This window comes from Dipodomys merriami, unplaced genomic scaffold, assembly GCF_024711535.1.
Source record: "Dipodomys merriami isolate MVZ:Mamm:240054 unplaced genomic scaffold, mDipMer1.0.p SCAF_275, whole genome shotgun sequence".
In the NCBI taxonomy this organism is placed as follows: domain Eukaryota; kingdom Metazoa; phylum Chordata; class Mammalia; order Rodentia; family Heteromyidae; genus Dipodomys; species Dipodomys merriami.
In genome coordinates, this window is record NW_027204215.1 from 1090260 (window position 1) to 1228066 (window position 137807).

A 137807-nucleotide genomic window follows, 5' to 3' on the forward strand; every position below is an offset into this window, starting at 1 on the left:
ACGCCGAGGAGACACACGCCTGTCCGACAGTGCCCTCTGCCAGCCAGAGAGGAAATGGCAAGCGCCCTGTCCCGCTGCGGAGTGCTCACCCCGACAGCCCTGCTTCCAGGCCAAAGGCCCAGGTGAGACGCCGTGGGGACCCTGGGTCCCGTGCTCAGCCTCAGAGCCCTAAAGTTCCCGTCCTAGAAACCAGGCTCAGGGCCTCCAGCCTGGGTCCGAGCGGAGCCCCGGCTGCAGTGGAATCTGTCTCCTGAGAAGAGTGGGGAAGCTTCCCTGCTCCAACCCTGGGGCCAGGGAGTCAGGGGGTCAGGGGGTCAGAGGGTCAGGGGGATCAGGGGGGATCAGGGGGTCAGGGAGTCAGGGGGTCAGGGGGTCAGGGGGTCAGGGGATCAGGGGGTCAGGGAGTCAGGGGGTCGGGGGGTCAGGGGCCCCTCACACCACTCCAGACACTGCCAGCTCTGCTCAGGGCAGCTCTGAGCACACAGCCCGAGCCCTGCACCCCTCCTCCTGCTGCCCGAGGCCCAGCCTCCTCTTCAAGGCACACGCTGTGCCCATCGCCAAGCCAGTGCCCTGCAGTCCTCCCCACACAGCCCTTCCACCTCATCTAAACTCCCCTCACAGGCCGCCTGCCAGACCGACCCCGAGCAGCACCTGCCCACCACAGCTCTGTCCCTCCGTCCAGTCCTCCTCAGGACAGTCCTCCGTGGTCAGTACGGACTTGATGGAGGAGGGTCAGGAAGAAGGAATCATGCTCGTGAAGAGCCACTCCAGCAGCACCCACAACCACCCTGCTCACAGCACCCACAGCCATCCTGCCCACAGCACCCACAGCCACCCTGCCCACAGCACCCACAACCACTCTGCCCACAGCACCCACAACCACCCTGCTCACAGCACCCACAGCCACCCTGCTCACAGCACCCACAGCCATCCTGCCCACAGCACCCACAGCCACCCTGCCCACAGCACCCACAGCCACCCTGCCCACAGCACCCACAACCACTCTGCCCACAGCACCCACAACCACCCTGCTCACAGCACCCACAGCCACCCTGCTCACAACACCCACAACCACCCTGCTCACAGCACCCATAACCACCCTGCTCACAGCACCCATAACCACCCTGCTCACCGCACCTATAACCACCCTGCTCACAGCACCCACAGCCACCCTGCCCACAGCGCCCATAACCACCCTGCTCACCGCACCTATAACCACCCTGCTCACAGCACCCACAACCACCCTGCCCACAGCACCCACAGCCACCCTGCCCACAGCACCCACAGCCACCCTGCTCACAGCACGCACAACCACCCTGCTCACACCACCCACAGCCACCCTGCTCACACCACCCACAGCCACCCTGCTCACACCACCCACAACCACTCTGCTTACAGCACCCACAGCCACCCTGCCCACACCACCCACAACCACCCTGCTCACAGCACCCACAGCCACCCTGCCCACACCACCCACAACCACTCTGCTCACACCACCCACAACCACTCTGCTTACAGCACCCACAGCCACCCTGCCCACACCACCCACAACCACCCTGCTCACAGCGCCCATAACCACCCTGCTCACAGCACCTATAACCACCCTGCTCACAGCACCCACAGCCACCCTGCTCACAGCACCCACAGCCACCCTGCTCACAGCGCCCATAACCACCCTGCTCACAGCACCCACAGCCACCCTGCTCACAGCACCCACAGCCACCCTGCTCACAGCACCCACAGCCACCCTGCCCACAGCACCCACAGCCACCCTGCTCACAGCACCCACAGCCACCCTGCCCACAGCACCCACAGCCACCCTGCCCACAGCACCCACAGCCACTCTGCTCACAGCACCCACAGCCACCCTGCTCACAGCACCCACAGCCACCCTGCTCACAGCACCCACAGCCACCCTGCTCACAGCACCCACAGCCACCCTGCTCACAGCACCCATAACCACCCTGCTCACAGCACCCACAGCCATCCTGCTCACAGCACCTACAACCACCCTGCTCACAGCACCCACAGCCACCCTGCCCACAGCACCCACAGCCACTCTGCTCACAGCACCCACAGCCACCCTGCTCACAGCACCCACAGCCACCCTGCTCACAGCACCCACAGCCACCCTGCTCACAGCACCCATAACCACCCTGCTCACAGCACCCACAGCCATCCTGCTCACAGCACCCACAACCACCCTGCTCACAGTACCCATAACCACCCTGCTCACAGCACCCACAGCCACCCTGTTCACAGCACCCACAGCCACCCTGCCCACAGTGGGGCCTGTTCCAGACCTTGGGCTCACACAGGGAGGGCTGCCTCCCAGTCCAGACAGAACGGCTCCCTGGGGCAGGGCCACATCTGGGCCTGCCCAAAGCAGATCCCAGACTATAACCCCACCCTGCTGACTCTGAGGCTCTGCTCCCCTTGCACACCTGTACTCTCCCACCCCGCAAACACCCAGGAGCCGGGGTCACCTTAGGAAGGCAGGGCCCAGGCCTCGGGTGAGTGTCCACATGGGGCATCCCGAGTGGACACCCGGCCAGCCTCACCCTTGCCAGTGAAGCAGCCTCCTCCAGACTTGAAGAATGTCAAGGGTTCGCCACGCGGTCCAGAGGTTTGGGCCTGGGCTCTGAGACCTGGGCTTTCCACTGGGATCTGAGGCCCCTGCGGTGGCGGGGCTGGCAGCTGCTGAACCTCCCGTGACGTGGGGCCATGGGAAGGGCGTTGTCGCCCACTGGCTGCAGGTGAAATGGGCGGCTAGTGGCACGTCCACATTCACCTCACCCAGCCACGAAAGGACAACACCTGTCTGACTTGTTCACTTAGGGACTCAAATTTATAGGCAGAATATACAGGGGGGCGCGGTGGATAGTTAATGGAGACAGTGTGTTTCTCAAGATGACAGAGTTCTATGGATAGAAAGTGTGAGGGCTGCCCAGCAGTGTGAATGTGCTTAGTGCCGAGGGACTGATGGCTGGGGGCAAGGAAGAGGAGGAGGAGGAGGAGGAGGTGGGGAGGAGGAAGGGTGGGAGGAGGAGGAGGAGGAGGAGATAGAAGAGGAGGAGGAGGGAGGGAGAGGAGGAGGAGGAAAAGGAGGAAGAGAAGATAGAAGAGGAGAGGAGGAGGAGGAGATAGAAGAGGAAGTGGAGGAGAAGGAGGAAATGGAGGAGATAGACGAGGAGGAGGAGGAGGAGGAGGAGGAGGAGGAGGAGGAGGAGGAGGAGGAGGAGATGGAAGAGATAGACGAGGAGGAGGCAGAGGGAGAGGTACTAACTCAGAGGCAGCCTCTCCCCCAGAACCCACAGGAGGGGAGGTTGGGGGCTTGGGCCTTCTGGAGCCCAGCAGACATAACCAGGCCCCACTCAGCGAGGCCAGGGCCAGTTCCTCCTTTGAGATTTCATAAAAAATCAAAACCGGAAGGATTTTCAATAAACGGGCAGTTGTATGCGTGTGTTGGTATCTGCTTTGGCTCCAGGTTGGGGCGGGGAGGGCTGGTTTTCCACGGCCGCCCCTGCAGACTGGGTTTTCTGTCTACGCAATGGCTCTTTGGCTGCTCCTGGAGGACCGAGAACCGGCCCTGGGCCTCTGGGCCTCGCGTGGGCTCCTGGCCTGTGAATCATCCCTGCGATTCTCCCCCTGCCTGGCCTCCCTGTGAACCACTTCTATAACTTCTTTGTTCTTTTTTCTTTTCTTTTTTTTTGTCGGTTGTGGGGCTTGAACTCTGGGCCTGGGTGCTGTCCCTGAGCTCTTCAGCTCAAGGCTAGAGCCACAGCACCACTTCAGTTTTCTGGTGGTTAATTGGAGATAAGAGTCTCATGGACGTTCCTGCCCGGGGTGGCTTGAACTGTGATGCTCAGATCTCAGCCTCTTGAGTAGCTGGGATGGCAGGCAAGAGCCACCGGCCGCCTGGCCTACAACTTCTTTACCACACATTCACTCAGAAAACAAAGGTGTTAAACCACATCTTCTTAATGGTTTGGCGGCTATCAGTTAAACAAGCTGTGGTGTGCTTTTTTCCATATCTTTACAGTTTCTTTTTTTTTTTGTAGAAGAACTCCTGCCAAATGAGTTCTTAATTCATGATCCCACGGGCTCCTAGGGTTACAAAAAGAGGGATCTCACAGCTGGGAGCCAGGCAGCTCCCTGCCCAGGCTGCATCCGCACACAGGGAGCCACCCGCTGGGCGGGGCAGGGCTCCAGAGGTGGGCAGAGCCTCCAGCCACAGCCCACATCAGGCTGGCGGCGGCAGAGGCCTGGGCTCACGGAGCACCACGCTCTGGGCTCTGGAGAAGGTAGCAGCGTGTGTGTAGGGCTCTCCTCCCAACACTGGGCAGTGTCTCAGACATCTCCGGCTGGCATGACCGGACAGGAGGGTGGACGCCCTGGAAGGTGCCCCACAGCGCTCATCATGTCCCACCACAGAGGGACCAGGCGGGCTGAGGGGCCGGGACTCCGCTCCCCTGCCGCGGCAGCTGTGAGCTCCGGCTGTGAGGCTGACTGGTGGCACTCACGCCAACATGGCAAGGGGGGAAACGGAGGCTCAGAGAGGCGATGAGCCCCATCCTGACCCAGGCTGTCTGCATGCACTGGCTCGGCCTTGGCTCCTCCCTCCATCATCGAGTCCACACTGCTGTGGACCGATCCTCTGCTCACACCCACTGAGTCTCCCAAACGGAGTCCCCGAGGCCGTGGACGGCAGGATTCTGGGTAGGACTGGCAGGCAGGGAGCTACACATCTTCCCGGGGGAGCTCAGGTCCACTCTCCCGGCCTGTCCAAACACTAGGAAGGTGCCCAGCCCCAGGTTGCTGATGACGGCCACCAGGTTGCTGATGACCGTGGCCTCGGTCAGGTGGCCGCCCAGACACACCTGGACCCGGGAGAGGGGCAGCTGAGCGTTCTGTGCAGCCAGGAAGGGCAGCTCCGCCACACCGGCCCATGACCCCCAGTGTGAAGCTGTGTGTCCCAGCTGCCGAACCAAGGAAGGCCATCTTAGACAACACAGGTCACAGGTTACTGAAAATCATCTCCCAGGTCCTTCCAAGGGGAAACTGAGAGCATGGGCAGGAACAGAGGTGAAGAGGGGCCCCCTGCCCCCGGCACGCGGCAGAGGCCCCTAAACTATGGGACTGACATACATCTGGGGGTCAGGAGAGAGCGTGGCTCAGAGCCGGGTGGCTCCTCCTTGGAGCGCACTGAGAGCACGTGCCCCTGAGCCGGCCCGGGGTTCGCGCCCTGCCCCGACACGGGCCCCTGGATGCTGTGCTGGCCTCAACCCTGCAGAACTGGGCAGGCAGAGAGGAAGGCCCAGGCCTGCACTCGGGCCGCAAACGGGTTTGCAGTGAACGCAAAGCCAGAAGGCAGAGGACGAAGCCTGGCTTCAGAGGGGCTCACGCACACCTGCCAGGCCCCCGCGGTGTTGGCCACACCTGTGAGCAGACCAGAGAGGCTGCCCCCAGCCCCCGCAGCCCGGCCTTGGCCCACCTGGGGTCAGCCCCCCAGGGTGTGGCAGGGCGGGGGGGGGGGCGGGCGGGGGTGAGCCGGGCCTCACCAAACAGAAAGCCAGCCCAGGACGGGGCCAAGTCCTGGATGTGAACGGAAATGCCATGTGGGAAACAGGAGAGAAAGTAGGGGCGCGGCCCTGGGCCTGGCCCTCCCCTCGTGCAGCCCAGGGACCCCGGAGACCGGGGAGGAGGTCCTGTCTGTCACAGAAGCCGCGCGGCCGGCCCATCTGGCTGTGGTGCTGCCGCCAAGGCCCATGAGCGCCCTCTGCCGTGTACCCCGCACACCCTGCCCCACGCACCCTGCCCCACGCCAGACACAGCCCCAGAGCTACCCCTGAGCCTCGGTTTGCAGTGGTTGAAGCAGCTCTGGGTCACCAGGGCCTTCATACTGCGGGGACAGCTAGATGCAGCGGTGGCCACACAGAGCGGGAGAGCCAGGTCAGAGGAGGCGTCCCAGAAGCCCCCGCTGGGCGCGGGGCAGCCAGGCCGGGGCGGGGCAGCCAGGCCGGGGCGGGGCAGCCAGGCCGGGGCAGGGCTGGGGCGGGGCAGCCAGGCCGGGGCGGGACAGCCAGGCCGGGGCAGGGCTGGGGCGGGGCAGCCAGGCCGGGGCGGGGCAGCCAGGCCGGGGCGGGGCAGCCAGGCTGGGGCGGGGCAGCCAGGCCGGGGCGGGGCAGCCAGGCTGGGGCAGGCCGCTCCAGAATCTGCCCTGTCCCCACAGGCCCGTCCCCCCCCCCCCCCCCGTCCACTCCCCTCCCCCCGCAGCAGCCTGTGGTTGAAGGTCTGGAGGTTGATGGCAGCTGATGCGAAGACTACAGCCTTGGGAAAGCTCCTGAGTGACCCAGACACAGGGCGGACATGCTTGACAGGACAAGACCCATCACCTGGGGAGAGGCCTGGGGAGGGGCCCCAGCACAGGCCAACACAGCCCGTCCTGGCTCCGTCCACCCCATGGCCATCCGGTACACTGACCAAGGGTCAGGCCTACCTCATCCAGATGCCCTTCCCAGGCCAGACCTCCTCAGGCCATTGGGGAGAAGGCTCCAAGAAGAGCCGGTGGTGGGTGCGACGTGGGAGACTCCCCTTGAGTGCCCGGGCCTGGACGGCAGAGCCTCTGTGGAGAGCAAGCCTCCCACACGGCTTCGAGCACCCACCAGCAGCCCCACCCTGCCACTCCCGGCTCCAGGTGCAGCAGCACGGCTCTCCAGTGGTCTTAAAGCCCTACAGGCTTGTTGTCTTGGGACAACGCCGCTCACACCTGGCAGGTGCCGGCTGGAGCCCCGAGGACGGCTCCCTGCAGTACCTGCAGCTTTCCCAGCACACAGTCCCAGGGATCGTGTGATTTGGGTACGTGATCCTCGGGTCAGGAGATCAGATCCATGTCTAGAGAGAACAGGTCCAGTGATTTCCCTACCTGCATGAACAGGTTACTGACGGCACCGAGGGCAGCAGCAGGCGGGGAGCTCCGCGGGCCCTCTGGTCCAGAAGGTTCTTCCCAGCCAGCAAAGCTGCAGCCCCAAGGGCCCACAAAGCTATCCTGTGCCGCCCTGCTCAATGCTGGTCGGGGGAGGGGTCTGGTCAGGGGAGGGGGTCTGGTCGGGGGAGGGGGTCTGGTCAGGGGAGGGGTCTGGTCAGGAGGGGTCTGGTCAGGGGAGGGGGTCTGGTCAGGAGGGGTCTGGTCAGGGGAGGGGGTCTGGTCAGGGGAGGGGGTCTGGTCAGGGGAGGGGGTCTGGTCGGGGGAGGGGGGTCTGGTCGGAGGAGGGGGTCTGGTCGGGGGAGGGGGTCTGGTCAGGGGAAGGGGTCTGGTCAGGAGGGGGTCTGGTCAGGGGAGGGGGTCTGGTCAGGGGAGGGGGTCTGGTCAGGGGAGGGGGTCTGGTCGGGGGAGGGGGTCTGGTCAGGGGAGGGGGTCTGGTCAGGGGAGGGGGTCTGGTCGGGGGAGGGGGTCTGGTCAGGGGAGGGGGTCTGGTCGTGGGAGGGGGTCTGGTCGGGGGAGGGGGGTCTGGTCGGAGGAGGGGGGTCTGGTCGGGGGAGGGTCGCCGGCTCCTGGGCTGTTATTACCTTTTCCGCTCAGCAGGCATCTGTACAGGTCACCCACACAGAGCAAGGTGAGGCCCTCAGAGAAGTCGAAGGCGCTCTGCCAGCCACAGCAGTCCAGCAGCAGGGAGCCGGCAGCCCCGGTCACCAGCATCCTGGGGCACAAGGAGAAGCGTGCTCGTGGGCCGGGCTGCCGGACGGCCTCCAGGGTGAGGCTCAGGAAGGATGAGGTGCCCGGGGCGCGGGCTTTGCTGAGTCGTTCCAGCATTCAGGAGAGACTCGGGACGAAGGAATTGGATCAGCCGCAGAAACCAGACACAGGATCGGTGCCGTGGGACCCAAATTGTCTCTAATTTCTTGCTTCTAGACCTTTACATTGACCCATCATCTGTGCTAGTCCTGGGGTTTGAACTCAGGGCCTTGTGGCCACTTGTGCCACACCTCCACTTGCTAATGATTTGTACCGTGAATCTTCTCAACTACAAGGCAGCAAGAGGAAGAGGGCCTGAGGACATACTTTGTTTTTTATACTCAGATATCACAGAGGATGCGATTCCAGAAAGATCATTATGTGCACAAACTCGGTGAGGCACAGCCTCCATGCCCCTGGGCAGTGTACTCATGTCCTGCGAGCCCTCGCCGTCTCTGCCGGTAGGAGAGGCAGAAGAGGACGCCGAGCCCAAGGCAGGAGCAAGCCCTCCTCCTCCTCAGCCTCAGTGCTCGGCACCAGCCAAGCCGGGCCTCCAGCCGGGGCAGCGCTTCCTTTCCTCCACCACCAGTCACAGGCGGAGCCCTGGGTGCCCCGCACACCACTGCCTGATAGGCCACAGGACGCCCAGCTGGATAGGGCTGAAGAATCACCATCCCGGGCGTACCTGACGCTCAGCCTTACTGGCTGCTTGGATATTTCTAAATCTGCCGGCTTTCGCCCCCCTGGCTTGTTTCCAGCCTGATCGACAGGCGCCCCATACCTCTCCCTCCTGAACCCGGACCCAGCAAACTCAGGAGGGCCCGACTGGCCCACTACCAGGAGCCTTCCCGTTCTCCAGCGGCCGCAGGTGTGGGCCTGGGGCACGAGGAAGCAGGCTGAGGGCACAGGGGCTGTGCTTGTGGCCAGACGCTTACGCAGGGGTGGGCAGCAAAGGTAAGACGAGGCGCTGCCCTCTCAGCCTGTGCTGGAGCCGCAGCCCATGCACAGCAAGCTGCACCCTGGGAACCCTGCCGGGGTCAGTGAGCCACCAGGGGGCCCAGAGGCAGCCCTCCACTCCCTCTGTGCCTGCAGGCTCCCCCTCCGGGGCTCAGCCTGCTCAGCCCCAGCAGCCTTACCCTAACTGGGACCCGACGCCCACCGAGCTGTAGGCCCAGGCCCTCTGGCTCTCTCTCACCCTCTGGGCCAGCAGGCTGGTCAGGGCGGGGAAGAAGACGCCTGCAAAGGCAGAGGATGTGGTGGTATGGGGCGGGCAGGGCCGGCGCCGCGGCAGGGCTGGAATCCAGGGCACCGCGTGTCCCGCACATCCAGACTTGGTTAGGGCCACATGGTGGCCGTGAGGAAGACCCCTGCCCCATGCCCACCCCGGCCCTGCCGCGCTCCGCAGAGCCTCACACTGACACACGTGCACAGACCTCCCACACACCAGCTTCCCACCTGCCCCATGCACGTGTACCTCATGCATGCGCCCGCCCCAGGAGCCTGGGCGTATCACGCGCACACACCTTCCCTAGGATAAGTGTGTACACGTACACACGTACACACTCCCCAGGAGTGTGCCACTACCTGTATTTTTCTAGACAGAGTTTCCTCCTAAGAATTCCTTTGGAACATGGCTTTCTTCACATCTTAAAAAACGGTAACATGCCCTCATGTTCTTTTCCATTCTGGGAAGTTCTAGAGTCCCACCCCAGAGGACCTCTGCCCACTCCCCCTGGAATCTCCTCGCGGGGTGTCTGGTAACGGGACCGCTCTGCCCGCCCCCCCCCCCCGCCCCAGGTCAGAGCCTCTCCAGGGTCAAGTGCCCCCGAGGCAGGAGAGCCCCACGACAGAGAGCCGCAGCCCCGGTGGCCCTGCGCGGGCAGCCGCCGCCTGGCTGTGCCCCAGCCCCCCAGCAGACGTTTGGCAGAGGGCAGCAGGCAGCTGCGCGGCCTTCCACACGCGCCCCCCGTCTGCCCACCTGCAGAGGAGCCGCGTGCCAGCGGCCTCCGGGACACGCTCTTACCTTGGAGCAGACCTGTGAGGATGCACGAGGTGACGATGACCAGGTGGGCGCTGCCTAGGCGGGCGGGCCGCGGGGTGGCAGCGGTGACAGAGCCCCAGGTGGAGGCGGACGCAAGATGACCACCTCACCCTCACCCCCACAGCTGGCAGGACAGAGGGCGGTGGGGCGGCCTTGCGGGTGGCCACCTGAGCAGACCCCGGGGGTGGATGCGTAGTAACCCCACGCCACAAGGGAGGGGCCCACAGCCGGGCCCGCGAGGCCGAGGCTGGTCCCTGTGTCCCTGTGCCTCCGTGGCCGCACCCACCTCAAGACTCGGGTGCTCTCTTCTGACCCAGGGCCAGGCCCGGTTTCCCCATTGACAGCACGTGTCTTCCTCTGAGAAGGGCATCTCCCCAAAGATCTGCTGAGTTCCTTCCCCAAGGCTCCCTCCTCCTCCTGTGCCAGCCCCCCTCCAGCCTGGCGTGGGGCCCCCAGGCAGGTTACCGGTCCCCCAGGTGGCCGCCCACCACCTGCGTCAGGCAGTAGCCCCAGAAGAAGCTGCGGAGCACAATGCCGGCCTCCCTCTTGTCCCAGCCGAAGTCCTGGCTCATGCGACTGCACAGACGGGCACGGAGACGCGCACGCAGTATAGCAGGGAGGTGCCCAGCAGAAGCATGCCCATCCATGCCTGGCACTCGGGCCTGCCAGACAGAGGAGAGCGGGACCTTGAGAGGCCTGCGATGCCCTTGGCTGTGCAGACCCTTCCCGGGGCCAGGGACACGCTCACGCCCAGGAAAACCCACTGGTAGGGAATCTTGGCGGCTTGTAAACATCCTGACCCATCTGACTCCTGGAACTTGGCAGATGCCACACGGGTCACAGAAGAGGCTGGAAATGCCTCTCGAGCCCTCTCAAGGGGCGGTGAAGCAGGTGACACCCGTGGTTCCTGACCCCTCACTTGGTGCTGCTGGCCATCAGGAGCGGGCTGAGGACCCGAGGCTTGGCTCCTGCAGACCTCGGGGCTCAGCAAGGCGGCCAGGTACCGGCTTCCAGCTGCGGCTGTCAGCCCTCCAGGGGCGATGTGCTTGCCAGGGGGCTCGGGGGGGGGGCTGGGAGGGGGGCAGGAGGGTCAGGGCACGGTATGGTAATGCCCCAAGAGCACCACGGGAAAGTTGCTTGGCCTGCCCAGGAGAGGACAGGGAGCAGGCAGGGTGTCAGGAGCCATGGGGTTCGGGCAGGCCTGGAGGAGTGACTCCTGCTCTAAGCCTGTGCATCTGGAGGCCAAGGGAAGGCAGCGGCGCTGTCTGTCACATCCTCCATGCTCCGGGCTCTGATGATGGGTTCCCAGCAGAGTGGGCCTCGCCGGCCTTGGCGAGCCCCGGCCGGGTTTGGGAGGCTGGGTATTGGGATGGCAGCTACTCAAGTGTGCGTGGGGGCCCGGGAAGGCGTCTAGCAGAGTGGACAGTCATCCAGGCCAGGCCCAAGTCCTCCTGGCGGCGGCTGGGCAGGTCCCTCTGCCTCCTTGCAGCCGGGGGTTCCTCACATGGGCAGGGTGGGCTGCCGTCCACGGGGAGGGGGGAGGGGGGAGAGGGGCCTCACATGGGCAGGGTGGGCTGCCGTCCACGGGGAGGGGGGGAGGGGGGAGGCCTCACATGGGCGGGGTGGGCTGCCATCCACGGGGCGGGGGGGAGGGGGGAGAGGGGCCTCACATGGGCAGGGTGGGCTGCCGTCCACGGGGCGGGGGGGGGGGGGGAGGAGGCCCTCGCGGGCGGGGTGGGCTGCCATCCATGGGGCGGGGGGGGGGGGGGAGGAGGCCCTCGCGGGCGGGGTGAGGCTGGAGGACCCCAGCCCCGGCCCCTCGCCAGACCCCACCCTGCCAAGATCCTGAGGGTCGTGGTGCACACTGGGCTTTGTGATAAAGACCAAGGAGGGTGACAGGCAGCCACCTGTCCCTGCTGCTGGCCAGCTCCTTCCTGGAGAACAGGCCTGGCCTGAGGGGGACACAAGCAGCAGCCAGCCCCTCCCCGCCCCCGAGGCTGGCTCAGAGCTGTGGACACCTCCCGGCACCTGCTGTGCCTGGAGCCGGCCTGGGTGTGCCCTGTAGTCCCAGCCCTTAAGCGCTTGCCTCCTGCTCCTGGCTAAGCAGTAACCGGGTAATGAGGAGCACCGGAGCTAAGGAGCACCCAGCCCTGCCGGCCTCCGGTGTCCTTCCTGCAGCTCCAGCGGCTCAGGGTCCGTCCGGGAGGAGTCTCTCCCAGCCCAGCTCCCCGCCCCCTGCACCTCCAGTCCTTCCCCTGCCTCTAACACTCCCAAGGGCGGCTGGCGGGACGAGAGCTGCCCTGCAGATGCCCCCGAGAGCAGGCCAGCCTGAAGTGCCTCGTAGAAAACCAGTCACACACAGCAGGCCTGCCCTGCGGCTCCCGGCCTTCTCACTGTGCGTGGAGTGGTGCAGGGGCCACCAGGCGGCCGGCAGTGCCCAGACTCAGGCAGTGGGACTGGCGCCCTGGCTGGGGGCAGCGGTGTCCCAGGGAGGAGGGCCCCATGGGGTGCCCCCCCACCTCACCCCTGTCAGGTTCACACCACCCTGGTGTGCTCATGGGACCCATGGTGAGGAGGGGCTCGGGGGCCCCGTGAGACTGGAATGGGTCTGTGCCGTGAGGCTGACAGCCAGGATGGGGCTCCGGGGGGCTCCGGTTGGGCCTTACCAAGTCAGATGCCAGAGAGGGTCTTGGGTAGGCTGGGAGTGGCAGGGAGAACGTAGGTGGAGGGGACTAGCCCCTCGGAAGGAAATCTGCAGGGCACTGGCAGAGACGTCAGCCAGAAGTGTGTGCGTGTGTGTGTGTTTGAGTGTGTGCGTGAGTGTGTGTGCATGTGTGCGCGCGTGAGAGTGTGTGTGTGTGCGTGTGTGTGTGTGCGCACGTGTGGTTAGGTGTACTGGCCATTTATTTGTGAGGCCGGGCACAGGCTTCCAGTGTGGAACTCAAAAGCAGGATGCCTTTCTCATCGCCCAAACGTGCATTGTAGCTTGGGTCTGGGCTTTGTGCTGAGGGCCAGGGCAGGCTGTGGGCCAGGGGCTTGGGAGACGCGGAACACGGGAGACCACCCAGCCCTGCAGAGCTGACTGGCCTCACCTGCTCTCAGCTCACTCATGTTGACTCTAAGAAGAGGCTGATTTAAGAAAGGGAGATGGCACCTTCCAGACATGTAGGCTGGGATGGGAAGGGGATGGGTTTGATTACTGTTGACCACCAGCTACTTCCTAACTTCCAACTGCCCTCCTCCAGCCTCCATTACAGATGTGCCCAAACCGTGTCCTGGGAGGTAGATGTGAGCCCCACCCTTCCGCCTTCACACTGGCTCTCTGGTGAATCCTCTGCACATCCCTTTATAACAACAGTGATTTTTCTTTTTTCTTTTTTTTTTTTTACTTTTTTTTTTATTGTAAAGATACTATACAGAGGGTTACAGTTACATGAGTGAGGTAATGAGTACACTTCCTATTGAGCATTGTTACCCCCGCCATTGTTTTCCCCCTACCATCCCCTCCCTCCCTCCCTTACCTGAGGTTCTTTTTTTTTTTTTTATTGTGATTGATTACATAATTTCCCGAATTTCACAGTATTGTGGAATAATGATGCTCATTTAAAGTCACAAGTTCATTCTAACTTTCCTGGAGCAAATTGTCTATCACAGTCTGTAATATATAACGGTGCTCACATGTTATATACCATATATGTGATCAGCAGCATGGGGATATTTGGTAGTGGTTCAACCAGATGAGTGGAAGTTCTTTGTTTCTTAAGTCCTGTTAGTTTTGTCATATCACCTAACATTTTGGATTTAGCATCCACTTATCAGGGAGACCATGTACCGTTTGTCTCTTCGTTCTTGGCTTACCTCGCTCAACATGATTCCTTCTAGCTCCATCCATTTCCCTGCAAATGCCATTATTTTGTCATTTCTAATGACTGCATACTATTCCATTGTGTATAGATACCACAATTTTTGGATCCATTCATCTGTGGTGGGGCATCTGGGTACAACAGTGATTTTTTAAGGGAGCGCTATTCCTTTAGGTGGTCGAAGCAGAAAAAGGTCGCCGCTTCCGGGAGAGTCTGAGGGGGAGCAGTTGGATACGGCCAAGCCTCCTGAGACCCTCCACCCCGCAAAGAGCCACAGCGCAGCGGCGCTGCTTGCAGCCTCCTCTGCCTCGGGCTCCCAGGAAGCCCAGGTGCCCTGCTGAGCATGCGGGGCGGGGGCGAGGCAGGGTCTGCTCGGCCGGCCTCCCGCCCAGAGGCCGCCGCGGGCCTGTCCACAGATGGGGGCAGCCGCGGCTGTCTGCAGGCAGTCCAGCTGGAGAAGGCCGTGCTTCCCGTGGTCCCCTGCAGTGAAGGCCTGCACGAGGCATCCTTGGCTAAGCCATGGAGAACCCCATGGGAATCACACGGGCCCTGAGACCCACCAACTCGGCCCACGGCGCCCTGCAACTCCTGTGGTTGCTCAGGAGACCCGCCTCCCAGCAGAGAAGGCTGGAGGAGGGAGGGGCTGGGCCAACAGAGCAACCACTGCCACCCACCCGAGGTCCTGGATGGCCTTGATGCTACAAGACCTGATCGCCTGGCAGCCGCCCCTGCCCACGGGCAACGCAGAGAGAAAGCCAGAGAGAAGCCGTCGCTGGGGGCCAGGCAGAGCCAAGAAATCATCACCTGCAGCAAAGCTTGCAGAATGTTCTGCAGGCCTCACTCCAGAGCCGGCCATGCGGGCAGGGGCTGGGACAGGGGCTGGGACACTCGGGAGGGGGGGCGGGCTCCCGGAGCTGGCCACGCGGGCAGGGGCTGGGACACTCGGGAGGGGGGGCGGGCTCCCAGAGCCGCCCTGGCAGGCTGTGATGGTGGCTCTGAAAGGCTTCTTCTGGTACCTGCTGTGCCTTCGTCTGGCCCAGGTCCGTGGTGGCGCCAGGATTCTCTGCAGTCCCCTCCAGCAGTTGGGGGGGGTGGTAAGGTAGGGAGGGGCGGTGAGGTGGGGTTGGCTCTGGAGCCCTTAGGGTCTTTTGGGTCCTGGGCTGCAGTGCCCTGGCCTAAGGGCTTCGGCCCACGGATCCAGGGCGGGTGGAGGTTTTTCTTGGGGTTCCCATTTAGGCTCTGCAGCTGTCACCACCTCACTTCTGGTGTCTGTGGGGTCAGCCGCTTGGGGGTCCATGGAAGTGACAGCGCATGAATGGGGGCGGGCGACCTGTCCGCCTCCTCCCGTGCACGTGTCCCAGCCTGAGACCCCACCGCACAGGGCCAGCCCTGCGAGCGACCATGCTCTGTAGCCCTGACCATCTGCAAGGCCTCGGCGGTTCCCCAAACCAGGGCCGGGAGGGCGCAGAGGCTGCTGGCCACGTTCTGGGACTGGCCAGGGGCAGGAGGGTCTCCTCACTGGAGCCAGCAACCATGTCTCCCGGCCCCTGGGGGCTAGGGCTGCCCAGGAAGAGGGAAAGTGGCCACCAGGGAGGAGCCAGGGTCGAAGGGCAGTGCTCCCTCTCCAAGCCCTGCCGTGTGCCCACCTCCAAGGACACCCCCTTTCCTCTCCCCTCCCTCCCCCCCACTTCCAGTTACGTGGACCGTTGGGTGTCATCCCCTGGGGATCTGAGAGCCTCTTCCAGGAACGGCTGCGTGGGCCCGGGCGCTGGGACCACGTGGGCACCGGCTCCCACCCCCTGGCCCTGGCCAGCCCACTGGGCAGCGCCGCCCTGGCTGACATGTCAGTCCCTGGGCCTCTGTCTGGTGGGACTCCTGCCCGGGACTTGTCACCCCTGGAACTGGGGCCGCCCCACGGACGTTGGGGGAGGCCGGGCCGGGGTGGGGGTGGGGGCACGACCCTGGGCAGAAAAGGGAGTGGCGCTGGAAGCTTCTGTGCTGGCTACAGGCGGGGGTGGTGCAGTGACCAGACTATGGAAGTCCAGTGAGGACGAGAAACAAGTAAGACAGGAACATTCCAGGACGGCCAATTCAGGGGCAGGGTTGTCACAGCTCCTACCCTAAATGGACAAATGAGAGCAGGTAACTTAGGTGCTGTCCAGCAACAGACGATTGCTAGGGGGCGTGAAGGTGCCCATGGCCCGTTAGTCATGAGTCAGGTGTCTGAGAACTGATTGTGGCCAGGCTCTGGGCTCAGGGCCAACTACAGAAGCCCTCTGTGTCCCACATTATCTATACTGGCAAACATGCACATGGAGAACACACCCAGCCTCTCCTCACCAGGAGGCTGCAGAGGCTCCGTCCACCTCCTCTCACCCCAGGTGCACTCTAGCCCATCTAATCCTTCCTCATACAGCAGCCAGAGGCCAAGGAAGTTCATCATACCATGGAAGCCCCCCCCCCCCGCCCCATCCCCATCCCTACTCTCCTACCTTCTACAGCCCAGCACACCGCAGGACCTTTATGTATTTGATTTGGACGCACTGAATGGAGATCACAAAGTCCTGGGACCTAGGCTGCAGGTGCGGCTTGGCTGTGGATTTGAGGACTTCATGCTTACCACATGGGATGTCCCGGGTTCCAAGTATTGGGGGGAAGAAAGGAACTAAAAGCAAGGTCATGACTCCATCCGCAGCAGATGTTTGGGAGACACAAAGATGGTGGTGCTGATTCTCCCGGAAGCGGAGAGTCTGAAACTGTTCAACTCACAGCTGTCAAGGACTCTGGGCTCCTAGCACTGCCCTCTTCTGCACAAGGTGCGTGGCAATCTCATGCAGAGACCCAGAGCTCCACCGTGGTGCACATCTACCACCTCTCTTGGGCTAGTGTTCTGCAGTGGGTGGAGGGAGGGAGAAGGGCTGTCACTTAGCACAGCTTAGTGGGAGGAGCCACAGGCTGCCCGAGGTCTGGGGACTGTGTGAGGTGAGAAGCCAGGACCTGGGCTTCAGCTCTTCATGAGGGCTGGCAGCTGACACCACCAATGTTCCTTAACCCTGCCTCCTTCTTAGTTCTGTGAGTATGAGTCTAAGATGACAAGTCCAAATAAATGGGACTGAAAAAATGACATTTTTCTCCACGGTTTTTGACAAACAACTATACAAATAAAATCTGAAGGTGTGGGTTGGCAGAGCCAGGAAGTTCCAGGCTATGTAAACAGATTATTTCTTAAAAGAAATGGAGAGCCAGGTGCCGGTGGCTCACACCTGTCATCCTAGCTACTCAGGAGGCTGAGATCTAAGGATCATGGTTCAAAGCCAGCCAGGGCAGGAAAGTCCGTGAGATCTTAGCTAAAATTAACCACCAGAAAATTGGAAGTGGTGCTGTGGCCTCCAAGTGGTAAAGTGCTAGCCTTCAGCATAAGAGCTCAGGGACAGCGCTCAGGCCCTGAGTTCAAGCCCCACGATCAGGGGGAAAAAATTCAGCACTGAATATGATTTCCATACACTTTCTGAGCTGAATGCTGACTATGTGCATAAAGGGAAAGGAACTGAGTCAGACTCAACAGCAGCCAGACAGGAACCCTGTGCTGAGGGCAGATGTCTCATGATTCCACTCAGGATTCTTCACGGCACTTGCAGCCAAACCTCACCAGTGGTCAAGAACCCCAGCTGGGGTGTGGTGGTGCATAGATGCAAGCGGAGCCGCGTGGCAGCAGAGAGCCAGGACTGCCGCTGAGATAACCTGGGCAAAGCCAAGCCAGAAGAAAGACGGGCAGAGGCCCTGGCTCAGGGGTAGAACGCCTGCCTGCGGGCAGAAGGCTGAGTTCCATTCCCACTCGGACTTAAGGCTGGGGTGTTTGCAGGGTTTCCTAATGCCTCTGGCTCCCCCCACCTTTCAATCTTGGCTAACAGATAAGCTTGCCTGACCCACAAAAGCCAGCTGGACCAGATCACAAATGTCAGAAGCCTGATTCCCAGGGGTGAGCAACCCATGTTCCAAGAGAGGTCAGAGCCATGCAGACATTTGCTGGGCACTGCTCCCTGTTTTAATTTTCCCCCCAGTTGTGGGGCCTAAACTCTGGGCCTGGGCACTGTCCCTCAGCTCTTTAGCTCAAGGCGAGTGCTCTACCACTCGAGCCACAGCGCCACTTGTGGTTTTCTGGTGGCTTATTGGAGAAAAATCCACGGACTTTCCTGTCTGGACTGGCTTTGAGCCACAATCTTCAGATCTCAGCCTCCTAAGAAGCTTAGAGGCATGAGCCACCTGTGCCCAGCTCCCTGGTTCTGTTATTGTTGGTTGTGGGGCTTGAATTTGTGGCCTGGGTGCTGTTCCTGAGCTCTTTTGCTTAAGGATAGTGCTCTAACACTTTGAGCCAGCCACAGCATCACTTCTGGTTTTCTGGTGGTTAACTGGAGGTATGTCACATAGACTTTCCTGCCTCGGCTGGCTTCAAACCGCAATCCTCACATCTCAGCCTCTTGAATAGCTAGGATCACAGGTGTGAGCCACCAGCACCCAACCTTGCTCCCTGGGGTCTTACGGTTTTTTCTTTTTATTGGTTAGTTGTAGGGCTTGAACTCGGGGCCTGGGTACTGTCCCTCAGCTCTTCAGCTCAAGGCTAGCACTCTTACCACTTGAGCCACAGCGCCACTTTGTTTTCTGGTGGTTCACTGGAGAAAAGAGTCTCTGGACTTTCCTGCCTGGGCTGGCTTTGAACCGTGATCCTCAGCTCTCAGCCTCCTGAGTAGCTGGGATTACAGGTGTGAGCCACTGGTGGCCGGCATGGCTCCCTGGTTGCTAATGTGAACATTTACTCCCAGGATACAGGCAGTCACACGTGGCACAAGCACCTCGTGACAAGCACTGTTGTGTGACTGTGAGGCAAACCTGAGCCGCAGGGCCTCCGCCATCAAGACCACAGTGTCACTGCCATGCAGGAATGGTGCTGGAAAGGCTGCCCTCTCACACCGAAAGTGCAAGCACGGGGCGTCACAGCAGTGCGCACTGCTCAGGGCCTCTGGCATATTCTTCTCCGTGCTGCTCTCTCAGCCTGGAGAGGTGTCAACAGAAGCCACAAGGGCCAAAATCACAGGAGCCACCAGCATGGGGAGCCCGCCTCTGTCGCAGCCGCAAGCCCAGAAGTGCCGAGCTGTCAGCTGTGGGACAGCACCGCCTCTATTCCTTAAAAAAGGTGTTTGTTTTGTTTTGTTGTTTCTTTTTATTGTGTATGCCAGTACTGGGGCTTAAAGCCAGAGCCTGAGCACTGTTCTGAGCTTTGCTGCTCAAGGCTGGCACTCTACCACTTGAGCCTCAGCACCACTTCCAGCATTTAAAAAAAAATTTTAATTTTTTGGTTACTAATTGGAGGTAAGAATTCACAACTTCCTTGCTTGGGCTGGCTTTGAGCCATGATCCTCTGATCTCAGAACAGATATGAACCACAGGTGTCTGACTTGCTTCTATTTTTATGATATAGTTGAAATTTTCCCGTTAAAAGATCAAGTACTGTTGGAATGGAAGCTGATCAAAACCAAAGTGTAGTTAAGTGAAACGCAAGTTTCTATCCTTCCAATTAAACAGAAACATGTTTGCACAGTATTTTCTTGTTCTTGTCAACTTATCTTTATGAAAAGAAAATGAACTTTCAGATGACCATTCTGGGAAAATGTGAAAACTTTTACTATCAAATTAAGAACAGGCAAAAGCAATCTATTCTGCATTTCTCAAAAGATAGATGAGGGGTCAGGAAGCACAAATCTCTCCCCAGAATAAAGAATTACAGAGTCAAATGTGTACAACAGTACTCTAGTAGGCTATGAATTTATACAGGAATTTACATGACTACTGCTAACAATACAACTTATACATCTGAAAAAGCAATACATGTTTCTGAACCAAATATACCCGTGGTAAGAAACGGTGCACACTCTGGGGTCACCCAGGTGGCAGGGAGTGAAGGCTGTGGCCAGGGCCCGCGCCCGCACAGCAGTCCCCGCGCACACCACCCCTCATCTACAATGGAGGGACACAGCTGCAGAACACCGCAGATGCTCTCCATTTGGTCTTCTGTTCACACTAAAACTGCACAGCCCTAGAAGGGGCGCCTGCTCCCTTACCTCCGGGATGCCAGTGTGTGCGTCATCAAATGTGTAAAGATCCTTCTGGAACACTGGCTCTTTCACTCTCCAAACTACCAGCACACAGGAAGAAGAAAGACAATAAAGACATCACATTGCCTTACAAAGACCGTCTCCATTCCCCTACAGCAATGGACACCCGTTTGCTATTTCTGTGCACACGGGGTCACTGGCGCTCAGCTATGTCCCAACACAGACTTTGGTCTCAAACATTAGTCCAGTCAACACCTGCCTTTGCTAGAACGTACAAACCTTAATTCAAGTGGCAAACCAATCAGGTCCCCTTATAATCCCCATGCTTCACCAAGTTCCAAACTGGGGGTTTATTCCTCATACAATTTCATGATATGAAACAGAGTACAGAATATTCTCGTTTCATTTATTTCAAGGCACTTTCCACCAGAAGGCATAAAAATGGAAAAAGAAAAAGCTAATCTGTACAATACAACCACATTTCAATAATCACCAGAGTGAGACCCAAAGGAGGCAAAGTAGGAAGTCGTGCTGAAGCCCGCCACCCCCGGGAAGCTTACTAACTTGGTTTGCTGGCCCCAGTGAAGACAGCACGGGAAGAACACGCAGAGCACCTCCAGAAGGGGACCCATGTCTCGTCCACCAGCGGATCACGGGAAGAGACCAGGATCTGAAACCTGCAGTCTTGCTGATCTTTATGGATCGCAGCATTGGCTGAGTTAGCTCCACTGATTGAATTGTAAATGAAATCGCAACACTGTCGTATAACCACTTAACACTGCATGTGTAGGAGCCCCATTCATATCCCGTCTGTCTGTGGATAATCCGTGTAGACAGGACTTCCCGGTACTGTCTCTCACACCTTTAGTGGTGAGAACATGTCAAACGGATTATACACTAGTACCTATGCAAATGATCTTATATACACTAATAAGATAATATGTGTTATCTGGTGCTTTTCAAAAAATTGTAGTTTATCTTTATCTCTTCCCAACTTCTGCTACATGTAAATTATTAACTACTTGAAGAGTAAAACTCCCTTATTGTCTATCTTAGTTTTATCCTCAAATCTAAGGAAAGACACCCCCCCACCCCCCAAAAAAAGACCACAGCTGAAGATGGCTGCAGAAACCTACTCTGCCCAGAGGTAAGGGGTGACTACCAACACCATCCTTGTGGATGGCAAGGGTAGCGAAGTGTCACTCCAAGGGCCGGAGTGGCTACCGGATGCCCGTGACATCTTCGCATCTCTTACTAACTCTAGGTAAGCGTGAACACTGCCAAGGCGCCTACTGACTAAAGCCAGAGCTGAGGATGCCTCACTGGGCGCCAAGGGGCGCGGAAATAAGTCCTATGGGAGAAGAGCAGGTAAGAGGCTGAAGGCGCAAGATGGGTCCAGTGACTCACCTGGAATCCTAGTCCCTGGGGAGCAGAGACTTGATCATGGACCGAGACCAAACCAGGCAAAAAGCGAGACACTCCCAACCCCACCCCCACCCCCATAACCAATAAAAACTGAGTGTGACATGTGTCTATCACCCTAGCTATGTAGAAAGGGTAAACAGGAGGACTGAGGGCCAGGCTGGCATGGCACACACATGAAATATTATTCAAAGACGACAAAAGCATAAACGGACAGCTGAATGTCCCTGGCTCACCTCTGTAATTCTGGCTACTCGGGAGTCTGAGATCTGAGGTTCGCAGTTCAAAACCAGTCCAGGCAGGAAAGCCTGTTATCTCCAATTTAACCACTAAAAAGCTGCAAGTGGAGCTGTGGCTCAAGTAGTAGAGTGTAGCCTTGAACAATAAAGCTAAGGAACAGCGCCCAAGTCCTGAGTCCAAGCCTCAGTACCGGCACCAAAAAGCATCAAGGCTGACTGAAGGCATGGCTCAAGCACTTGCCTAGCTAGCACAAGGCCCTGAGTTCTAACCCCAGTAGTGCCTCGACACAGAAAGCAGACACGAGGAAGGAGCGTGACAGGAAGCCAATTAGCCGTCAACTAAGCAGTTCAGGTATTAGTTAGTGAACAGTCAAACTCCACTGTGACCTAGCTAGTCAGCTACCCAACAAGGCAAGCAGTCGCCCAGGTCAGCTGCTAAAGCCATGCCAGAACGCCTCATTCCTGTCCGGGAGGCAGGCCAAGCAGGGAGGCAGGTGGGTGCTCCCACAGAGGATGGCATCTGCACTGTTCACGGCCCCACCAGACTCACCAGAGGGCCCTGCTGCAGCCTGGTCTCCACACACACCTCCGCCCTGACGCCCTGACCTATGTGTGCACACGCCCATCGCTCAGGCAGTGACCTGCTGTCAAGCCACACCTCGAGACTGCTTTCCTCCCACCCGGCAAGTAACAGCAGAAAAGAGCAGGACATCTGCAGCATCGCTGACAACGAGAGAGATGGGAAACTGCCCTGCCAAGCTCATGTGCAGGGCAGAAAGGCTGAACAGGCCTTGCGTGGAACTGTCTCAGCCCGTCCCCACCAGCACCCGGGGCTGCTCTGCGGTCATGCAGAGCGCCCCCTAGCACGCAGACTGCCTAAGTCACCCTGCAGCTGAAATCACTGGGTCAGCACAGGAAAGCCCACCAAAAACAAAGGCTGCTTGAGATGATAACTTTTCACAGGATGTTCTTAGAATCAAAGAGAAACCTTTATTTTCAATAAAATTACCTGTAAGAGATGGCCCACTGGTCTGCTATGAATATTCTCATCACAGACAGCACCAAAATATGTATTTAAAAAACAAAACCACACAGCCTGCCCCTCATACACACATTGCCCCCAAAGCCATACAATCCAAACCAAAAGGCACGAACAAACCAACTCAATACCTGCACACACAAGTTGTCTTTGAATTAGGATTTACAAATTTATATTCTTTCCTATAGGAAAAAAAAAGGGGAGGGGGAGGGACACAAAACAAAAGCAAGAGGGTAAGGAAAAACTTCAAGATGAATGCTTGACATGTCTTAGAGAAATTTAAGAAAACACAGTCTGTCTACAAGCTAACAGAAAGCAAAAGAATGATCAGTGCTTTTCATATGCTTTGGGTGGGAGGCCTTAAGTCTAACTGATGTTCCCGAACAGTGCGGCATTCCGTAGTGAGTAGAAACACCAGAAACACCCGGCACACTGCAACAGTAAGGGCAGCATGTGGAACTCCTCAGGGTGTGTCAGTGCACCGACGGCATCACACTTCCAAAGAGCCAGTGTCCTTCGCCGTGGGTTTGCCAGCATTTAAAAGGGCTGCTTTCCCCCTTCTAAAAGATGCTGGGTCAAAAACAAAATGAAGCACAAGGGGAGAGAGGTTCTCTACTGCAGGGAGCATCTGTCAGGTGTGGCCCCAGGAGGCGGATCCGGTGCCGGAGACTGCTGGGCTCCATGCACAGGCTCTACTTGGGTTCCTCAATCACACCTTTGCTGAGGTCTGTCATTTTGGGATATTTTACTTTCTTCTGGTCCAACTCATTCTGAGCCCAAAGCAGCAGTTTCAGTAATTTTGCCAGCTTAGGTGTGGACTCACGGTTTTCATAATCTAGTACAGCTTGGTTCACTTCGCTCCATACCTGGAAAACAAATACATCTCATAAAGACAACCACACAGATTACCTACCAGCAAACTGTCTCAGTAAGTTGCAGTGTGTGTACTTAGATGCCCTTTATACATGAGAAGCCTGCTGCTCCCTTAAATGCGCACTGACGTCTGTCACTAACCACTCTGAAGACAGCCAACAGTTCTTGCCCAGAGCAGCTTCCACAGTCTGGCCGGCCCCTCCCATCCTCCTGGGGAGCCCTGAACGCAGCACTGCAGGAGCCACGAGAGTAAGGAGCAGCGCAGTGGGCAACGTGAGCTTCCCCCAAACAAACCAGAAGGGAACATCTCAGCGACCTCCGAGGACTGGTGGGCTTCCAAATGTGGAGTTGGGAGGACAGAGCTCCAGGAGGAGGGGAGTCGGCGATTAGAAGAGCAAAGTTGAAGAAATGTATTTTCTTTTATTGTGTGGCAGTACTGAGTCTTGAACTCTTGCTCTTGCTTGTTCCACTCAAGGCTAGCACTCTACTGCTTGAGCTATACCTCCACTTCTGGCTTCTTGCTAGTTAACTGGAGATAAGAGTGCCTTGGATGGGGCTAGGAAAGTAGCTCAGGGGTAGAGTGCTTGCCTTGCATGCCTAAGGCCCTGGGTTCGATTCCTCAGCACCACATAAGCAGAAAAAAAAGCCGGAAGTGGCACGGTGGCTCAAGTAGTAGAGTGCTAGCCTTGAGCTGAAGAGCTGAGGGACAGCACCCAGGCCCAGAGTTCAGGCCCCACGACCGGACCCCCCCCAAAAAATAAAATAAAATAAAAAATTAAAGAGTGCCTTGGATTTGTCTGCCTCGGCTAGCTTTGAATAGGGATCTCAGTCTCCTGAGTAGCGAGGATACTGTGGCATGAGCCACTGGCACCCAGCTTTGGAAGTATGGATTTTAAATTAAAAATTTAGGACACTGTTTCTAAGATACAAAAGAGTTTCTAAATAAAAACAGGAAGAAAGCTAAGAAAAGCTTGCAAAGGGGTTTGGGCCAGCCTAAGCAGGAAAGTCTGAAACTCTTATTTCCAATTAACCACTAAAAAAGCTAGAAGTGGATTTGTGACTCAAGTGGTAGCACACTAGTCTTAGGCAAAAAAAACTAAGGGACAGCACCCAGGTCCTGAATTTAAGCCCTAGTATTGGCACACAAAAATAGGAAAGTTCACCTATATAGTGACAAATAGAGTATGGCTCATATATATTACACACCAACTAATAAAAACTGTCACGAATAAGCCCAGACATTAAATCTTCTAAATGAAGATTTTAAACTAAACAGCTATTTTTTAAAATACATGTACAAAAATGTATTGCAGCAATTGAAAAATCATATCTTAGGCTGGGCACGGGTGATTTATGCTTGCACTCCTAGCAACACAAGATGCAAAGGAAGAAAGAAAGAAAGAAAGAAAGAAAGAAAGAAAGAAAGAAAGAAAGAAAGAAAGAAAGAAAGAAAGAAAGAAAGAAAGAGAGAAAGAAAGAGAGAAAGAAAGAAGTCAAACTTTAAACTGAAGTCCATAAGCCCAGGGTCATCTGTCTCTTCCCACACCACGGATGTGGCACACACATCATTAGCCCCTACCTTTTGCCTCTGCATCATGTGAAGGAGGTCTCCAAAGGGTGACTCCTCAGGGCTATCAAAGGCCAGCAGGGCCAGCGTGCGCTCCATCTCTGTGAGGCACTCTCTGCTTTCCTCACCCTGCTCTGCCAGCTGCGTCTGGGCGAACTCCAGCGCTGCTTCAGTCTCACGCTGGCGGATCAGCTCGATCAAATGCTGTTGCTGGTTATTGGAAAAGACAGGCAAGTTTAGCCAACACACTCTTGGCAAGTAACACTTGTCATGGTTAATGATAAAGACTGACTGGTTGGCTGGTATATACCTAGAAGAACAACAAAAGTAATGGGTCTAGGAATACAGCTTAGTAGTAGAATTCGTGCTGGATATTAAGAGCAAGCATGCAAAGCCTGGGGTTCGATTCCCTGTATCACAGAGACAGAAAGATCAAAGGAATCAAAGGAAATACTATCTTGTAGCACTTGAGTTATTAAATTTTCATCTTAAAAGCAAAACATAGCTTCTGAAATACATAAAATAGCAGCTAACTCAAACTTCATTTCCATATAAACCAAACCAACATTTTATCAATTAAGTCAGAGAAACAGCCCACTTATTTGAGTCATCCTAAGCAATCTGAGCTTGCTGGGCACCCTACAACGCACCTGAAGATGAAAATAAAGATACCGGTTTGTGTCCAAGAGCTCTGGGTGGAGGCTGTTGATCAGGGCGATGGCCTCCTGAATCTGACCCTTCAGAATCATCTCCCGAATCTTAATTCGTTCATCAAGGGTTTCTAAATCCACACTTGGTTCAATCCCAGATTCCATTCGAAACTTCTCTGCTGCTTCCTTGAAACCCTCTGAAAAGAAAGCTATCTTCACCACTAGGAAACACAGCAGGGATTATCAAAGGCTTTCTGTATGTATGTATGTATGTATGTATGTATGTATGTATGTATGTATGTATGTATGTATGTATGTATACATGATGTATATGTATCTTTGTTGGTTGTAGGGCTTGAACTCTGGGCCTGGGTGTTGTCCCTGAACTCTTCAGCTCAAGGCAAGTGCTTTACCACTTGAGCCACAGCACCACTTCCAGTTTTCTAGTGCTTAATTGGAGATAAGAGTCTCACAGAGGGGCTGGGAAGGTGGCTCAAGTGGTAGAGTGCTTGCCTTGCATGCATGAGGCCCTGGGTTCGATTCCTCACCACCACATAAGCAGGAAAAAGCTAGAAGTGGCGCTATAGCTCAAGTGGTAAAGTGCTAGCCTAGAGCTGAAGAGCAGAGAGACAGCGCCCAGGCCCAGAGCTCAAGCCCCATGATCAACAACAAAAACAGAAAACAAAACAAAAGAGTCCCATAGACTTTCCTTGCCCCGGCTGGCTTTGAACCGTGATCCTCAGAGCTCAGCCGCCTGAGTAGCTAGGATGACAGGGTGAGCCACCAGTGCCCATCTGCTTTCTATCTTTACAAAGCACAAAAAAAAACTCAACTAAATAATTCTTAGTATGAACTAGTTTTAGGGACTTCATACTACTATCTCTGTGATTTATAGGTTAAGCTCTAGAAACACAGAAATGACAGGACAATATTTCATTCCTTTTGTCCCATTTCCAAAGCCCAAACCTACCAGCCCAGAGCTTAGACTGAGTACGGGAGCACCCACTGTGTGGCTGGCACCCTAAAGGCTGGGATTAGGTCAGGATGTTGGCTCCAGGTGAGGCAGGCAGTGCGGTGCTTCCATGGGACTGCTGAACTTCCACACTGGCTCCCTCTCTTAGCAAGAGCCTGCAATTCTCTCCAACATGAAAGCAAACCATAGGCCTAGATCTTGTCAGCTTTCTAAGAACTGTTAGGAGAGATTAATTTGGGAGGGAGGGGACACTACAGATGAACAGGAAGACAACTTCTCATTCTGTTTCACTAGGGATGTCCTCTCCCCAGCTAGTCTGGGTCTTCTTCCCAACAGGAGGAGGATCCAAGTGTACACTCCTCCACATCTCCCTTTGCTCTTTTAAGTTGGGAACAGGACTTCTAGAAACAGGCCAGTACACTTCACCGGATGGCCAAGGACATCAATTTAAATCTACTTCAGAACATTTTTAAAACAAATGTTTGTTTTTTGAGACAAGAGTCTTGCTATCAGCTCCGGTTAGCCTCAGACTCAAAAATACCCTCTCCAAGTCAGAAAATATTATAGAGTGCTTACATAGCAGACACAAAGCACTAGATTCTATTCCTAGTACTACCAAGACAAAACAACAAAACCCATTAAAGGCCAAAAAAACAGGTTTTTTTCCCCCCTTAGGTCCAGGCCTAGAATAATGATCCTATCTCCATATAACATAATTTTTACAGATGGCCATTCAACACTAATAATATTATAATATATAATATTCTAGATACAAATACTTTCCCTCAGTCTATACCCTAGCTCTTTTGTTGTTGGTTGTGGGGCTTGAACTCTGGGCTGCGGTGCTTCAGCTCTTCAGCTCAAGGCTAACATCTACCACTTGAGCCACAGTGCCACTTCTGGTTTTCTGGTGGTTTACTGGAGATAAGAGTCTCATAGACTTTTCTGCCCAGGTTGGCTTTGAACCATGATATCTCAGCCATCATATCTCAGCCTCCTAAGTAACTAGGATTACAGGTGTGAGCCACACCAGTGCCTGGCTCATTGTGGTTTTATAATGTCTGAATACAACATAACTTTACCATTGAGCTTCATGGCTCAAACTTTACTTGAACAAAAAGGGAGAACTATATTCAACTGGTCATGTTCTCAGAGCCAGTCATTACCTGTGCCAGTCATTACCTGTGACCAGGTAGTTCATGATGAGACGATTCATGTCTGCTCGTTGAACATGTAAGTTATTGAGCTTTTCCATCCATTCATCTTTCGTTATTTCATCGGGTTTTTCTGCATAACTCATTCTGATTTATTTCTACAGGAAAAAATACTTGAATAATAGGTGAAATCTATGCCCATTGTGATTATTTCAGAAAATACATAGCAACGTATTAAGGAGGAAAGAGCAGTAAACACCCCCCCCTTTTTTTATTGGTTGGTTGTGGGGCTTGAACTCAGGGCCCTGAGATTTTTTTTGTGTGCTCATGGCTAGAGTTCTACCACTTTGAGCCCTAGTTCCAATTTGGCTTTTTGGTGATTAATTAGTCTCATGGACTCTCCAGTCTGGGTAGGCTTTGAACTGAGATTCTCAGGTCTCAGTCTCCTGAGTAGCTAGGTTTATAGGTGTGAGCCACCAGCACCCTGACAGGAGATACATTCAATCTTGATAACAGTGTAAGACCCAAATGAATGTTTGTGAAACAGCAAGAAAAATGATACATTTAGAAACAACTAGCATGAATGCAACAACTCTCTCAGAATTAAGAGGTCTTGTCATCAGATCCATAAGAGTTGAGGGATTTGGTTAGATTTCCCACAAAGTACAAAGGACAGCCACTGCAAAGACACTAAAAAATTATGTGCTATAATATATGTATTAAAAAGGAGACTACAATGCTGGGCGCCAGAGCTCATGCCTGTGATCCTGGCTACTCAGGAGACTGAGATCTGAGGATTGTGGTTCAAAGCCAGCCCAAATAGGATGCTGGAAGTGGAGATGTGGTTCAAATGGTAGAATAGTAGCCTTGAGCAGAAGCTCAGGAACAGCATCCAGGCCCTGAGATCAAGCCCCAATACTGATGTGTGTTCTCAGGCACGCGTGTACGCGAGTGCACGCGTGCACGCGCGCGCGCACGCACGCACACGCACGCACACACACGCACACACACACACAAAGTAGACTACGATCTCATACCAATAGTCTGACAAAAAATTGAAAGTGAGGAGCCGGGCGCTGGTGGCTCACGCCTGTAATCTAGCTACTCAGGAGGCTGAGATCTGAGGATCACGGTTCAAAGCCAGCCCGGGCAGGAGAGACCGTGAGACTCCTATCTCCAATAACCACCAGAAGAACCGGAAGTGGCACTGTAGCTCAAGTCGTAGAGTGCTCGCCTTGAGCTGAAGAGCTGAGGGACAGCGCCCAGGCCCGGAGTTTAAGCCCCATGGCAGACCCCCCCCCCAAAAAAAAAAATTGAAAGTGACAAGGCCAAGAGTTAACCAAAGCATGGAGTTCTCTTGAAAATTTTTACTCTAGTGTCAACAGACCAATAATGGTGTAAATAATAGCACATTCCTTATAAAACTGCCAATGGTGTCCCTTACAACTGGCAAATCTATTCCTGCTATATCTAAATCATACAGAAAAACATCATATATCAAAGACAACTGTTCACAGAAGCACTGTTCAAAATGACAAATGTGAAATCTACCCAACCAATGTTCATCCAACAGGACCATGTACAAAGGAACTGGGGTATAACCCATGTCCAAAAACCCTCAGGCAGGTGCATTCTGGAATTCAGAACATCACAAATTATGCACAGACGACATGGTACAACTTACTTCTAGTTTATGAGACCTTACACAGCATTCTGGGAAGCACCCCACAGCCAGGTTGTTTCTTCAATGAAACGTGTGTATTCACATTAAGTGCAAGGAAGGCCATTAAACTTTATCAAGTCAGATTTTGCCACCAAATAGGTTGAAAACTACTTTTGGTTTCAGAGATGCCTGGATTTGAGAAGGGCTATAGTCATGTATTACACACAAAACTTAAGCAGTTAAATGAAGCCACAGACAATCACATGGAAAATTGTCATGAAACTATGTTAATGGCAACCAAAAAAATCAACAAATGAAAAACCAAGTTAGAGTCACAAGTGTGACATGAATTTTTTGGGAAAAAAAGGCAATATAAACTACATGTGCTCTAGAAATATGTGGCCTTTTTATTTGGGGATTTTTTTCTTTGCTTTTTTTGGTCAGTTGTGGGGCTTGAACTCAGGGCTTGGGCACTGTCCCTGAGCTCTTTTGCTCAAAGCTACCGAACTACCACTTTGAGCCACATCTCCATTTCCTGTTTTCTGGTGATTAATTGGAGATGAGTCTCATGGACTTTCTTGCCCTGGATGGCTTTGAACTGTAATCCTCAGCTCTCAGCCACCTGGGTAGCTAGAACACAGGCATAAGCCACCAGCACCTGGCTTTGTTTTGCATATTTAAGTGCAAGCATGAAAGCTAGCACTCAGGTGGTGGAACCTGTGGAAGGAGAGTGTAGGGCAGAGCCACAGGGCAGCTGTGCCAGTTTTGGGAGCACCAACTAGTCTCTAACATTGCATACTGTGTTTTCATACTTTGTCACTGATACCACTTTGCAGACAGCAGAGTATTAGGTAATTTAGTTAAAAAGTGGCTCTGGTTTCTGGGCTCACAATGGATAAATGTGTGGAGAGAGCTGAGCAGCACAGTTAACAGGAGACACTCCAGTCAGAGAAGACAGAGCATCAGAAACCAGCCTGGGTCAGGAAGCTTTGGCCTGAGAGCCAAGAGCAGCTGCTTGCTGGACGAAACTTGTGAGACAAATGCAAGGCAGGAGTGAAGCCCGGCAAATGAGGATGGATAGGGTCAAAATACTCTCTATGCATGAGAACAGAACAATGAGACCTAGTGAAACTGGGAGAGGTGCATGTGCTCAGGATATACTGTAAACACGCATGCATGATCACAATGAAACCCCTTTTGTGCAACTAATATTTGCTAATTTAGAAAAAGGAAGCTGACCAAAAATAAGTAGAAGAAACTGGAGGACAATCGTAGACCAGAGGTTTGAAGTGTGAGGCCACAAACAGGAGGAGGGTTGGGAGGAAGAACAGGTTTGAGCAGCAGGGCGGCCTGTGTGGCTACCAGACCGGCATCTAGATGACAGATCCTGGGCTCCACACAAGCTAATTATGAAAACACACCTAACACATATCGTGTGTACAGACACGCATAACACATATCGTGTGTGTGTACACTGACACACCTAACACATATCGTAAGTGTGTGTACACTGACACAGCTAACATATCGTGTACACAGACACGCATAACCCATATCGCATGTGTACACAGACACACCTAACCCATGTCGTCCGTAAGGTGCACGCACGACCAAGACCACCTAGGGAGGGGCCGCAGGCCGGTCGGGGTCCGGGCCCGTTGGCGGGGAGCGAGCCCGGCCTTGGGCGGTAAAGCAGAGCTGCAGGGGCCGGCGGCGCGGTGGACAGCTCCTCGGCAGCCGCCCTCCCCGACCGGGCTCCCGCAGCGGCCCCGGCCCCCCGGCCCCGGCCCCCGGCCCCGGCTCCCCGGCCCCCCCTCCCCCCGGCCCCGGCTCCCCGGCCCCCCGTCCCCTCGTCCCCGGCCCCCCGTCCCCAGCCCCCCGTCCCCCCGTCCCCCCGTCCCCGGCCCTCCGTCCCCGGCCCCCCATCCCCCCGGCCCCGGCTCCCCGACCCCCCGTCCCCGGCTCCCCGGCCCCGTCCCCCCGGCCCCGGCTCCCCGGCCCCCCGGCCCCGGCTCCCCGGCCACCCGGCCCCGGCTCCCCGGCCCCCCGTCCCCGGCCCCCCGGCTCCCCGGCCCCCCGTCCCCCTGTCCCCGGCCCCCCGTCCCCGGCTCCCCGGCTCCCCGGCCCCCCGTCCCCGGCCCCGTCCCCGGCCACCCGGCCCCGTCCCCCCGTCCCCGGCCCCCCGGCCCCGGCTCCCCGGCCCCCCGGCCCCGGCTCCCCGGCCCGCGGCGGCTGTCCGCGCGGCGACCCCGGCCTGGCCGGCGGGGCGCTGCCGGCCCGCAGCGCGGCGGCCATCCCCGGCCCGGCGGCCGGGGCACCGGACGGCGGTGCAGCGCGGAGGGCGGCCGCCCCGGCCTCGGGGCCCCGACTCCCGGCCCGGCCCGTCCGCCCAGCCCCGAAGAGACGCTCGGACCTCCACCAGGGCCCGCCGCGGCCATCTTACCGTGCGAATCCCGCCTCCCGCGCGACACGGCCGAGGCGGCGGCTCCGCGGCCGCTCCCGGGACGGGGGAGGGCGGCGGCGGCGGGGGCGGCGGCGGCGGGAAGGGGGCGAGCGCCGAGGCCGCGGGGGAGGCGGGGCGGGGCGGGAGCGGGAGCGTGACGGACGCCGGCGGCCGGCCTCAGACGCCTCTCGCGAGACCGTGGGCCCGCAGCCAATGGGGCGCCCCCACAGGGGGCGGGACGCGCGGCTGCGGAAGTTAGACGCGACTTCCGCTCCTGCGCACTACCCCGCCGCGGCTCCCCGGCTCTACGGATTGGCGCCAGAGTCAAAAGGTAGCGGTCGCATTGGAGGACGATGGCTGCTGCGGACGCGTCCAGGTGCGGGGTTCAGGCGCCGGGACGGCCACCTGTAGACTGAGCCCGGAGCTAAGGTCCCAGCGCCTGTCCCGTCGTTTGTGTGGGGCCGGGAGGCCGGGGCGGTGGGCAGGCCGGAGGGCCCGAGCGCAGAAGGGGCGCTGCGGCCGGCGGCCTGCGGGCTCGCGGCTCCGGCTCCGGCTCCGGCTCCGGGCGGCCGCCGGGCCGCGGCGCCGCAGCTCCGCTCGTGCGGGTGGAAGCCGGCTCCCCGGGTTAGCCCCAAGGACGAGGCCGAGCGTGTCCCCGCCCGGAGGCCCGGGAAGACCCGCCGCGGGCGCCGCGGGGAGCCGGGGCGGGGCCGGGCCGGGCTCTGGGGGTTCGCGGAGTTCCGGGGCCCACAGCACCTCAGGGGTCGTGGGAACTTTAAGAGGTGCAGGGTTTGCTGGTGGGTGCGGGGGTTGCGTGCGGTGTGACGTGACCTGGGTCGCTGGGGAGCGAGGCGGACCTTCCCGCCCCGAAAGTCCGCCCGCTCCGGCCACTAGACTGGGTGGAGGCGAGTCAGCAGGCGGTTCCCACAAGCGAACGCGCCGAATCTGCACGCCCCAAGTTCTGATCCAGATCGGTTTAAAACGCCAACGCCGAGTGGTCAGACTCGGTAGCGGCGGCGCCCAGGGGTCAGCCCGGGGGCCTAGGAAGGCTCCAGCGGTGCCCTCGGTGGGCCCTGCCCCGAGCAGCCAGCCAATGCCGGGGCCCGGGGCCTCCCCCAGCCTGCCTGGAAGCCCTGGCGCTCGACCCGAGTCCATCTTCGGTGGATTGCGCCGTGTGTCCCTCCCAGAAGCCCTGCCTGCTCACCTCCGAAAGCCACCGCAGACGGAGTGGTTTCTCCAAACCTCCCTGTCTCTTGTTTTCATACCTTTCAAGCACTCGGTGGTGGCTTACCTAAAGTGAGTGCAGCCAAAAACCCCAGCCTGCCCGCTCTCTACTCCGGCCTCCGGAGCCCCCGCGGTTCACCTCTATAATCCTAGCTACTCAGGAGGCTTAGAGCTGAGGATCTCAGTTCATAGCTATTCCCGGCAGGAAAGTCGATGAGACGCTTCAATTAACCACCAAAAGGCCAGCAGTAGAGCTGTAGGTCAAGTGGAGTACTAGCCTTGAGCAAAAAATCTAAGGGACAGAGTTCAGGCCCTGAGTTCAAGCTCCAGTGCGCACTCTCCCTCCTCCTTTACACTGACCACTCTTGTCTCTGACTAACTGAGCCCACTATGTAAAATGCTTTTAAAATGCTTTCCTCTGTAGAGCAGCAGAGCTGGGGCTTCCTTGGGAAATCTTCCCGAAACAAAGCTGGACCCTTCACAGCTCTTAGCATTCCATCCATGTCTCTGATGTCTGATCAGATGTGGAGATCCCACCGCCCAACCCCCCCCCCCCCAAAAAGTGTAAGGTTCACCAGGGTAGGACATATCTGGTAATAGTATGTAAGTAGCTCAAGGAGTAAATGAGTGAACGGCACTAAGGACCTGAGCCAAAACCAGCAGTGGCAGAAGTGGAAACAAGAACTTCCCTTAGGAAGGTAATGGGCAACCCTGTTGATGGACAGGTTGTGGGACTAAGGAAGAGTAGTCCACAGTGATGAGATGTGTATCCTGGCCAGCCAAGGGGCGGCACCTCCTGAGGTGCTTTATGAAGAAGGTGGGAGGCTGGGGTTGTAGCTCCACGATAGAGCACTTACCTAGTGAGCTCTAGGCACTGGGTGCTAGCCTCAGCTGCAGAGGTGTGTGGGGAGAGGCGATGAATGTGTGTGGGCCAGGTTGAATGTAAGGTGCCTGAAGGGTGCACCCAGATATCTAGGGGAAGTTAAGCGGTGAGACTGAGAGTTGATGAATTCAGAGAGACAATGATGAATAGCGAACTGCAGCATGTCACTAAAGAAGAGTGGTCCCGTGGAGGCAGCCGGGAAAGGCCAAAGAGCTCAGGCACAGAGTTTCCAGAAGCTGTGATTAGCTTTGTCTACAGTAGCAGAAAGGAGCAGAGGACCGTCACTAGACTGCCATTTGTTTTGTTTTTTGTTTTTGGTTGGTTGCGGGACTTGAACTCTGGGCCTGGGTGCTGTCTCTGAGCTCTTCAGTTCAAGATGAGCGCTCTACCACTCGCCACTTGTGGTTTTCTGGCAGATTTATTGGAGATAAGAGCCTCACATGAACTTTCCTGCCTGGGCTGACTTTGAACTGTGATCCTCAGCTCTCAGCCTCCTTAGTAGCTAGGATGACAGGCATGAGCCACCGGCACCCAGTTTAAACTGACATTTAAGTTGCGGGTGCTTGGAAGACATTTGAGTGACATGGTGGGAATGAGAAATGCTTGATTATGGTGGTCAGGCGTGAGGGAAGGACAGGCAGCAGACATGAGCAGTGGCCAAAAGACATGTGTTGTTGCTCAGATCATTAGCACACCAGGTTAGTGAACACCTCCATCCAAATCCTCAGAAACTTAGCTTTTTTTTTTTTTTTTTTTTAGCAAATATGTTACGAGGATTAAGAACTCCTTTATTCACTTGCACACGCGTGTGCGAATGATTGGGGATTGAACTCAAAGTGGTTTTGCCTTCGTTTTTTGTTTTGTTTTGTTTGCCAATCCTGGGTCTTGAACTCAGGGCCTGGGTATTGTCCTGAGTTTCTTTGGCTCAAAGCTAGCGCTCTACCACTTGAGCCACACACCACTTTTGGCATTTTCTGTTTATGTGGTACTGAGGAATCGAACCCAGGGCTTCATGCATGCCAGGCAAGCACTCTACCTCTGAGCCAGCCCTTGGCATTTGTTTTTGTTTTGTTTTTGAGGTCTTGTTAATTTGGAGGCTGGCCTCAAACTCCAGTTCCTCTGGCCTCCATCTCCCTAGTAGTTGGGATTACAGGTATGCACCACTAGGTACTGCTGCATGTACTCTGATGCCATGTGTGAGTGACACACCAAGACTCCACAGTGTTTTCAGTGTGGATTGTTTGATCTGGTTGCCTTTCCCTTACACTTAGGCACTGGTTATAAGTTCTGTTAATATTTGTCTTTTCTGATTTCTTTTTAAACTTTTGACTTCTTCTGAAGTTGGGATATGAACTGGACCCAGCATTTTGTTGTTGGAAACAAATGGGAAAGCAAAGCCATCCTACAGACCAGTAGGATGTCCAAACACACCATTGGGGTAGCAGTTGCTTGGTTCACCCACTTAGCACAGCTTTGTGTGTTCAGTAGCTGGTCAGGATTTCATGACACACTACTTATGGATTGGAAGTTCACTTATTTAAAGTTTTTTTTTTTTTTTTTTGTCGGTCGTGAGGCTTGAACTCTGGGTCTGGGTGCTGTCCCTCAGCTCTTCAGCTCAAGGCGAGCGCTCTACCACTTGAGCTACAGCGCCACTTCCGGTTTTCTGGTGGTTTATTGGAGATAGGAGTCTCACCGTCTTTCCTGCCCGGGCTGGCTTTGAACCACGATCCTCCTATCTCAGCCTCCTGAGTAGCTAGGATTACAGGCATGAGCCACCAGCGCCCGGCTTAAAATTTTTTTAATTAAACCTATCCACGTACACATGTATATGGCTGTATTTGTATACATTTTAAGGATTTTTTTTTGGGGGGGTCCGGTCATGGGGCCTGAACTCTGCACCTGGGTGCTGCCCCTCAGCTCTTCAGTTCAAGGCTAGCGCTCTACCTCTTGAGCCACAGCACCACCTCCGGCTTTTTTCATTTTGCTTATGTGGTGCTGAGGAATCGAACCCAGGGCCTCAGGCATGCAAGGCAAGCGCTCTACTACTGAGCCACCTTCCCAGCCCAGGATTTTTTTTTAAATGCATGAGCACAACTGTTGTAATCAAATGTCTGGGAGGGAAGAAGCATGGAAAGCCCTGGGTAGAGATGAGACATGTGTTTTGTTTTTTCCTTTGTTGGTCATGTAGCTTGAGCTTTGAGCCTGGGATCTGTCTAGCTCTTTTGCTCAAGACCAGCACTCTACCACTTTGAGCTACACCACCACTTCCCGTTTTCTAGTGGTTAATTGTAGATAAGAATCTTACAGACTTTCTTGCCTGGGCTGGCTTTGAATCTTGATCCTCACAGCTCAGCCTCCTGAGTAGCTAGGATTACAGGTGTAAGCCACCAGTGCCTAGCCATCCTTAACAAAGAAAAAGAAAGAAAGCTTTCCCTTTGCCCCTGTCCCCTGCCCCTGTACTTGCTAGGCAGGCACTTGATTACTATACCCCTACCCCAAATTCACTCCTTAAGAGCTTATCCCCTCCACTTCTTTCCTCCTCTCCTCTTTCCTCCCCCCTCCTTCCCTTCAAACCTTGATCTTCAGATCTCCTGCTCTAAGTAGCTGAGATTACAAGCATGAGTCGCCTGCTTCCAACTGAATGGTTCATGGTCTGCGTTTTTCTCTAAACCATTGGCCCTTCGCCCTCATAGGCAAATTAGTACAACCGGACTCTTCTGTAGACACGTTTCTTTTTTTTGATTGGTTGTGGGGCTTGAACTCTGGGCCTGGGAGCTGTCCCTCCACTCTTGAGGTCAGGGCTAGTGCTCTACCACTTGAGCCACAGCGCCACATCCGGCTTTTTCTGCTTATGTGATGCTGAGGAATTGAACCCAGGGATTCATACATGCAAGGCAAGCGCTCCACTGAGACACCATCCCAGCCCCCCACTTCCAGTTTTCTGAGTGGTTTATTGGAGATAAGAGGCTCACGGACCTTCCTATCCAGGCTGGCTTTGAACCAGGATCCTCAGATCTCAGCCTCCTGGGTCACTAGGATTATAGGCATGAGCCACCAGAACCCTACTACAGATCAGTTTCTAAATTTTATAAGCTATTGATTTAGTTTGAAGTTCAAAATGATTTTGGTATGGGAAGGGTAATTCCTGCATATTGATTTATTGAAATTCAGAATAAAGCTAACATACCTTTTTTGATGTTCCTTTGGAAATGTGTGAGCACAGCCTTGTTCCCACTGATGCTCTCAACACCACTCCCTTGCATTTTTAACGTCTTATTTTTGAGCTAGATCAGAACAGGAATTAAATAGTACGGGTGAATATCCCTTTTCCAGAGTACTTGGGACCAGCAGTATTTCAGATGTTTTGTTTTTTTTTTTTTTTTTTTTTAATATTGCATATACAGGGGCTGGGAGTGTGGCTTAGAGGTAGAATGCTTGTCTAGCATGCATAAGCCCTGGGTTTCATAAGAAGAAAAAGCCAAAAGTGGCACTGTGGCTCAAGTGGTAGAGTGCTAGCCTGGGGCAATAAGCTCAGGAAAAGCCCCAGGACTGGTACACACAGAAAAAAAAAAAAAAAAAAAAAAAATATATATATATATATATATATATATATATGTATGTGTGTATGTATGTATGTATATGTATACATAATGAGTATCCTGGGTTGAACCAAGTATAAACACAAAATTTATGTTTTATATATACATTATATGCTTAACTGGAAGTAATTTCCTAAAATATTTTCAATGTGTCTGCACCTTAATTGACCATCACATGAGGTCAGATTTTGAACTCCCTGTATGTTCTGGTCATTAGTGCCTTTTCAAATATATAGCTAGCAAAGATTTTCTCACATTCTGTAGGCTGTGTCTTGATGCCATGGAAGGTTTCCTTAGCTGTGCACAAGGTTTTTAGTTTCATGAAGTCCCATTTGCCAGTTCTGCTCTTGCTGAGGCTGGAGTCCTATTCAGGACATGGCTGCCCACGCCTCTTCCAGTGTTTTCCCATGGTGGTTTGAGAGTTTGAGCAGTTATATTAAGAAATAGAACTTTGAATTGATTGTAGTACCGGACAAGGGACAATGATCTAGTTTCAGTTTTCTACATGGGGAGTTTCTTACTCTTAAATTGCTTTTCTGTCAAAATCTGTGAAAGGCTTTCTTTTTTTTCTTTCTTCATGTGTTCCTTTAAAAACTGGAGGTAAAAACATATTTAAGAAATGATTTTGGGGGGGGCTGGGAAGGTGGCTCAGTGGTAGAGCGCTTGCCTTGCATGCCTGAGGCCCTGGGTTCGATTCCTCAGCACCATATATGCAAAAAGAAAAAAGCCGGAAGTGGCGCTGTGACTCAAGTGGCAGGGTGCTCGCCTTGAGCTGAAGAGCTGAGGGACAGCGCCCAGGCCCAGAGCTCAGGCCCCACAACCGGACACACACACAAAAAAAATGTTTTTTTTTTAATGCCTTCTGAAGTTGAATTTACTTTTCACTGAATTCAGGAAAAAGACATCTCAGGTTAGCATGAGACATTCTCAGAGGTAAAAGCAAATGGTTCTGTATTCATGTGTTTTATTTAATGGGTTTTATTATAAGGAAATATGAAAATACTTTATATTCTAAGTGTCTCTGGAAAATGATAGAACTGATAACACATCTGGATTCAGTTTCCTGTTTTATATGCAGTTCCTTTTTGCTTCATAGATTGTCATAAATCTGTGTGTGGGTGTGTTATGTCTGCTCTTAGAACCCTTACAATGTGTATCCATATGCATACATACTTCTGTAGGTCTTGAGTAACCTACAAAGGCCAAAGAGATCAAGATCCATCTCTTCTTGGCTTTCTAGATAAGACAAGTTAGTGATGGCATAAGTCTCTAGTAACATTGTGTTTGAATTGTCTGTACACCATTAATGGGAGTCATTTCTTCTCCCATATTTTCTATTCTTTTATCTAAAGAAATTGCTTCAGTTATTACCCAAACATATATGTCCATTACATATCACAGCTGACTTTCTGAAGTTCTTTGAAGTTGAAGCAGTTTAGGTTGGAGTCCTATGTTTTTCTATGAATTGTTTTATTTTCTTGCTCTTTTTCAGCTTTCCAGTCCCTTATCCCTCCCAGTGCACACTGCTACTGTGATGGTTGGTTGTCAAAACAGCATTCAGCTTACCTCAATGGGTACTTTCTGAAGCTGCCTTTTCTGATGGTGCTATTAGAATGCAGTATTTGCACTTACTGTCAAAGATCTGCCTGAGAATTTTCACCCGCTGTGTTCTTTAAAGGGGAGTGGAAGAATAGTGCTGTACTGTGCTTTTTGCCTCTGGGAGAAGAGCTAAGTTGATTGTGAGTGGGTTGTTCCCAGAACGTAGATTCATCTAGAGTTAACAAATAGTTAACTGTTGAAAAGATAGCTGGTCTTACAGAGAACTTGCTTAGCATGTGTCATATCCTGGGTTCAAAATTAACAGAGCTATCTGGTCCGTCTAAATTTTCAGCAGAACATGTTCTACATCTGTAGACTTAACTAGTTGTGGTCTGAAATATTCAGAGAGCCAGATGTGATGATGGTGTTTGTCTCACCTTAGGAGCTGAAGCAGAAAGAGTGAGAATCAAGGCTAGCCTGAGCTCCACCATAGTGAAACTCTGAGACATTCTCTCCCCTCTACCCCCATACTCCCTCTGTGTCTCTGTCTCTCAGGAAAACTGAAGTGGTATTGAACACAACTGACCTTTTTAAAAATTGTTCCCTAAACAATATATCATAGTATCCATCTAGCATTTACATTGTGTTAGGTGTAAGGGTAAATATCCAGATAACTTATCTCTAGATGTTGCATATAGGTTCTATGTAGATAAGTCAAACCACTTTACATAGAAGACTTGGACCTCTTCAGATTTGGAGATTCTGGGTACGAGGACTGGGCTGCTCTGGGGAATCTGTAGTCTGTTCCTAATGAATGGTTGGGGGTGTCTTGCAATTAATCTGCTCATGCTCCTGTTTCATTCCTTAAGTGTTAAAAACATGGCTCTTAAGTACCAAGGTCCGTAGCTGCTGGGCCCTGGAAAGAGGAAAGAACATACCCTGCTCTGGTAAGAGTCTGGCTGCGTGTGCTTCTGCAGGGGTCAGCCACAAGAGCATGGCAAGCCCTGTGAGCACTGGCCCTGCTATTGCTGTCCCCAAGTTGTGAGCAGTTTCTACTGGGGCCCTCCAAACTGGGAGGCCCAAGCAGAGGGCCTGAGAGGCCTGAGGTGTCTGGTGTTTGGATTCCAGTCCTCCCCTGCCTGTGCCCCTCTTCCATGTCCCCTCCTGCCTTCCCTACTATTTGTTCTTTCCCTCCTCCGGAGTCCTGGTGCACCAGGTCTGTGATCACAAGTGAGTTCATCAAAAGCTGGCGGCGTGAGTCCCTTTTTGGCCACTGCTGGCTGCTTCTGCCTTAGTGTTCTCATTTGGGATTGGGCATTTTGCGGGGCCAATCCCGGAACAGTGTTCACACAGGCTGTTCTGCATGGGCTTTTTTTAGTTCTAATTTTTTTCTAAGACAGTCTGTGTAGCCTGGAATTTTAGATCCTCCCGTCTCTGCCTGTGACCGCCACTATACCCATCTTAAAAAGGATTATGGAGCCAGGCGCCAGTGGTTCATGCCTGTAATCCTAATTACTCAGGAGGCTGACAGCTGAGGGTCAAGGCAAGATAGCCTGTGAGACTTTTTTTTTTGGTCAGTCATGGGCTTGAACTCTGGGCCTGGGCGCTGTCCCTCAGCTCTTCAGCTCAAGGTGAGCACTCACCACTTGAGCCACAGAGCCACTTGTGGTTTTCTGGTGGTTTACTGGAGATAAGGGTTTCACAGACTTTCCTGCCAGGGCTGGCTTTGAACTGTGATCCTCAGATCTCAGCCTCCTGAGTAGCTAGGGTTACAGGTGTGAGCCACCAGCTCCTGGCTTGTGAGATTCTTATTTCCAATTAATAAGAAAACCAGAAGTAGAGCTATGGCTCAAAGTGGTAGAGTGTTAGCCTTGAGCAGAAAAAGCTCAGGGACAGTGCCCAGGACCTGAGTTCAAGCCCCAGGACACACACAGCAAAAGAGTGGATTATGGAACTCCAGCCCTGTGCTTTGGAATTTCTCTGGCTCTGAGTGGGGTGTCCATCTAGTAAGCTTCTGCCCTGCTGGCCGGCCAGCCCCTGGAGCACTTTCAAGCTGTGTCTAGGTTTTGGTGGTGCATTGAAGGACTTAGGAAATAATTGTTTTTCCCTTCTCTTTATGTTTTAAATGGATGGTATCCAAAGGAATTTTAAGTCCAGATAATTTGTCTTCTGGGTTTTACTTTCTTTTTTTTTTTTTTTTTTGGTGGGGCTGGGAGCTTGAACTCAGGGCCTGGGCACTGCCCCTGAGCCTCTTCGTGCTCAAGGCTAGCACTACCACTTGAGCTACAGTGCCACTTCTGTCTTTTTCTAAGTGGTTTACTAGAGATAAGATTCTCATGGACTTTTCTGTCCCGGCTGACTGATCTTCAGATCTCAGCCACCTGAGTAGCTAGAATACAGGTGTGAGCCATGGGTGCCTGGCGGGGTTTTACTTTTAAAATAGGTTTTTAGGAGTTATCCCTTGGCTAATAGTTTAATTTAATAATACCTCTACATTTTCGTCTTTTTCTCTATGGAGAGGAATGACAGCAAATAACCAGGGAGGAGTGCCCAAACAGGGTGGGAGGGAGGGAGACCATACTGCTTCCGCTCCCTTCCCGTTCCCTGGGCTTTGAGCTTGTAGTTCCTGGTCTCCCCTTTCTATTCTGCCAGCGCTTCTTTTGAAGGCCCGGTCTGAAACTGCACCCCCAAGTTAAAAATCTAAAGACTCACCTTGCTGAAAAAACTTGCTCTGGGTCTTGCTTCATTTAAAGAGCCTCAGCCAAAGAGGCTAGGTGGAGGACTGAGGGGGTCCAGGTCCACCTCCTCCTGCCCATCTTCCAGGCGCTAAACTCCCTGCCTACCCCGGGTTTGCAGACCAAACCTCCCTCAGATGAGGAGGAAGCGGGGCCTCCCCCGCAGATCCCACCAAGGCCGACCGCAGCTGCGGGAGCCGGTCTGGTTTTGTTGTTGTTTGGTCGGTCGTGGGCCTGAACTCCGGCCTGGGCGCTGTCCCCCGGCTCCCCGGCTCCCGGCTCCCGGCTCCGGGCCGGCGCTCTGCCACGTGACCCACAGCGCCACTGCCGGCCTTTTCTGCTTCTGTGGTGCTGAGGACTCGAACCCAGGGCCTCGTGCATACGAGGCAGGCGCTCTACCGCCGAGCCTCCCCAGCCCAGGCAGTCCGCAGTGCGTGCCGCCCTGGGAGCCGTTCCCCGAAAGCCTCGGCGGCCCCTCCGGGGGGCCGTGGCCCCGGCTGCCCGGGGCGGGGGCGGGGGGCCGTGTCGCCGGCGGCGCGAGCCCGCGCCCGGGGAGTGACGTCCGGGCCCCTGTCCCGGCGGCCCGGGCGCCGAGGGAGTGGCGCGGTCCCCGGCTCCAGGGGTCGGACGCCCGGGGCCGCCCCGGGAAGTTCCCCAGGCGGCGGCCTCTGCCCGCTCGGCACGCCCTGGGGCTTCGGCCCGAGACGCGGCGGCCTAGAGCGGCCCCGCCCGCGCGCGCGCGCGCCTGCGCCCGCCGCCCTCCTTCGGCGCCCGGGCGCCGCTCTAGCCTCGTCGTCTCGGTGGCCGCCGCCCGTCGCGCGCCGCACCGATCCGGCCCCGCGGCGGCGTCGAAGTGGCTGCGGGCCCCGGCGGCCACGGTGAGTGCTCGGGCTCGGCGGGGAGGCGGGCGCCGAGCGGGCCGCCCTCGGACGCGGGCGGAGCCGGTGCCCAGCCCGGCGGCGGGAGCCGAGCCCGCGCGGAGCCGCTCCCGCCGGGAAGATGGCGGCCGCGGGCCGCCGGGCGCGGCCTCGGGCGTCACGCTCGCGGGCCGGGGTCGGCCGGGCCCCGGCTCCCGCCGCACCGCGGGCTGTGGTGCGGGGCGCCTTGGCGCCCTCGGGTGGGACCGGCGGCGGCCCGACCCCGGCGGCCCGGGGCTCCCTTCCGGCCCGCGGACGCCGTGGGCGTTGGGCCGCCGAGAGCGGCCGGCCGGGCGTCCCGAGGAGACGACGCCAGTGCCAGGTGAAGTGCGCCGGGCCGCCGCCCGCCCGCCCGTCCCCGTCCCCCGTGCCCTCCCCGCCTCCCCCCTGCGCCGCGCGGCCGCGGGCGTCACAATGGCCGCCAGGAGCCGGGCCATTGTGCGCGGCCCGTCCACGCGGCGGCCCGGCGGCCTCGTGTGGGATTGGCGTTTGTCGTCGGCGAGCCGGAGGACCCGCTGGTGCCCCCCGTGCGGAGCGGCCCCAGGACCAGCCCTGCGGTGCGTGGGGGCGGCGATTGCGGCGCCGCGGGCCTCCCCGGCCGCGCTCTGGGCGCCGCTCCCAGCCTGGGGGACGCTGACGTCCTTAGACGTTTCCCCCAAGGGAAGCCCCTTTCGAACTTGGGACCTGAATGGCGGGGCTCCTCACAGTACGCACTAATGCTCTCTTTATGGCTAGTGTTCCGTGACTACGAGGGTCTGTGCTTACCGGCCAAGGCGGCCTGCTCATTGGGAAAGAGGTCAAAGCACAGTCTGAATTCAGTTCATGTTGTGTAAGTACACAGACTTGTCTGTCTGTGAGGAAGGCCGTGTTCCTCAGGCTTGGGGGGGGGGGCGGTGGCAACTTTGTGGGAAATAAGGAAAGTTGGATGGGTAGTTAGTTAGTTGTACATTTTTAAAAGAATTTTGTAGCTGTACTTGTGCAATTTATTGTGATTAACCTGTATGTAGATGAAGTACAAATAGGCATTGTCCCTGCTTATTTCACCAATGGTAATTTGTACCGTTTTGTACCTCTCCTTTAAGGTGTCAGATTTAGGTTCTGGGTTTTGATTTTTCATATGATTGTATTTATCTTTATAAAAAGATGGATTATGGAAGTGGCATTGTGGCTCAAAGTGGTAGACTGCTGGCCTTGAGCAAAAGAGCTCTGGGGCAGTGCCCAGGCTCCAAGTTCAAACCCATGACTGACAAAAAAAAAGAAGAAAGAAAGGTGAATTAATTTTTCCTTCAATAAAATGATTGGTATGCTTGGGTTACAAAGGTAATAGAGATAAAGTTTGAGTAACATATAAAAACTGTTAAACACACTTGAAGGGGAGCCCTGCTGTGTTCATAACAGGTGTGCATTTGGGGGGATGTTTCCCTGTAGGCTTCTTGTCACCACTGTTTTCACCCTGTGGTGGGAAATCCATGCATGGCAGGAAATATTGGGATTCATCATCCTTTGTTATTTTTATGTATTTATATATTTTGCTGGTCCTGGGGCTTGAGGGCCTGGGCCACGGTCCCTGAGCCTCTTTGTACTCAAGGTTAGTGCTCTTACCACTTGAGCCACATCACCACTTCTGGCTTTTTTTTTTGTCAGTGATGGCACTTGAACTCTGGGCCTGGGTTCTGTCCCTCAGCTCTTCAGCTCAAGGCTAGCACTCTACCATTTGAGCCACAGTGGGATTTCCAGTTTTCTGGTGGTTAACTGGAGATAGAGTCTCATGGACTTTCCTGCCCAGGCTGGCTTTGAACCGCCATCCTCAGATCTCAGGCTCTTGAGTAGCCTGGAGCCTGAGCCACTGTCACCCAGCCATCATCCTTTATGTCCTAAATAACTTCATCCTGTGGGTGTTTCTTGATTTTTCAAACTAGTCATCTCATGACAAACATTAGTGTTCATTTTGTCACCTTTGGGGGGGGGGCCTGGTGTGTACACCCTCATAAATTAATCTTAAGTAAAAGGGAAGCAGTCCTACATCTCCCTAAGACAGGGTTGACACTCTATCCCCTATACCTAGCATTTAAGCAAATGGTGGTAAATACATGTTAAAAGAAAGTCATTTTAGCCAGGTGCATATCTTCAATCCTAGCTAATTTGAAGGTTGAGATATGAGGATTGTGGTTCAAAACCAGTCCAGGCAGGAAAACCTGTAAGACTCTTAACCTCTGATTAGCCTCCAAAAAGCTGGAAATGGAATTATGGCTCAAGTGTTAGAAGTGCTGCTAGCCTTCGGCAAAACAAGCTCAGGGACAGCATCCAGACCCTGAATTGAAGCCCCAGAGAGGAGAGGGACTCACTTTAGAGGGCCCGATTCTCCAAACTCTGCCAACAGATCCTGTCACTTTGATGAGTGATATTGACTTGTTGCATATTTGCTAAGTTTGGTGCTGATTTGGCACTTGACCAAATCGTGCTTTGGAAAACCTTTTAGGAAACACACTGGCATTGTCCCAGCCTATTTCACCAATGGTAATTTGTACTTTGCATATGCCGCCTAATTCACTAAAAGACTGGTTGTAGCCAGGATTAAACACTTTAACGCCTATCCTCTCATACTTGCCTGCCCACGGACTTGCCCTGCCCTGCCTAGCCTAAATGGCTAGGGTTGAAAAGGAATCGTAGGGGAGGTCTGCTGCTGGGAGTAGGATCTGGAATAAGGAATCTGATCTGTGCCTAGAGAGCTGTCTGCCAGAAGCCCTCAGGCCCTCACCCCAGCGGAGATGAACTGGTAGACAGGAACTCTGGAGTTGTTAGATTGTAACTTGAAAACAATAGTGTTTTTCTCTTTTAACATGTCTTTAGTAGTGACATATCCTGTCTTGTCACTTGTGCCACTTGTCTGTCCCCATGTACCACTGATGAGTAAGTTACTGGAAAGTTACGTCTTCACTTCCTCAGAAGCCTTGACTGGAACTCAGCTATGCATAGATTTACAAAAGTTGGTACAAGAAATCCTGTTACTGGCACCAGCACTCCTTGTTGAAAACATTGGATGTTCTCACTGCTCCCATACCTATCAATCAGTAAAAGTAGACATTGACCTTGACCAGTCTCAGGGAAGGGAAAGATCATTCCAGATGAAATGCAAAGTTGAAACCAAAGGAGGAGGGTGCAATGCTTGGTAAGAAATGTACGCATTATCCTGCCCATGTAATTGTAACCCCTCTGTACAGTATGTTCACAAATAAAATAAAATTAAATCAAAAAAAAAAAAGAATCCAGGCAGAGAAAAGAAAAAAAAAAAGAAATGCAAAGTTGTTTCCTGGCTTGATTTTCCAAGACCCCTTAGGCTGACCTTCATGGGTGAGCTCATGGTTCTGTGGATCACAGTTTGAAGCCTGCCCAGGCAAGAAAGCTAGAGAAACGATCTCCAATTAACCAGCAGACAGCTGCAAGTGGAACTGTGGCTCATGCCTGAAATCATAGCTACTCAGGAGGCTGAGATCTGAGGATCGAGGTTCAAAGCCAGACCAGGCAGGAAAAGAACATGAGACTCTTATCTCCAATAAACCACTCAGAAAACGGAAGTGGCACTGTGGCTCAAGAGATAGAGTGTTCACCTTGAATAGCTGAGGGATCAGGCCCAGGCCCAGAGTTCAAGTTCCACAACTGGTTGAGAACACTAGCCTTGAACAAAGGTGCTTAGGGACAGTGCCCAGATCCTGAGTTCCAGAATACACATACAGGTATGCACTCGCATACCCTAGACTTTAGGCTGTGGCCAGAGATCCTGATAACCTCATAACTACAGCTCTGCCTCCTAGAGTAAATGCTTCTAAGAGAAGGCTTATTCTAAATTTAGGTAGCAGGCTTCTCTGAGTAATCACTGGAAACGCCATAAGAAAGGGCTGGGAGGGAGGAGATTAAGTACTGCAGCATTGCTAACCACTGTCCTTGGAACCCTGACTGGGTGAAAGAGTAGATCCAGCATCAGCCCTTCCAGTCACACCTGGGATCTCTGTGCTCTGTTCCCTCCACACCAGCCACTGTAGCAGAACTTAGTACTCCTACCTCCCCCCCCCCCACGACCCCAATAACTTATTTTTTTCCTTTTCCTCTTTTTTTATTGTTTCAAATAAAGGGGTTTCAACCTAATATGTCCATATAGATTTTTTTCCAAGTCCAGAGCAATTTAAAAAGGAAGCTGACCTTTAGTGTTGTTCTGCAAATCTTAACTGACCACAGCTGGTTTCTTACATCTGTATATCTATCTCTAGTTGAAGTAATACTGTCACTGTCATTTAGCTTTTGAAAACTCAGTATAACTCTGAGAATCACAGTGAAAAGGACACATAATGCTTTATTAGTGTTGTGTGATAGCTTTCATCAAACCACCTTTTGATAGTTACTCTCAATAGCAATTAAAAATATTGTTGAGAAGAGTTGAAAAGTAATTGATCCTCAACATCTGGGAAAGTAGATTTTGTTTATGAAGATAAACATACATACCCTCTCACTGGGTCTAGCAGCACTTCTATTGCAGTAGGGAAAAGGAAAAAGGACAGAGATGGATAGGGCCATTGAGTTAAACCCCCAACCAGTCTAGTACACTTGGAGCACAGAGACGGACAAAAGTGGATATCGAGTCATGCCATGGCAGGTAGGTCAGAGGAGGGATCAGAATATCTGTAACTACTGGAACCACAGACTGTGTCTTCTGTGTTCACAGCTATTCCTGGAAACGAGGGCCCTTTTTGACAGCATGGATACTAAAGGATGTATATGTAGTTTGTACTGTTGAGTCAGATTCTGTGTAGGTCCTGGTGGCCCAAACAATGTGTGTGATGGATGAGCATGGTTTTTGCTACTGTGTACCTTGGGGTTCCATGCCAGGAATACTGAGCACAGCAGCCTGTGGTTCAGAGGTGATTGCAAGTAGCTATTTCCGAGGGCAGGAAGGGAAGCTTTCCACTTTCCAGATATTGTTTGAATTTTCTAGGCATATTCTGATTTGCTACTTGTAATGTTTACAAAGCAATTAAATTTTTTTCTTGGGTAATCTTTTACTTTTCACAAAGAACTTTAGTATCTTCTGTGTTCCCTCATCTACATAACAAAATGTCATCTAGACAAAAGACCCTTAATGAGTCAGAAGTCAAAATGCAGAATTGCCTCCAAGTTTAAAATTGTTTTAAATACTGTTTGGTGGGTAACTGAAGTTCAAAGGACTTGATGTTTTGCCCCCAGGTGGGCCAAATAGTCAGTTAACTTTTTGGTCTGCAGTCTTTGTTGTTTTCCTGGGTTGTCTGGCTGAATACAAGGACTTTACTGTAATTACTACATTTCAAGGTGCCTCAGAGATTGATCCCTGGAGGTTGTGTTAAATCTAGTTTACATTATTTACCTCTACAGAATTAGAGTATTAACGTGTTCTTGTAATTATTATGTTTAATTATGTGTGTGATATTATGTTTAATTGTGTGTGTGTATGTAAAGCCATGCACCTCTAATGTTTAAATAAAATATATTGTATGTGCACTCTGGTTGTGGGACTTGAGCCTCGACACTGTCCCTGAGCATTTTTGCTTAAGACTAGCACTATGGATTTTTAGTGCTTAATTGGAGATATGAGCCTCGTGGATTTCCTGCTGGGCTGGCCTTGAACTATAATCCTCCCATCTCATCCTTCTGAGTAAGCTAAGATTACAGGTGTATGCCACTGACACCCAAATTTAAAATATTTTAATACTGTATTAATGTTTTCTGTAATAATTAGTAATTAATAGGAGTTTAAGTAATATTTACCATTTTGGAGGTTGTGTTTTACTTCTTTAGTTAATCCACTGTGGCGGGTAATGTTTTGCTGAGTTGGGGGATCTGAAGGCAATTAGGGATGGTTGCAGAGCACTTCATTGAAGTCTCTGCCCAGGCACATACCCAGTAGAAATAACAATGTATATCCAGAGCTCTCTGTTGTGTTCTCAGGGGAACTTGCTGCAGTAATAGTCCAAGTGGTAAGCCTCCCTGAGTGAGCACCAGGACCCTGTGCTCCCGCTGAGGCTCCTAAGAATGCCTTGGTGAACCACTGCAGTGCTGATTTGACCCTCACATGTGCCTTCCTTTGGCTTCTCTGAAAGGAATGGTACACCCACCCCAGCAATGGGGACATAAGTGAAGACACATGGAGCAGTTCTCAGGCAGCTTCTCCAAATGAATGAGCCACAAGAAAACTAATTACTTCTTGCCATCGATAAAATTTGTGCTTTTGAGCCGGGCACCGGTGGCTCCCGCCTGTCATCCTAGCTACTCAGGAGGCTGAGATCTGAGGATCGCGGTTCAAAGCCAACCGGGCAGGAAAGTCCGTGAGACTCTTCTCCACTAAACCACTAAAAAACCGGAAGTGGCACTGAGGCCCAAGTAGTAGAGCGCTCACCTTGAGCTGAAGAGCGCAGGGACAGTGCCCAAGCCCAGAGTTCAAGCCCCACGACCGACCAAAAAATAATAATAATAGAATTGTGCTTTTGAGCCAAAATTTGAGTTTTGGGAAACTTATGTCTGCCATTGTGAACTTGATGGCTTCCCTGTAATTTAAGCAGTTCTCGGGCGATCTGTGCACATTCACAAATTTGCTTTCTTTTTATATGGTCTGCTTAATTCAGTAAGCTGCTCTTTCTAAATGACCCATTGGCATCATGTGGGTGAAAGATGCTAAAGTTTTGACAGATTTTCACCTAAGAACATGAAAAAATCATTGATGTGGTTTCAGAACCCAGCCGGTACTTGTTAATACCAAAGAATACCCACAATTGGGTGAAGAGATTGTTAAAATACTCCTCTCTTTTCTAATGGCAGACTTGTAAAGCAAGGCTTCATATATTTTATCCATATATATGTATCAGTAAATAGAATGTAGGGAGTCTGCTGTGTTTTATTTGGGCAGTACTGGGATTTGAACACTGGTCCTTGTGCTTGCACTCTACTACTTGTCATATCCCAGCTCTGGTTGTCATGTTTGTTTGTTTTGGTGCTGTCCTGAGGCTTGAACTCAGGGTCTGGGCACTGACTGAGCTGCTTTTGCTCAAGGCTAGTGTTCTACCACTTGAGCCACAGCTCCACCTCAGGATTTGTTTGATAATTTAGTGGAGATAGTTTCATAGACTTTCCTGGCTTTGAACCCCAGATCTCAGCCTCTTGAGTAGCTAGGATTACAGCGTGAGCCACTGGCACCTGGCTCCCTGCTATCTTTTATTAAACCAGAGATTTGCAAAATTATGAAACAGCACCATTGTGTGATTCTGGAAATAACATTCCTTTTCTCATTAATAAAATGTTAATGTGTAATGGACTTAACAAAACAGTTAATATTTAAATTTTTGGTAGTACCTATAGATGCACTCCATGTAAATGAAAGTTCGTTATACCCGTGTATGTGTATATAATGCGTTTGTGCATGTATATGTGTACGTGTATATATGTGTTGTGTGTGTGCACATATGTATGCATGTTACTTCTTTTTCAGTACTGAGGTTTGAACTCTGGATTTTGAGCTTGCCTGGCAGGCACTCATTTGCTTAAGCCATACTTCCAGCTCTCTCTCCTGGTTATTGGTGACATAAGGTCTGGCTTTTGCCTTGCCAGCCTGCTTCTTATAGTAACTGGGATGCAAGTGCATGCTACCACACTTGCCTTTTTCTGTTGAGATTCAGTCTCATACTTTCTTTGCCCAGAGGCCGGCTTGAACCACCCTCTCCCCAACGCTAGCCAGTAGGGTTACAGGTGCAAGCCACAGTGCTCAGCTGGGGTCTTCCTTCTTTAAAGAGTAGGAATAGGCACTAAGACCCAAAATACTTGAATTGCTTTTTTTTTTTTTTTAACCACTAAGACTTCATTGCATTACCCCTAGTTGCATTTAGTAGGAATGGGAATTAAGTAATTTGAAGTTCTTTTTGCAATTTTTGAAAAATGTATAATTTTTGTATTCGTTATTGTAAGGTGATGAACAGAGGAGTTATGGTTACATGTCAGAGTACATTTCTTTTTTTAACAATATCAGCCTTCCCTCATACTCTCAGTTTTTCTCTCCCACCCCCACCTACAGGTTGTATAGTTAGTTCATTTTCAACATTGTATCTAGTAAGTATCACTACTGCATTTGTTCACCCTTTGTCATACCATTTCTGTGCCCTCCCAAAGACAGATAAACAAAAGGAAAAGAAAAAAGTGCTAAAAAAAAGTGAAACAGATACTGATACCTGAAACCTAGATTGTTATTTTTATTTATTTTATTTGTCGGTCACGGGGCTTGAACTCTAGTGCCGAGTGCTGTCCCTCAGCTCTTCAGCCACAGTGCCACTTCAGGGTTTCTGTGGTTTACTGGAGATAAGTGCTTCACGGCCTTTCCTGCCTGGGCTGGCTTTGAAAGAGATCCTCATATCTTAGCTCCTGGAGGGCTGGGATTTCAGGTGCTCCGCTCAATCTAGAATTTTAACTAACTTAGGAGGCTGAAATTTGTAGGGTCACAGCTAGGGGACAGCCAAGGCAAAAAATTTTCTAGATTCTTATCTCCATAATCTCAGTAACTAGCAAGAAGTAAAGCTGGTGGTGTGGGCTCAAGTGGTAGAATACCAGCCTAACAAGTATAAAGGCTCTGAGTTCAAACCAGTACCACCAAAAAAAAAAAAAAATAGAGGGGCTGGGAAGGTGGTTAAGTGGTAGAGGGCATGCCTTGCATGCCAGAGGCCCTGGGTTCCATTCCTCAGCACCACATAAGCCGGAAGTGGCGCTGTGGCTCAAGTGGTAGAGCACTAACCTTGAGCTGAGTAGCTGAGAGACAGCCGCCAGGCCCAGAGTTCAGGCCCCACGACTGACCCCCCCAAAAAAAATTTAAAATGTAGAAACATTTAGATTCTGTATACTCAGTGATAACCATTTGCACTTTTCCTTTCTGGGAAGAAAATATGAATATGATGTGGTTGCATTTCTCCATTGCAATTGTGCTATATAGTCTGTGCTATGTAGTACTGAATCGTAAAAGAAACTTTAACAATTTTATGCATATATTTTATTTCTTCCCACTTTAGCTTTGATATGTTTTTAATCTCATACAAAAAAAATTGTATTTGTTGATAAAATCATGAAAAACATTTGCAATATAAAATGATCTGTTCTGAATGCACTTTATCATTCTAATTGATAGAAATAACTGCATTTTTCCTTCTTAATTATATTCAGAACTGAAATCCAGAAACGTTTCAAATTCACATATAAATTGCTTTTTTTATGATTTTATTCTAAGAACATTTTAATTCCTTTCCCTTTATAAATGCTTAGTGTTGTAAAAAATACAATTTTATTTCCAGTTTTTTATTTTTTTGCCAGTCCTGAGGCTTGAACTCAGGGCCTGGGCACTGTCCCTGAGCTGTTTTTGCTCAAGGCTAGCACTCTACCATTGAGCCACTGTATCACATCCAGCTTTTTCTGTGTATGTGGTTCTGAGGAATCGAATCCAGGACTTCATGTATACTAGGCAAGTACTCTACTACTGAGCCACCTTCCCAGCCCTCCAGTGTCTTTTGAGTTTTGTTGTTGTTTTTTTCCCTACTACTGGGGCTTGAACTCAGTGCCCGCTTTTTTCATTCAAGCTTGTTACTGTACCACTTGAGTCACACCTCCATCTCTGGCTTTTTGCTCATTCGTTGGAGAAAATAGATTTGTCCTTCAGACTGGCTTCAGACCTGGATCCTTAGACCTTAGTGTCCTGAGTAGCTAGGACTGTAAGTATGAGCCATCAATGCCCAGTTTGAGTAATCTGAGCCCTCAAAGAAGGTCTCTTGGAGGCTATGGAGATCATGTGACTTAAGGCCAGTACCTGCCACCACACCACCTGCCTAATGAGAGTAGATAGGCAGTCTGAATGGCCGCTGTCCCTTTAAAGAAGAGCAAGTGTTTGTCCTTTGTCTTGGGTTGCTGGGGAGACCACAGTTAGCTGGAAGGCAGTTGGAGCAGTGGAGGCGGAGGTAAGAGAGAGGGGCTTTTGGGTCAGTGTGGTGAAGAGGTAGTGTAGAAACTGCCTACAAGCAAACGCATCTCCAGTGTTGATACTCAGATTATTTGAAAGAGGAAAGAAGGAAAAGGTGTTTTTCTAAACTTTACATTTTGTTAATGCACATAAACTAACCATGCTACATTGATGTTTAGTAAATGTAAAAGTCTTCAAACGTTCTTAGCTTTTAAATTAAAATGATTGTATAGTTAATAATAAGACAAAGTAATTACATGTAATATGTGATTATATACATACAGTAATTTTGTGTGCAAAGCTTTTTGTTTGTGTTTCACTGCCCTGTTGGATTTCTCTTGAGCTAGGTCAGCTCATCATCCCAGAGCCCTCTGTGATGCCTCTGCCTGCCTTTCCTGGACTAATCTAAAACTCATGGCTGGGCCTCACTGGGCCATCCTAGTTCTTCTGCCAGAGTCTATCAGTACTGCTTAACAAAGGGTCAGGATTTTTTTTCCTGATGCCTTTATAGGTCATTCAGAATGTTACTTGGAAAAATTGGCTTTTAAAAAAATTATTGTTGTGTGGTTTATAGTTACTTTAAGTGTATAACGTGTGTTTCATTTTCCTCCAGGTGCTCATTCCCCATCAGTATCTCAAGAGTCTCGCTTGTAGGAGCTTGAACCTTCTCAAGAGCAGTGACTGGCAGCAGTGTGACAAGGCCTGGTCATCTGCCGGGCCTGGGCCCAGCTTCCAGCAGCACCCAGACTTTCCAGGTAAAGTATCAGTATTATTACAACAGTGGCAAGAAAATAACATTTATATTCCCTTTTTTTTTTTTTATTTTTTGGGGGGGAGTCCGGTCGTGGGGCCTGAACTCTGGGCCTGGGCGCTGTCCCTCAGCTCTTCAGCTCAAGGCTAGCGCTCTACCACTTGAGCCCAGTACCACTTCCGGCTTTTTTCTTTTTGCTTATGTGGTGCTGAGGAATTGAACCCAGGGCCTCAGGCATTCAAGGCAAGTGCTCTACCACTGAGCTAACTTCCCAGAAGCCCCTATATTTCCTTTTAAATGGCACTAGTTATAATAAATGTGAAGTCGCATTTATATTTATTTGACATATTCTAATCTCTAATCCAGTTTTTAAAGTTTCTGATTATCGTTAAGAATTGATGATGTTTCTTTATCTTTGCAGTTATCTTATTCAGTGTATGGTGAAAGGTGGTCTGGGCTGGGCTGCTTTTTAAACTATCTTGAGTAGAAATGGAGAGTGTGGTTGAGGAATGTGGCTCAGTGGTAGAACCTGACCTTAGTTAAAAAAATTTTTTTGTGGGGCTGGGAAGGTGGCTCAGTGGTAGAGCGCTTGCCTTGCATGCATCAGGCCCTGGGTTTGATTCCTCAGCACCACATTAGCAAAAAGAAAAAAGCCGGAAGTGGTGCTGTGTCTCAAGGGGTAGAGCGCTAACCTTGAGCTGAAGAGCTGAGGGACAGCGCCCAGGCCCAGAGTTCAGGCCCCATGACTGGACCCAAAAGAAAAAAAAAATTTTTTTTTTTTTTTGTTGTAAATTTGGTGGTTTACCTAAACGGCAGACCCATTTTTACCACCCCCCAAAAAAATTCTAGCAGTAATAAGAAATTGTAACTAATGTGGTTTGGTAACTACTTTGCCATATATATTGATTAAGAAACAAATTCCACCTTGTCTTGTCTTTTGGAGGCCAGTACTTCCCCTGAGTAAAAGCAGTTCATTGTCACCAAGCTGAGCCCCATCTATTCACCCCCTTGGCAGGTCCTCAGTGCCCAGGTAGTTGGAGGGGTTTGCCCTATGACTTGCATTGCTGTTCGTTGAGCTGGGTCCTTCAACAACTGAGATCCCCTCAAGTAACCAAAGAGGTGATATACTCTCTCTCTCAGCCTAGTCTGGGTAACCTGGAGTGTGCAGCTTAAGGTTTACAGACTGATGGAGATGACTGGCAGGCAATTGCCACAGCCAAGTGACAGCTGTAGGAAGGACCAGATAGACCATCCAGGGGAAGACGTTACATGCTAGTAATCTTAAATTTCTATATTTTACGTTTTTTTAGGGTTTTCCTTTCATACCAGTCCTTTCTCTTGGATGGAGCATGGTGTAAAACTGACCATCATTAGCTTTTAGATGTGACTAAAAACCTGGAACAGCTAGGAAAAGAAGCCTCAAGGTAGTACCAGTTTTTTCCAGTTTTGTTGTTTTAGAAATAAAAGGCTTATATATATCCTTTAATCTTTAAAAAGAAAGTGAAAGAAAACAGAAGTAGACCCTGAAACTGTCACCTGAGTCGTGCACTCAGTAGAGCAAGTGAGGTCTAAGCCCTGCCTCACATCTGGGATCTGGGCAGTCTTTCCTGCACTTTGAGTCGCAAGGGTTATTCTGTACTCAGTTGGAGCATGGCTAATATGCAAGGCCCAAGACTGTCCTTAGATCAGGCTGGGGGGGGGGGGGATGGGCAGTGGGCAGGAGCAAAAGCCAGGACTGACTTGGCCAGCCCTCTCATGGGCAGCACCCAGAGAGGCACAGCATCCAGTGCTCTCTTGCTCCTGGGCAGCCAGCTCCATGCAAAGCACTGCAGGACTGGTGTAGACATCAGCACCACTTAAGCGTCTGTCGACTTCATTGGTCATGTCCTTGAACTGCTCCATAAAATTTTTTTTTTGGGGGCTGGGAAGGTGGCTCAGTGGTAGAGCACTTGCCTTGCATGCTCGAGGCCCTGGGTTCAATTCCTCAGCCCCACATAAGCAAAAATAAAAAAGCCGGAAGTGGCTCTGTGGCTCAAGTGGTAGAGTGCTAGCCTTGAGCTAAAGAGCTGAGGGACAGCGCTCAGGCCCAGAGTACAGGCCCCAGGACCGGACCAAAAAAAAAAAAAGAAAAAAAAATTTTTTTTTTTTTTTTGGGGGGGGAGGAGTCTGAACTCTGGGCCTGGGCGCTGTCCCTCAGCTCTTCAGCTCAAGGCTAGCGCTCTACCACTTGAGCCACAGCGCCACTTCCGGCTTTTTTCTTTTTGCTTATGTGGTGCTGAGGAATCGAACCCAGGGCCTCAGGCATGCAAGGCAAGCGCTCTACCACTGAGACACCTTCCCAGCCCTGCTCCATAAATTTTCTGCCCTTTTTGTAAAGATAAGTGTTCTAAGTAGTTAGATGGTGATATTACATGTTGGAGTTGTTGGCTGGATTTTAAATGGAGTATTTGCTGTGTACTACTAGAGTTTATGTACAACACCACTTTGAAAGTAGAAAAATGTCTCATTTCACTGTTGTTTCTAAGTTGCACTCCATAGATGCCCCTTGGTGTTTGATTCAAGGCTGTGTATTTTGATGGCTTGGTGGTTTGTTGTGATGTGATTGTCCTTTATTATTAGGTATGGATGACAAAGGGGACCCAAGCAGTGAAGAAGCACCTAAGGCGATCAAGCCCACAAGCAAAGAGTTCAGGAAAACATGGGGGTTTCGGAGAACCACAATCGCTAAGCGTGAGGGTGCAGGAGATGCCGAGGCGGACCCTGCCGAGCCCCAGCCCCAGCAGCACAGCCTCTCCCTGCGCCGCAGCGGGCGGCAGCCGAAGCGCACGGAGCGGGTGGAAGAGTTCCTTACCACAGTGCGCAGACGCGGAAGGAAAAGCGTACCTGTCTCCCTCGAGGACTCCGGGGAGCCTGCGTCCTGCCCCGTCACAGATGGGGAGACTGCCTCCGAAGGGAGCGTTGAGAGTAGCTCTGAAATCAGAAGTGGCTCTGTGCCCAGCTCCTCGGGGGTGAAGGAAGGCTCTGTCTCTGAAAAGGTCAGAGGGGGTGATGATGAGGAAGACACCTCTGACAGTGACAGTGACGGCCTTACTCTGAAGGAGCTCCAGAGTCGCCTTCGAAGAAAGCGAGAAGAGGGGTCCGCAGAGAGGCCCCCGAAAGGTACTCAGAATCGCCCGTGGAAGGAGCGCCCCGGTGACACTGTGGACACGGAGGCGGGCAGCGCCGGTGAGGACGCCACACCCTGCAAACGGGAGCCTGAGGCTGGCCAGGGGGCCGGGGCCCAGGCTTCCGAAAGTGACAGAGAAAATCTGTCTGAGGGAACAGAAACTCAAGGAACGGAAGATGAAGGCCCTGGGGACACAGGAAAACCCAAGCCCGAGTGTGAAGTTTATGACCCCAATGCTCTGTATTGCATCTGCCGCCAGCCTCACAACAACAGGTGGGTGGGTGGGTGGAGGGAGGAGAGGCGCTGCTGCTTTTAGCGTGAGCCACGGGCGGGACAGTAGTGAGGGCACTTTCCATGTGCTTTGATGCCAGAGTGCTTCAAAGCTGGGCTCGATGAGCAGCTTATTGAAAAAGGAAACAAAAGTGGGTACAGAGTGCCTCGCATCAGCCACAGGTAACCACCGAGTCGGTGTCCGACATGGCGTGAGTGGTGACTAGATTCCACACCAGGGTTGTTCGCTGGGGAGGGCGGGGGAGTGCTGTGGGCATCATTTGGTTGTGTGGAGACAACACACGGAAGACTCCGGGGCTTTGCATGTACCAGACAGGTGCTTTACCACTGAACAAGATACATCCCAGCTCTCTAGTTCAGTGTTATAAATATTCTAGCCAAAGGATGAAGCAGCTTTAGCTGAATTGTGATTAAGCCTTAAAAAAGGGGCATATGGGTATTCCTAGTTTTGTTCTCTCCATTTTTCTGTGTATTTGTATTTCATCAGGTTAAAAACAGTGGTGTCGGCTAGGGATGAACGGTTTGTGATGCATCATTGTGTCGTTTCAGGTTTATGATCTGCTGCGACCGATGTGAGGAGTGGTTCCATGGTGACTGCGTGGGCATTTCCGAGGCCCGAGGGCGGCTCCTGGAAAGGAATGGGGAAGATTACATCTGCCCAAACTGCACCATTCTGCAAGTGCAGGATGAGACAAACTCAGAAGCCACAGAGGAGCAGGAACTCAGATGTAGACCTGAAGGCGCTGACAGCACAGAGTGCACAAGTATAGGGACAGTGGAGCAGAAGTCTAGTGAGGACCAGGGGATAAAAGGTAGAATCGAGAAAGCTGCAAATCCCAGTGGCAAGAAAAAACTCAAGATATTCCAGCCTGTAAGTATTTGCCGAGGCAAACTCAAAGGGTGCACTTGATAGGCCGCAGCCTTGCCGTCGGCGGTGAGACCCACGGCCGGGGGCCTCCTTTGAAACACTCTCGGCCTTTGCAAAGGAGGCATGTGTCTGTTAGGAGAGCGTCTTCTGCTCCACTTCGGTCTCATCTCACCATCCCAGTGCCACCCTCTGCCCTCTCTCCCATTCTGTTACTGCCGGACCTTTTTTTTTTTTTTTTTTTTTTAAGTATTCTTTTTCTTTTTCTTTACATACTCTTGGTATTGTGTGTTGGCAGAATTGTTGAGCAAAGTGAGCCTGAGCCTCAGTATCCTTTTCACTGTCCTGTGCCAAGTATATGCTGTCAGCCTGCACTGCCCATGCTGACATGCATTGCATGGTTTCTGAAGTCTGACATTGATCTCCACTGTCCACTTGATGCCTTTGTGGGCCATAATTTTCACGGTTCCCACAGCAGCTCCGGCTCCTCAGGACCGCTGTCTCCTGCTCTCATGCATCTCCATTCCAGCTCCCACGGGAATGCCACTCAACACATTTTTGCAACGTCATATGGCCTACCTCACAGCCTGTCCTCCAGCAATTCTAGGGTCCCGACAAAGCCGAGATTTCTATGCTAGAGGCATCTCGGCCTTAACATTTACCATACTCACACTGTGTTAGCTGTGAGTGAGATCTGGGCTGTTTAACTTGGTGTGTGATAAAGATAATATGAGGGAAGTCAAGTGCTGGTGGCTCACATCTGTAATCCCAGCTTTTCTGGAGGCTGAAATCTGCAGATCATGATTCAAAGCCAGTTCAGGCAGGAAAGTCCCTGAGACTCTCGACTCTCATCTCCAATTTGCTACTCAGAATAAAATGGAAGTGACACTGTGGCTCAGGTGGTAAAGTGCAAGCCTTGAACAGAAGGAGGCTCAGCAGCAGGCCTTGAGTTCAAGCCCCAGGGCCAGCAGAAAATAGAGATACTATGAGGGATTTTGTAGAAAATGTGGCCCTGTTAATACTGCATTTAGAACAGTCATCAATGTCTTGAACTCTATTAACAATACATTTGACATGAGCTTAAATTTTATTCTAGGTAAAACTTAGATTCAATAGAGGAAAAACAATTGTTAAATTTTTAATTTGAGAAATGAGCTACTGCAGTAGGAAATGTGAGAGGACATGCTTGTGTGTTTTTCATCTGCACCATTAGGCATCCTTTAGAAAGTAAAGGCGGAAGTGGGGAAGGTGGCTCAGTAGTAGAGCGCTTGCCTTGCATGCATGAGGCCCTGGGTTCCATTCCTCAGCACCACATAAGCAGAAAAAAAAGCCAGAAGTGGTGCAGTGGCTTAAGTGGTAGAGGCTAGCCTTAAGCTGAAGAGCTGAGGGACAGCGCCTAGGTCCAGAGTTCAGACCCTACAACTGACAAAAAAAAAAAAAGTGAAGACAAGGCTGGGAAAGTGACTTAGTGGTAGAATGCTTGCCTTGCATGCATGATGCCCTGAGTTCAATTCCTTAGTAGCACATACACTGAAGAAGCCGGAAGTGGTACTGTGGCTCAAGTGGTAGAGTGCTAATCTTGAGCAAAAGAAGTTCAGGGACAGCACCCAGGCCTGAGTTCAAACCCCAGGACTGACCAGAAAAAAAAGAAAGAAAGAAAGTAAAGACAAGTAGGCTTCTGGTGGACTCTTCATGTCCTAATTCTGCCAACAGGTCTCCACAAACTTAGCTTAAACATGTGCATCCATGTTCCAGTTTGTGTGGTCAGAGCCTAGCATGTGTAGCTGAGTCCTGTCCTCAGGGCCTTCAAGAACTGCAATCGGACTGACTGTGGCTATTGGTTTAGTGTGTGCCTCCCATGCCATTTTTTAACTTTTTTCTTTTTTTGGGGGGAGGGGGCGGCTTGAACTCTGGGCCTGGGCGCTGTCCCTCAGCTCTTCAGCTCAAGGTTAGTGCTCTACCACTTGAGCCACAGCACCACTTCATTTTCTGAGCAGTGTATTGGAGATGGGAGTCCCATGGCCTTTCCTGCCCGGGCTGGCTTTGAACCGCGATCCTCAGATCTTAGCCTCCTGAGTAGCTAGGATTTACAGGCCTGAGCCACTAGCATCCTGCTCCATGTGATTTGGGGGGGGGGGAGGGTTGGTTGTGGGGGCTGAACTCTGGGCCTGGGCACTGTCCCTTAGCTCTTCAGCTCTTCAAGTGGCCTACCGCTTGAGCCACAGTGCCACTTCTGGCTTTTTTCTGCTTATGTGGTGCTGAGGAATCAAACCCAGGGCCTCATGCATGCAAGGCAAGCACTCTACCACTGAGCCACCTTCCCTGCCCTCCATGCAATTTTTATAGCATACTTAAACAAAACTAATGGTTTCTCTGAAATTCAGATTTGTTTCAAACCGATCTTGAACTCTCAGTCTTTCTGTCTGCCTCAGCCTCCCTAGTGTTGGGATTACAGGCATGCACCACCTTTCCTCGAGTTGAAATTTTAGATTTAGTTGGATATTCTATGTCTTTTGGGTTTTGTTTGTTTGGGGGGAGCAATCCTACTTTCACATCACAAGCCAGCCATGAAATCTATTATGGGGAAGTCCCAGTCCCCCTTTTAAGAAGTTTGATATGGCTTTTTTGACTTAATTATCTCAGTTAGGGCCACACATTTGCTCTATAATAGAATCTCACCATGGACGTGGAGGTGAATGCCCATGGGAGGGAACTGTACAAACTGCATGAGCCAAGAGCTACCTCAGAGTGCTGCTCTTGTATGATATGAAGGACAGTCACATCTTTCTGCCTCAGCTTCCTGTGTTGGGACTACAAGCTCAACTAGAGATCGATTTTGATGCATACAGAAAGTCGTGTTGGTCTCTCAGTTGAACAGTGGCAGCAGTCCTGTCACAGTGCTGTCACAAAGCACTCCGGCTGCAGGTGTTGCCACGTACGTTGTCTAAAGTCACCTGTTTTGCCCTGCAGGTTGTGGAGGCTCCCGGTGCTGCTAGATGCATTGGCCCTGGGTGCTCCAGTGTGGCACAGCCTGACTCAGTGTACTGCAGTAATGATTGTATTCTCAAACATGCAGCAGCTACTATGAAATTTCTAAGCTCAGGTAAAGAACAAAAACCAAAACCTAAAGAAAAGGTCAAGATGAAGCCAGAAAAACTCAGTCTTCCCAAGTGCAGTGTTCAGGTAAGCCGACCTAGGTCATTTTTTGAGCCATTGAAGGAGAAAATGCGCAGAAATGTTCTTGCCATAGGCTTGTCTTTTGGAGTATAGAGGACAAGGTATCAACATAATGCAGATCACCTTTAGTTGAGGAGTCCCTCACTAGTGAAAGATTAACATAAAAGCAGGAATGAGCAGCCTAGGCACTGTGGAAAACCAAGGATGCAGACTATAGCTTTTCAAGTTGGCATCTGTGTTTACCTGCCGAGTCTGTGCACAGGGCCCTTTAAGAGAGGGTGGCGTGGGCTCCAGGCAAGGTTAGGTGCCATAAGGCACGTCTCAAAATTGTCTTGTTTTTGTATTCCATGTGATTTGGCAAGAAGCAAAATGCATAGCACTCAAGTTGTTTTCTTAAACCCAGAGCCCTGGCCGGGGCTCATCTGGATGTGCCTTCACAGCCCATTCTGCTGTGACGAAGGAAGGCAGGCATGAATGATGCTGCTCAGGCGTCTGCTTGGTTATTTTCAAATGCTTGCCTGCCTTTAGATGACTTGGTCTTTGGGGCTGGTAATTTGGGATCTTAGAACTCCCTAAGAAAAGCAGTTCCTGTGTGCAGCAGAAGGGCAGCAGTGTGGACCACTGGGAAATAATCCCCTGAGAACACAGTTGTTGGTTATCTTCTTTCCACATCACTGCCCTCTGCTCCAGGTGTCGAGTGCATTCTCACACCCACAGGCAGGCCTGTTCCACCTTGCCCTCCCAAGTGCCTCGGCCAGTTCCATGTCAGGGGCCTTTATATGACCCCAAATATGTGGTTGCTGAGTATGTAGACAACGCACTGAGCATTTAAATGGGGTGCAAATCTGAAATGGGCGAGGGATTTGGGTGCCCCAAAGAAGCATTCCAACCTTGCTTGCTCAGGGAAATGCAGCAGAAGTGTCATTTCTGACCTTAATGACTGAAGTTTCACTGATTATGCAGGTAGGGATTAAAATCTCTTCTGTGCACAAGAGACCAGCTCCAGACAAAAAAGAAAACCCAGCCAAGAAGGTGATGGTGGCCCCTCCTAGAAGTGAAGCCTCAGGGAAGGAGGCAGCTTGTGAAAGCAGCACTCCATCCTGGGCAAGTGACCACAACTACAACGCCGTGAAGCCCGAGAAGCCCGTCGCAGCAGCGCCCACATTGTTGTGTAAATGTACGTATGTCCAGGGGCTGACCTCCAGGCCATCTTTCAGGCTCAGTGTAGCTGCCTGTGGCTGATCTGGGACCATGCGCGCAGCTGCTGTGTTTCTTAGTGCTGATGGTAGAGGCCACCTCAGTCTAGAAAGCCTCGGACCCAGGAGTGATTGTCAGTAGCCTGTGGACCTCCTGGTTTTTGTAGAATGCTCCGTGAACCTCACTCCTGAGTGTTTCGCCTTGGTGAAGCAATTCTTTATTCCAGGATCGGGCTCTGGTAAGTATTGGAGCAGAGCCTCCAGCAGCCCTGGGACTGCCCACGTGCCAGACTCACACTGTACAGACATCAGTAGTGTTATCACAGCCCTGCACAGAACTTGGGCAGTTTTCCACAGCACCTACTTTCTATACAACAGTCCTTGCTCTACTGTATGTTGTGATCCTCTCTGGAGATTAGTGTTACATCTGATGGCTGAAACGGTATTTTTCACTAGTTAGATCATTTTTAACTAGATAGGAAGGCTTATGTTCATGTCCAATTCACATCCATAAGTACACGTGCAAATTTTGAAGGCTATTACCACTGCTTAGCAGACCCCATAGTGAGTAACTGATGCCCTAAGGGTGAACGTTTCAGGACTCTTCTCCCCAGACTCCCCTGTTTCATTTCAAATCCATGAAATGAAGATGCTTCCTTCCAGTACATCTTCTGAAACCCCAGATTGGGCCATTGCACTTGGGTTCATTCTTGTTTCTCAGAAGTACATTCAAGTTAGTTTCTATTGATGTTCTCATCATAATGCTGTGGCCTTTAGAAGGCACTAGGTAAAATTGCCCTGAATTCCAGGAGTACAGATGTGTATTTTATTTCTTTTTGGTTGGCCTTTCAGCAAGTCTCCTCAAAGAGGGTATGTGCAGGTAGGTGCTAGGTTTCATGTGACTGAAAAAAAGGGGCATGTAGCCAGGCCAGGCATGGTGGCACAATCCTGTAAATGCTTCCAGAAGGCTAGGGTAGGGAGGAGGTCTGAAAGTTCAAAGTCAGCCTGGGCTTACGTAGTAAGACTCGGTCTCAAAAGAAAAAGAGAGAAAATGAGAATGTAAGAGGCTCAAGTCTTAAGAAATAGAATCACAAGTGAATTGAATTAAGTGAAAGATGCATTATAAGGGACCATAGTGCACCTTACGGTGTTACGTGGCAAAGTCCCTGCTCTCAAACGGCTACTGAATTAGTGCAGACTTAGTGACTTCATTTAAAAACAAGTGCTACTTATCTGGGTGGAAGGCAGCCACTTGAACACTGAGCTAAAATGCTTTAAGTTGGTTGTAGGCACATGAGAATAAAGGAAAGAAAACCACGGTATATCACAGCACAGGGGGTTGAGTATCTCCAGCTGCCCTCGAAACACAGGTGGTATTGAGGAGAGGAAAGTTGGCGAGGAGGATTGGGATTGTTGGACCCTAACAGTCTTGTTACTTGTAGCACGGAACACAGGTGTAAGGATTTCGGGAGTCAATGAGGAGGCCAGTTTCTAAGTTTGAAAGTTTCTTCTTTGACTCTTCTACCTCTTCCACTCAGCACTTCCTCAATGAAGCCAGTAGGCTTCAGGGGCAGAAAGTTGGGACAAAACACTTCAACATCTCAAAATCAAAACTGGACATCCAAAATAGAGCATGAATAAGGGCCCTGTGTCCGAAGGTGGTTGTTTCTGACCTCTTTTGTATTACCTCAGAAATGTCATCTTCCCAATGATTGGAAGAAGCGTAGGGTCATTGGTAAAGTGTCTGCTTCTCTCCCCCCAAACAGTTTCAGTAGCAGGCACATTCTCTTCCCCCGCAGTCCAGCGGGAGGCTCACCACACAGAGTTTGTGGAACTGCATCCCCACTGGCTGGCAAGCACACGGGGGGGGGGGGGGGGGGGCCTTGGAGTGAAGCCAATTCTACGAACACTTCCTTGTTCGCCTTTCTTGTGCATTGATGCATGTCTGGCTCACCCTGTGCATCTGAAGAGCCGCTGCAGCTGCTCCCGGAGGTCTGCAGCCACAGGGCCTCCCAGCGCCGCGCCACCCTGGGGTGGAGGCAGCGGCCCTGCATCGCCCGAAGCTTTGCTCCCCACACTCAGGTGACACGAATTCACGTGCAGTTGTTCCTCTGAGTTGCCTTTTAAAACTTCCCTGGAATTTCTGTGTATTTTCCTTAGCTTATAGAAACAATTGTCATTTAAAATTTTTTCTTTCCAAGAGCCTAGTGGTACTTTTTGGTTTCATGTCCTGTTTTTGTTTGTTTTTTGTTTTTTGTTTTTTTATTTCCACCTTTAATCCACCTGCCATTGTTGTCAGCATAAACCAACAAATGTTCCTGATTTACTAGAGTTCTCAAGTGGAATTCTGATGCAAATAATTACATGTATACTTCCTAGATTTGGGACTCACTAAATGGCTTATTAAAGGACCTAAAACACAGGATCTGAATAGGTTTTGGCAGAAAAACATTTTATCTACTGTGGAAACTAAAATGGAAAACCATAGCAACCTGCCAAGGCAAATCCTGGTGATTGGCTGTTTGTCTTCTCCAGAAAGAAGCATTTTCCTTTTGATGCATGTGCTGCTCAGACATCCAGGCTCTTTGGTGGTGGGCAGGGAGGAGATGGTTTCACCAGGGTACCTGGGCCTGGCTCCAGAAGCGCGTGCCACTGGAGCCCTGGAGAGACAAATGCCCAGGGTGAATGTGTGTTGGGTGGGGAGGGTAAAGAGCTCTAAAACTTGGAGGGGGTGTTTTTCCAGCTGCATGAGCCCTTTAGGTCTCCAGAACTTGAGTGGCAATAAGACGAAGTGGGAGAGCCAGACCACCAGACTCTGCATCTCTACCCCTTGAGGAAAAATACCCAGAATATTGATAAAGGATTTACTTTGACAGCTGTTTTTTAATACTCCACCCGAAATCTTCTTGGTTGTCAACAGTAACGTTCTTTTGACATATTAGTTGTTTGCATTTTATAGACAACTTCCAGGTGAGCCTACTTGGTACCATCCTGCAGCAGCAGCGTCCTTCAGTCTGCCCTGCTGCCCCTCCCCCCCCCCCCCCAAGGCTGGAGAGGTGGTGAGGGCTGATGTATCCAGCTCTGTGGAGTTCACCTGCTCCCAGTGACCTTTTTGGAGCAGTGGATCCACCCTAAATACTCTGTAAAGACAAACACTCCAGGAACATCCTTCGATGGCATTGCCGATGTCATGGCGCAGTCACCTCTGAAGATGCATGCTGTGACTCTTCAACACAGTGTACAAGCTTCCACTATATCTAGATAAAGTTGTAAAATATAGTAGTCTTGTTGCACATCAACACTCACATAGTCTTGGCTTCTAAAAGTTAGAGAAAGTTCAGAATGTTTGCTACTTCATTTAAATGAAGGTTGGAGGCAACATTTATTTGCCACAGACCTGGAAGAGTCATCGAGAAGAACATAAGGTAACCACGCCTTCTTCGCTCGGAGTCTCCGTGGGCTGTCAGGAGGGGTCTGGAGGACTTCAGGGAGGGTACATGGACTATTTTAGCATATTCCTGTCATACTAGGTTTAGTGTGCAACTTAGCCGGTTAAACTGGCTGCTTCTTTCCTGGTGGTGGTTGGGAAGCCCCCATCCTTGTAAATCCTGGCATTCGGCAGCACAGCAGTAGCTGGGCAGACGGCACACTCGTGTGGCCGGCCACCCAGGTGGTTCGCTTTGAAGTGTAATTTGATTAATTCTTCCAACCTAGCATAAATCACAGTTCTGTTTTTCAAGACAATAAATGTGGAATCGTTAAATCAGAGATGCACAGTTGCAGTTTTTAGGCTTATGTAGAGTTAGCCTCCGTTAAAATGGAAGCGACTCAAATTCTGAACTTCACCAAGGAAAAAATACCTTTTGGTTTTTTGGTTTTTGGTTTTTTTTTTTTTTTTTTTACATTCCCAAATCACTGCAGTACTGATGGCTGTCTGCGGAGCATGATGACAAGTAGCCTGTGCTGCATGTCCCCGTAGAGAGGACGTCAGTAGCTTCCTGTGGCCTTTGAAGGATTTTCATATGGGGACAGGGCTGTCCTGCTGTCCGTGCCAACTTATGCTTATACCCTGCTCCAGCTCCCAAGTGCCACCATTCCCAGATTGAAGGATAATTTGAACATATAAAACATTGAATATTGTAGATGCAAACCATTTCTTTCTTGCCAGTATCTGGTTTTTACCCTAGGGAAGATCTTGTGGCTCCTGGGAACCTGAGCTGGTCATCCTGGAGCAGGTTTGTCTGAGGCCTAGTTTCCAGGTGTTGCGGATGAGACCCTGCCTGCCCTCATGGCGGCAGCCCTGCCACCTGGTAGGATGTAAGGCTTGGAGGGAATTGGCATCACTGGGTGAGATAGAGCTATGTGCAGACGAGATTGTCATCAGACACAGCTGCCTGGCAACATTGGGCTTATACCTTCTCTAGGGGATTGTGTTCCCCTGTTGTAACTCATTTGGGTAATTGCTCAACTGTCCCGAATTCCCTTAAGTGATTCCTTCAGTGGAGGGCAGATTTTCTCCCCTTATTTATTGAAGTTCGCTAGTGACACCCAGTGGCCAGTGGTCCTATAGCATCCTCGTTGGCCCTCTGACAAGACCCAGGATTTACGGTACCTTCCCCGTGCCCGGTCAACCCTGCATTTCTAGTGCAAACATGGCAGCAAGTTTTGTCTGGGATCACGGCCTCCCTTGCAGCGGGGCAGGGGAAGGGCACAATTCCTGGAGCTACTAACTTAGCATTAGGGAGCACATTTTTTCCCCTTGAGCGGGCTTTAGGACCAGTGATCAGAGAGGACTAATGGAATGGTTCCTCAAGCACGGGGTAGGTGGAGTGGCAGCAGGATACTCTGCAAGCCAACAGGGAAGGTCCTGGCCAGCAGAACACACAGGACTAGAGCCCTGAGGGCTGGGCTGTTTCTGAAACAGAACAGTCCTGGTGACTCTTTCTTGTCTTGGAAGCCACAGCACAGTTAAGTGAGTTTAGGAGTCAGTGTGGAAGTGCACACCTAACCCTAGTACTCAGAAAGCAGAGGTAGTAGGGTCACAGAGTTGAGGTTAGCCTCAAAGCTACCTGGTCCAGTGCCTGTGTGTGTCTGCCTTTGCCCCTTAAAGAAAAGGAGGGTTGGCAGCACAGTTGTGTGCAAAGGCCATGGGTTTGGCGCCTGACAGAGTAATCTCTGTTGCTGATATTCTAGTATCAGTTAACCCAAGCCCAACACTTCCACACTACCCTCCAAAGTAGATATTTGCTATGTAACCAGTCATTGGTGTTCCAGAAACCACTAGTTGCACGAAAGCTGTCAGAGGGCCATTCCCCTGTCATAGCAGGAGACCAGTCTGTGTCTACTTGTTGTCCATTACTGATCTTAGCAAGGATTGGTAACCTCTTCTTTACCTGAGTGGGGAGGGGGGTTGGGCCAGTACAGGTTGATGTCCCTAAAGTTAGATTTGGGGAGGTGGGGCCAAGTTTTTGAGACCTGCAGGTGTTTGTAACTAGAAACAAAATGCTCTCAGTTTAGAATGTACCACACAAGTATGTCAGGGTTTTGTAAAATTACCTAAAAGTGATTCTAAAACTCAATTCCGTAAAAGTGATTGGTTCTGATTCTCAGTTTTAATCACAGCCAGTTGCGAGCTTCCGTGACTGCTGGCTGGCTGGCAGTTTGGATACAGCTGCTGACCAGCGGTGGGCCTGCGGGCACCCTTCTCAGTGTAGGAGAGCTTTGGATATTGTCTAACACTCATCTCACTGCCCAAAATGTTCATCCCCTTCCTAGTCCCCTCCCAGAAAGTCGACTCATTTTATTTCACATGACTACACCAGAGTTGTAAGGAATAAATATTGCAGTAGTAGCTCTGGTTTCTCCTTGAGCGTATACACCTGATCTGTACTCTGAATTGGTTGGCTTTCCTTCTGATGAAACAATATGAAGGGCTGGGAAGGTGGCTCATTGGTAAAGTGCCTGCCTCGCATGCATGAAGACTGTATTTGGTTCCTCAGTACCACATACACAGAAAAAGCCACAAGTGGGGCTGTAGCTCAAGTGGTAGAGTGCTGCCCTTCAGCAAAAGAAGCTCTGAGACAGTGCCTAGGCCCTGAGTTCAAGCCCCAGGACTGGCACCATAAACAAAGTTGAGCCATTGTATAACAGTGCCCTAGACTAAACATTTCTTCCTACTGTGTCCCAGTTTCTCAAATATTGCTTTGTGGCCTATTTAAAAGCTCAGCTCTGGGTTTTTTCTGTTTGATTCTGAGGTGTAAGGCAGAGATGCAGCTGCAGATAGACACGTGCTGTAATGGTGAACAAGTTCACAGGGAGCCTCCAAGTACAGGTCTTAGAATCTTCCTTTGGCAAGTGGTCCCAGGAGTGTGAAGTTGAAGGTCTCTGAGATAAGGGGAGGGGACTGCCTCTTGTTAGAAAGTAATTAGCTAATGCAGAAACCCTTAAAGTTGGGATCCAGGTGTGGTAGTGTACTTTTGTAATCCTAAAAGGTAAGAGGATCACAAATGTGGGGCTAGCCTAGGCTCTGTAACACATTCTTGTCTTCAAGAAAGATGGAGGAGGAGGGGACTGTAAACTTGAGATTGGCATCTACAAACCACACGTGCTGAATTGTGTGCCTTATGGTGATGGTGCCGGCTTGTAGAGCAGCTCTGATGACCCCAGGACCCTGTCAGTGTGGCCAGGTCTGGCCAACCTCAATGGAGCCCTGGGCGTGGGGCACCTGGAGAGGAATCTGGACTCAGGCCTTACTTGTAGTTTGACTTGGCTCTTTCCTCAGCTTTCCAAGCCTCCACATAGAAGAAATGGTCACTGGGGTTTGTGCTCCTTAGTTGTTACCACAGGAGTGGTTAGCGCATCGGGTGACATGCTGTAACTTTTAGGGATTCACTACTGCAGGATGTGGGAGGAAAGTCCACCTAACGGCAGCCTTGGTGGTGGTGTCTGTCCCTTGCTTGGTGGGACAATGGCAGTCCCAGCACCCTTGCTGGGGCCTGTACCTGGCATCTACTTCCTCATCTGCGTGCTTGTCCAGTGCACCACGTAGACAAAGCACTGTCTCCCCAGGGCTACAACACTGAGCCCCAAACTCTGCTGGGCCCAGTGTTTTCACGTGATCAGTTCTGTGCTGACTTGAGGAAGGTTTTGTGCGGTTGAGGAGCTTTGACTTGAGCTTTGGTGACCATCCTTGTTTGAATTAGAAACACCAGGTTGTCAGCTGGGCACCAGTGAATCACACCTGTAATTCTACTACTTGGGAGGCAGAGGTTGGGGGATTCTTAGTTCAGCTAGCCCAGGCTCATGGCCAGCATAGGCAAAAAGTTTGAGACCCTAGTCTCAACAGAAAAAAATGGTGGTGGTGGCACACAGTTCTCATTCCAGCTGCAGTGGGAAGCCTTCAGTGCAGGCCAGACAGAATCTGCAGGTTGTGGAGACGTGAGCAGTTGACTCCACTGCATCGTTAGCATCTGACCAACTGGCATTACGATGGATTGTACATCACAGCTTTGCCACTTTTCCTGTTCTTACTAACAGTATCTTCAATTAACTTGGCCAGAGGGTGACAAAGTGACATGGAGACACCCACCCACCCACCTAGGTGATAGAAGTACCATCCTCCAAGCCCCCATGGTGGAAAATACGTGGAAGATCTTGTTCATTTCCCTCCCCTGAAAAGATTAAATTCAAGCTTGTTTTTAAAAAAAAAAAAAAAGTTACAATTGAATTCTTAAAGTACGATTCCAACTTATTGAAAATAGGAATTTGCTCTTCAGGGTTTTCTTGTTTTGGTCTGGGGCGGGGTTTAGGGCTTGAACTCTGGGCCTGGGCACTGTCCCTGAACTTTCAGGCTTAATCCTATGACTTTGAGCCACAACTCTACTTCTGGCTTTTTGGTGGTTAATTAAACATGAGATTCTCAGGGACTTTTCCTTCCTGGGATGGCTTTGAGCCACAACACTGAGACTTTAGCCTCCTGAGTAGTGAGGGCCACAGGTGTAAGCCACAACGTACCTGGCCTGTACTCCAGTTTTATAGCTTAGCTAGTGAACAGAGCCTTTGAGAGTTTGTTGTTGGAGATAAAAGGTTTAGTCAGGTGGTAAAGCACCTGCTTGGTAAGTTCAAGACCCTGAGTTCAAACCACCACACTGCCAAAAGTTAAAAGGTTTAATAGGGCATTTTTCTTTTGAAATAAAGTGTAATCATTATCACAAATACTGCTGAGAGCTATCTCATAAGTAAAACTTGTTTAATTTTAAGATTTTAAGAACTATATTCTCTAACATTATAGAATGCTTGCTAATTTAGAGGTAAGGTTGCTTCAGAGACGGGTGGCAGTGCATTTTCTCCTGCCTCAGCCTGCCTTTAATTCCTTTGCAGCCATGAAAGATGATAGGAGGACAGAGGACAGAACTGTGGTAGCCCCAAAGAAAATAGCTCCTCCTGGATCCTTGGTGGGCAGACAACCTTCGCCTAGAAGTCTGGTTCCAAAGAAGCCTTCTCCCTTTGCGAATGTGCCAGGAGCCAAGGCGACCGCTAAAAAGTCACCCTCAGGCTTCAAGGGCACCATCCCCAAGAGGCCGTGGATCGCCGCTGCTCCTTCAGGTCCTGCTGCCAGGCAGGCAGGAGCCATGTCTACTGCTGTGACAGCAGCTCCCAAAAAGTCCCCTGGCTCTGCAGCTGTGACCGGAGCCATCAGGAAGCCAATGGTAGCCAATGCTGCTGCAGCCACTCCAGCCCCAGGCCGCCTCGGGGCCTCCGGCCCAGCCCCAGCACAGCCAAACTCACAAATACGGCAAAATATAAGGCGCTCCTTGAAAGAGATTCTATGGAAAAGGTGGGCTGTTCCTGACTTACCCTTTGAAATAGAAGGTGCTCTATTGTCACTGTTGAAAAGGTAATACATGTAAATGCAAATGGCTGATAGAGTCCTTTTTCTTCTGCTCAGAGTCAGTGACAGTGATGACTTGATCATGACAGAAAACGAAGTAGGAAAAGTCGCCCTCCATATCGAAAAGGAAATGTTTAACTTGTTCCAAGTTACAGATAATCGCTATAAGAGTAAATATCGCAGCATCATGTTCAACCTAAAGGACCCCAAGAATCAGGTCTGTGCATCAACACTGCAATTCTGGGGATGTCTAGCACAGGAAAACGTGGGCCTTACGGTTCACATTAGCGGTCTCGCAGTAGCACACCGGTCAGGGCAGTGTGAGGTGTTGGGTCCTTGCCTGTTGTGGCCCCTGTGGCCTGGACTGACTCCTGGAGTTTTCTCCTTCACCTCTCAGCCCCTTACCTGTGTTTTAGTATCTGGACCAAGTAACGTAGCCATGGTCAGCCAATGCCTAGTAGGAGTGATCACTCCCTGCCTTTAACCTAACTTTACCTTTTGTGTTCCAAATTGTGTACATAGTCTGTTTTCCTGAGGAGGGAGGTGCTGGGTTTTCAGCATAGTGCCGCAACATGGTTTTGAAGTCCAGACCTTGTGCTTCCTCCTGAGGCCTCTAGCAGTAGAGTGCTTAGGCTCTGTTTATGTGACCACTGCCCTCTGAGTCGGATTTCTTGTGTTGCTTTATGCCTTCGTACTGCTCCACATAAATACCCAGACGTTGAGTGAGAGGTGTTTGTTTACAGGGACTTTTCCATCGAGTTCTGCGAGAGGAGATTTCCTTGGCAAAACTGGTGAGGATGAAGCCAGAAGAGCTTGTGTCTAAAGAGCTTTCAGTGTGGAAAGAGAGGCCGGCAAAACCTGTGAGTGCTAATGGAGTGCTGCCTGAGGCTTGCCTCCATCTTCCCCTGGAATGCAGGGCTGACCACCTTTGCTTCTGCCTTTTTCATTGTAGGTGGCCGAGTCCAGGGCTAAGTTGCATCCTGAAAGCAAGAAGACCACTGTTAAGTCAGAAACCATTCCTGACATGGAAGATTCCCCACCAGTGTCAGATTCAGAAGTGAGCATTCAGGGCTGACAAAACTCATTCCAAATGCTTCTAGATGTCTTGTTTGAGGAACAAGGAACTGAACTTAAACACCTATACGTCTATGAATATAAAATCACAGTATTTTCTTAAGTACCTGTGTTCAGTATGCTCTTCTTGGGGGTGGTTCTCGGTATTTTTGAGACTAGGCCTCCCAGTACAGGCTTGCTTTGCACTTTTAGTCCTGTCTCCAGGGAACAAAATGCTACATTATGGGTATGCATGGTCATCATTAGTGGGCCCTGTTTCCTCGTGGTCCTTAGTTATACAAGACTTTGATGGTGATTTGTAGAAATGGCCTGCTCATGTTGGTCTGCTCCCTTTGTGTCTAGGAGCAGCAGGAGTCAGCACGAGCTGCCCCCGAAAAGAGTGCAGCCCCTCTCCTCGACGTCTGCAGCAGCATGTTGAAGGACACGACAAGCCAGCATCGGGCCCATCTTTTTGATCTAAACTGTAAGATTTGTACAGGTAAGCATAATCTGGAGACAAGATCTAGTTGAAATTCACTTACCCTTCTAAGGTTGGAGGTGCGGCTCAATGGAAGAGCACAAGGCCCTGAGTACAAACCCTAAACTGCCAAAAAAACAAAACATTTATCCACTATCCTCTTAAGAATGATTGCATTCCACCCAAGTTTAGGCAAACAAAAAAGATGAAAGTTTTTTTCTGATGTTTACAGAGTTGCTTTTGTTGGTGTTTTTGTGTGCTGGTCCTGGGGCTTGACACTCAGGGCTTGGGCCCTGTCCCTGAGTGTTTTTTGCTCAAGGTTGGCACTCTGCCACTTGAGCCACAAAAGCCACCTGTGGCTTTTGGTGGCCAATTGGAGATGTCAGGCTTTCCTGCCTAGGCTAGCTTCAGATAGACTAGATCTTCAGATCTCTCCTCAGTAGCTGTGGTTATAGGCATGAGCCGCCAGCACCTGGCTGCTTTTGGTACTTGGACAGACATCATCACCTACTCACAAAAAGCACTGAGTGATTTCTCATTCAGTTTTCTTATCAATTCTCTAGGTCAGGTTCCATCATCAGAAGATGAACCAGCTCCTAAAAAACAAAAACTGTCCACTTCTGTGAAGAAAGACGACTTGAAGTCCAAATATGACAGCTCTCCCTCTGATCCAGTTCCTGGTTCGGCTGATGAAAGGATCACAGAAACTTTGCCTGAAAATGCTTCTGAGCCAGACCTGGGAAGTGCTTCTCATCCACTCCTGGAGAGAAAATACTTCCCTGGACCCTCAGGAGAGAGTCATCCTGAGCCTTCCCCACTGGAAGGCCTCCCTCCGTCTGCTGCCTCCTGCGGGGCTGGGGTGGTCACTACCGTTACCGTGTCCGGCCGAGACCCCAGGACTGCTCTGAGTGGATTGTGCACAGTCACCACCTCCACTGTAGCCCACCTAGACAGCACCCACACAGCAGAAGCCAAATCTGACATGCTCAAGCCTGCTCTGACCCCTGTAATGGTGCCTAAGTCCATACTGGCTAAGCCGTCCCCATCCTCTGACCCAAGATACCCGTCGGTTTCATCCTCACCAAATCTCAGGTATGTTCTTAAGGTGGAGTCTGAATGAACAAAGAATATTTGTTTGTTTTGCAGTGATGAGAAGAAGCTAACTTTGCTTGGTCAGATTTGATCATTAAAATAGTTAATTGGCACAAGTAAGCTATCAAACTTGATCATTTCTGCTTGTGAATGTAAAGTCTCTATACTTTGGAATTCCTGTTTTACAAAAAGATTTACCTATTTTTAAAATGCTTTTGTCTTACAGCATCTCCGAGTCGCGGTCACCCCCAGAAGGAGACACGACTCTCTTCTTGTCTCGCCTTGGCACTATTTGGAAAGGATTTATTAACATGCAGAGTGTAGCAAAATTCGTCACTAAAGCGTATCCTGTCTCTGGGTGTTTTGATTACCTCAGTGAGGTTAGAACCAACCAAGACAGTGTGTGAATGTGTGGGTGTACCTTGTGGGAGTTACACATGTGACGCCCAGACCTTTGGCACCCTGTAGGGTAAAGCAGAAATGACTGGGGTGAAGCTGTGTGGATGGGGTAGAAGCATGGATGAGAAGTCACGCATCACAGTTACACGTTTAGTCAGGGCTTTCCCATGCCAGGCCTTGCATTTCAAAACTAAGGCAAGGACCAAACCTTTGCAAGGACATTGAGCCAACTGTGTGCTCATAGGAAAGGACATGGGCAGTATCTTCTGATTGTCATCCTGGTCAGCAGATGGTGGTCACCACACCACCCTTGGGTTAGGAACTCAGTCCTGGGTGGCAGTCCTGAATTTTGGGTATTGGGTACCTGGAGGTTCCTGTGTTGACTTGTTTCTGAACACTGCTGTTCCCTCGTTACTGACTCTAAGCTCTTGTTTAGGACTTGCCCGACACGATCCATGTTGGTGGGAGGATTGCTCCGAAGACAGTTTGGGATTATGTTGGCAAGCTCAAGTCTTCCGTGTCTAAGGTATCTGCTCATAGTATGATCTCAGCAGCAGTGGGAGATGCTGTTTGTAATCACATCTTTTTAACCTTTCCTTGTAACGGGCTCATATTTGCAATAGCAGCCTGAAACCTACTAGATAATTAAAATACTTACAGAAATTTTAAGTAGATGTGAAGGTATGTTTGAGTAATACACAAGCAGGAATTTGCTTCCGACTTACTGTAATTGTATACAGTTAAAATTCAGTATATACAGGCTTTGCTTCTTTCTCATGACTGAAGGTTCTAGAAGGTAGGGCAAGAGGGGTTTAGGAGCCTCAGACACTGGGCCTGGGCCTGAGAGCTGGCTCTGACTTCCACAGAACCCCTGAAGCTCAACTGTAGCTGATGTGTGCAGTATCCTTTGGTGGGGCTGGGCTCCTGTTTTCCTTACGGTCGCAAAAGGAGTTAGACCGTGTTGTTGAGGTTGGCTCTCCTGTGTGGACACACCCAGACTTCCCTGCAGGCCCCACAGCCTGTCGCCATGGCCTCCATCATCACACATGTAAAAACTTGCTCTGTTTCAGACACTGCTCAGCTGATGCCACACAAGGATCACTCGCTGACAGCCCTGTGAGGTGGAGGCTGAGCGAGGTTCAGGCTGAGACCAAGGTTTCAGGCCCAGCACTCTGGAGCTGAGCCTGTATCATCTTTACACCTGCTTAGTAGAACTATGGAAGTCAGAATTTGCTCAGACCCATTCCGGGTCCTGCTCTGAGGTTCAGGCTTGGGCTGTAGGGGTGCTGGTTTTAGGGCAGCCACAGGTGAAGGCTTCGCCCTGTGCTCTGCTTGCCTTGCAGGAGCTCTGTCTGATCCGCTTTCACCCTGCAACAGAGGAGGAGGAGGTCGCCTACATTTCTCTCTACTCCTACTTTAGCAGCCGTGGCCGCTTTGGGGTTGTAGCTAATAACAGCAGGCATGTGAAGGACCTCTACTTGATTCCACTGAGTGCTAAAGACCCCGTGCCATCTAAACTCTTGCCCTTTGAGGGACCAGGTAAGCGCCCATTTCCTGGGGATCATTAGGCACATTGGGTTCCTACATCTCTCTCCACTGGTAGGGAGTGCTACCCAGTGGTCACCAGGTAGATCTGTCTGCCCCACATGCTTCTTCCTAGAAGCCTGTTCTCTGAAGCATAGGGGAGTGGCCCTGCAATTCCGTCTAGTAGTATAAAAAGTACCCCAGATGTGGTACAAGGAAAAGGCCTGATGCTTCCAACCAGCCCGTTCACAGCCTCAGATGAGTGGACCATGCCGAATGCCCAGGACTCGAGGACCGTCCTCGAGAAGAGGAAGGCTTCTGGCAGGAGGCTCAGCTTGGAGTAAGTCGGTGTCTGTGAGCGGCCTCCTCCTTTCTGAGGGTGTCTCTCCCACAGGCTGGATTCCCAGGAGCAGGAGAAACAGTAACAAAAGCGTTTCTCAGGATGATTACTTATAAGTCCACTGCTCAAGGTTTTCTTTTTTTTTCTTTTTCTTTTTCTTCTTTTCTTTTTCTTTTTTTTTTTTTTTGTGGGTCCTGGGCTTGAACTCAGGGCCTGAGCACTGTCCCTGAACTTTGTTGCTCAAGGTTCGCACTCTACTACTTAAGCCCATGACCCCACTTTTTGGTGTTTAATTGGAAATATAAGTCTCATGACTCCCCTGCCTAGGCTGGCTTTAAACCACAATCCTCAGATCTCAGGCTCCTTCCTGAGTAGCCAGGATTACAGGTGTGAGCCACCAGCACCCAGCCCACTGCTCAAGTTTTAATATGTTCCTTTCACCTTTGGCAAACCGTTTTTGTGTTTTGTCATTCCTTAGAAGTACTATTTAAAGGATTATTTACAAAATAACCTAAAAAGTACTCCCAATTTGTCCTTGGTTGAGTTGATTCTCAAGGAGACTTGGTCCAAGGGTTCCAGTTCTTTCTTAGCCCCTTTGAAAAGTTGACATAGCTTCAGTTAAGGAATTGGCACTGGATACCTGAATTGAGTGTCTTCTTAACTGTACTGTCACCAGAGGGCTGGCCTAGTTTTTGTCTGGCACACACTGAATGTGCTTTGGAGGGCTGCTCCAGGTGCTGCCCAGACCCGTACCACCATACCCTTGGTCCATCCCTAGCCTGGGCAGGTTCACCTAAGGTAAATGGAATCCAAGGGCCCAAGTCCGTCATCCCAAGCGCGACCTCTGCCCACTTGGAACCTGTTCTTGGCACTTGGCATTGCTCAGCCTTTTGGAATTGTGTGCTCATAAAAGTATTAGTTGGTGTCAGTAATTCCAAGGTTAAATATTAATTGGCATGATGCATTGTTATTTTGATGCCAAGCACATTTCAAAAGCCAAGTGCTGTAGAAGGTCTTATCAAGTCCTATTTGGGGTAAAGAAATGCCACCTGTGGTGTGGCAGAAGGTGCCCGGGAGGTACCTGGTGACAGCTGTGTGAAGAGCACTGGCCCGAGTGCTCAGGACCCAGGGGAGGAGGTGTGCTGCTCTCCTGGAGGCGAAGATCCAAGCTGACCCTCAGCACCTGCGAAGAGTGGCGGGTCACAAGTGTGTAAGCTTGTGGGAAGTGGTCAGTACACCTGGGCTTCTGTGGTAGGGAAATGTGACACCATAAGCACCATCCAATCTTGGGTTCACAAAGAGCCTTTCCATTAGAGAGGCGGGTCCCAAGTCTTACTAAACAATTAAAGCAGTTCCATCCTCTCCCTGTCCCTGCCCTATCTCCAGTCCAGCATTGCCAGTTGAGGGGAGTCAAGTAACAAGCACGCTGAGAGTGCGGGTGGGCCTGGGGGACGTGACGGGACCCTCTGTGGTCCCTGCGAGGGGGCGTGGGAGGTGTAGAAGGACCCCCTGTGGTCTGTCCCTGCCAAGCGTGGGAATGGGTGGCGGCAGCAGTAGCCGGGAGAGCGGGAAGGGTCGAGGGGGCAGGGCCTCCATGTGAGCCACGTGGCCCGTCACACACAGTGTGACGAGAAAGCTCCACAGGAGCCCGTGGCCAGCATTCACAGTTACAGCAGGGACAGGTCAGGGCCACACCTTGCTTCTAGACAGCACAGCAGGGTGGGAGCTGGGGAGGAGCTCACCTTTGCCCCCCAAGTATAATGGGTGCTGGCCACAGTTCCTGCTCGGTGTCCAGCCACGCGGACACCACTGCTTACCACAGCATGCACGGAGGCCCTCACACTGCCTCGACGGGGACACTGAAAAGACAGGCGGATCCAGCACAAGAACGAATACGCTTTGCTCAGGTGGGAAGGAGAGCTGTAGGAGAGTAGTGAATGAAGTACTGCCCGTCAACTTTTGAGGACTTTTTACGTAAGGACTTCACTATCTGTTTTCATCTGCCTGCTCCACTGGCTAGAGTGATTGGGTGTGACGTTTGCACACGGGGGCACAGCAGCCTAGGCCAGGCCAGGCTGGGGGCTGCACCTGCCTCACACACTGATAGGTTGGCTTGGCATTTCCCAGGTACAGGTGTATGTGTGTGTCCCGTTCTGTAGTGCGTGCGTGCGTGCGGGTGTGGGTGTGTAAGACAATCTTGCAACCTGTCTGCACAGAGCCCCGTCCTCACAGCCCAGTCTAAGGACCTGCTTCACAGCATGCTAGGGTTCCTGCACTGCCCCAATCTACACATCTAAGAAGTGGTGCGATTGGCACCTGCCTGGACCCCTGGACCCTAAAGCCCTTCTCTTAATGCTAAGGCTCCAACTCTTCACTCAGCCTGAACACAAAGCTGTGTAAAACCCTATGGAAACACTCCAGCCTTGAGCCACTAGTCGAGGCAAGGACCAGCAGGAACAGAAGTACTTCGCGCGTGAGCGCCGGGCTGCCCTGCACAGTCACAGGTGCCCCCTCCCAAGCCGGGATGCTCACACCTGGGAAGCAGACCAAGGCGGGGGTGGGGGACACTGGAGCCATCTCATGGAACCTCCAGGTGGCCTGCTCCTTACTCCAGTCGTGCCGTAGTGAACAGAGCCATGGGAACTGCTCCCGTGGACTCCTCAGCACGCACATGGAGCACTCATCACCTTAGCACACATCCAGAGCTGCTGGGGTCTCTAGAAAACTCTTGTCCTTACAGAAGTGGGGTGTTCTTGTTCTGTCAGTGGCGTTTTTAGTGATCCAGAATCCTTATGTAAATGGAGAGTGAGAAAAGCCTAGATTCTTCTAGCCAAGCAGTCCACCTCTCCTCAGACCCTAACTTAACTGGACTTGAGTCAGCATCAGTGCCTGAGGCGTGCCCAGGGTGCCTGGGACGTTGGTCAGAACGAGACCAATCAAGGGGACATTCACCTCATCTGTGTCATGGCCCCAGAAGCTTAGATGCCACACAGCAGCAGCCAGGCTGGGGCCAACATGGGGCACTTGACCCTGCAGACGCCTAGCGTGGCTCAGGTCCCCTCTGAACACAGGGAGTCTCCCCAGACCGCCCTCCTCGAGCCCCTCCCTGACCCCATGCAGCCAACATTCCGGGAGGACTGTCAGGCTTAACTGCTCTCTTAGTTGGAAGGTTCTATGCCTTGAATACTAGCAGGTAAGCAGCTCTTCAGTTTTCATGTGTGTATACATCAGCTTTGCACAGAAACTGTAATCAAAGTCAAATATAGCACTGAATGGAATGTAAATACTTTCACATTCTAAATCAATAAAAATATGTCATGGAAACTGGTCACTGTTTGTCTGACTTGGAGAACTACATGGTAGCTTTTGACCACTGCGCTTCTTGTAAGCCATCATGACCGGCCTGAGCTGCAGGTGGCAGCTCCTAGGGACCCTCCACACCCTGCACATCAGAGTGTGGGCTGGCACTCAGACACCTGGGAGAAGACACACAAAGCCCCCTCCCTGTTCCTGAAACATGCACTGTGCCCAGTAGCTCTGTGCGGGTCTTAGGGACTCAGAACTGAAGAAGGAGGGATCTCTGAGTGCGTGAGTGTGTGTGGGGGTTGGGACGTGTAGTATCTCCCTCTTCATTTGCCAAATCTCTGTCCAGTCATGCTTGAGAACTGTTGCCTACTAACGCCACACAGTTTCTGTTCCAGCAGGTACAATTTTGTTTTGGCAGATTCAGACCACAAGAGGGTTCGCCAGGTAGATTTGGGACGTGGGGGCCTCGTTTTTGATAGCTGTAGAGTCAGGAGTTAGATTCAGATGGTTTCTTCAATAGAGGAAAGTGCCATCTTCAACACAGCAGCCTTGATAACGTGCATGAAGTCACTAGTGAGTACTTCTCGAGCCACTGCTCCAAACTCCCTATTGGCTGACACCTGGACACCAGTCCCCATGTTGGTCATGTCCTGGGAGATTAGCAAAAACGTTTTTCAGTGTGCCTCTTGGTCCTTGGATTCTCAGTCCCTACGTATGTAGTCTAATACCACTGAGACTGAGGCTGGATTTTTGCACCATGAGAATTTTAAGGAGGGCAGGCAGACAGGAGCTTCAAGGGCTTGTTTTCGTACATGGGATATCACTCCAAGGGAAAAGGAAAGCATGTCAGCGCCCCCATCCTTCGTGCTTCTGTTTGAGTGTGCCACCACCTGCTGTAAGCCACTGCCTGGAGAGGGAGGAAGGAGCAGCGAGCCCACTGGGCCCAGCACTGGCTCCCAGCCACCCTGGAAGTCTGCACAGCAGCCCTCACGCTGCCTAAATTGGTAGGGTCAACCTGGAATGTGGAACCTGTAGAACCAGACCTCTGGTGCTGTTAGAGCACGGCTGGGACCTTTTAGCCTCACTTCACATTTTCCTCCCAGTCACCTCACATAGCAAGTTTAGAATGACACTTTCCTTCAGTGAGAGTCCTCAGGCCCAGGGTAGATAACAATAGAAGATGCTTTCAAGGTACTAGCTACAATCTTAGATAGTAATATACCTGTGGTAGCATCAGCACGTAAATTTGCTGTGAGGGAATATGCATTCCGGGGTGGCCATCTTGAGTTTAGCCTCTTGGAGAGGATGTGTGGGGCCCGTCTGTGAAGCTGAGCCCCTATTGCGTGCACATGGGACAGGAGTTAGCAAAGGTGCTTAAAAACAACTGCTGGTCAGATGTCAGTCTTCAGGCAGCCTGCGGTGCTTAAAGCCAGTGTGAATATAAGTGATGGGAGCCTTGTCAGGGCTTCGACAGGTCATCTGTAGGGTCTTGCCTAGCTGGGATATGCTCGTTCATTCTTAGGCCGACCACTGCACAAGGAGAGGGCTGGGACACCATTACTGAAATGTTAACATGCCTGATTTTTTTTTTTTTTTTTTTTTTTTTTTTTACCTTTTCTGGCCAGTCCTGGAACTTGAACTTGGGGCCTATGCTCTACCGCTTGGGCCACAGTGACACTTCCAACTTTTTTCTGAATAGTTTATCGAAAATAAAGAGTCTCACAGACTTTCCTTCCTGGGCTGGCTTCTAGCCATATCCTCAGATCTCAGCCTCCTGAGTAGCTAGGGATTTAGCAGTGGTGTGCACAAGCTCCAACTCCAACCTGTGGGTCTCCTGGATTCAGGTGGCAGAGCCCCTTTCCAGGACAAGTGGTTGACACTGAGCTGCCCCTCTGCTTCCCCACACCAAGGCACCCAGCCCTAGTCATCGCGCTGCTCTAACCTCTAAGCACAGCCAGCCAGGCCCGTGCTTCCTTCCCTGGGTGTCAGATCTGAACAAGAGCCTCACTTGGAGCTGCTCTGTAGACTTCGGCTTGTTCAACAATTCCCTGTTCAAACCTGCTCTGTCGGCTCTGGGACTAGTTTCAACAGACACCTATCTAGAAAGGCCGGGAAAGCTGGTTTAACAGTTGATCATACATAGTACTGGCTTTGAGTAAACCATAAAGCACTTAGTAAATAGCTACCACAGTGAAAATATTGCTGCCTTTAATTTTAAGATGCCCCTAATTCGTGTCACATGGGCCTACAGATTTGTTCGGGGGGAATTCAGATGCATTCAGGGAGCCAGCCTGGCTTTGCCATTCTTGCCCCTCGGCTGGCTCTTTACCATGCCTTTGTCAGTGGGGGTTGGGGTCCATCCCAGTTACAGCTAGTCTCAGCTCTTGGAACCGCCACCCCTCCGGGCAGTGCACCTCAGGATGCCTTGGAGGGAGCAGCAGCTGTGCACAGAGGCTGGTTGCCAGCGCACAGTGGCCGGATCGTGGGAGGGGGTGACCCCTCATGCTCCACGTGCCAATAGCGAGGTTCCTACCAGGAGGCAAAGATGACACATACTTAGAACTACATAACAGTGGCTAAAACAACAACATGTAATTTATGTTAATCTTTAAAATCACTAAGAATAAGAAAATGATGTGGATAAAGTACTTTTGAAATGTCACAATAATGTTAAATTACCTGTAAATTACATGCATGATTTAATTTTAGGTCTGTCGGTGATACTGAAACACTGTCCTTGGTCATGTTCTTCTAAGTTACTATTTTATTACCCGGACTTTTCTCCTTGGCGTCCTCACTTTATTTGAGTAGTAGCTGTGGCACTGAATAAATGTTCTGAAATAAATGTTCATTAACACTCCTGATCTTGGAATAACCCTTTTTTTTTTTTTTTTTTTTTTTTTTTAATTTTTGCTGGTCCTGAGACTTAAAGAGCTTGGGCTCTGTCCATGAGCCACCTTGTGCTCAAGGCTAGGGCTGTGCCAGTTGAGCCACAGTGACTCTTTGGCTTTTTCTGAGTAGTTTATTGGAGCTAAGAGTCTTACAGACTTGCCTTCTGGACTGGCAGCAAACCTATCCTCAGATCTCAGCCTCCTGAGTGAGTAAGGTTACAGGCATGAGCCACCAGCACCTGACTTTACAATAACCTTTTTTTAAGCCGGGCGCGGGTGGGCGCGGGTGGCTCATGCCTGTAATCCTAGCTACTCAGGAGGCTGAGATCTGAGGATCTCCGTTCAAAGCCAGCCTGGGCAGGAGAGACCATGAGACTCCTATCTCCAATAAACCACTAGAAAACCGGAAGTGGTGCTGTAGCTCAAGTGGTAAAGTGCTCGCCTTGAGCTGAAGAGCTGAGGGACAGCACCCAGGCCCAGAGTTCAAGCCCCACAACCGCTAAAAAAAAAAAAAAAAAAAAGAATAACCTTTTTTAAAGAAATAATTACCTAAAAGCAGTGTGTACTAAAACTTTCCTCCCTATGGTGGGCTTTTTACCTCCAGGGTAATGAATGCCTTGTTCTTAGGAAGCCTTGAGTATTAGACAGACAGACAGATATTATTTACATAGTTATTAGTTAGATATTAGGAGTTGGGGTTGGGAGAGGGGTTGTTTAGTTTTATATTGTGGGGCTTGAATGTAGGCCTGGGTGTAGTCACTGGGCTCTTTTGCTCAAGTCTAGCACTCTACCATTTGGAGCCATAGTGCCACTTCTGGTGATTCATTAGAGATAAGAGTCTCACAGACTTTCCTCCATAGGTTGGCTTTGAACCACAATCCTCAGATCTCAGCCTCTTGAATAGTTAGGGTTATAGGTGTGAACTACAAGTGCACTTTTTGGATTTTTGTTTTTTGGCTTTTTCCCTTTTTTCTTTTAGGTCCAAGACCAGGACTTGAACTTGGTACCTGTCACTTTTGCTCTACCAACTGAGCCATGTCTCCAGCCCCTTGTTGTTGTGAGACTTAGTCTTACTATATGTACTTCAAACTTGAGTGGGTTAGTCCCCAATCAAAACAATTGCCATTCATATGTTTAGCCTAACTTACGTGTGGCAAGTCATAAATCTGAAAAGGGCTATGCCCTTCCTGACGTGTAGCAAGGCACAGGAGAAAGCCTCGCCAAAGGCCTGGGGTGTGGCTGGATCAAGCAGCTTCTGCCCAGCAAGCATGAGGTCCTGAGTTCAAACCTCCATACCACCCCTCTCCCCACAAAAGCACAGCTGAGATGCTGTCCCCACAGCCCATGTAAGATGTCGATACGTAGCTTTTCCCTACCCTCTCCACTGCGCACTGCTGCCTTAGCGTTAGACATAGCTTAAAAACATGGAACAAAATTGTGATGGTGGGATTCATTTTCTTAAGACTTGAGCCCTTGGTTTATTTTTAGACAGCTGCTACTAGGACCAGACAGACACTGATACATTCAGGACTTGGGACCACCTGGTCTTTTGCAAAAGAAAAACAAAACAAAACAAAAATCCTTTCTCAGAGAGGTCTCGCTTCACTTATTAAACATTGCTCCTGAAAAGACCATCGATGAAAAGGGGATTTAGAGTCTAAAATCTACAATTATTTTGTTTTCCAGGCCTTGAGTCACCACGTCCAAATATAATCCTCGGGTTGGTGATCTGTCAGAAAGTAAAGCGCTCTTCCACTGCCGGAGAGGGAGATGAGAAACGGGCCCGGATTCCGCAAGAAGAAGCGGATGTTCCAGTCTATCCCAAAGCAGCGTCAGCCCTGCCGTCTGAGAAGCAGCCTAGCAGGTGCCCGCCGTACCCTGCGGACCTGGCTGTCAGCACCACGCCCCCCGGCTCTCCTCCACCTCCACCCCCTCTCCCTGAACCTCCCGGGGCGAAAATGCTGCCGTCCCTTAGGCCAGGGGCCACCGGCATGGCCACCGCGCCTGCCACGTCAGCCGCCAAGACCGCTTCACCCCTGGAGCACATCCTGCAGACTCTGTTTGGGAAGAAAAAATCATTTGAGCCCCCTGCTAAAGAGTCTGCAGGACCTCTTCTGGCTCCCCATCCCGATTCCAAAGCCCAGGGCGACGACAGTGGCCCTGCGGCGGCTCCTTTGCTAGACCCAATCGTCCAGCAGTTTGGTCAGTTCTCAAAAGACAAGGCTTTAGAGGAGGAGGAAGACGACCGTCCCTATGACCCCGAAGAAGAGTATGATCCTGAAAAGGCCTTTGAGGCCCCTCCTGCCGAGCGAGGAAAGCTCCGTGACGTGGAGATGGCTCCTGAGACGGCCGAGAGGGAGGAGGTGGCCTATGACCCTGAGGATGAGACCATCCTAGAAGAAGCCAAGGTGACCGTGGATGACCTACCCAACAGGATGTGCACAGACATGAGCAGCAGCTCCTCCGAGAGGCCTGTGGCGTACATGGCCGGTGTCTCCACGCCCTCTCTGGTTGAGCAACAGAAAATGCTAGAAGAACTGAACAAGCAGATTGAAGAGCAGAAGCGGCAGCTGGAGGAGCAGGAGGAAGCTCTGCGGCAGCAGCGGGCGGCCGTCGGGGTCTCCATGGCACACTTCTCTGTGTCGGACGCCCTGATGTCGCCGCCCCCCAAGTCGTCGCTGGCCAAGGCAGAGCCGTTCGCGCAGGAGCCGCAGGCCTCAGACCTCGGTCAGGGAGCACTGGCAAGCCACGGCCCGGACGCCAGGCAGAACAGAGACCCACGGCAAGCCAGGCGGCTGGCGGCCGAGAGCACCGATAGTGAGCCACCCCCCAGGGTCCAAGTGGGCAGCGCGCTGGGCCTACAGAGCCCCCTGCCTGGGCGGGAGACGCCTGCTGGGGTCACAGCCGGCCCGGGGCCCGCGCTGGGCCAGGAAGCAAGGGAGCCGGGGCTTGCCCCCTGGGCTCCGGCCGAAAAGCCTATGCCCATGCCCGAGCAAGAAAGCCAGCGGTGTGAACACCCCGGGAACCCCGTGCCGCTGCCCTTGGAGAACATCCACCCCCCAGGTGCGGGGGAGAATGCAGCCAGGCCTGCCCGAAGAGTGCTGCTGCCCACCCCCCCGGGCCCCGCCTTCCAGCCTGGCTTCCCCCTGCAGAACGACACGCAAAGCTTCGGCGCTCCCGGGGCTCGGGAGCCTTTCTCCAGTCCAGTGTTTGCACCTCAGGAAAAGCCTCTGGTCCCATCCCAGTATGAGGACCTAAGGAACATTCCGGCCGCCGGGAAGAGCGACAGCCTGGCCGTGGACACAGAGGGCGGCAGGGAGCCGCATCCCAGGCCTTTGGAGGGCACGGCTCCTTTCCTCTCTCCGGGGCAAAGGGGAGGGCCCCCTCCCCCCCAGTTTCCCGGCCAGCGCGAACTCACACCTCGCACTTTTGGGGTGCCAGGACTCCATGGCCCCAATTTCCCAGGTCCAAGGGGAGCTGTCCCTCCATTTCCAGAAGAGAGTATGGTTCCTAACAGTGAGGGGCCGAGAGGCCCTCCGCCCGTCAGGTTTGGGGCCCAGAAGGGGCCCATTCCGTCCTTATTCTCGGGGCAGCGCGGGCCTCCGCCTTTCGGGGACGGCAGGGGCCCCTCGGCCTCTTACCTTGGGCCCAGAGGCGGCGCCCCTGGCCAGTTCGAAGAACACAAGGATCTTCATGCAGACCAGCGGGAATCGCAGGACGCCCCGTTAGGCGAGATGCCCGGCCCCTCCGCCCCGTGTGATGGACCGGAGCAGGCTCCATTCATGGGGAGCAGGGGCCCCACGCCTTTCCAGTTCGGAGGCCAGAGGCGGCCTCTTCTGACTCAGATGAAAGGATCTCGTGGAGGTCCCCCACCCTCTCAGTTTGGAGGCCAGAGGGGCCCGCCCCCAGGTCATTTTGTGGGTCCTCGGGGGCCCCATCCCAGTCAGTTTGAAGGGCCCCGAGGCCAAGCACCCGGCTTCATGCCTGGCCCCCGTGGTGTTCAGCCGCAACAATTTGAGGAACAGAGGGTGAACTCACCCCCCAGATTTGCAGGGCAGAGGCCCGCGGCACCCCTGCCGTTTGGGGGGCCGAGGGGCTCTGCACCCTTCTCCGAAAAGAACGAGCAGACAGCTCGATTTCACTTTCAAGGCTCATCCTCCCAGGCGGGGAAGCCTCCACCGAGGCCCCTGCTGGAGCTCCCCAGCCACCCTGCACAGCACCGGAAGGACAGGTGGGATGACACAGGCCCAGCCCTGCCCTCGGGCGCGGCGCCCGGACAAGGCCCGGAGGCCGATGGGCAGTGGGCAGTGTCGGATTTCCGAGAAGGCAAAGGCCATGAGTATAGGAACCCGGCCTTTGAAGGGAGGCAGCGGGAGCGGTTTGAAGCCGGCCCCAAAGAAAAGCCACTGGACGAGCTTGAAGGGCCAGACAGCAGGCAAGGCCGGGGGTTTGAAGACAGGAGGCGAGATCGGGAGCGAGGCAGGAACTGGAGTCGGGAGAGAGACTGGGAGAGAAGCCGGGAGTGGGAGCGACACCGGGAGAAAGACTGCGGCCGGGACTGGGACCGGGGCCGGGAGAGGAACGCCAGCAGGGACCGGGGCCGGGAGAGGAGCAGGAATCGTGACCGGGACAGGCGGCGAGACCGAGACAGGTCCCGCAGCAGAGAGCGTGACCGCGACCGGGAGAGGGCTCGGGACAAGGAGCGGGAGTCACGGGAGCGCGGCCGCGAGGCCAAGGACAACAAGGAGCACGGCCGGGGCCGGGAGGGCGGCCGCGACCCGAAGCCCGAGGCGGCCAGGACCCCCGAGGGGGGCGCTGCCGCCTCGCAGGCCTAGAGGCCTGTGGGCCCTGCCAGACGCGTGTGCGGCCCGAGGGGTGTCCTCGGGGACACAGGTCACCTGTGAAGGATCCTCTTGAAATGCCAAGTTCATAAAATGTGTTGAGCAAAGAGCTTTTGAGACAGCTATGAACTTAAATGCAGGATAGAATCTTCTGGACTTTTAAAGAATTACTGTGATGTGGTGTGTAATGGTTCCTTAAACTTTTCCCATCTCTTCAACTCTTTTCTTTTAAAAAGCCCAAAACCTCAGTGTTTCCATTTAAGATTAGAGAAATGGGAAAATGCCTATAAAAGCATATTGCTTTTTCATATTATAAAGTTATCTTTTCCAATAACTTGACTGGTGTAGATATTAAGGGAATTTCAGTAGACTTCTAGAGCCGTAGCTTTTCTGGCATCTTGTCTGCTGCGTGTTCCCGAAGCTGCTGTGGAAGACTGGCCCACGGCCCGGCGGCGGCTGTGGCTCCCCTTGCAGTCTTGGTAGCTTACCTGGAATGTATTGTCTTAGAAATTTTTTCCAAAACCGATTTAAAGCAACATCAGACCTAGTAGAAATTGTTGCATTTTAATAACAGGTTACTGAAAAATGTTCAGTTTGTCAGCCTAATGAAAAAGTAAAGCAATTAAGAATATTTTAAGAGGGTGGGTGGGTGTCTCCCTTGGATGTGTACAATCAGGAATGAGTTGTGAAATTCTGCCCTCCAAGCAGCTCCCCAGGTCCTGGGCTGGGCGCCGGTGATCATTTGAAGGTTTGTCACTGGAATGGAGCGATATTTGTACAAAGTCTGAAGGAGAAGGTGGTGGTATTTCAAGAAGCATAGGCGAGGCCAAGGGCGTTCCCGTGGGAAGTGTGAATAGAGAAAGCCTTGCTAACTTATTTGCCTGTACAAATACACTTTGATAATTCTTTTTATATTTTCATAAACTTTCTTTTGCAGATACAAAATTAGAAAATTTCATTTGTTCTTTGAGGTCTTTTATTCCATTGTACATCACTACAGATTTTTCACTTTATAGCACAAATTTTCAGTTGAGAAAACATTGACAGCGCTTTGGACTGTCTGGTGATACACGCCAAGTGTCAGTAGCTAAATAACATTGAAGTGAGTGAAAGTTGCAACATCTAATATGATGCACAGATTTTTTTACGTATAAAGCAAATTTTTCTAATTTAAATACCCAAGTGTAAAAATCAAGTGTGTTTCTTTAGGTTTACTTGATAGAAATTTCTGTACATTGTATTTTGTATTGCAGAGTGTTATATCACTGTATATTACAGCACAGGACTTCGTAGGTTTTGTTACTTGAAGTAGAATAAATATCCACAGAGTTCTTGTCTCGGTCTTCACTCAGCCTGACCCCTGCTGCAGGGGTGCGGCCAGGGCTGCCGCAGTACCTTGGCAGGCAGGGCCTCCCGGAGCCTGTCTTGGGGTACTGAGGGCCTCTCCCTGTGTTTGCGATGGGCAGTTATAACCAGCTGGAGATGGCTGGTGACTGGCCCTGAGAGCCCCTGCCTGCGGGGCGGAGGCCACCGCTGGAGGTTTAATTGCTGATGGCGACCTGTGGTTGGAGCAAAACATAGGTGCAAGAGGCGTGAGCCAGCATTCTTTGATGGAGTGTCCCCCAAAGCCTGGCCCTTTGCCACTGGTTCACCTTAAAGGGGGTTTCTGGGTGGTTAAGCTGCTGGTTGGGCTGAGTTGGTTGGACAAGGGTGCTGTCTCCTGGTGACACTGCCCGCTGAGACCACCTGGCCAGCCAAGAGCAGAGACCCTGCGGGGGTCTTGTGAGCCAGAGCTTGCTGAGCAGAGTGTTGTGGCACCTGTGGCGTCTCTGACCACCGTCCCCTCGGCTGGTCCTCTGAGGCGTCTGGGGGCCACGCAGCCCACTGGCATCCCGTGGCCACCCAGGCCACCTTTGTGCTGGCCCTGCCACCTTGGAAACACTTGTTCTGCCCTAAGCAGCACAAGGACACCCGCCCCAGGAAGACACTTGAGCTCCACAATGGTAAAGGCCAGGTGCTGCTGCCAAGATGTGCTCCACACAGCGCCACCCACAGGATGGGCAGACCCCGCAGACGTCTGGGCCTGGGGTTGCACCGGAGGGGATGTGTCGTCCTCGTCCATCCCAAGCCTATGGGAACCCTTTGTGGGGCCATGTGGGCATGACTCCAGCCCTGTCCCGTCTGCAGAGGCCCTCACCCTGGCAAGGGTGTCTGTCAGTGAGAGGAACAGCAGTGGGCACAGCTCTGGCCGAGCTCTGGGAAGAGGTGACCAGCACGGCTGAGGCAAAAGACAGATGTCTGCCAGGAAAAGCTCAGGGCCACAGCAAGCGCCAGGAAGCAGCAGAAGACGCTGAGTCTACCCTGCTCCGCACCTGCCGGGAGAGGTGGCGCACTTGGGGGCGACGTGGGCGCCACTGGTGGGGGCCCAGAAGTGTTGGATCTGTTTCCCTTCATCTTTTTCCCTCTAATTCTCTTACAAAATTGAGGTTTTATAGGATCTTGGGTTTGGGTTTTTCTTTTCACTGTCACATTTGAGTCATTCCCAGACTTCACCTGGCACCCTGGGTGGGTTGAGCCCATGTTGGGCCAGGCTGTGCCCGTGGCAGGGCCTCCAGTTACTGGAATTGCAGGAAAGCTTCCCCGGACTCCAGCATCGCAGAAGAGCCGCCGTGGCCCCTCTGCTGCATCTGCAACTCCCGGCCGCCTCTTCTAGCGGGTACGGCGCGGTCGCCTGTGGTCTTACGAGCACTCTCCCCAGGGAGCGCAGGGGGCCCAAGCCACAGCAGTGCACACTGGGCTCCCGTGTCACACGGATGGGCCTGCGGCGGGTGCCAGCTTGATGGGACCCGGCCTGGGGGGTACCCACTCGCTTGTCTTGCTGAGTCAAGCCATCCCTCCCTGGCCCAGCCACCGTCTGGTCCCTGGTCTGCCATGAGCTGCTGTGTGGCTGGGGGCATGGGGGAAGGGTGATGAGGCCCCTCCACAGATGGAGGGGAAGGTGGCGTGGCCACACAGCTGCCCACACAGGACACTGCCAGGCGGGCACCACACATCCACATGGGACACTGCCTGGCCGAGGCGCTAGCTGGAGCGTGCCCAGCAGCTGGGGCAGTTGGCAGGTGTGGATATATGAAGGAGGACCTGAGGGGACAGAAGGTGGCTGTGGGTAGCCAGGGCCAGGCGCCCATCGGTGAGGGCTGGACACTGCTGGCCACTCCGTTGCAGGGTTATCACGTGCGCTGCGTGCGTGTTGGGACCTTACAGCCTCGGGCCCGGAAGGGAAAACGTGTCATTGGGGACTTCCAGGAGGGGCCTCAGCTTCCACACACATGTACGTGCAAGCAAGTGTACACACGCACACCCACCCGGAAAGCTGGGCAGGCCGGGGAGGGGCAGGGCTTGCCCGCTTGGCTACTGTTGCTGGTGTGTTGGCGGGCGAGCCGGGTGCAGGGGCCGCAGCCAGGCCGGTGCCCGCTCTGCTGCCCGTGCCCGCGGCTCTGAAGCCGCTGCTCTTCCTTGGCCCTCCACCCCTCGCGCAGAAAACTCAGCCAGACACTCGGAGCAGCACGCAGGACCGTGAAGTGCCAGAATCTTCCGAGGGGGGCCGTGACCCAGTCCGGCTAGTGTGACATGGATAATCACACCAGAGACCCCTGCATGCCCCGGTACTGCTCAGCCTGTGATCCTAAACTACTCAGGATCACGCAATCTGAGGATCATGGTTCAAAGCCAATTAACCAGAGAAAAGCCTGAAGTAGAGCTGCGGCTTACATAGTACAGTCCAGCTTTGAGTAAAAAGGCACAGTGCCTTGAATTTAAGCCCCAGTGCTGATGCTCTCACACACATACACACTCCAAACAAGTTTTTAAGTTTTTTACTTTGGAATTACTATTAAAGGAAATGTAAAAAGAACACAGAGAAGTCAGTCTCCCTCTCATCCAGTTTCCCTCAACGATTAGACTTTTTAATATAGCAATAGTATCCCCTCAGAACTGGAAACTGACAGCTGGATGCATCTGTGCAGATCTAGGCTATTTTTCATTCAGACAGCCCCCACCCCTATTGGGACACAGCTTCCTGTCACCGCGGGCTGCCCTGCTGGCGGTTGGTTTTACCAGACACTTTTATAAGTGGTAAATATCTCATTAACTGGCTAACAAGGCCTACAAGCCAAGAGGTCCACCTTCAAGCTGTCATGTTAGCTGTCTTGTCACTGGCTAACTCAGTGTGGACAGCACTGGTGATCCTGCTTTGGGCTTTGCGTGCATCAGGCTCAAGTTCAGGGCCCGCCCACTTGCAGGATTTCCTGTCTTAGCAGCGCTTCTTCACCACTGTTCTTGCCATGTGTTGTCTTTTGCTTCTCCTAACCTTGGGATGATACCTGTCATCATAATGGCTCTGACATAGTTCTCCTTTATAGAGGTTTTGGAATTTTTATAATTCAGCATATGCCTAAAACAGAAACCAACAGAAAATTAAATCTTTCCTAGTGTGTTCACTATATTTCTGTATTATAGCAAATTTATATTGTGCTTTTTGTAAGTACCCCTACTTTTTTTTTAAACAAGGTGTGCTTGCTCCAGCCAACTGTAATTAAGTTTCTTGAGAACAACTTGACTTACTTGTGGTGTGAGGGAGTCCCTGAGAGCAGGCCCCTCTGCTCCTGGGCTTCCTTGAAAACAGCTTTGCTTGTGGCTGCCCAGCATCGGATGTTCTAGATCTGTCGTGACTTGAGTGAGTCATGTTATATAACCTGTGCCAGTGTCACATTTAGAATCTTCTCACTTAGGGTCTACAGCATGCTATAAACTTAATGATTATATAGTTAGTGGCTTTATAATTTTGATTTTTTTTGTTTTTGTTTTTGTTTTTTTTGGTCCGGTCGTGGGGCCTGAACTCTGGGCCTGGGCGCCGTCCCTCAGCTCTTTAGCTCAAGGCTAGCGCTCTACCACTTGAGCCACAGCGCCACTTCTGGCTTTTTTCTTTTTGCTTATGTGGTGCTGAGGAATCGAACCCAGGGCCTCAGGCATGCAAGGCAAGTGCTCTACCACTGAGCCACCTTCCCAGCCCTATATAGTTTTGATTTTTAAATTTTGATCATTGCAATCATCTGAAACCTTTTGTATTGTGTAAAATAAGTGCGCTAATATTTTTTCAAAATGACTATTCAGCGGTCTTGATATCCTTTGTCAAAAGCCATCTTTACCCACGGAGGATGTTATTGTTAGATGGAAAAAGAAAAACATATAAGACTCTGGTATAATATTATTATTTATTGAAAAAAGAGATTGCAAAAAAGTAAGAATGCACTCCAAAGATAAATGGTACCCAAAGGAAAACTATGCCTAAATTCAAGGCCTTTAAATGCCCTCCCTTCTAAATGGAAAAAAGACTTCCATGCATGAGCTCCCAATGTGAGACAGGAAGTGATTGTTTTGAGCTTGCAAAAATGAGTCTTCAGAGTGAGTGACCCTCAAGGGGCTGGTCCCCCTTGAGTACCAGTGCAGGCTGTGGTCCTGAGTCAAAGGTGGGACCTGGCCTTGGATCTGGTACAGTCAGCCCCGAGGTTCTAGCCACAAAAGAACTGTCAGCCATGGGTTGTGTGGCTGGGTACCAGACAGGGGTCTGCTAGTCGAAAGCTACTCAGGAGACTGAGATCTGAGGATCGACGTTTGATGCCAGCCCAGGGAAGAAAGTCCGTGAGACATTTATCTCCAGTAAATTACCAAAAAGGCCGGGCGCCGGTGGCTCACACCTGTCATCCTAGCTACCCAGGAGGCTGAGATCTGAGGATCGCGGTTCAAAGCCAGCCCGGGCAGGAAAGTGTGAGACACTTATCTCCAATAAAACCACTAGAAAACCGGAAGTGGCTCAAGTGGTAAAGTGCCAGACTTGCGCAGAAAAGCTTAGGGGACAGCGTTGAGGCCCTGAGTTCAAGTCCAGGACCAGTATAAAAAGAAAAAGAAAAGGAACTGAGGGGTGTGGCCCGGTATGATACGCGGCAGGGCAGAGAGGGTGTGATCTGATACCGGGCCAAGACCAGGAAAGGGATGGATCCGGGAGGGGGAGGGAGGCGGGACAGGACCCAGTTAGGGACAGGACCCAGTTAGGGACAGGACCTAGTCGAGTCGAGTCGGGAGGGAGGGACCGACCTGCGGAGGCGGGACCTGCGGGGGCAGGACCTGCGGGGGCGGGGCCAGGCTCAGGGCGGGGCCAGACTACATAGGCGGAGCCAGGACAGGGGGCGGAGCCACACCCCTTGACGGAGCCCAGGCACGGGGCGGAGCCAGGTAGGGGGGGTGGGCCCAGACCACATGGGCGGAGGCAGGACGTGGGGGCGGAGCCGGGCCACATGGGAGGGAGCCAGGCCGCATGGGCGGAGCCAGCCTGGGGCGGAGCCAGAACACAAGGGTGGAGCCAGGCACTGGGGCGGGGCCAGACGACCCGGAGGAATGGGCCGAATACAGAGGTGGGGGCGGGGGAAGGGTGGCCAGACACCGAGGAGGGGCCAGACGCGGGGGCGGGGCCAGACGACGGGGGCGGGGCCGGGCACGGGGCGCGAATGGTGGGCGGTGCGCGCGCAGCGGCCGGCCGTCGAGACCAGGGGAGAGGTGCGCGCGCAGCGGCCGGCCGTCGGGAGGCGGGACCGCGGCGGGGTGGCAGCGGGCGGGCGGTTGGCCGGGGGCGGGGGCGGAGCGGCAGGTAACGGAGGGGCGGGGCCGCACGGGAGGTGGGGTTACCGTTGCCGGGCGGGGCGGGGCGGCGCAGGCGCACCGCGGCCGCGGCCTCAGCGGTTCCGCCCCCTCCCCCCCAACGGCGCGTCCGCGGTGGCCGGCGCTGGGTCCTGCTCGGGCCGCGTCCCCGCCTCGCCGCCCGTCCGCGCCCGCGCCCCGCCGTTGGGCCGCGCCGCGCCGGCATGTCGGGCCCCGGGCCGCGGGAGCCGCCGCCTGAGGCGGGCGCGGCGGGCGGCGAGGCGGGCCCCGAGGGCGCGGGCGGCGGGGACGCGGCGCTGGGCGAGCCGGGGCTGAGCTTCACGACCACGGACCTGAGCCTGGTGGAGATGACGGAGGTGGAGTACACGCAGCTGCAGCACATCCTCTACTCGCACATGGAGGCGGCGGACGGCGAGCTCGAGGCGCGCCTCGGCTCCGCGCTGCTGGCCGGGCCCGGCGCGGGCGCGGGCGCGGCGGGCGCGCTGGCCCCGGCGCCGCCGGTCTACCCGGTGCTGTGCCCGCCGCTGGCGGCCGACGCGCCCTGCCTGGGCCACGTCGACTTCCAGGAGCTGCGCATGATGCTGCTGGGCGAGGCGGGCGCGGCCGAGAAGACCCCGGGCGGGACGGACGCGGCGCGGGCGCGGGCCGACGGCGCGGCCAAGGAGGGCGCGGGCGCCGCGGGGCCCGAGGGCGCGCCCGAGGCCCGGGCCAAGCCCGCCGTGCGCGTCCGCCTGGAGGACCGCTTCAACAGCATCCCGGCCGAGCCCCCGCCGGCGCCGCGCGGCCCCGAGCCCCCCGAGCCCGGCGTGGCGCTCAACAAGTGCGTGCAAGGGCCCTGGGGCGGCGGGGCGGGCCCGGGGCCAGCGGGGGGGGGGTGCAGCCGGGGCCAGCCGGGCCTCCCGAGAGGTCAGCAGGGCCTCCCGAGAGGTCAGCGGGGCCTCCTGCGGGGTCTGTGTGCAAGGCTTCGAGAGGTCAGCGGGGTCTCCTGCGGGGTCTGTGTGCAAGGCTTCGAGAGGTCAGCGGGGTCTCCTGCGGGGTGTGGGTGCAAGGGAGGGCCCGGGGTCAGCTGTGGCTCCCGAGAGGTCAGCAGGGCCTCCTGCGGGGCGTGGGTGCAAGGGAGGGCCCGGGGTCAGCAGGGCCTCCCGAGAGGTCAGCAGGGCCTCCTGCAGGGCGTGGGTGCAAGGGAGGGCCCGGGGTCAGCAGGGCCTCCTGCAGGGCGTGGGTGCAAGGGAGGGCCCGGGGTCAGCAGGGCCTCCTGAGAGGTCAGCGGGGCCTCCTGCGGGGTCTGTGTGCAAGGCTTTGAGAGGTCAGCGGGGTCTCCTGCGGGGTCTGTGTGCAAAGCTTCGAGAGGTCAGCGGGGTCTCCTGCGGGGTCTGTGTGCAAGGCTTCGAGAGGTCAGCGGGGTCTCCTGCGGGGTGTGGGTGCAAGGGAGGGCCCGGGGTCAGCTGTGGCTCCCGAGAGGTCAGCAGGGCCTCCTGCTGGGTGTGGGTGCAAGGGAGGGCCGGGGGTCAGCTGTGGTTCCCGAGAGGTCAGCGGGGCCTCCTGCGGGGCGTGGGTGCAAGGGAGGGCCCGGGGTCAGCAGGGCCTCCCGAGAGGTCAGCAGGGCCTCCTGCGGGGTCTGTGTGCAAGGCTTCGAGAGGTCAGCCGGGTCTCCTGCGGGGTGTGGGTGCAAGGGAGGGCCCGGGGTCAGCAGGGCCTCCTGCAGGGCGTGGGTGCAAGGGAGGGCCCGGGGTCAGCCAGGGCCAGCCGGGGCTACCGAGAGGTCAGCAGAGCCTCCTGCGGGGTCTGTGTGCAAGGCTTCGAGAGGTCAGCGGGGTCTCCTGCGGGGTGTGGGTGCAAGGGAGGGCCCGGGGTCAGCTGTGGCTCCCGAGAGGTCAGCAGGGCCTCCTGCTGGGTGTGGGTGCAAGGGAGGGCCCGGGGTCAGCAGGGCCTCCTGCAGGGCGTGGGTGCAAGAGAGGGCCCGGGGTCAGCCAGGGCCAGCCGGGACTACCGAGAGGTCAGCAGAGCCTCCTGCGGGGTGAGGGTGCAAGGGAGGGCCGGGGGTCAGCAGGGCCTCCTACGGGGTCTGGGTATAAGGCTTTGAGAGGTCAGCAGGGCCTCCTGTGGGGTCGAGGCAGAAGGGAGGGCTGGGGTCAGCCAGGGGCCACCGGGCCTCCCGAGAGGTCATCAAGGCCTCCTGTGGGGTCTGAGCCGAAGGGAGGGTCAGGGCCAGCCAGGCCTCCTGAGAGATTGGCAGGGCCTCCTGCAGTGTCTGGGCGGGAGGGAGGGCCAGAAGCAGCTGGGCGTCCTGGGGGGGTGTCTGAGTGGGACGGAGGGCTGGGGGTCAGCCAGGCCTCCTGAGAGGTCACAGGGCCTCCTGTGGGGCGTGGGTGCAAGGGAGGACTGGGGTTGGTCAGGCCTCCTGTAGGGTCCCAGGGTCGGCAGGGCTTCTGCAGGATCTGGATACAGGAGAGGCTTTGCCTCTGCACTGGCAGGCAGGATAAGAGATGAGGGAGCCGGCTGGGTCTCTGGCTAGGTCCCGTGGGCTCAAGGAGGCACTGGTCAGACCCTGCGTAGCACAGGGAGCTGACCAGGACCGGTGGCTTGGACGGCACACTGCACACAGTGGCCCACAGCCCCAAGAGGAATGTGCACCGAGCCTTGTCTGACGGGGCAGAGCTCCGCTGTGCTGGAGGACGCTTTCGTTCTTTGCCTCGAGGGAAGGAAAAGCTGCTTTTGTCGTCTCCCTGTTGCCCCCAGCTGACCCAAGGTAGTGCAAGCATTGGAAGGACCCTATCTTTAGGGGGTTGGAGCTGTCAGACAGAGCTGCAGCCAGCACAGCCCTACCCACATAGTGGCCTCCAGTGTGGCTTTGGGGGACACTGACACCTTGGGTTTTCCATTCATGCCTGGGCCATGGTGTCCAGGGCTTACCCATCCTCGCCAGAGTTTGGAGGATGACAAAAGAGATGGGTGTTGGGGCATGCTCAGGGTAGGAAGGAGCCCCTCCCCCCCACACCCCTGGAGGAGAGGGCACTCCCCGTCCCTATGCGGCCACACCCAGGGCAGCTGTGGACAAACTGAGCGCCGGTTTGGGGTCTGCCATGTATTTCTGAGGTTTCTGGGTTTTCTTTTGTCTTGGCAGTTTGGTGACTCTTATTCGGCATCCATCAGAATTAATGAATGTTCCGCTTCATCAGCAACAAAACAAATGTACAACGTTAGTGAAAAACAAAACTGCTGCTGCCACTACTGCTTTGCAGTTCACCTACCCACTGTTCACAAGCGCGTGCTCCACCGGCGGGAACGCCAGCCTTGCCCAGACACAGGTGAAGCTTGCGCCTCGGTATTGTGTTGCTAGGCTGTACCTTACTGTAGTTAGATCCCAAGGACTTTTTTCTTTCATGAATAGGCAACTTCTTAAAAAGTGGGAACGTTTATGTTGTGCAGGGCTATTTAGAAATAGTGAAGGGAAAGTTTTTCAAGTTGGTTGATCGATAGGTTCAATGATTCATGTGCTAAGTGCATTTTATTTGTGCAGTGAAGAGCAGATGGAGGAGCTAGGCGTGGTAGTTGATACCTGTAGTCCCAGCAGTCTTTAACCCCAGCACTCTGGAGACTGAGGCAGGAGGATCATGAGCTCATGGGCAGCCTGGAAGACATAGTCAGTTCCAAGCCAGCCCCCGTTCCAAGCCAGGCTACACAGTGGAACCCTGCTTCTTAAAGACAAAACAGAACAAATTAAGTCACATATTGATAAAACTCCTGTTGCTTCATTTTTTTCCAGAGTTCTAGTAATTCATGTTCTATACTGGAAGCTGCCAAGCATCAGGATATTGGACTGCCTAGAGCATTTTCGTTCTGTTACCAGCAAGAAATTGAGTCCTCTAAACAGACTTTAGGTAGCAGGAACAAAGCTTTGCCCGAGCAGGTTTGGATTAAAGTGGGAGGTAAGCGATGGAAGCGGCAGGGCCTCCTCTGACTGACTGGCTGACCCTTTGGGAGCATATGGGGCTGGAGGTGGTTTAGACATAGAAGAATGTCTCAGGGCCCTGATGCTTTTTACCAGCAAAATGACAGACTCAGTGTTCAGCGATCATAGTTACTGGAAGTGCTTTAGTGCTATTAGTTTGTTTGTTTTTTTTCCTACTCTCTGAGTGAAGTGGCAGTCTGGACTCTTATGGAAGCTAGGGTATGTGGCAAAGGGGTAAGACCCTGCAGGTGGAGGGCAGGGGGCAGGAGCAGAGGCCATACAGTAATTCGAAGTCTGGGAATCGGAGAAGCTGCTGTGGAGAACTTTGCTGATGGTGAAAGTTCTCACTGTTTTCCCTGGCAAAAAAAAATTTTGTTGTTTTCTTTTTGTGCCATTCTGGGGCTTAAACTCGGGTCTAGGCATTGTCCATGAGCGTTTTTCACTCAAGGCTGGTGCTCCACCACTTGAGCCACAGCTCCACTTCTGGCTTTTTGGGGTGATTAATTGGAGATAGGAGTCTCATAGACTTTCCTGCCTGGGCTGGTTTTGAACTGCAATCCTCAGATCTCAGCCTCCTGAGTAGCTAGGATTACAGGCAGAAGCCACCAGTGCCCCTGAAAAGATGGTTGTTTTTTTTTTGTTTTTTTTTGTTTTTTTTTTTTGTCGGTCCTGGGGCTTGAACTCTGGGCCTGGGCGCTGTCCCTCAGCTCTTCAGCTCAAGGTGAGCGCTCTACCACTTGAGCTACAGCGCCACTTCCGGTTTTCTGGTGGTTTATTGGAGATAGGAGTCTCACGGTTTCTCCTGCCCGGGCTGGCTTTGAACCGTGATCCTCAGATCTCAGCCTCCTGAGTAGCTAGGATTACAGGCGTGAGCCACCAGCGCCCGGCTGAAAAGATGGTTGTTAAGCGACACTGTAAGACTGTTAAGCCAAGGTTTTGAGAGCTGATAAACTGCATGGGGTGTAGTTTATCCCCTGCCCCCATCCCTTTCCTCTCTCTTCTCCTCCCCTTGACATTCTAGGTGAAGTGTTTGGCACCATTTGTGAGGAGTGCAGATGAGCTTCAGTGTGGCCCCCAGCTAAGGAATAAAACACCAGAACTTTCTGAAGCTGATGTTAGGGAGCGCTGGCCTTTGTGGCGCCTGGGTGCGTGCAGATGTACATCCCATGCCCAGCAGCGCGGCGCGCTGTGCTGCAGCACGCAGCAGGGCGGGAATGCTGTGTGCTCTTTGTAGCTCCCACTTTGAGGCAAGCAGGTGTTGCATATCAGGCACTTAAAATTTGCCGCCTTATGAGCACCACAGTTAAAATATCCATTGCATATTAGAATAATTGGATCTAAAGAAAACCTTTTTGGAGAAAATAGTTTGAGCGTTTTTCATTCTGAATTGCAGAAAAAGAAAACGCCTTGGTTCTGTGTCGTGGGTAATAATGCGAGTTGACTAGCGAGAAGGACTTTGACAAGGTAGCCGTGCTTGCTCAGCGCTGCATGTGAATTTGGGCCCAATCCCAGCTGGGTTTGCCGTGCCTGCACTGGCATCGCAGCTCCTCACTTTGGTCGCTTTCCAGCACACCCAGCACCGTCTGTATCTTGGATTGAAAATGCCAAAAAAAAAACCAAAAATCAACACCAGCAAGTTAATATTAACTTATTAAATAAGAATAAAAAATTAAATGACCTCTTTTTCCTTCTTTTGCAAAGAAGAAGCGCTATGTAAACAAGCCATAAATAAGAGGAATCGGAGTAGGATCCGTCAGCTGGACACAAGTATAGAACGGAGAGCCCTGGGAGAGATCCAGAATGTGGGTGAAGGCTCCACGGCGGCACAGGGTGCCTGGCAGTGCTCAGAATCCTCCCAGTCTACCCTGGGGGAGCCGACGCAGAGCGGCCCCCAGGGAGGAAGGTCTCAGCGTCGGGAGAGGCATAACCGAATGGAAAGAGATAGAAGGTAATGCATGTGATGGGTTTGTGCAGTTATCTTAGATGCACAGATTTGTACAGTTGGTCCCAAGGTTGAGACGTGGGAGGAAAGAATAACCTCCACTTTGCTCTGCTCATTGGGCCATGGGTCCCCAAGACCACCCAAGTTCAGCAGTCACTGGTGGACTCTGACTATGACTTAGTTCAGAGAAAGGATGCAACTAATCAGCAGAGGTCCAGCGGGGGGAGTCCAGGGCAGAGAGAGAGAGAGAGAGAAAGAGAGACACACACACACACACACACACACACACACACACACACACACACACACACACACACACACACACACACACACACACACACACACACACACACACGGCGGGGAGGGACTGCATGCAGGAGTACTCATCACTTTCAGGTTAGGTCACAGTCCACCCTGTCAGCACCTGACCGCCTCGTGGCCAGATGAAAGAGGGTGCTCTGTCCTTGGCAGAGGAGCTCTGTGGGCCACTTGTAACTCTCCCCCGCACTGAGGCTGGCCAGCCTGATGCAGGCTCTCAGCCGAGGAGCCTCAGGCTGGCAGGTTAGTCCTGCACAGTGGGCCAGGTCCCTGCCCAGTTCTTTAAGAATGCTGGAGAAGAGGAGATTAGAACCTAGAGGTCTTACCTGGGAATTTTGTTTGTCCTTTTCTGTATAAAAGCTAAGGTGCCTAATTTGTTGTTGTTGTTACAGTTGGGTTTTTACATAGTTTTCCTGGTAATTCACTTAGTCATTTATTGAGTATTATGTGTCAGTTTGTTTTCAGCTCAGGGAATAAGTAGCACTGAGTGAAACAAATACCTTTGAAATTCCAATATTGAATATTGAGCCAGGACAATTTGTTCTTTTTAAAAGACTATGTTAAAGCTAACTAGATCTGGGGCTGGGAAGGTGGCTCAGTGGTAGAGCGCTTGCCTTGCATGCCTGAGGCCCTGGGTTCGATTCCTCAGCACCACATAAGCAAAACGAAAAAAGCCGGAAGTGGCGCTGTGGCTCAAGTGGTAGAGCGCTAGCCTTGAGCTGAAGAGCTGAGGGACAGCACCCAGGCCCAGAGTTCAGGTCTCACGACAGGACCGGAAAAAAAAAAAAAAGCTAACTAGATCTTTCTCTCCCTCCCCTCCTTCTCTCCTTCCCTCCCTCCCTCCCTTCTTTTCTTCTTTCCTCTCTTCCCTCCCTTCCTTTCCTCCTTCCCTCCCTCCCTCCTTCCTTCTTTCCTTCCCTCCATTCCTCCCTTTCCTCCCTTTCTTTCTTCCCTCCTTCCCTCCCTCCCTCCCTCCCTTCTTTCTTGTGTCTTGGTACTGGCACTTGAACTCAGGGCCTCGTGCTCTTGCTTGGCTTTTTCACTCAAGACTGGCACTCTACCACTTGAGCCACACCTCTACTTCCATTATTTTTGCTGGTTAATTGGGGATAAGAGTCTCACAGACTTTGTTTTGAACCTCTAACTCAGGTCTCAGCCTTCTGAGTAGCTAGGATTACAGGTGTGAGCCACCAGTGCCCGGCTCTTGCCTTTCTTACAATGCTTGTTCATACCTTCTGAGGGACTTCTCTGAGCTCACTGGATAGTAGAGGTCATTCTGCCAATTGATGTATTAAAACCTGCTCTGTGCGTCATCTCATACCACATGTCCATGTTTGGAAGTGTGAATTTTTACTCTAACATCTTTGTATCTTATGTCAAGCTTTTCTCATCTATAAAATAGCAATATTATCTACTGCATAGACTTAATTTGTGAAGCTCAGAACTAACTGAGCTAATAGGTAGAGTTTGGGCAGGGTGTCTAGAAGCTTGGGTGCATCTTTTTGCCACCATGCCAGCTGTTGGATTTTCTTCTTTTTTTTTTTTTTTTTTGGTCAGTCATAGGGCTTGAACTGTAGGCCTGGGCACTGTCCCTGACCTCTTCAGCTCAAGGCGAGCACGCTACCACTTGAGCCACAGCACTACTTCTGGTTTTCTGGTGGCTACTTGGAGATGAGTCGCCCAGATTTTCCTGTCCTGGGCTGGCTTTGAACTGCGATCCCCAGATCTCAGCCTCCTGAGTAGCTAGGATTACAGGTGTGAGCCACTGGCACCCTGCCTGATTCTATTTCTTTATGTGTAAATGTACAGATGCATTACAAGAGCCACATTGTAGACGTTTTTGTATTGTTTTGCCAAATGCAAGACTCAGGTTGTAATGTCACTTCTCTTTAGAGCTCTGTTTTGTTTTCAGTGCTAATGGTAAAAGCCAGGGTGCTTGGACTGAGTTAGGAAGCCAGGTCTCAGGATTCGGCAGAGCTGTGGTTGGTGGTGGTTGGAGGTCGGTTTGGTCCTCACTGAGTCAGGATTCCTGAAGCGTCCCCAGCAGGCTGTTCCCAAGCTTGTCTGATTGTGTGTGGGCTACCCTGGAAGAACGGGGCTATGGGCACTCAGTGGTCAACTGCTTTTCCAGGCGGGCAAGGCCCTGGGTTTCATCCCCTGCATCATTAAAGAGGTTGCAGGTGGGGAGAGACTTCCCAGAAAAAGCACACGCAGAATTTTGACCTGAGTTTCATTACTGGTCTCCAGACCAGCCGGAGCGCAGTAGTGAAGTGCTCGTGGGTCAGAGCTTCCCGGGAGGGTGTTTCCCAAGCGAGCACGCGGTCAGCTCCAGGAGCTCTGTTTCCTTTGAGTAAAATAGTGAACCTCCTGTTGCTCTTTTCTTCACCAGCTGCCCTGTGTGATTACTCTGGGTTTTGACTGCAGGCGCAGAATCCGAATTTGCTGTGACGAGCTGAATCTTTTAGTTCCGTTCTGCAACGCAGAGACAGATAAGGCAACAACCCTTCAGTGGACCACGGCCTTCCTGAAGTATATTCAGGAAAGACACGGGGATTCTCTTAAAAAGGTCAGTATGTAAGTAGGCCAGGCAGGCGCTGGTTCATCAGCGTTCTTTATGCGCTTCTTTGCTAAGTGTCACTCAAGCTGCCCTGGGTTTCCAGGAATCTTAACACCAAAGGGAAGGGAAGGTGTGACAGACACTCGCCCATTAATGCTATCACTTGTTCAAGTCAAAGTCACAGCCCATACTTGCTTATGAAAGTGCACTATGTAAATGGCAATCGAGTCTGAATTGTCAGGTAACAAACTGGACAACTTACTGTGTACAGTGTAGTGTACTGGGGCCTGCAGAATGTGGAGGACATGAGTTTTGCCCTCCGGAAAACTGTGAAAATGAAGAAAGCAAATAGAGGAAAAAGGTAGACAGGAGCCCAGTAGGTAGTCTGAGTTCTCAGGTGTGTTCAGAAGGCAAACAAGCCACATTTCTGTGGGCGGGGCTGTGAAGCCTCCCAGTGCTCCTGGCTCTGCTCCAGCCAGGCCTGGTCTGCGTGGGGGTTGACTTGGCCCTGGCAGCGGTGGGTTGTGCGCTGTGATTGGGGCTTCAGTGCCCAGCTGGCTCCGAGTCAGGGCGCGCAGCTTTGTCCCTGCGGGCGTGATGGTGCCTTCGCGGAAAGAGCAGACCCGTTGGGTCCTGATTTTGTGGTGTGCCCGGGCTGCTGGCCGTGTGGAGGCCAGCACTCCGCCTGCAGGCTGGGCTCAGATGGCACAGCTCCCTGCGAACTCAGAGGGTCCCGAGCTGGCCACTCTCCAGGGCCTGTCCACAGCGCGGTCTCATCCCGTTGCCTGCTCTCTTACCTCCATTCTCCAGTGAATACAGGTTAAAGCCGTATTATGTTGAGTTTATTCTATTGTAGTTACTTATAACGTTGTCCTTGAATATCATTTGTTAATGGTAGACTGTTGGTTTGTTTTAATAAAATAAAGCTTTACTATTTGTTAAAAGGCTTAAGTTTGGATTTGTGTATCTATTTGTAGTAAACTATTGATATGCTTCAATTAAATACAATGATGAGAGTTGTAGGTTTTGAAGTGTTTGTCAACTATACTCCAAGATGATTAAATAGACTTAAAACTCCGGATATAATATTCTAGACTATTTCTTGGATGGTTCTGAAATTTTATTATATTGATCTTGTAGATTGTTTCTGGGTCGGATTATCAGACCCATCAGGAAGTAAAGCTGGCTAGCAATCTGGGGCGTGGTATGTTGTTGGCCTGAACACACTTGTCCTTCTTGTACGTGGTGAAGTTCATAGTCATTGCGTGCATGTTTTTGTTCTCTTTTGGAGGAGGATAGTACAGGGGTTTGAACTCGGGGCCTTGTGCTCGAAGGCAGGTGCGCTATACTTGAGCCACACCACCAGCCCTTCTTGGGCTGCATTTTCAGACAGGACCTTGTGTTTGGCCTAGAACTGGCTTTGGACTGCAGTCCTCCTCCCCGTGTCTCCCACATAGCTGGTGTTAGGGTTGTTTGCTACCACAACTGGCTTCCATTCGTGTTCTGCTGAGCATATGCAGTGCTGTGTGTGCCCGTGTGCCCAGCACTTGACCTCTACCATTCCTGCACGCTCCCTCCATGCACACACTTCAGCGATAACCACAGACATGAACCTTCATCTCAAAGTATTTCTGCAGGTGCCCCAAGAGGAAACCTCCACCCACGTGACCCTGCACCACCCCCTCCCCACAGAGCTGGCGCCAGTGCCTCACTGGCTTCACCCCTACTCACGTTTGTCCAAAATGCTCTTAAAACGACCTCCACAGCTGGACTGACTTCTCCCTGACACGGCACGTGGCCATAGGTTGTGTTCTGCATCTGACTCTGGCGCTCGGTCCTTATTCCACGGCCGCCCGATCCCAGCGGCGGCACAGCAGTTGTCTGTAGAATTCCTGCTTCAAGATCTGGATTTTTGTGATAATTTGTGTGTGTGCATGTGTGCCTGTGCGCGTGTGCGTTGGTACTGGGGCTTGAACTCGGGACCTCATGCTGGCTCTTGACTTTTTTACTCAAGTCTGTTGCATGGGTCACAATTCCATTTCTGGTGTTTTATCAGTAAATTGGAATTAAGAGTTCAAAAGATTTGTCTGTCTGTGTTGGGTTCAGAGATCTTCAGATCTCAGTCTCCAGAGGAGCTAGGATGACAGATGTGAGCCACCGGGACCCAGCTTCAGTGAAGCGGGAGAAGCTGAGGCCGCCTCTGCCCCGCCCCTCCACAGTCTCCTCTTCCTCGTCCGCCCCTGTCCCTGCACCACGCAGGAAGCATGAGTCACTGGCCTGGGGTGGGCGAGGGTGGGGAGACCCTCTTTGCAGGGTGGAGCACCATCTTTCCCCTGCAGACCCTCCTGCCCTCACCCCAAGCCCAGGAGGGTCTGCCCCTGCCACGCTGGCACTGCGGTTTCACTCTGGTCCGTGAGCATGCGAGCACTTGGTGCCTTGAGTGTCATCTGCATGGAAAGCCTGTGTGTTAGGGTGGCGGAATCTGCTCGTTTAATTGCATTCTTCACGGTCTTGCACAAGTAAAGCCCCGTCTGCAGTAGGGACTCAGGCCAGGTAAGTGGTGTCACTAGCGTGTGAGGCTCCGTGCCGGTGGAGCGCTGAGCACTGCGTGGCAGCCGCCTGTGTGGGGCAGCTGCTGAAGGTGCCGCTGCGACTGCTGCCTTCCACAGACCCAGAGGCCGGCGCGGAGCCCTGCGGCAAGCCCGGAAGGGCGCCCCACCAGCTCTGTGCTGGAGGGAAGGTGGCCAAAGTGACCAGCAGTGGTGTTTCAGCCCAGCGGCTGCTGTGTGAGTCTGCGGCCGTCGGCCACATGCGAAGCAGGGCTCGGGGGTGGCCCTCTTGGTTTAATTACACAGTCTGGGAATGCTGCTGACGGGATACGACTGACACAGATGCAACAGTGTAGATGCCAGGAGATGGGGTCCCCCGGGGGCTCATGTGGAGATGGCTGTGGTGCTTGTGTCCCTTGGAGTTTTACTCATGTCGGCACGTGCATGAAGAGTGCCCCCAGCTCCCGCACCATGTGCCGCAGTGCCGGGTCCTCCCCGGAGACTGGCGCGTGGGAAGAGGCCCCTGCGTCCCCCGTTCCCCCAGGTCTGGGCTGCCTGGCCCTCATCGTCCTGAGCTGCTGCTCTGCACCTCCTTGTCGAGGTCCTTGCCTTCTGGTCGAGGGAGGGCCGGCTTTGGGTATTCTGGAGGCCAGCCCTGCCCTGTCACGAGCCCGTCAGTACTAGTCTTTCATCATTCCCTTTTACTTTGAATGCATAAAATCTTACATTTGCCAGGTACCAGTGGCTCACAGCTGTCATCCCAGATACTCGGGGGCCGAGATCTGAGGATCATGGTTCAAAGCCAGCCTTGGCAGGAATGTCTGTGAGACTCTTAATTTCATTTAACTGAAGTGGTGAAGCTGTGGCTCAAGTGGTAGAGTGCTAGCCTTTAGCAAAAAAGCTCAGGGACAGCACCAAAGCCCTCAAGCCCCAGGACCAACACACACGCACGCACACACACACACACACACACACACACACACACACACTCATATTTGTTACTTCCCTTGTATAAGGGTTTTTTGTGAGGGGGTGGGAGCGTGGGCGTTGACTGTTAGTTTTTCATCTTGCTTCCTAGTGAATGCACTTAAAGCAAATTTCTGTCTTACTACTGTCTCAAAAATATCCTGCAGGATGAAATACAATGCTTTCACTTACTCTGAGCAGGTTTTGTCTTACTTCTTCAGCAGGGGGATTCTCTGTGTATGTTTCTGTGTCTTGTTCAATGCTGGGAATCAGCCCAGGGCCTGGCACATGCTAGGCAAATGCGCCACTGCTAAACTGTGCCTCCAGCCCCAAGTTTTTGTCATTCTAGAAAAAGCTACTTACCTGTTCCTTACTGTTTTCTTACACTGTGGTCAATGAAGATGCTCTGTGTAATAAAGTTTAAACAATTTCTGGAGTCTTGGCACTCTGACCTTTTATGTGGTCAACTAAGGAAGTTCATGAATATTTGGAAATAATGTGCCTCCTTCGTTTAGAGATTCTGCATTGATTAGGCTGAGATTGTTGAGATTCGAGCCACCCGTTCCCTTTCATCCATCAGGCCTGTGTGGATCTGTGCTCTGGATAGATGTCGGTGTTCTGTTTGTTTTACATGCTTGGCGCCTTTGTTAGCTACGGACTGTTGCCCACCTTTCTGATATCCTCTGAATGCTTTCTTTAGTCAGTTTGAAGTTTCTTTCCTTGTTTCTCCTAACTTCGCCTTTTACCCTGGAAATATTACGCAGTTTTCTTCCTCATGACTTTCTGACATGTTTTCTGAATATAAGTAGAGCCATCTTTGTTTCTCTTCTAAGAAGTATAGCCTTGGGCTGGGAATGTGGCTCAGTGGTTGAGTGCTTGCCTAGCATGTATGAAACCCTGGGTTCAGTTCCTCAGTACCACATACACAGAACAGGCCAGAAGTGGTAGAGTGCTAGCTTTGAGCACAGAGAGGCTCAGGGACAGAACCCAGACCCTGAGTTCAAGCCCAAAGACTGGCAAAAAAGAAAAGAAAAAAGAAAAAGAAAAAAAATATAGCCTTATTATTGAAATGATTGTCATAGTTATAAACCTAATAAAACAATTACTTTGGTCAAATGCCATCTTGAAATGTTTTGATTACTTGTAAGAATTCTGCAGTCTGTAATCTGAATTCTTGGGAGGCAGAGATCTGAAATCAGGAATTGCCGCTTGAGGCCAGAGGAACAGAGAAGCTCACAAGACTCGAACTTGCTTGATGGCTGGGCACAGTGGCGTTCCCCCACCCCCTCCCCCGCCCCCGCCCCCGCCCCCGCCCCCGCCCCAGGCCTGCCTTAAAATTATGCGGTGCCTAAAAGGGCTGGCAGCATGGCTTGAGCGGCGGTACGCCAGCCTAGCGAAGTGCAAGGCCCTGCACCCAGTTGCAAGTATTGCCAGAAAGCAAAAATACCTCCTTAAACAACAGCAACAACAAACACCTGTTCCTCATGTTTTGTTGAAAATAGGTGCTAAGTGAAAGCACGATGGGAGTAACTTAGAGGTTACACAGGCGTTCCCCACCCCCGTTCACTGGGCTGGGCTGGGCAACCCCGGCCCGCTCCTCACCAAGACAGGTGCCCGGACCGGCCTGGTCATGTGTGAAGATAGGTAAGGAAACACAGTGCTTGCGTATGTCTGAGACATTTTCTCCTTTTTGACTTTTGTTATCCTAAAAGATAAATTCTACCTTGTCAAATATAGGCGATTTTTTCCCCGTATCACAGTGTGGTACATTGGAAGCCTGATTTCAAGACGTACTACATAGTTACAGTCACCAAAGCAGCATTGGTCAGGCACAGAGACAGACTCAGGCCAACAGCACCGATCAGAGGCTTCAGAAAAAGCCTGTGAGCCAAGGGATCCTGGACAAAGGTTCCAAGACCTTATACTGGAGGAAGGATGGTCTCGCCACATGCTGCTGGGAAAAGAGAGCCCCATATGGGGCTCAGGACGTTCAGCTCTCACTGGACAGACATCAGCTCCAAGTGACGGACAGCATAAATGTCAGACGCAAACCCCAGCTCCACAGAAACGGAAAGACCTGAGAACAAGAAATACCTCCAAAGGACTCCCAAAACACAGGGGAAAGGCAAAGAAATGGAAACTGGGGTTATATTGAGCTAAAAGGCTATACACCGAAAGAGAAAATGAGAAAAGTAAAGGGATTCTACAGAATGGGAGAAGATACTCATCTGAGAGGATTAATTTCCAGAATATTATGAGGAGCTAAAAAAAAAAAAAGTGAGTCAATTTAAGAGTGAGCAAATTATCTAAATAGACCCTTCTGGAAAAAGGAAATACAATTTCATGAGCTGCCAGGGAAATGCAAACCAGAACTACAATGAAATACCATCTCTGCCCAGTTAGAATGGCTGTTTTTAAAAGAAGGCTGGATGTGGGGGAAAACGAGCCTCCTCATAGCAGGTGAAAACAGAACAGTTCAGAACTAAAGACAGATCTGCCACTGCTTCAGGGCACGAGGAAAACGAGCCTCCTCGTAGCAGGTGAAAACAGAACAGTTCAGAACTAAAGACAGATCTGCCACTGCTTCAGGGCACGAGGAAAACGAGCCTCCTCGTAGCAGGTGAAAACAGAACAGTTCAGAACTAAAGACAGATCTGCCACTGCTTCAGGGCACGAGCGAAGGCAGTGAACCTCTCCAGAGAGGCAGCATGCTCACGGCCCTCACGGCCCTGTTCGCCGTGGCCGAAACTGGGAGTCTGCCGAGGTGCCCAGGGGACAGAAGGGATGCACGACAGATCTCGTCATCTGCAGCAAAACGCATGGAACGATCCCATTATGTGCTATGATACTAGCCAGAGACAAATACGCCATGTTCTCTCATAGGTGGAAGTGAAAAACCACGTCGACCTGAAGTAGAAGTTGTGCAGGGGAGGGTCTGTGGACACGTGCGGACTGGAGTCGGCCAGCAAGGTGCAGCCATTGCTGAAGCATTAACACCAAAATACAACCATATGTTACATAAAATAATCTTTATTTATTTTGTTGTTGTTGTGGGACTTAAATTCTGGGCCTGGGCGCTGTCTCTGAGCTCTTCAGTTCAAGGCAAGCACTCTACCACTTGAGCCACGGCATCATTTCTGGTTTTCTGGTTGGCTAATTAATTGAAGGTAAGAATCTCAAGGGGACTCTCCTGCTGGGGCTGGCTTTGAGCAGTGATCCTCAGATCTCAGCCTCCTGAGTAGCTAGGATTACGGGTGTGAGCCACCAGTGCCCAGCTGTATCAAAAAAACTTTAAATGCTTGGTTTTATATTGCATCCTAAACCAGCATTCCTTTGCTACTGGGGCCTGGAATCAGGGCCTTCCGGCCCTGCCCTGTCACTGAGCCATGCCCCAGTTTGAGTTTGTTTTTCAGATAGGGCCTTGTGCTTTTTCCTGGGCAGGACTCCGACTTGAGTCCTCCTACCTCTACTTGTGGGATCATGGGCATGTACCATCATGCTCAGACTGCATCCTACAGCCTCTGTGTATTGATGCACAGATAGAGCTCTGGGTGTCGGTAGCAGTTGGAAGTGGCAGATGGCTTTGGTTGAACACAATTTTGATATGGATAGGTAGACTATGACAGTCAGTGCAGATGATACAGAATTTAAATCAACAGTAGCAGTCCGTATCTTTCTCTTTCCCTTCCTGAATTAAATCAAAGCTTTAACTCAGTGACAAATAACAAAACAAAATTGAAAAATGGCCAAAAGATGAAACTGGGGGGTGTGGCTCAGGTGGTGGAGCACCTGCTGTGAACAAGCCAGCAAGAGCTTAAGTCCCAGACCTGAACGTCCCAGGACCAGCACAAATAAATAAATACTATCTGGAAAGAAAGGCAGTGGGGGCGGGGGAGAGCCTAGAATAGCCATTTCTCCAGAGACGTCTGTGAATGTCAGTAAGAACCTGGAAGGAGACTCAGACAGCCGTAGTGGTCATGGAGCAGCGAGCATCCTCCGGGATGAATTTTTTTTTTTCAAATTTTTTATTGTGATTAAGTGGTTACATAATTTCCCAAATTTCACATTATTGTGGGATAGTGATGCTCAGTTAACGTCACAAACACATTCTAACTCTCCTGGAGCAAATTGTCTATCTGGGGATGACTCTTGAAGAGAAGTCTGAAAGTAGCCCGTGTTGGAAGCGCGGTCTGAGCCCGGTGCCGCGTCGGCAGCTCCGTGGAGGAGTGTGGCAGCATTTTACAATGTTAAACGGAATTGCCATAGACCCAGAGGCTCCATTTCTGGGTGTAAACCCGAAAGAAACAGGGAGCCACGTTGTACGTGGCTCTGAATATGCACAGAAGCATTGGTCACACTGGTTGAAAGGTGGTGTCAACAGGTAGACACTGCCTGCCAGAACTCGCCCGAAGTCACGGCTGCTAGGAAATTCAGGGAACAAAACGTTAAACCCCGCCATGGATATGTGAACCTCAATGTGGACAAACGATTCCATTTCTTCAATAGATCAATGCCACAGGAGCCGTGCGCTGGTGGCTCACGCCTGTCATCCTAGCTACTCAGGAGGCTGAGATCTGAGGATCACGGTTTGAAATCAGCCGGGGCAGGAAACTCTGTGAGACTTATCTCCAATAAACTATTCAAAGAAGCTGGAAGTGGCACTGTGGCTCAAGTAGTGGAGTGCTAGCCTTGAACAGAAAGCAGCTCAGGGACAGTGCCCAGGCCCAGAGTTCAAGTCCCACAACCAGCAAAAAAAGGAAAAAAAGACACAGGAAAAAGCGAAAGGGAAGCCAGTGGCTGGTGGCTCACGCCTGTAACCCTAGCTGCTCAGAAAGCTGGGATCTGAGGATCTCAGTGCTATTCAGAGCCAGGCGAGGCAGGAGCACTGGGGAGACTCTTATCACCAGTTAACACCCCCCCCCCAAAAAAAAAACCGGAAGTGGTTCTATGGCTCAAGTGGTAGAGCGCTTGCTTTGAGCTGAAGAGCTCGGGGACAGCGTCCAGGCCCAGAGGTCAAACCCCACGGCTGACAAAGAAAAGAAAAGAAAAGAAAGGGGACCTATGATAGATTCAAAGATATTTAAGTGCCTAAGGCACTATTTGGATGCCAGTTCACATAAGCCATTTGTACATGGGGGGGGCTGCCACACACAGACGCTACAGGAGTGGCCAAGCCCCCGCCACGGCGACTACACTGTAGTGCGGTTTCCAAACAGCTGAGCTGCTTAAGATAACCAGCGGGGGAAGGGGAGGCCGCGGCAGAGACAGAGCTCATCTTCTCTGTTATTTTTTAACATGTTTAGACATTTCTGTTAGCTTTTTTGTTTGTTTTGGGGGTCCGGTCATGGGGCCTGAACTCTGGGCCTGGGTGCTGTCCCTCAGCTCCTCAGCTCAAGGCAAGCGCTCTACCACTGAGCCACCTTCCCAGCCCCTTCTGTTAGCTTTTTAAAAATATACCATTCTATACAAGCCAATCTAGGTTTATAGGATTTTATTCTAGTAAAACACATAAAATTTGCCATTTAGAAGACAGGCGCTTGTGGCTCACACCTGTCATCCTAGCTACTCAGGAGGCTGAGACTGAGGATCACGGTTCAAAGCCAGCCCAGGCAGAAAAGTCCATGAGACTCTTATCTCTAATAAACCACTAGAAAACCAGAAGTGGTGCTGTGGCTCAAGCAGTAGAGTGCTTTGCCTTGAGCTGAAGAGCGCAAGGACAGCGCCCAGGCCCAGAGTTCAAGCCCCAAGACCAGCAGCAACAACAACAACAACAATTGCCATTTAACCATTTGCAAATGTGCTCGGCGTTGAGTTCTCTGGCAGCAGTGTGCAACCATCACCACTAGCTTCTCCCAAACTTTTCTCACAACTCTGCTGCTGAGTCTGACTCTTCTTTGCACGCCCTGTTGTCAAGGCCACCAGGTTGTAGCAAGCCGGCACTTTGGTCCTCCCTGTGGCTCTCACCTCCGTGCTCTGTCCCGCATCTCATGCTTCAGGCGTCATCAGAGCTGACCTGGCCCCAGAACTAAGGCCTTCTAAAAAGTAGAGGGATGGAAGTGGCGCTGTGGCTCAAGTGGCAGAGCGCTCGCCTTGAGCTGAAGAGCTCAGGGACAGCGCCCAGGCCCAGGGTTCAAGCCCCATGGCCAGAAAAAAAAAAGTACAGGGGTGGAGTGACAAGAACAGGAGCCCACAGCTGCCTGAGCAAAAGACCCCCCCAGGCCCCCCCAGTGTTGGTGGGGAGGGGCAGCCTCCAATGCAGACACATACGAGTGGCAGAAGTAGCACATTTGTTACGTAACTTTTGCCACAATAGTCATCTGCCTTCTATGACAACATGCTCAGACACTGAAAATGTATCGGAAAAGCTGCACGCATACACACACACACACACACACACACACACACACACACGTACAATGTAACTGCTACTGGGCACATTCCTATTTTTTTCATCATATATACCTCCTTACATGACTTAAGTTTGTGGCACCTTATAGAAGCATCTATGGAGATCTTCCTACCTGAGCACCACCATGCCTGACTTATTGATTGATGTGGGGTTTCATTAACATTTTATCAGGGTTGGCTTCGAACCACAGTCCTCCTGACCTCTGAGATCACAGGTATGAGCCACCATGCCCACCTCAACCTTTGGTGCTTCTGAAGAAATCAGCATTCCACATCTCTGAATTCAGTACATTAATGATCACTTCTTGACTTTAGGAATTTGAGAGCGTGTTTTGCGGTAAAACTGGCAGAAGGCTAAAGCTGACCAGACCGGACTCCTTGGTGACCTGCCCGGCACAGGGGAGCCTGCAGAGCAGCCCCGCGATGGAGCTCAAGTGACTGGACTGAACCGGGACCTGGGGTGAACGGCACTCCTGCGGGACCGCGCCCATGTTCTTCGTTCCTGGAGCCCCTCTCTGATGGCCCACCTCGAAAAGGGACGTGCTCGGGCGATGGGACTCCAGCAGGGACGTTGAGAGCACATTTTGTGAAAGTATGTATCTAAAGCAAAATACGTACCCATGAATGTCCTAGTGACCATTTGAGGATAGAGACATCTTGATAATTTGTAAGTAATTTTTCAATTATCTGTCTGATTTCCATCATGTGTTCTTAACATGATAGCTTAAGAAATTAACATCCTTTGCCATTTTTTTAGTCTTAACAAGACTAGAGAAAACATTTCTTTTTACTTATTTTATTTATATTTTAAATATGCCCCTTTAGCGATTGGAAATGTAAATTGTTAACTAGTAGTTTGGAGATTTTATTTCATGTGTTGTATCCCCCCCACTGTAACGCTCCCCGTCTCATGGTACTAAAAAGTACAGCACTCTTCTGAAACATTTTGCAAAAAATTTTCCAGATACTTCTTTAAAGGTACTTTTGTCCATAAATATTTTCTCAATAGATGCTTACATGCTCATATTTTCATATTGTGATTCATTACTTTATGTGAAATAAACTGTGTTTGGAACTGAGTTTCCCAGTGAGTGGCTTTATTTATTACAACAGGTACTTCAGCACACCGTGCGGGAGCTGCCGTCAATAAATACTGTCTGGTAGGGACGCTCTGTGTACCCGCAAAGCAGGAGAAGCAGACTAGACTGTTGTGTCGAAGGGACACAGTGCGCTCCATTTTTTGTGTTACACTATAGTCAGTTACTAATCTGGAACTTGAATGTATCATTTTATTGGGATGTGTCACAGACTTTACGCAGATGCTATGTAAACAAGTCACTGAGTGTGTTTATGGAATTGTACAAGATTCTCTAGCTGCAACCTCGTCCCTCGCGGATGCTGGGCTCCCAGTGTCCTTCTCTGGGCCTGTGTCTGAGGCACACGGTCCTGGATGAGCGGACGGACGGCGTAGGCGTTGCAGGCTGGACACGAGCGGCGCGGGCAGTGTGCCACGAGGCACCAGCTGGGGCCGCGGCAGGCGGCCTGGCAAGCCTCCGGATTGGCTGCGCCGGGCTGGGAGCGGCCCGCTGGGACGGCTGCTGTGCGCTGCCCCCGAGCAGCGTCCGCGCTGGCTTCCCGCTTCCTGACAGCCGCCGTCCTTCAGGAGCTCCGAGGACCAGACTTCTCCCCGCCCCCTCCCAGGACGGCGCCTTGGCAAGCGGAAGTGTCGCAGATTCCTGGCGTGCCTTGAGCCCCGACAGCGCCCGGAAGGCCAGAGTCCCCAGGAAGCCCCGGCTCCCCCGGAGCGCCGTCTCTGCCATCTTTGCTGGTGCCGGGCACACCGGGGGGCCCTGCAGACCGGGAAGGTGAGGTCAGAGGCCACAGGGGCCCGAAGCAGCTGCCCCTCCTTTCCCTGGCTGGTTTGTGAGCTCTGGGGGAGGCCGGGCCGCAGGGCGGAGGCAGAGGCGGGGCAGGCGAGGCCCCGGAGGCCACAGGGCAGGCTCGACGGTTTCGAGGGTGCCCTGCTCTCTGGTTTCAGAAGCATTGGGCGGGCAAAGAGTGGATTTGTGTGAGGAAGGGGAAGCAGGCAGCGGGGGTGGGGAGGGAGCTGTGAGGAATGGGGTGGGCTGGGGGGCGGGCAGGGGGCATGGGCCGGCCGCCGCCTACTGGAAGGGCCACAAAGGGGCAGCTAGGACCGCCCAGACGGAGGGGACGCCTCGGAGGACGTGGGTGGCTGCCGGCCGAGGCCTGGCACCCCAAGAGGGGGGAGCACAATGTGAACTGACTACTCTTAGGTGTTGGTGCTTAAGCAGCCGCTTCTGGTTCCTGACCGCGCTCAGACCCAGCCCCCTCCCCACACACGCCTCCAGCGCGGCGGCTGCCCACCTTGGAGCCCCTGGTCCCCCGCGGGTCCGTCCTGCCCCGCGCCGGCCGTGCCCTTGTCTCCTCGGTCGCCCCGGCTTCCTGCAGCGAGAGAGAGCACAGGGTGGCAGAGCGGCCGCAGGCACCGCGGCACCGCAGGCCCGCCTCGCCACGCACGTGCTCGCCGTACACGCCACGCGCTAGCGCGGACCACGGGCGTCCCAGCCGGGCCCGACCGAGTCCCACAGGGTGAGCCCTGCGCCGCCCGGCCCAGCGCCCCCCTCACCCAGCAGACCCCGCAGGTGCGGCTCAGGCTGGCGGGCAGCCGTGCCTGCGCGGCGGCTGTGTTATTCGGAGCTCGTGTTCCCAGAGTACGTAAAAATGTCCCCTAGCTGCCTTTTGCCACCTTGGGTCTATGTCTTGGTCTTCCAGGGCTGCGGTCGGAAGGCGTTCTTATGCTGGCTTTGGGGTTCTGAGGCTTGCTGACACGTCGGTGTGTGTCAGGGGTTGAGGACTATTTGCTGGTGTGGATGGGAGGACGCCACCTTTGTGGCCAGCTGCGTGGGGACGGCCTACCCCGGGCCTTCCCCTTCCCCCGCCGCTAGTTGCTGGGATCCGCTGCTGGCCCTGGTGCCCCTGGTGCCCGGTTAGAGGTCCAGTCAGCCTTCCCAGCGGTGACAGGCCTGCGTCGGAGGCCTCATTTCCATTCCAACCATCACCTCTGGCACCTGGTGCCAGCTCTGCTGCTGGAGATGCGGCTCTGTTGGTTTAGGTGTTTGCACTGAGTGTCAGCAGGTTCGGCTCCTGTTATTCATTCCTTGCCCTTTGTGTGTGTGTGGTGGGGGGGGGGGGTTCCTGGGGGAAGCTCCTGGGGTATAAACTCAGGGCATGGGCGCTGTCCCTGAGCTCTTTTTTCTTTTCCTGAAGGCTAGCTCTCTACCACTTAAGCCACAGCTCCATTTCTTTGTCCGATGGCTAATTGGAGGTAAGAGTCTCATGGACTTTCCTGTCTGGGCTGGCTTTGAACTAATCATCAGACCTCAGCCTCCTGAGTAACTGGCATTGCAGGTATGAGCCACCAGCACATGGCTCATTCCTTGTCTTTTTATCTCTCTCTCTCCACCAAATTGCATTTTGGAGGAAAAATTACATCAAAAGATGGCTATAGTTGGGCTGCTAACTCACAGCTAGCTGTTCAGAAGGCCGAGATCTGAGGATTCGGTTCAAACCCTCCTCGGCAGGATGTTAAAGTCAGAAGTGGAGATGAAGTTCAATGCTAGAGCACTAGCCTTGAGGGGAAAGAAAACCGGTGACGAGTGAACTGTGTGGGGCCAAAGCTCTGAGGCTCAGCCTCGGGGAGGCCCGCTGGAGGAGGCAGGCCTGCGGGGGCAGCATGGGGCAGTTCTGTGAGACGCCGTGACCGACTGTGATTCAGATGGTGTCACGGTGTCAGCGTGGATGTGCTGATGCCTTTGTGGCTGGCCTGGCTGCTCCCAGGCCCGCCCCTCCCCCCCAGGGCGCTCAGTGTGGGGGGCAGGGCGGGTTTCCCCAGGACCTAGGTCCCGCCTCGGCCCCGCCTCTCACCTCTGGGTCCAGGGTCTCCCAGCTCCCCGGTGGGACCACGATACCCAGGGGGCCCCCGAGCGCCAGGGTGGCCGGTGGAGCCCGGGGGGCCCGGGGGGCCCGGGGGGCCGGCGGGGCCGGGCCGGCCGATGGCGCCGGGTGCTAACGGCTTCCTCAGGTGTGCAGCCAGCTGCGCGATTTGCTCTTTTGGGAAACAGGGAAAGGGCCTTGCTCAGAGGATGACCGTGGTGACTGATGGCGTGGGGGCAGAGGGCAAAGGGCACCCCGTGCCTGGTGCCCTTCCTCCAAGCCCGGGGGCCGTGCTGGGCTGCCTGGGAGCTGCTGTTCTCAGACACGCGGAGCATGGCGCGCGTGCCGGCCAAGCTCGGGCCGGGGGAGCCGCGGGCACGGTGGGCGGGCATGGTGGGCGGGCATGGGCGGCGGGGAGGGAGCGGGGGGAGGGCGGCACTCACCGCTGATCATGCCTCCACACAGCTCCCGGACCCGCTGCTCACTGGCCTCCTTGCCCTGCAATCCCCGGGCCGGTCAGCGCGGGACAGCCGCCCAGGACCTCCACCCCCAAGCCGCTGAGTGCTCCATGCCAGCTCAGTGCCGGCCCCGCGGGGCGTGAGCCACCTACCGGAACGCCTGGCTTCCCGGTGGGGCCGGGGACGCCCTGCAGGCCCTGCAAACCCAGGGGCCCCGGGGGCCCGGGGACTCCCTGCACGCCACCAGTGCCATTGGGTCCTTGAAGGCCTTTGGGGCCCAGCTCCCCCCGAATGCCAGACTGCAGAGAGACAGGAAGGGGAGTCAGGGGGCCAGGGCCAGGGCCGCCCCTCGGGGAGCTCTCCGGAGGTCTTGGGTCTGGCAGCGCCCCACAGGCTCGGTTGGAAAGCCCTGGGGTCCTGGACTAGGCAGAGCCTCTGCGGGCACTCACCTCTCCTTTTTGTCCCACGGGGCCACTGGGACCCTGCGGGAGGAAAGGCGCGTTTGTGACTTAGGTCTCCGCGAGAGCCGGGGCGGGAGCGGCTCCCGCTACGCTACGTATGCCAGCCACTGGCCACACCGAAACACAGACCCGTGCAAGATGACCGACGGGCTGGGCTCCGGTCTCTGGTTCACACCACGAGCCAGCGGCCCGCCTCGAAACCGGACGGGGGGGGGGGGGCGGGTGCCCAGCTCACCGCGGGCAGCAGGATCCCGGCCAGCGCCTCCCACGCCCGCTGCGCCCCTCCCCGTCCCCATCAGGCTCTGAGATTATTCTGGCTAGAGGCACGAGATGTTCACAGGCCAAAAGGTATGCTCGACGCCAGGATCTCTGGGACCTGCCTGGCTGTGTTTCACAGACACAAACGGAAGAGCTGGTGACAGAATTAAAATCCAGAAGAGATGATATCACCAAGGTGCTTTGGGCTCCTAAACTGACATGTTGAAACCGCCTTGCACAGCCCTTTTGTACAAGATAATAAAAAGTAAATAAAAATCTCTGGCCCCTGAAAGCCAGAAAGATCTTTTCTCTCCTCGAACCTCAGGAGAAACCGTTCCATTTTCACCAGCTCCGGGAAGGTGTGGGTGTGCGAGTCACTCACAGATCTGGTGTTTTCTTAGCCCTCTGAAGATGCGTCTCCATCAGCCCCGCATCACCCCAGTGGACGTCCACTGGCAAGCAGAGTGCTCGCACTCAGCGGGGAGCCACCCTGGCCCGCACGTGGTTTCTGGCGTGGCGCACTTGCTGGAGGGGACCAGACCCATCCAAAGGGACCTGCTGGTGCTCAGCCACACTCACCAGATCTCCTTTGTCCCCAGGGAGGCCGTCAGCACCTGCGAAGCCCTGGAAACAACCGGTCAGCATTAACGCGCTGGGGCCTGCCACTAGCTGCCGGCCTCAGAGCTCAGTGACATTCATGCCTGAGACCCAGGCCGGAGGCTGCATGGGATGGGGTGTGGGAGGGGATGGGGGGGGAGGGACGCAGCCCTCCCCCCCACCGCCCATCTGCTCAGGCCTCCCACCCCATTACACAGCACAAACAGGCTGGCGGGGGGTTTGCAGCCGCTTCTGTCCCTACTCTGCTCTGCGGCTGGTGTTGAGTGGCGGGTGCGAGAGCTCTGAAAGCAGACCCCCAGCAGATGGCCCAGCAGCCTGGAGAAAGCTGGGCAGGTGGCAGAGACCCAGACACACACGTGCACACGCACACGCACACGCACGCACACCACCCCTGCTGCTGGCCCCTCACCTGGTCTCCTTTAGGACCTGAGGCTCCTCCGGGGCCCTGGCAGAGAAGGCCGGGGGTTAGAGGAATTTCCACGGCTGCCACCTTGTGGTGGAGGCAGGAAAAGCGCTCGGACCAGACCAGACGTGGCACCAAACTGCAGGAGAGGGCCCAGAAGCCACGCCCACACTCACGAAGGACAGGCCCCTTGCCCCCGGCCTGCTCTGCACCCTGGGTCCCGTGTCAGTTCTCCCCAAAACGATCATCATCCCTGTGTGCACACCGACGTCCTTACGGAGGTGTGCGTGTGAGCGCCGTGGGTTTTCCTGACACACAGGCCCCAAACGGTTTCACGCAGCGGCTCAAGGCTCATTTTACTCATCCCATCCGCGACCCACGTGGGGACCTAGCTGGGAACTGTTAAATCCTAAAAGCCGTCTGTCTGAGGCTGGATGTAGTTGAGTGGCGGAACACTTGCGTAGCATGGCCAGGCCCTGGGCTCGATCCCCAGTCCCACAAAGAAAAAGAAGAAGGAAAATGTCTACTTTTCAAGTGAGACTTCGCTCAGACCTTAGGGGAAAAGCCAGGATGTCCCGGGCCGAGGAGCCAGCGCCGCGCTCAGCACCTCCTGCCGCCCTGGGCCTCCTCCGCTGGCTGGGAGGCCCGCGGTTATTGGTATGTCCCCCAGTCTGGAATTTCCTGTCTGGAGGCTAATAAAGGGCCTGCTGTCCACTGCGCCCGCCCCCATCTGCAGCCAAGCCTGGAGCCTCCCCGGCACGTGGCCTAGGGTCAGACCAGGCCTCCGGTCTCTCCCAGGGACGGCCCCGGACAGCCACATGACCCCTGGGCCCCCAGAAAGCTGACTAGTTTTTCCCTCTGCTGAACTCAGGGCCTCACACTCTCCCTTAGCTTTTCCACTCAAGGCTTTTCCGCTCAAGGCTCCACCACTTGAACCACACTTCCATGTCCAGCTTTTTGCCGGTTAATTGGTGATGAGTCTCTCACATGTATCTACCACTCTGGCTTTGAGCTCAGTCCTCAGCTCTCAGCCTCTTGAGTGGCCAGGAGTGGCGTTGAGAGTCACCAGCCCCTGGCACAGAGCCGACGTGATTGGTGGTCGTAAGACGGCAGGGAAGAGCACTGGTTTCCAGCACTGGGTGTCCCCGCTTGCCTTACAGCCATGAGACCCTCTGCCCAATCAAGCCCTGCTCACGCACAGCGGGTCTTGCCCTTCCTCCCAACTGGTCGGAGGGCTGGTGTTGGCTCTGGAGGCCCCCGCCAGGGTCTAGAAGCGGAGCCGAGCGGACGCCAGCGCCTCTGGTCCACAGGGATGGCAGGTAGCGTGAGCGAGGGGTGGCGGGGCCGGCAGGAGCAAGCTGGGGTGGGACTGGACGGCCGGGCGGGTAGGGCAGGGTCGGGCACAGGGCAGAGGCCCACGTGCCATGAAGGCCACTTACCCGGTCACCCACCTCACCGCGGAGGCCCTGGGGGCCGGGAAGGCCGGGATCGCCCACGCTGCCCTTGCGGCCCTGCGGACACAGTCCTGGTCAGTGCCCGCAGGAGCCCTGCCAGGACCCCTTTCCTCTGGAACCCCCCCAGGGGCTCACTGCCCCGGCTGGGCGAGCTGACCACGACCCCAGGCCCAACTTTACCCACCTGGAAGCCGCGGACGCCAGGGGCCCCCGGAGGGCCTTGTGGGCCAAGGACCCCCTGAAAGAAAGGGGTGTGACCGGATGGGCCTGGGCTCGAGGGGGCCCTGGCGCCTTCCGGCGTCTGCAGCCCGGGGAGACCCGTGTTGCTTCCACAGGGGCGTGGGGAGGGTGGTCCTGAGCCCTCTGGCTAAGCTGCTGGGGACCGAGGCCAGGGAGCTCCCGGGCTGTGGGGCCTGGGGGTGGCAGAGAGGCTCCGGGGCCCACGCGGGCTCACGCCTCGGTCAGGCCGGCTCGGCGCCAGGCCCTGGAGCCGCTGGCCGTCCCCTCCCCCGGCATGCTGGCCGGTGGGCACCGTGGTCTGAGACCCCAAGGGGGCCCAGGCTGCCCCCTGTCCTGGGGGAGGGGCTCAGCCCGCCGGTGCACCGACACACCTCCCAGAGCCCGCCGCCCGCGGGCCGTCCACTCACCGCGGAGCCCCTGTGGCCAGCCTCGCCTCGCTGCCCGGGCACACCCATGTCCCCCTGTGGGGAGGGAAAGGGCATTGGGCAGGGTTCTCGTGCAGACAGGGGTGGGGGTGGGGGGGCCGTGGGCACTCACGGGGACGCCTGGCTCTCCGGAAGGGCCAGCTTCACCCAGCTCTCCAGCTCTGCCCTGCGGAAATGGGGAGAGCCCTGAGCGCGGCGTCCCCTCTGTGGAGGACCGGGCTGGGGAGAGAGCCACCACTCACCAGCTCTCCCTTCTCCCCTTTGGAGCCTGCTCGTCCAGGAAGGCCCTGTCAGGAGGCAGAGTCAGGGCCACAGCTGCCAAGTCTGTCACGGCACGCCACGGGGCGTGTGCGCCCGGCGGTGGGCCTGGCCGGCGCCCCCACAGAGCGGGCTTCCCCCAGGGAGAGCGCCCCAGCTTCCTTGCCCGAGAGGCAGCGCAGCTGGGAAAGCCCTGGGCAGCCCCGTGAGGAGGCCACGCTGTGCGCCCACGATGGACCCGAGCACACAGGCGTGAGCACCAAAAGCCCGCCCACAGGCACCCACCGGGCATCAGGGCAGCGCCGGGCTGGGCCCTGGGGCACCGCTCCCAGGACCAGCTGGTCCTGAAGCGGTCAGCCCCCCTGCCCTGCGCTCTGCCTCACTTGTCTGGGCACTCACCGGCAACCCGTTGGGACCCTTCTCTCCCGGGGCACCATTGCGCCCGGCCTCTCCCTGAGGACAGTGAGAGAGAACACGCGTGCTGAGCCCAAGGAGGCTGGGCCCGGCCTCGCCCCACGCTGAGCCCGAGGAGACTGGGCCCGGCCTCGCCCTGCCCCAGGCCTGCCGGGCACCAACCTTCCCGCCGTCCAGTCCTGGCACGCCGTCCCGGCCATCCTTGCCTGGCATGCCCTGGGGACAAGGGACAGCACTGGACCTTTAGCCTTTGCCTCACAACCCAAGCCGGGCTGCTCCCCCGCTCAAGGTTGGCAGAGACCACACGGGGAAGGGGAGCGGGCACCGCAGGCTGGTGAGGTACCCACGGTGCCCCTCGCCCCCTCCCTTCTCAGGCACGCACAGCGTGGAGAAGTCTAACCCCAGGCTGCCTCGTCTGCGGCTGCTGCACCACAAGCCGCTTGAGGGATCCGCCCTACAGCGCATGTGAGTATCAAAAAGCAACCCGCTCAGTGCGGACCACCCGCCTGGGGGGCCTCCGTCCGGCTGTGGGCCACGCGCCTGAGACCGCGGTGGGAGAAGCATTTTATGACAGGTGGCTACAGACGGGGGGGGGGGGACGGACCCGGATGTAGCCAAGTACTCACCGGCTCTCCGCCCGGCCCGGCCACGCCGGGGAGTCCTTTGGGACCAGGTCTCCCCTAAGGGACACACGAGAGGAGCAGCAGCTGGGACCTGGTGTCTGCCTTGCTCTCCAACCTGACCAGCCGCGGCCTGAGCCTGACCCGCTGGCCACGCTGCAGGAGCTGAGGGCCCCCCGTGGCTATGTGAAGACACCGGGGGTAGGAGGGGACTGGGGGCCCCTCCAGGCCTTCATGCGTCTGACAGCTCACCCCCGTGCACCCCAAGGAAAGTATCTCCCATCAGCAACCCCAAAGTTCCTTGGCAGACCCCTCATGTTCCCCACTCCCAACCCCAGAGGGACCCCACAAGATGACTTCTCACTTACAAGGTCACCCTTGGGGCCACGGAAACCTTCTGGGCCTCGCTCACCTCTGTCACCCTGTGATTACAAGGGGGAGAGAGCCACAGTGTTAACGCGGAGGATGTCAGACAAACAGAACAGAGGCCGGACGCAGCCTCTATGGACGCAGCCTCTAACAGGCGGGGCAGAGGCCCGCGCGGCCTCCCGTGGTCAGCCATGCTGTTGCAGTGGTGCTCACCCAGGTCCAAGGGGCAGGCACTGCTGTTCCTGTCCAGCGGGCTGGGAGGCGGCTCTCCTGTGACCACCGCACGCCTCCCTGCTGCTGTGCTGGGCCCCAGCATGCCACGGGAGCCCGCGCCACCCCACGTCCCACAGGCCAGCCCCCCCCCCCGTGCCCTGAGCCCCGTGCTGGGCAGCCCACTCCGCGGCAGGGCAGCTGCCGTCTCGTGAGGCTGGGGCAGTCATCACTGTGAGGCCGTGTGGGATGGGGGCGAGGGCTGCCCACGGCCCACCCTCCACGCTGCACACACACGTACCACTTTCCCAGGTGCTCCTGGGACCCCGGGGGGCCCTCGGAACCCAATGGGACCCTGCAAAGGAGAGAAGGCATTTGAGGCCCTTCACAGGAGAGCGCGAGAAGCTATGGGAAGAGTCCAGAGGAGCCGGCCCGTTGCTGAGCCATGTGAAGTCGGGGGTGGAAATGAGCCCGGTGCCCCACCGCCTCGGCCCATCTCACCCGGCCACACCGCCCAGGGGCTGCAGGACTCACCCGGTCACCAGGGGGTCCAAGAGGCCCGGGCAGTCCTCGCGATCCTCGGGGTCCCTGTGGGGAGAAGCAGGAGGTGCAGGAGCCGGTCTGCCTGTCCCACGGCGCCCCGCTGAGCCCTGCCTCCGGGCCCACTGCGCCCAGGTGTCTTTCCAGGGGAGCCGGCGCTCAGCCGAGGCCCTGGGGCAGCGTGCCCGCCTTGGGATCCACCCAGGGCGACTCCGTCCCAAGTCCTGGCCGCCGGCCGGGAGCGCCAGCCCGCCCAGGCAGCTGCCCGAGGCACCCCATCCTGCGGGCTGCGCGCCCCCAGGCCTCACCTGTAGCCCCACAGTGCCTGGGATGCCAGCAGGTCCGGGGGGCCCTGGGTCACCCTGAAACAGAAGTGTTCAGCAGGTCCACATGTGCTTCCAGCACCTTCCGCTGTCCCCGGTCCCTCCCGCTACAGCCCACCCCCCTGCAGCGGCTGAGCTCCTCCAGGCTAAGTAAGGAGCGCGCCGCCCACAGCTCCAAAGATGCAGTGCAGACCGCGCCGCGCTCACGGCCTGGGAAGATAAACATGAGAGACTCTTAACCAGCCCAAAGCTGGACGTGGAGGCGTGGCTCAAGCGGTAGAGTACCTGTCTTGGCTGGAAGCTGAATGGAAGTATGAGGCCCCAAGTTCAAGCCCCAGAACCAGGAAAATTTTTAAAAGCACACACAAAAGTTGAAGGCAACATAGATCTCAGCAGCCTCATTCCTGTCTGCACCACCAAATGCCCCCAGCCCTCCCCCCCTCCCCGCGCCGCCCCACCACCCAGAGCCCAGGCTGCATGTGCAACCTGCTCACTCCTACCATGCAAGGACAGCCCAGATGCACACAGCCCTCCCCCCCATGCTACCGGGGGAGGGGAGGGGACTTGTGTTCCACAGTTACCCACCCCCAACCCCAGGAGAGGGTCTGTTGGGGTGCCCAGGCTCCCCGGGGGCAGCTTGTGTGTGAGGGGCGGAGGGCGTCCGGCGCGCCTGCCCAGAGCAGCGGCCCTGGCGGGCCAGCTCTGTGGGGGCAGCAGTCCGTGAGGCTCGGCCTCGGCCCCTGCTGCCTCTCCGGGCCAGCACCCCAGGTGTGGACAGCGTCTCACCTTCTCTCCGTCTTTGCCAACTTCTCCCTGGTCTCCTTTGTAGCCTGTCAGCCCCTGAAAGCAGACGTGGGTCTCATGGCCTCCCAGGGCCTGGCGCCCCACCCTGACCAGCACTGAGCCCTGCGGTAGTCCCTGCTGCACTGTAGCGGGCAGGACCCAGGCCAGGGTCCAGACGGGGAAACTGAGGCACCGTGACTCACCAAGGACCCTCATCTGACCAGGAGGGGCAGTGGTGGGGCAGGACGGGTGCACGTGGCCTGTCTCTGTGCTGCCCCTGACCCTCTGGCCCGGCCCAGCCAGCCACCGGGCGTCGAGTGTGTCACCAGACCAGAGCGGAGGCCCACCTCGCTTTCCCCGTCCAAACCTGGGCCCCCAGCTCCCACAGTGTGAGGGAACCCGGCCGTCTCCTGCTAGCGGGCCCAAGTCACCCGGCAGCCACCTCCTTACCTTGAACCCCGGCATTCCTGGGGGCCCAGGTGGGCCGGGTGGGCAGATGGCAGGGCACTGTCAGGAAACAGAGTGGTCAGGGCCCCCAGCAGGCCCTGCGGCGGGTCTGTCCACAGGGGAGGGCTGCAGGGGCAGACGGCAGCCAGACACTCCCGCCCTCCGGGACCTCGCCCACACTGCGGCGGCAGGCTGGGCCAGGGACAGAGCTGTGCCACTGGCCCGTGCTAGGAAGCGATACCCTCCCTCCGGGAGAGAGGCACGGGAGTCACCAGCAGGGAGAGAACCAAAGTGGGTGAGTGCTTGCTTCCTCTGCAACACACAAGCCACTATGTGGGAGCGAGGTGCTGACACTGAGCCCCTGGGAAGGAAGGGAAAAGGCCCAGGCCCCAAGTTCCTCCCTCCCTCCCTTCTTTCTTTCCTTCTGTTTGTCTTTCTTCTCGTTCATTTAATAGGAGTAGCCAAGATAAAAGTGACTCCTCTACTCCAGCGGGAGCATGTGTGAGGGACGGCCTGCCTGCCTTGCCCAGGGCTGAGCGTCCACCTGCTGTGTGTGGGGGGGGGCGCGGCCTGTGGGGCTAGCGGCTCTGTGGTGACAGTGCAGGTCAGATGGCCACAGGACAGGGTGGGCAGTGGAGGGCTGCCTGCAAGGCCGGGCCAGGGATGCTGTTGCTCCTGCAGGCAGCGGCCCCCACCAGGCCCCCCCCAAGACAGCCCGGCTGGTTCCTCACAAGTGCCCACCTGCAAGTCACCGGCGCCTTCCGGGAGGACCCCAGGGTGGCCCTGGAACACAAGAGACAGCTGACGGCCACCTGCACCCACCCCAGGCCAGGCACAATACTTGGGGCCTCAGACACGGTTCCCAGGTGTCCGGTGCTGGGGGTCACATGGCGATGCTGTCTTGGGGTAAGGGTGGGGTAGTCACCTCCGGGATGGGCGGGGGGTGAGGTTTGTGCCTGGTACACGTCCAGACCTCTGCTCCGTACTTACGGGAGGGCCGGGAGGGCCTGGGGGTCCGGGCAGGCCTGGGGGTCCAGACGGTCCCTGGGGGAGGGGTCATGACTCAGTGGGAGCGGCCCCTTCTCCCAGCCCTTCAGAGAGTCTGCTGTCCCACTGCGGGGGCATCGGCCCACGCCCCACGGGAAGCAGGAAGGGGCTGGGGGAGGGGCAGAAGGAAGAGGAGGGCGGGATCATGAGGCTGGGGGAGCACAGACAGGGCTCTGGGGTGGGGCGGCACTCACCGGGGGGCCTCGCAGGCCAATCCCACCGGGAAGGCCGCTCACGCCGGCCTCTCCCTGGAGGAGGAGAGAAGTGAGAGGTGTGGGCGGGGGACTGTGGGCGGGCGGGCGCTCTGTGAGGACCGGGCGGGGTCCTGGACGCCCCCATGCTCTGGGTCACCCCAGCCGGGCGGGCTCTGGGCGTGGGGCAGCTGCGGAGCTCGCCTGCAGGGGGCTTGGGGGAGTGAGTACTCACGGGGGGTCCTGGAAGGCCTTTGCCCTGCAATGCCAAGCACAGAGTCAGACACGTGGTGGGGCCCCGGGGGTGAGGGCTGCCCCACCACAGAAGGGCCAGCCCCGGCCGGATGCTGGGTGTCCCGACAGGCAGCAAAGGCTGGCCTGCAGCCACTTTGCCATGCTCTTCTCCCAGGGGCTCCCGGAGCCCACTCACCATGCCTGTACCCTCCCCCCTCCCCCTGGGCTCCCGGAGACCACCTCGCCTTGCCCTCCCTGCACGTTCTCTGCAGAAGACAGAAGGCAGGATGGTACTCACCCCCAGCCCAGGTGGTCCTGGGGGTCCCAGACTGCCCTGAGGAAGAAAATGGGGGTTAGGAGTGTGTGGGGACCTTTGATTCCATTTGCAAACCTGCTCCCCTCCCTCTGGAGGCCACACGTGGGAGGTGGGGCAGCCCGCTCCACAGCCCTCTCTCCACGAGGCAGCCCGGCCCACACCTGGGGGGCCCCCAGGAACAGAAGCCCCTTCACAGGGGGCGGGGCCACAGTAGGCCTCCGGTGCCTGGGCACCCCAGCACCCCGGCACCCGGCAGCACCCCAGCAGCTCCCCACACCCCAACACCCCAGCACCCGGCAGCACCCCAGCAGCTCCCCATACCCCAACACCCCAGCACCCGGCAGCACCCCAGCAGCTCTCCACACCCCAACACCCCGGCACCCAGCAGCACCCCAGCACCCCGGCACCCCGGCACCCAGCAGCTCCCCACACCCCAACACCCCAGCACCCGGCAGCACCCCAGCAGCTCCCCACACCCCAACACCCCGGCACCCAGCAGCACCACAGCACCCCGGCACCCGGCAGCACCCCAGCAGCTCCCCACACCCCAACACCCCGGCACCCGGCAGCACCCCAGCAGCTCCCCACACCCCAACACCCCGGCACCCAGCAGCACCCCAGCACCCCGGCACCCCGGCACCCAGCAGCTCCCCACACCCCAACACCCCAGCACCCGGCAGCACCCCAGCAGCTCCCCACACCCCAACACCCCGGCACCCAGCAGCACCACAGCACCCCGGCACCCGGCAGCACCCCAGCAGCTCCCCACACCCCAACACCCCGGCACCCGGCAGCACCCCAGCACCCCGGCACCCGGCAGCACCCCAGCAGCTCCCCACACCCCAACACCCCGGCACCCAGCAGCACCCCAGCACCCCGGCACCCCGGCACCCAGCAGCTCCCCACACCCCAACACCCCAGCACCCGGCAGCACCCCAGCAGCTCCCCACACCCCAACACCCCGGCACCCAGCAGCACCACAGCACCCCGGCACCCGGCAGCACCCCAGCAGCTCCCCACACCCCAACACCCCAGCACCCGGCAGCACCCCAGCAGCTCCCCATACCCCAACACCCCAGCACCCGGCAGCACCCCAGCAGCTCCCCACACCCCAACACCCCGGCACCCAGCAGCACCCCAGCACCCCGGCACCCCGGCACCCAGCAGCTCCCCACACCCCAACACCCCAGCACCCGGCAGCACCCCAGCAGCTCCCCACACCCCAACACCCCGGCACCCAGCAGCACCACAGCACCCCGGCACCCAGCAGCACCCCAGCAGCTCCCCACACCCCAACACCCCGGCACCCGGCAGCACCCCAGCACCCCGGCACCCGGCAGCACCCCAGCAGCTCCCCACACCCCAACACCCCGGCACCCAGCAGCACCCCAGCACCCCGGCACCCCGGCACCCAGCAGCTCCCCACACCCCAACACCCCAGCACCCGGCAGCACCCCAGCAGCTCCCCACACCCCAACACCCCGGCACCCAGCAGCACCACAGCACCCCGGCACCCGGCAGCACCCCAGCAGCTCCCCACACCCCAACACCCCGGCACCCGGCAGCACCCCAGCACCCCGGCACCCCAGCACCCCGGTACCCAGCAGCACCCCAGCAGCTCCCCACACCCCAACACCCTAGCACCCGGCAGCACCCCAGCACCCCGGCACCCGGCAGCACCCCAGCACCCCGGCACCCAGCAGCACCCCAGCACCCCGGCACCCAGCAGCACCCCAGCACCCCGGCACCCGGCAGCACCCCAGCACCCCGGTAGCACCCCAGAACCCAGCAGCACCCCAGCACCCCAGCACCCAGCAGCACCCCAGAACCCAGCAGCACCCCAGCACCCCAACACCCCAGCACCCGGCAGCACCCCAGCAGCTCCCCACACCCCAACACCCCAGCACCCGGCAGCACCCCAGCAGCTCCCCACACCCCAACACCCCAGCACCCGGCAGCACCCCAGCACACCAGAACCCAGCAGCACCCCAGCAGCTCCCCACACCCCAACACCCCGGCACCCAGCAGCACCCCAGCACCCCGGCACCCAGCAGCACCCCAGCACCCCGGCACCCAGCAGCACCCCAGCACCCCGGTGGCACCCCAGAACCCAGCAGCACCCCAGCACCCCGGTGGCACCCCAGAACCCAGCAGCACCCCAGCACCCGGGTGGCACCCCGGCACCCAGCAGCACCCCAGCACCCCGGTGGCACCCCAGAACCCAGCAGCACCCCAGCACCCCAGAACCCAGCAGCACCCCAGCACCCCAGCACCCAGCAGCACCTCAGCACCCCGGCACCCGGCAGCACCCCAGCACCCCGGTGGCACCCCAGAACCCAGCAGCACCCTGGCACCCCAGTGGCACCCCAGAACCCAGCAGCACCCCGGCAGCACCCCGGCAGGACCCTCTGCTGCCACCCTGTTGAGGAAAGAGGTGGCAGGAAAACTTCCTTCTGCACAGTCTAGGGAAGGCAGAGCCACCGGGAGGACACAATGCCAGGGCCAGCCCATGAGCCACACGGAAGTGACCCCAGAGCTGACCCCTCTAGGGATGCCTCCTAAGACCAGCGCCGGAGCTGCTGGGCATCATCCTCAGCCAGGCCCTGTCCGCCCAGCCGGCCTGACCGTCCAGCCTCCTGTGGCTGTCTCTCCTGCCCCTGCCTGGGAGGGCATAGGCCGATCAATACCGGCAGCCCCCCCCCCCCGCCCCCGCCCGGGACCAGGCCTCTCCCCAGCAGGATGGGGTGCCCAGCCACCAGTGGCCTCCTACTGTTGCTTTCAGTCAGATCTTTGCCCACACGACCAGTTTCCAGGGCAGGCCCAGCCCTTGGCCCAATGCCTGGCTGTCCTGCTGTCTGATGCTCTCATCCAGAGCGCCCCCCTCAGGCTGGAGAAGCTTCGAGGCTCAGCCTTGCTCTCCTGAGTCAAGAGAGGAGAAAGCCAACCTGGGAGGTGGGTCTGTCAGGCCCCCCCTCCTGGTGGCACAGGTACACAGGGGAGGAGGAAGGGGAGGGGGGAGGAGGAAGGGGAGGGAGGGGAGGAGAGGGAGAGCAAGGGGAGGGGGAGGGGTGAGGGAAGGGGAAGGGGGAGAAGGAGGAAGAAGGAGAGGAGGAGGAAAAGAGGGAGGAGGAGGGGGAGTGGGAGAGGAGGAAGAGGGAGGGAGAAGAGATGGAGAAGGAGGAGGTGGAAGGGGAGAAATAGGAGGGGGAGGGGGAGGAAGGGGAGGAAGGGGAGGAAGGGGAGGAAGGGGAGGAAGGGGAGGGGGAGGAAGGGGAGGAAGGGGAGGAAGGGGAGGAAGGAGAGGAAGGGGAGGGGGAGGAAGGGGAGGAAGGGGAGGGGGAGGAAGGGGAGGAAGGGGAGGAAGGGGAGGAAGGAGAGGAAGGGGAGGGGGAGGAAGGGGAGGAAGGGGAGGAAGGGGAGGAAGGGGGAGGAAGGGGAGGAAGGGGAGGAAGGGGAGGAAGGAGAGGAAGGGGAGGGGGAGGAAGGGGAGGAAGGGGGAGGAAGGGGAGGAAGGGGGAGGAAGGAGAGGAAGGGGAGGAAGGGGAGGAAGGGGAGGAGGGGGAGGAGGGGGAGGAAGGGGAGCACCTGGGTTGATCACCAACCCCAACCATATCTGCTGACCCACGTGACCTGCCAGGATCTGGGTCCTGGGATGGCTGCCCAGCCGAGGCGATGGGCTGAAGGGCCCCCGCAGGGCTGACCGCCTGCACCACCCGCAGGGGCTGGTCACCCGCAGGGGCTGGCCACCCGCAGGGGCTGGCCACCCGCAGGGGCTGGCCACCTGCACCCTGTGCCCGTCTGCCCGTCGGCCTACTGTAGGGGCAGCGGCAGCCCATGCATGTGCCAGCGTGGTGTCATAAGGCCTGGCCACTTCGCACAGGACTTGGGTCTTGCTGGCTTGGTGCACAGCCACCCGCCTCCGGCTGGCCACTCCTGGCCTGGTCCTCACTTCTGGACCTCACAGGCCCTTACCCGCTCTCCAGGAGCACCTTTGGGTCCAGGGGGTCCATCTCTCCCTGTCAGACCCTGGGGAGAGAGGGATGGGGGGGGGGGCTCAAGGAACCATCATCTGCAATCACATCCCCCTTGCCAGGAAAACAAAAAGTGAGTCACAGCCCCTTCCTTAACCAAACGATGCAGAAGGGTGGCAAAGACCCTGGGTCTGGTCGCCCCCTTTCCCTGGTGCACCCCATCTCCACAACGGGGTGGGGGCAGTCCGTGGGAACAGATTCAGCGGCCAGCAGCCCTCTTTTCAGACCTGTCCTAGAGCAGGGCCTGGAGCCTGTGACCACCCACCAGAGCCAGCAGCCTGGGGCTGGGAGGCCACTGGGGCTGGCCAGTGCCGAGCGGGGGCCGATGGAGGTGCTAGTTCTGATCAGCAAGAACTCTGGACTTCTGACTGTGACATGTCTGGGCCTGAGGCCAGCATCCCTGCTGAAGACTACTGGAAGCTTCTGTCAGAACTGGTTTCCTGCCTGACCAGGCCCAGCTGGACAGCAGCAATTAGAAGCTGACCCTTGGGGCCAGGCTTGGGTGGGGCACACTCACATCCACGCCGGGCAGGCCGGGCAGGCCCGCCTCTCCTGGTCTTCCTGGTTTTCCTGGAGTCCCCTTTGGCCCCTGTGCAGAAGGAAGGGGCAGAGGTGGGAGGGAGGGAGGCGTTTCAGCCCTGAGCCCCAGCAGGAAGAGAACATGGAGAGGCCCTGGAGACAGGCCGGCTCCAGAGGTGCAGGACCCCCCCCACCCCCCCCCCCCCGTCCACCCTCACCCCTCTACCAGGTCGGTGCTCCCCGGCCCAGCCAGTCCCCAGGGAACTCACTGCCCAGCCAGTCCCCAGGGAACTCACTGCAGGCTGAGTGGGCCTGGAGGGCGGTGGCGACCCCCTTCCCTGGCCTGTGTGGGCACAGGCCCAAAGAAAGCTTCCAGCCAGCCCCCGCCGAGCCCCGCAAGCTCCCCTCCGCCCGTCCTGGCGCTGCCCCCCCCCCCCAGGAGACACAGGCCCTGGATGGGGGAAAGGCTGTCAATGAACTTCTGTTCTCTAGGCCCCTCCTCCTCCCCAGACCGGAAGGGCCCCCTCTCCCACAGCCGAGGGTACTCACCGGGGACCCGGGTAGGCCTGGAGGGCCAGCTTCTCCCTGCAATGGACGGTGACCAGTGTGAGCCCTAAACTGGCCATCCCTGGAAAGTCACCCAAGGAAGTCGAGCAAGGGGCTTCCCTGGATACAGGTCAGAGACCACGGGACCTCAGCCCTCTCCCCCACCCCGCAGCACCAGGGTGAGAGGGTCACCCCAGCCCACGGGGCACTTGGGAAGCAATCTGAGGGCCAAGACAACCCCTGGGGAATACATCCTACAGTCCCACATCTCCACTGGCCTAAGAGTGTTAGAAAGGGGGCCACCAGATTAAAACTAGATAAGTAAATCAGAGAAGTGGAGAGCTGGGCTGGGTGAAGTGCTCTCCTGGTCCACCACGGCTGGGGAGGGGTCTCCAGGAAGGGACCCACAAACCAGAGTGATCAAGCCCCGCAACCCAGACTTCAGAGTCTGAGGCCCAGATATCCGCCCCTGCGGATCTGGGGTCTACCACGCCTCCTCCAGAAGCAGCTCTGCAGTGCGTGAGGGCTCGGGGCCATCCAGGCTAGGTTCTGGGCAGGCCACAGCCAGTATCTGCTCCTTAGAGCCCTGCCTTCCCGGAGGAGGCTGGGAGGGGGGATTTTCACCACAGACGCCCCTTCTCCAGGAGGCAGAGGCTGAAAGACTTCATTTGACTCCCCAAAGTGTGTGGGCCATAACTGTGGTGGAGAGCCAGGGGAGACACCCCCGGGCCAGGGGCACCGGCTGGGCTCTCCACAGGCCCTACCCTCCCGGGCTGGGCCCAGTCCTGAGGACACTCACCCAGGTCTAACCAAGCCCGCCCTGCTCCCCCACCTCAGGCCTGTCCCCCTCCCCCGTGGGATCAAGGACATGGGATGGGGACCCTGCTCATCCCCTCCCCCGCCTCCTTGGGAACTCACGTCGATACCGTCCCTGCCGGGCTTCCCAGGGGGCCCTTGGGGGCCAGGGGGGCCTCGAGGTCCCATTTTCTAAAATGAAGAGAAGCCATTAGGAGGGCCCACCCCCTCAGGAAGACCCCCAGGTACGTCCTCCTTCACTCCAAAAGAGCATCCCACCTCCCACCCAGCGCTGCCAGCCGGGCCTGCCTCCACGCCTCCTGTGTGGGTGCCTGGCACCAGCGAGCACTTTGTCCTTGGGGCCCGGAGGGTCTGAGTCCCCGGCCCTGCGGGGAATCTGGGAACAAAAGCCGCATTGTCCGTCCCTTCCCAGGTCCGGGGCCGGCGGCAGGCAGACCCAGCGGGGCAGGGGCAGGTGGGCAGCCTGGCTCATCCCCACGCCCGTCCGGTGGACCGTGATGAGCCTGCTCCCAGTGTCCCCGGGGGCTCGGGGCAGTGGGGACACGAGCAGGGACAGTCCAGGGAGGTGGGCAGCCCTGGCCGGGGCTGGTTCCAGGTAGTGGGAAGGGGCAAGGGCGGCTCTGGCCACTTGGGCTGCACGGCTCCACGCAGGTCCCTGGTCCCGACCCCGTGTGCCCGCCCTTTGCCAGACGGGACCCGCTCCGGGGCCGCGCTCACCTGGGCCGCACTCACCTGGGCCGTGGTGGCCGCCAGGAGCCGCCCCAGCAGCAGCAGGACCAGGGTGGGTGCTCGGGCCATGGCTGGCTGGTGTCTGAGCGCCGGAGCCCGGCCGCCAGGCAGCGCGGTGGTGGGCGGGGCGGAGGCAGAGGGCCCCGCCCCCTACTGCACACAAGCCCCCCATTCAGCCAGGCCCACCTGGGCAGGCCGGATGCCACGCCACCAGGGGAGGGGAGGGGAGCCCCACCGCGATTTCTGGCGGCCTCGGAGTTAAAATTATCCTGGGACTGGCGCCGCGCACACACTCACACCTTTCAGCACAGGACAATCAAGAAAGGGTCTTTTCTGTCTGCCGTGGGCCAGCGTGTGGCGGGAAGTCTCCAGTGAAGGGCGCTTTTTAAGGGCAGGGGCACACCCAGACCCAAGCCAAGCCCAGGAAGACGCTGCGGGTCAATCTCCCCCAGCGGGGCCCATGATGCCCCACAGCCTGGTGGCTTTCCAGGAAAGCTCTGGGGCCACAGTCCCGACCCTAACCTAGATTGTGCAGAAGGGCTGTCCTCCCCGCCCCCGCCGGCCCTGGGGCCACACCAGCAGCCACAGTCAGAAGACTGGCACCTGTCCCTGGAGGTGAACCTAGGGGGATGGGTGTGGGGCCTGATGGCCCCAGTGGCTTCAGGGGCTGCTCCTCCCAGCAGGCACTGACTGCGATGGGGGCAGGGGCCTTCAGGGCTCAAATGTACAAGTCACCCAGAGGGCTCATCAGACCTGTAGGCTTGCAGCCCGGGAATGCTGCCTGGGTTATACTCACAGGAACATCAGCTCCCTAGGTGGGTCTCAGAACCTTTGGATGATGGGAATTCATGAGGGAGTAGACAGAAAAGGGGAGTGGTCAGTCAGTGCTGGTGGCTCACGACTGCAAATCTAGCAGAGTACTCTGGAGGCTGAGATCTAAGGATCATGGTTTGAAGCCAGCCCAGACAGGAAAGTCTGGGAGACTCTCATCTCCAATAAAACAGCAAGGGCTGGGAAAGTGGTTCAGTGGTAGAGCACTTGCCTTGTATGCCTGAGGCCCTGGTTTCGATTCCCCAGCACCACATAAGCAAAAAGAAAAAAGCCGGAAGTGGCGCTGTGGCTCAAGTGGTAGAGCACTCGCCTTGAGCTGAAGAGCTGAGGGACAGCGCCCAGGCCCAGAGTTCAAGCCCCACAACCGACAGAAAAAGAAGGAAGGAAGGAAGGAAGGAAGGAAGGAAGGAAGGAAGGAAGGAAGGAAGGAAGGAAGGAAGGAAGGAAGGAAGGAAGGGCTGGGAAGGTAGCTCAGTGGTAGAGCACTTGCCTTGCATGCATGAGACCCTGGGTTTGATTCCTCAGCACCACATAAGCAAAATGAAAAAAGCCGGAAGTGGCACTGTGGCTCAAGTGGTAGAGCGCTAGCCTTGAGCTGAAGAGCTGAAGAGCTGAGGGACAGCTCCCAGGCCCAGAGTTCAGGCCCCACAACTGGACCCAAAACAAACAAAACCCCCCCAGTAAAACAGCAAGTAGAGTGGTGACCCAAGGAATAGAACGCTAGCCTTGAGCAAGGAGCTCAGGAACAGTGTCCAGGCCCTGAGTTCAAACCCCAGGACTGGCAAAAATAAAGGGAGCGGTAGTAAAATGGCACAAGACTAGGTGGTTCTCCCATCTACAAGGTGGGCTAACACAAGAGACTCTGCCATCAGAGACAGACCCAGCCAGCTGCTCCTGTGCCCTCCTGAGAGGAGTGTGCAGCTGCATACATGCTGGGCTGGGGGAGCCCAGAGCGGTCCTGCTCTTCATCACTGGGTAACACATGCCAGGACAGGCCTGTCTGTGGCCAGGGGGAGTTAGGGGGAGGGGACCAGCCCCTTCCCCTCTCAACTCCAGGGGCAGAAACACAATAGCTCCTCTTGGTCAATCCAATACGGCAAGACGAGGTTTTGGCAGCTCCGTCTACAGCTCCTCCCACTGGGCCCTGGGCCCCACCCCAATGCCCAGCGTGCGGGTGGCAGCGTGCCTGGAGGGGGGTGAAGCACACTTGGCCTCCACCTGGTGATGGACACACCGTGCCACGGGCTCTGAGCAGCTCCTCCCCTCCCCGCTTGCAGATCCTCAGGAGTGGGCTGGCCTCTCTCTAGTAGAGCTCACTAAACCAGGCCCGGTAGAACCACCGTCCACTTGTTTGGGGGACACTGCTCCCTGAACCTCAGGGGATCAGATGGGTCATAAGGCCAGCTCTCCCAGTGTTGGGACGGCCCGGTGGCATTGGCACGAGGCCCCGCATGGCCTCATTTTACTTCAAGGGTTGAGACCGCACTGTGCAGACCAGGCCTTGGGTCACACCCATCTCAGTGCTGTTTACCTCCATGGCACAAACGCCACCTGTGAACCAAACCAGAGCAGAGATGCCAAGAGGTCCCACAGCTTCTGGGGCTGGTGGGACATCTGCAGGGACCCTGCCCCACAGGACAGGACCTCCACGGCGACCCCTCCCCTCGGGGGTCCCCAGGCTCCACATCCTTTCACGCTTGTCCCAAGGAACACCACGGCAACCCAAGTCAGGGCAGCTGGAAAGGCCTGGCCTAGATCTGCCGCATCCCAAATAGAGCCTCCAACCCAGCCCTAGAACCCCTGCTCTGCTGCTGCACACTGCCCCAACCAAGCCCCAGGGGCTGTACGCTCCACCACTGCCTCCCAGCCCAGCCCGAGGCAGTGTGCTCCTCCGCTGCGCGCCCCGGAGGCTGCAAGCTCAGGACGTGGGTGCACGCTGGGTGCCGGTCCTGCACCGGCCTCTCCTCGGGGAGGGCAGCACGGACAGGCACTTGGCCCAGGCGCAGCGGCGTGGTGTGCCTCTGGCTGGCCAGGGAACTCCAGAGACCGTTTCCAACATGAGACTAGCTCACAGGCTGCCAAAAAGACAAAGTCAAACGAGTTTATTCAGAAAAGGCCTCGCTTGGCACCAGACTAAGAAAAGAGGCCTTTCCCCCAGGACCCTGGCGTGCCAGTCTCAAGCGCGGGGCTCGGGCCGGGGGCACAGTGAGGTAAGGAGTGTTGGAGGCCTCGGCCTTCCCTGAGGGGCCTCCATCCTTCTGGCGGCCGCTGCAGTGACCACCAGAAGAGACCAGCACTGCTGGGCACCAAGAAGGGACAGCCCTGGCTTCCTGTGCCCAGCTCCTGCAGCAGGGCTGGGCAGGGCCAAGGCGCCCACCCTAAGGCTTTCTGGGCTTGGCAGCTCCCATCCCTGCTGCCTCTTGGGACTCGGCCACAGGGCCTCCCTCAGCGCCAGGGGCCCTCCGCCCCGGCCCGGCCTTGCTCTCTGGGCCCTCAGGGACCCCACTCGGGGCCCGGGGCTGGGCAGGGCCTTCGCCCGCCTCCGCGACCTCCGTGGCATCGCCCCCAGGGCCTTTCTCCACCTTCCTCCGCTTCCGCACCTCCTCAGCAGCAGGGGCCGCCGGGGCAGGGAGGCAAGGCGGCTCGGGCTCGCCGGCCTGCTCGGCGGGGCTCAGGGCACACTCCTCGAGGTTCAGCGCGATTTTCTCCACGTCGGAGGCGCTGTGGGGGCCTGGCTCTCTCGGGGACTGCTCCTGTCTGTTCACCTCCAGCTTCCTCTTCTTGTTCTCTTTGGGGCTCAGAGGCTCACCCTCACCCTCCTGGTCCCCCTCCAGGGCTCCCACACCCTGGGGCTTGGCACTGGGTGGCTGGGGACCCTCGGCCGCCACACCGTCCCCGCCAGTGTCCCTCTCGGGCCCGCAGGAGTGACCCTGGGCGTCGACCTCCTCCGCCTGCTCGGGGCCGGCCGCCGGCAGGGGTGCGGCCGCCGGCAGGGGTGCGGCCGCCGGCAGGGGTGCGGCCTGCGGCTTGAACCGCTGCAGCTTGTGGTGGGGCCCCCACACGAACTTGCAGCGGGGCCGGAAGTGCTCCCACGCGAAGTGCACAAGCTCCCGCCGCTGGCGCCGGCAGCGCACGGCAAACAGGAAGTAGTCCAGGGCGCTCTGGCGCACGCCGGGCAGCTGGTGCCGCACCAGCGTCTCCTCCAGGAAGAAGCGCACCAGCGGCGCCTGGAAGCGCTCCAGGCCCAGCTCGCCCAGCGACTTGAGGATGCGCGTGATGCGCAGGTTGTTGTGGCTGCGGCTGAGAGGGGAGAGGGGTGAGCCCGACTCGGGGCGCTGGGAGGCAAGGTGCACCCCGCGCCACCCCACGCTCATCAAGGACGTCCCTGAGCCCTCAGGAGGCGGCCGGGCCAGCCCCGCCGCACTCTCCACGTCGCCGCCCGCCCTGCGGGCCGGGCCACGGCGCTGAGTTGGTAGCAGAAGGCCAAGGCGTCAGGAAGCCAGGGGCGGGAGGCTGCCCTCACCAGTTGAGGTTGTGGAAGCGCTGCTGGTAGTTGTGGGCGCGGCGCACGGCACCCGTGCTGCGGTCCTCAAGCTGGATCCCGTAGAAGCCCAGCATGAGCTCGTAGGCCCGGATTAGCCGCTCCGTGACCTCTCTGGAGCTTTTGAATGCCTGGAAAACACCCCAGGAAGCTCAGGGGCCTCCCTGGACCACCAATTCCTGGGTGGCCATGTGGTTAGATGACACCCATTGGGTCCTGACTCCGTCTCTTCGGGTAAAGTCCCCTGCTCTAGCCCACGCTGCTGTCACCCTGCCAGCCCCAAGCTGAGGGAAGGGTGGCTCTTGTGAACCTGCTGTCAGAGCCCCAGGGCTCCCCTCCTCAGGCAGCCGCAGGACACAGAGCACACGAGGACCTGTGCAGAGCAGGGTACCACATGGAGGGGGGCCCAAGGAAGTGCCAGACCCCTGCC

General features: G+C 54.6%; 6 protein-coding genes and 1 long non-coding RNA gene across 19 annotated transcripts in view; 3 read left to right on the plus strand and 4 right to left on the minus strand.

Moving 5' to 3' along the window:
- Nucleotides 1–4661: 4661 nt before the first annotated feature.
- Nucleotides 4662–12280, minus strand: LOC138837797 (voltage-gated purine nucleotide uniporter SLC17A9-like). Its single transcript, XM_070036808.1, is given in 13 exon segments — nt 4662–4880; nt 5405–5439; nt 5562–5617; nt 6281–6344; nt 6347–6395; nt 6926–7068; nt 7570–7700; nt 8872–8971; nt 9759–9867; nt 9870–9900; nt 10242–10350; nt 10353–10846; nt 12171–12280. Coding segments are annotated over 13 exon segments (1650 nt in total).
- A 10313-nt stretch (nt 12281–22593) lies between these two features.
- Nucleotides 22594–31952, minus strand: LOC138837776 (glucose-induced degradation protein 8 homolog). Its single transcript, XM_070036775.1, has 5 exons — nt 31773–31952; nt 27695–27824; nt 25540–25736; nt 24902–25099; nt 22594–23315 (listed from the first exon to the last, which is right to left on the minus strand). The coding sequence occupies exons 2-5, from the start codon at nt 27810–27812 to the stop codon at nt 23142–23144; spliced, it is 687 nt and encodes a 228-aa protein (XP_069892876.1). The 5' UTR covers nt 27813–27824; nt 31773–31952; the 3' UTR covers nt 22594–23141.
- Nucleotides 31953–32075: 123 nt separating this feature from the next.
- LOC138837777 (death-inducer obliterator 1-like) lies at nt 32076–88266 on the plus strand. 12 transcript variants are annotated; one of them, XM_070036777.1, is made up of 17 exons: nt 42544–42630; nt 53289–53430; nt 54737–54850; nt 56046–56865; nt 57433–57754; nt 60719–60931; nt 61889–62102; nt 70501–70957; nt 71069–71228; nt 71755–71871; nt 71964–72068; nt 72428–72563; nt 73106–73634; nt 73861–74014; nt 74470–74559; nt 75377–75572; nt 83781–88266. In XM_070036777.1, the coding sequence occupies exons 4-17, from the start codon at nt 56048–56050 to the stop codon at nt 86927–86929; spliced, it is 6660 nt and encodes a 2219-aa protein (XP_069892878.1). In that variant the 5' UTR covers nt 42544–42630; nt 53289–53430; nt 54737–54850; nt 56046–56047; the 3' UTR covers nt 86930–88266. The 12 variants fall into 12 exon arrangements, with proteins under 12 accessions (XP_069892883.1, XP_069892878.1, XP_069892882.1 ...); XM_070036778.1 differs by lacking the exon at nt 42544–42630 and adding an exon at nt 43390–43498; XM_070036780.1 differs by lacking the exon at nt 42544–42630 and adding an exon at nt 52575–52790.
- A 5586-nt stretch (nt 88267–93852) lies between these two features.
- Nucleotides 93853–113377, plus strand: LOC138837778 (transcription factor-like 5 protein). 2 transcript variants are annotated; one of them, XM_070036789.1, is made up of 6 exons: nt 93853–94469; nt 96774–96957; nt 97416–97578; nt 99303–99549; nt 102286–102427; nt 112657–113377. In XM_070036789.1, the coding sequence occupies exons 1-6, from the start codon at nt 93853–93855 to the stop codon at nt 112777–112779; spliced, it is 1476 nt and encodes a 491-aa protein (XP_069892890.1). In that variant the 3' UTR covers nt 112780–113377. The 2 variants fall into 2 exon arrangements, with proteins under 2 accessions (XP_069892890.1, XP_069892891.1); XM_070036790.1 differs by having other exon boundaries at nt 99306–99549.
- Nucleotides 113378–114000: 623 nt separating this feature from the next.
- Nucleotides 114001–133074, minus strand: LOC138837780 (collagen alpha-3(IX) chain). The gene is made up of 32 exons (XM_070036791.1): nt 133009–133074; nt 132379–132447; nt 131464–131499; nt 130913–130984; nt 130337–130390; nt 126347–126382; nt 126050–126073; nt 125818–125871; nt 125567–125620; nt 125318–125359; nt 124580–124636; nt 124133–124186; nt 123332–123385; nt 123018–123071; nt 122785–122838; nt 122273–122326; nt 121911–121964; nt 121447–121500; nt 121270–121323; nt 120855–120899; nt 120725–120778; nt 120595–120648; nt 120132–120185; nt 119933–120004; nt 118500–118535; nt 118052–118096; nt 117203–117235; nt 116906–117052; nt 116739–116793; nt 116287–116469; nt 114727–114804; nt 114001–114191 (listed from the first exon to the last, which is right to left on the minus strand). The coding sequence occupies exons 1-32, from the start codon at nt 133072–133074 to the stop codon at nt 114001–114003; spliced, it is 2043 nt and encodes a 680-aa protein (XP_069892892.1).
- Nucleotides 114116–117764, plus strand: LOC138837781 (uncharacterized). Its single transcript, XR_011375443.1, has 2 exons — nt 114116–114206; nt 116761–117764. It is a non-coding gene; the product is annotated as an uncharacterized lncRNA (long non-coding RNA).
- Nucleotides 133075–135904: 2830 nt separating the features above from the next.
- Nucleotides 135905–137807, minus strand: part of LOC138837782 (opioid growth factor receptor-like) — a 5694-nt gene continuing 3791 nt past the window's right edge. The window contains exons 6-7 of the mRNA XM_070036792.1: nt 137360–137508; nt 135905–137136 (exon numbers count right to left, since the gene is read on the minus strand). Coding sequence (XP_069892893.1) covers nt 136215–137136; nt 137360–137508 — 1071 coding nt within the window. The 3' untranslated portion in view covers nt 135905–136214. The remainder of the gene's footprint in view (nt 137137–137359; nt 137509–137807) is intronic.

Bases quoted from the DNA above. Each gene is read 5' to 3' on its own strand.
- LOC138837776 (XM_070036775.1), bottom strand. From the start codon at position 27,812: ATGAGTTATGCAGAAAAACCCGATGAAATAACGAAAGATGAATGGATG. The intron at 25,737-27,694 runs GTAATGACTGGC...CTTTCTTTTCAG, and splicing joins CATGAACTACCTGGTCACAG to AGGGTTTCAAGGAAGCAGCA. The intron at 25,100-25,539 runs GTGCGTTGTAGG...TCCAATAACCAG, and splicing joins ATCTTTATTTTCATCTTCAG to CAACAGCATTTGATCGAGCT.
- LOC138837780 (XM_070036791.1), bottom strand. From the start codon at position 133,074: ATGGCCCGAGCACCCACCCTGGTCCTGCTGCTGCTGGGGCGGCTCCTG. The intron at 121,965-122,272 runs GTAAGTGAGAAG...TGTGTCCCTTAG, and splicing joins GTGGCCCCAAGGGTGACCTT to GGGAGACCTGGTCCCAAAGG. The intron at 114,805-116,286 runs GTGAGAGGCGGG...CTCTCGCTGCAG, and splicing joins GGGAGACCCTGGACCCAGAG to GAAGCCGGGGCGACCGAGGA.
- LOC138837778 (XM_070036789.1), top strand. From the start codon at position 93,853: ATGTCGGGCCCCGGGCCGCGGGAGCCGCCGCCTGAGGCGGGCGCGGCG. The intron at 97,579-99,302 runs GTAAGCGATGGA...TCTTTTGCAAAG, and splicing joins GGTTTGGATTAAAGTGGGAG to AAGAAGCGCTATGTAAACAA. The intron at 102,428-112,656 runs GTCAGTATGTAA...TCTTGACTTTAG, and splicing joins ACGGGGATTCTCTTAAAAAG to GAATTTGAGAGCGTGTTTTG.
- LOC138837777 (XM_070036776.1), top strand. The intron at 72,069-72,427 runs GTGAGCATTCAG...CTTTGTGTCTAG, and splicing joins CACCAGTGTCAGATTCAGAA to GAGCAGCAGGAGTCAGCACG. The intron at 73,635-73,860 runs GTATGTTCTTAA...TTTGTCTTACAG, and splicing joins TCATCCTCACCAAATCTCAG to CATCTCCGAGTCGCGGTCAC.